General features: G+C 41.5%; 1 protein-coding gene across 1 annotated transcript; it reads right to left on the bottom strand.

Moving 5' to 3' along the window:
- Positions 1–37300: 37300 nt before the first annotated feature.
- LOC132828552 (neuronal acetylcholine receptor subunit beta-4-like) lies at positions 37301–90223 on the bottom strand. The gene is made up of 6 exons (XM_060845655.1): positions 90165–90223; positions 78375–78520; positions 75202–75246; positions 68512–68621; positions 64690–65641; positions 37301–37480 (listed from the first exon to the last, which is right to left on the bottom strand). The coding sequence occupies exons 1-6, from the start codon at positions 90214–90216 to the stop codon at positions 37328–37330; spliced, it is 1458 nt and encodes a 485-aa protein (XP_060701638.1). The 5' UTR covers positions 90217–90223; the 3' UTR covers positions 37301–37327.
- Between the last annotated feature and the right edge of the window lie 53956 nt (positions 90224–144179).

The raw sequence follows: 144179 nt of genomic DNA on the forward strand, positions 1-144179 counted from the left end.
AGACACGGGGAGAACGTGCAAACTCCACACAGTCAGTCGCCTGAGTCGGGAATTGAACCCGGGTCTCTGGTGCTGTGAGGCAGCAGTGCTAACCACTGTGCCACCATGCCGCCCTCTTGGCCTTATGAATTTTCACAGATTACAGCATGGGATAAGTCATTTCTGTGTTGCTGGTTTAAATTAAGCAGGGGTGTTTATCCATGTCATAACACTTTGGGGGCTCGTTGTTGGGATTTGAATGGCTTGGGAGGCTTTTGTCTGCGATTTGAACAGTTTGGGCTTTGGATTTATGATTTAAACAGGTTTGGACAGATTTGAATAGATTTGAGGTACGAAGAATCCTAGTAGATTTAAACACTTGCAGTATAGTGTCCTAGATCTTTAAATAAAAATGTAGGTGAGACAGTGTATTTAAGTTTGGTAACTTGTGGTTGATTAAATTAAAAGTGAGAGAAATGGCTCTTAAAAATTGTTAAGAGGTTCTGTTGTTTGAAAATGATTCTCAAATTTGCCAAGAAAGTTTAGAAAGAAAGCAAAAGGCCATATTTTTAGAACTAGTAAATAAGTTAGATTTGGGTTTAACCAAGGACAAAAGTAAAATTGAAATGGTAAGGGAGTTACTCAAACAATAAGGTGTGTCAGAGAAACAGACAAGTGCAGTAGAGGTAGAAAAAACTTAAATTTCAATCGAGAATGGTGTTAAAAGATAAACAAAGGGGTGGGGGAGAGAAGAAAAGAGAGGGAGGGGAGAGAGAGAGAGAAGAAAAAGAGAAAGAGAGAAGTTTCTTAGCTGAGCAAAGAGAGAGAGAAGAAAGGGAGAGACAAAAAGAGAGAGAATTTGAACTTGAGAAGTTGCGACTTTGTCAGCAAAGTCAATTAACAGCATGGAGATTAAAAGAGAAGGTAACAATATACACAAATATGTCAAAATGCTGCCACATTTTGATGAGAAAGATGTTGAAGCCTTCTTTATTTGATTTGAAAAATTGGCTAGGCATATGGAGTGGTCTGAGGATTTTTGGGTAATGCTAGTTCAGACTAAACCGGTAGGCAGAACTAGTGAGATATTTGCCACGCTCTCAGATGAGGGGTCAAGACATTATGAAGAGGTGAAACAGATTATTTTAAGTGCTTATGAATTGATGCCAGAAGCATATAGACATTGGTTCAGAAACACAAAGAAGGAACCAGGTCAGACTTATGTTGAGCTCGAAAGAATTAAACACAGTCATTTTGATAGATGAATGTGTGGTTTTAAAATAGACAAGACCTTTGAGGCTCTACAAAAGATTCTTCTCCTGGAGAGTTTAAAAACTCACTTCCAGAGATGGTAAGAATTCACGTGGAGGAACAGAAAGTTCAGGAAGTGAGAAGGGCAGCAGAATTAGCGGGTGAATACATGTTGGCGCATAAGATAAACTTCCGGCCAGAATTCCATCCTGTGAGGGATAGAGGTTGGGAGAAGGGGAGATCCTACAGTCCGAAACCAAAGGTAGAGAGCCCTGGTAAGAATTTCCACAATATGAAAAAGAAGCCCAAGAGGGTGGAAAGGAGGTGAAAGGCCTCAGGTGGTAAAGTGGGACACATAAAGTTACAGTGCTGGTCATTAAAGAAAGGCACTGTGAGGAAAGATGAGGTAAACGAAGTTAAGCCAGTGACATTAGTGAAGGTAGTAAAGGAGACCCCAAGAAGAGCTGAGGAGCTGCAGGAGAGTGCACGGCCGAGGTAGGGGCTGGGTAAGGAGTTAGCACCTGATCTCTACAAAGAATTTGCCTCTTTGGGTAAAGTTTACTTAGAAAGAACAGGGGTAGAAGAACAAGAAGTTATAATTTTTAGAGATACAGGATCTAACCAGTCACGGCTAGTGAGAGATGAACGAATAAGCACTCTTTCTGACCTAGTAACTGAGAATGTGATAATTTGTGGGATAGATGGAGTTTAGCGTTCCCTTATGTGAGGTCAGGTTGGAATGCCAACTGAAGACTGGGGAAGTAACATTGGGAGTGATTGACAGAGTGTCAGTTCGAAGAATTTGGTTTGTTCTTGGGAATGATTTAGCAGGATCCAAGGTGGGATTGGCACTCCTTGTTGTGGAGAAGCCCAAGGAAGACTAAGAAAGTGAGGAGTTAAAACAGAAATATCCTGATATTTTCCCAGAGTATGCATTAACTTATGATCCCACTATCATAAGTCACAGCATGAAGCAAAAACTAAAGAGAGAGATGAAGGAGTTGAGGTTCTGTTAGTGAACACCCTGTTGATGTAATGGTGCACGAAAAACTGAAACAGGCAGAGAGTCAGACAAAAGTGTTTATTCCTGAAAGGCTAAGGGACTTGCAACAGCAAGACAAGACGATGAAGGAGATATATGTAGATGCGTACTTCAAAAAGGAGACAGAGAATGTTCCAGAAGATTATTATCTGAAAGATAGAACCCTAAGACGGAAATGGAGACCATGGCAGAGGAGAAATGGGCCGAAGTGCGGCAGATTGTGTTGCCGGTAGCATACAGACAGGAGGTGTTATGGGTAGCACACCAACTACCTGTAGGAGGTCACCTAGGGGTAAGAAACTCTCAGGCTAAGGTGCAAAAACATTTTTATTGGCTTGGAATGCACAAGGATGTAGTGAACTTTTGTTGAACGTGTCATACATGCCAAATGATAGGTAAGCCACAGGCAGTAATAAAACCAGCACCTTTGTTGCCAATTCCCACATTTAAAGAACCTATCACATTGGTTTTATTTGATCGTGTAGGTCTCTTCCCGAGAACTAAAGTGCTTCTTAACCATAATGGCTGCATCTACCAGATTTCTGGAGGCAATTCCATTATAGGCTATTAAGGCAAAAAGGGTAGTAGAGGAGTTAATAGCTTTCTTCACATAGTGTCGGCTACCCAAATTGATTCAGTCGGACCAAGGGTCAGATTTTACTGCTAGGCTGTATAAGGAAGTTATGGATAGCTTAGGTTTACAGCATAGAGTCATAGAGTCACAGAGATGTACAGCATGGAAACAGACCCTTCGGTCCAATCTGTCCATGCCGACCAGATATCCCAACCCAATCGAGTCCCACCTTCCAGCACCTGGCTCATTTCCTTCCAAACCCTTCCTATTCATATACCTATCCAAATGCCTCTTAAATGTTGCAATTTTACTAGCCTCCACCACATCCTCTGGCAGCTCATTCCATACATGGACCACCCTCTGCATGAAAAAGTTGCCCCTTAGGTCTCCTTTATATCTTCCCCTCTCACCCTAAACCTATGCTCTCTGGACTACTCGACCCCAGGGAAAAGACTTTGTCTATTTATCCTATCCATGCCCCTCATAATTTTGTAAACCTCTATAAGGTCGCCCATTAAATCCAATGCATTTCATCCTGAATCCCAGGAAACTGTAGAAAGGTGGCATCAGATCATGAAGACCATGTTGAGAGCATGCTGTCAGGATTAACCGAATGACTGGGAGAAAGGAGAAAGGTATCCCATTACTATTGTTTGCCGTTAGAGATGCCCCCAATGAATCTACTCTGGTTGATCATTTTCCTGCTATCCCCACATCCCTTGATGCTATTCGTATCTAGAAATCTATCAGTCCCTGTTTTGAACATTAATGGATGACTAAGCTTCCACAGCCCTTCAGGGTGGAGAACACCAAAGATTCACTACCTTTGAATGAAGAAATTCCTCCTCATCTCGGTCAAAAATGGCTTGTCTCTTATCCCCTGGCTCTCAGTCTCTCCAGCCAGGGGAAATATTCTTTTCTGCATCTACCCCTTATCTAGTCATAGGGATGTATAGCATGGAAACAGACCATTTGGTCTAATTCATCCGTGCTGACCAGATATCCTAAATTAATCCATTCCCATTTGCCAGCATTTGGTCTGTATCCCTCTAAACCCTTTCTATTCATATACCCATCCAGATGCCTTTTACTGTTGTAATCATACCAACTTCCACTACTTCAGTATCTATAAAGGTGCTGTACTCCAACTTTTCTACTGTTACATTGATGACTGCATCAGTGCAGCATCTTGCACTCAGGCTGAACTAAAGCTGTTCATCAATTTCACCCACAACGTCTACCCTGCCCTCAAATTCACTTGGTCCATCTTTGGCACTTTCCTCCACTTTCTTGACCTCTCCATTTCCATCTCTGGCAACAGTCTCTAGACATTCATTAAACCCACAGACTCCCATAACTACCTGGACTACACTTCCTCCTCACTCAATATCCTGTGAGAACTCCATCCCATTCTCCCAATTCCTTCGTCTCCATCGCATCTGCTCACATAAGGAGACATTCCACTCACAAGCATCTCAGATGTCCACCTATTTTGAACAATATGCTTTCCACCCCTCTGTCATCCAGGCAGCCCTCCACCACACCTCCTCCATTCCCCTCTCCACAACGCAAAATCCCCCAACTGCAAAAACACAATAAAGCTCTCTTTCAATGTATCATCCCTAAACACTTCCACTAACACCAATTAGATCTCACCACCAAGAACATCATCTTCCCCTCCCAACCCCTCTCTGCCTTCCATAAGGACTGTTCTCTTTGTCAATGCTTGGTTCGGGCCAGTCTTCCCACCAACCCTTCACCACCACCCCTCCCAAACCCTCAGGGTACCTTCTCCTACAACCATAAAAGGTGCAAATCCCAACATGCCCTTCATAGGAAACTTTCCTTCCAGGTGAGACAGAGGTTCACCTGCCTCTCATCCCAGCTAGCTTACCGTTTCTGGTGCTCCCAATGTGGTCTTCTCTACATTGGGGAGACCAAACATAAACTCAGGGCACATTTTGCTGAGCATCACAGCCAGGCCCACAGGGGCTGACCAGAGCTCCCAGTCACCACCCACTTTAATTCCCCTTCCCACTCCCTTTCTGACGTGGCCATCCTCAGCCTCCTCCATTGTCACAGTGAATCAGACAACAGATCGAAGGAACAACACCTCATCTTCCACCTGGGCAGCCTACAGCACAGAGGACTCAACACTGAGTTGTCCAATTTCAAATAACCTCCCTTCCCTTCCCCTGACTTTCTTCCCATCCACTCCCTCTCCCTTCTATTTCTCTGTTCGACCCTCCCTTCCAGCTACCAACCAGATTCATTCCTCCCATCGACCAACCAGGTCATACCTTCTGCCTGTGTTCACCTATCCCTACCTCACCACCCCACCCCTCCATTCCCTTTTATCTGCAGCTCACCCTACACCCCCCCCACCCCTACACCTAGCCACTCCCAGTCCCGAAGTAGGGTTACATCCGAAATGTTCTCCACCATCTGATGCTTCCTGGCTTGCTGTGTTCTTCCAACCTCCTGCTTGTCTATCTTGGACTCCAGCATCTGCAGTTTGTTTGTCTCTACCACTTCCTCTGGCAGCTCATTCCATGCACACACCACCTTCTGCGTGACAACATTGCCCCTTAGTTCCCTTTTAAATCTTACCCCTCTTACCCTAAACCCATGGCTTCTAGCTCTGCACTCCCCCACCCCAAGGAAAAGATTTGACTTTTTACCCTATCCATGCCCCTCTTGATTTTATAAACCTCTATAAGGTCACCCATCAGCTTCCAACGCTCCAGGGAAAAAAGCCTATTCAGCTTTTCCCTATAGCTCAAAACTTCAACCCTGGCAACATCCTTGTAAATACTTTCTGAATCCTTTCAACTTTCACAACATTCTTCCTATAGGAGGGAGACCAGAATTGCACACAATATTCCAAAAGTGGCCTAACCAATATCCTGTACAGCCACGGCATGACTGCCTAACTACTCTACTCAATGCTCTGACCAATAAGGGAAAGCATACCAAACTCCTTCCTCACTATCCTATCTACCTGCAACTGCACTTTCAAGGAAATATGAACCTGCACTCCAAGGTCTCTTTGTTCAGCAGGACCTTACCATTAAGGATATAAGCCCTGCCCTGATTTCCCTTTACAAAATGCAGCACCTCACGTTCATCTAAATTCGATATCATCTGCCACTCCTCGGTCCTTCAGTCTATCTGATCAAGATCTCATTGTAATCTGAGGTAACTTTCTTTGCTGTCCACCACACCTCCAATTTTGGTGTCATCTGCAAACTTACTAACTATACTTCAAGAATTCTGTAACTTTTAATGAAATCACCTCTCATTCAGTTTTTGCCAAGGTAACTAAAGGGAAATTAGCTTTTTTTTTCAGGAATAATGTAAAAGATCATGTGTTTATCTGTGTGTTTTCCAAAGTTTCTGACAGCTCTGAAGCTTTTTCTTATTGGTGATGTGTGAGACTTTTTCCTTCTAAAGAGAAGATATATTTGGATGTCTTGTATTATAATTCTATATTGTTGCAAAATGCAGTATTTCTGTAGAAATTCTTGAAAGAACTTTAAATGTCCACATCACAAGGACAGGACTGTGTTCAGTTCTGATCTCCCTGCCATAGGAAAGATGCTGTTAGACAGAAAGAATTAACAAGGATGTTGCCAGGTTTGGAGTGTTTGAGCTATAGCGAGAGGTTGAGTAGACTGGGGCTGTTTCCCCTGAAGTATTGGAAGCTGAGGGGTGACCTTATAGATGTTTATAAAATCATGAGGAGCATGGATAGTGTGAATAGCCATGGTCTTTTTCTCAGGGGAGAGGAGTCCAAAACTATAGGGCATAGGTTTAAGATGAGAGGGGAATGATATAAAGGGGATGTAAGGGCAACTTTTTTACACAGAGGGTGGTGTGTGGATGGAATGAGCTCCCAGATGAAGTGAAAGGCAGGTACAAGTACAACATATAAAAGACACTACTGAATGGGTACCTGAATAGGAAGGGTTTATAGGGATATGAGCCAAATGCGAGCAAATAGCATTTATTTAATTTAGGATATCTGGCTGGCATGGATGAGTTGAACTGAAGGATCTGTTTCTGAGCTGAGTTTCTCCAGAGCTTTACATTTTTATTTCAGATTTCCAGCATTGACAGTATTATGCTTTTGTTGTGATAATATTAGCACATTTACCATATAATCTTGAACTGTCTAAAGAATGCTGTCTAGCAATAATATAAGTACAAGGAGATCTCATACAGTATCGTTGATGGAATGGCATAGGTCATGCTTTTCCGAGTTGTAATCTATGAGTGTACTTGAGGAGTGCTACACATGGGGAATAAAATAATTGAAATTTGTGGAAAATGTGTTCATGGTGAAAAAGTAATATTTCTTGGAGAAATTGACTGAAGCAAGATTATAAATATTTTTAAACAACCTGTTCATGCATGTTATAACACACATCTGGAGTAGGTGGGATTTGAACTCAGATTTGTTGGCCCTAGGCAGGGGCACTATCACTGCAATACAAAAGGCCTAAAGCCCACAGCATCAATTTCAACCTGCTCCTTCCCACAGATATTTAAATCAACCTATGCAGGCATGTTGTGACATATCTCTCAGCAGGTGAAACTTGAATGCAGATCTTCTAACTCAAAGGTAGGGACACTGCTTCTGCAACATAAGACTCTTGATAAGATTATATACTGAGGGTAATTATGCTTGACAGAGAAATTTAGTATATTCCAAAAACAGAAGCATTTTGTATAACTATTTAAAAAGCTTAAATGTAGCTCGTGTCAACATAGAATCCCTGCAGTGTGGAAGCAGGCCATTCAGTCCATCAAGTCCATGCTGACCTTCTAAAGAGCATCCCACCCAGGGCCATGCCCTACCCTATCCATGTAACCCTGCATTTCCCATGGCTAATCTAGTTGCCATGCACATTCCTGAACACTATGGGCAAATAAGCAAGGCCAGTCCAACTAATTTGCACCTCTTTGGACTGTGGGAAGAAACTGAAGCACTCAGGGGACATCCCCACAAACATGAGAAGAATATGCAAAGTCCACAGAGACAGTCACCCACAGGTGAGGTCAAACTCGAGTCTCTGGCACGGTGAGGCAGTGATCCACTGTGCCAGTCAGGCATTAACAATTTCACAATTGAAAATGTACATTATACATTTGGATTAAGTTGAAATGTTAAATGTATAAAACAATTAACCAGATATAGAGTGCATCAATTGAGGTGTCGCCTTTTTGTACTCTACCTCAATTTGTCTTCCTAATTGATGTTAATGGGAAAGAAAATCAGGAGGGAGATGGCTCACAGGCTGCCCAGTTGCTTTTCATTGTGTTTTACTATTGTCAAAGGCTAACATTTCTCCATTATTTCTGCCATCTGGTATCTGCCATCTAGTATCATTTTTCAACACAAGCGACATTTTGTCATACACTTTTTGGCCGGTTACCTTTAAGTTACTACTTCCCTTTAAATCGTCACAGCAGTCCCCTTATGTTCCACTAGCTATTTGCAAACTACTGCTTCTCCACTGCCTCAGCTCCCAGTGCTAGGCCAACAGCTTGCAATGGGAAGAGTCTGAAACCTTGGCACAAATGAGCTTATGAAGACGGGTGAAAAACCCAGAGTGTGCTGTTTTTACCGAAGAGGAATTCAGTTTGAAATTTTTTTGAAAATTCACTTACAGGATGAGCCAACATCACTGGTTGAGCCAACAACTATTGCCCATTGCTAACTGCCCTTGAAAAGGTGCGGGTGAGTTGGTTTCTTCAACTGCTGCAGCCTATCTGGTATAAATGGACTCACAATACTATTAGACAAGGAGTTCCAGGATCTTGATCTAGTTACAGTGAAGAAACGGCAATCATTTCTAAGTCTGGTGGTGAGTGCCATGGAAGGGATCTTGCAGGTGATGGTGGTCCTATGCATCTGCTGCTCTTGTCCTTCTAGATGACAGTGGTCATGGGTTTGGAAGGTGCTTTTGCCCTCCTTATTTACTAGGTGTGTTTATATTGATTAAGAACTACATAATTGCTGGCAAAAAGGAGGTCAGTAAAATGGAATGAATGATTTTTCATTAAGCAGATACACCTTCATTGATTGGGCAGAAGAGTGGCAGTGATAACTTAATATTAACTGGTCCACAATGGGAAAGAAGAGTCCAAAAGATGAAAATGAGTTAAAATGTTTTTGTTTTAAATGTGGTTGAAGGGCAATTAGGGATTGACAATAAACATTGCCTTCACCATGATTTGCAGACTTTGAGAACAAGTTTGTGAAAAATTTCAATTTTGTAACTGTCTTTACTCAATTGGATATATACCTTTGATAATGATTGTGTCATTCTGGCAATAAGTGATATGCTCAAAGTATAAAATAACAAGTTAGGATGATGCAATCCTATACTCTCACACAATGTGCTTTAGTCATATTCTTAAAGTAATTTTGGTGTAATGTGCCCATATACTATTGTAATGACAAATTTACTTTTTCTGAAATTTCCCATGAATATCCTTATTTTGAGATCGCAATGTTGAAGTGTTCTCCAACATGTTATTATGCTGCTGATTATGTATGACTGGACACGGATACAGCTTCAGTCTTGTTCCTGTACATGCAACACAAAATATAATGGAAATTTGAGTTCTTCTAAATGCTAATTGTACTTGGAAGTTTCATAAACTGATGTGCCAGTCACTCTAATTTCAGCAGCATTCAGTCAAAAACAACAATGCGATCGTGCGGAAATGCCAGGCCACTCATTTTCTCATCTTTCCTGTCCCTCAAAAACCTGACTGGCTCAGCTTAGGCCATCATTCTTCATAAAGGGGACTTGGTTCTTCCCTTCCCAGTCAGCACTTTTTATTTGGAACTATTGAGAAGGAGAGTCAAATTGGATTTGAAACACTAACTCTGTTTCTGTCTCCACAGATGCTGCTAGACCTGCTGAATTCCTCAAGTATTCACTCTGTCTGTTTGTTGGCACTGTGTTTGAAGGTATTTTCACCTGCATTGTAGGCAAGGATAACATGGAGGGGACGTTTGGGTCTGCATTTGATTGGACTTCTGACTCTCCTTTTGCCTGAGGGTTGGTCAGTGGTACTGAGAGTTTTGGAAGTTATGAACCCTCCCAACACTTTCTTTGTCAAACAGCCCACCACCACCAATTGGACCCCAGCATCCCCTGTGCATTCATTTTCAAATGGAGAATTGGCCCTTAATGACTTTTTTTTCTAAAACTCAAACCAAATGTCTAAAGGAACTGTCTAGGGTAACAAATCTCCTTTTTTGAGATTCAATGCACTTGAAAAAATATACTCACGTTTTTAATTAGCATTTTGACCCAATCGCATCAGCTTCTGCCAGTAGAGAGGATTTCAAAACCTGTAGAAGTTATTTTATTGAAAGCTACAGCTTAATAAAGCTATTTTCTAAAACCTGAGTGTGAAAAACTGTTCAAAGATTTTGGTGACCTATTAAGTTTCAAGAGCTTATGCTTCGTTGAAAGTGATGTGCAATATGAAGATGTCCAAACGTTTAGAAGTTAATATTGCAAAGTGTTTTTTCAAATTATGAAGTCGAAACAATTATGAAAGGAAGAAGAATATACATCATCCTTTATAAATGTCAGCTTCAACATTCAATTGCTTGTGGTTGTCAGAGTGCAATAAATTTAAAGACCACAGGAACAAATTGCATATGCTGTCTAAAGTGGGACAGCCACAAAGGCTGTTTTAAGGTGACGCAGTTGGGTCTCACTCACTGATTGGAGAAATGGCACTGTATGACTTGAGTTGGGGTTTTTTTTGGACAACACAAATTTAAATGCAATGGATCTCCAATGGGATTTAGGGTTTCAGCTGCATGACCTTTTAAGATGTAACAAATTTTGCAGAAAATAGTCAAGAGGTTAACGGAATCCCGGTTTTCATATCAGAAGGGCTGGAGAATATGGCTTGTAGATATTATACTGCAGTTAGATTAGATTACTTACAGTGTGGAAACAGGCCCTTCGGCCCAACAAGTCCACACCGACCCGCCAAAGCGCAACCCACCCATAACCCTACATTTATCCCTTACCTAACTCTACGGGCAATTTAGCATGGCCAATTTACCTGACCCGCACATCTTTGGACTGTGGGAGGAAACCGGAGCACCCAAAGGAAACCCACGCAGACACGGGGAGAACGTGCAAACTCCACACAGTCAGTCGCCTGAGTCGGGAATTGAACCCGAGTCTCAGGCGCTGTGAGACAGCAGTGCTAACCACTGTGCCACCGTGCCACCCACAAAACCTTTGTTACACTACACTGAAAGCATTGTGAGCAGATCTGGGCACCACGCCTTAGGAAAGATGTTTTGGCCCTGGATGAAGTTTAACACAGGTTTACAAGGATGAGATCTGGACTTCAAAGATTAAGTTATGAGGAGATATTAGACAAATTAGGCCTTTATTCTTTATAATTTAGTTGGTTAAGGAGTGATCTAACTGAGGTATTCAGGATATCAACTGGAAGGACAGGGTAGATAAGGATAAACTGTTTCCACTGGTTGAAGATTCTAAGACCAGGAGGCATAATCTAAGAATTAGGGCCAGACCATTCAGAGACCTGTTAAAAAGCACATCTACATTCAAAGAATAGTGGATGTTTGGAACTCTATTCATCAATTGGCAGTCAATGCTATTTCAATTGTTAAATTTAAATCTGAGAGAGACAAATTTTTTCAAAGTAAGGTTATCAATGGATTTGGGCGTATGGAGTTAGGCCACAGATCAGCCATATTCTTATTGAACAGACTCAAGGGGAAAAATGCCCTTCTCATGTACCTGGGAAACTTGATTCCAGCCTGTAACTGGGCATCACTGGTCTTTCTCATTCAATTAAGCCTTAAGTGGAGTGAAGGTCTGATCCCTGAGAGTAGCCGGCCAATTACAGCCCAGTGCCTCCCCAGTTCTGGTGGTGCCTCCGGGAGTAGTGGACAACTGTTAGTAGTACAGTGAGGAGCTTCATGGAGGTTGTCAATGGACCTTCTGGTTGAGGTGAGTGTGATTGGGATCATAGTTGCTAGAAAGGGCTTGCCACCAAAATGAGGTGGGAGAATTCGAAAAGGTCAGATTGAGGGCTGTTTTCCAGCAGAGGACCTTCCTGTCAACACCAGATCCATTGATTGTACTTTCAGTGCCCATGATCGAGGAGTTTTTCTCCCAGACCATTGGCAAGTCTGCAAAGATTTTCCTCTTGCACAACTGGCCCTATACTCAGTGTTGACTAAGTATATTTGGGAGGAAATTAAATTTTGCACTGCATTCTGAATTACTATTACAGGCAAAGTGCATCTTCAATGAATGTTTATGTTACTTGATAAATGTATTTGAGGGAAAACATCACCTCACACCTTGAGTTGCAACCACAGCTACACTGTCTAGCTGTTTCTGTAGGTCAGTGGCCAATCACCTGACCAGCTGCTTTGGTCTCTTATTCAAGTTTAAATTTCTAGTCAACAGTTGTGACAAAAAATATTTTTAAAAACTTTATTCAAATTTCCCAAAATGAAACAATATGTGAAAATGTTTGGGAAACTAATGAACTGGAATTTTGCTGTTTCACCGACAAATTTTATTTTGAGTTTTGGGTACAAATAATGTAGTTATGGATTGGCTTCAGAACACACAGGTCCTAATAGTGCCGATGGCAGGAAGAGCCATGAAGCAGCAGCTTGTTAACAATTTATCAAAGTTCCAGATAGTCGCAACATTGAGCTCCTTGTTCAATTTCAGAGTGAAGAGGAGGGAGGCAATCTTGTTCTGTATACAGAAGTAATTTCAAGTGGATTAGGTGGGGAGTGTTACCCAATGTGATGCTGAAGCCACAACAATAAAGACATCCTGCTTTTGGTCTCATCTTTGGTTGGGCTTGCTGATTTTCAGAGCTTGCATGAAACAAGAATTGTTCAATGTATGCTTGGGATGTGAGTATCAATTTCAAGGCCAATAGTTATTATCTATCCCTAACTGTGCTGGATAAGTGTTGGGGCTGACTTATTGAACTATTCCAGTCTTTAGGACAGCTGTAAGGACAGCATTAGTGCTATTCAGAAGGAAGTTCCAGAATATTGACTGAGTAACAGTGAAGGAATGATAATACAGTTCTCAGTCAGGATGGTCTGTGAATTGAGTCCTTACTTGCCACCAGGAACATTGGACTCCAATTTATGAACAAATATAAGCATGTCACTTAGCCCTTTGAGCTTGCTCTGTCACTCAATAAGATCATAACTGATCTGATTACTCCACATTCCTTCCTATCTTCAGAACCTTTGGCCCCTGTGGTTATCATGAATCTACTGACACTTTAAAAGATACAAAGACTCTACTTCCACTGCCTTTTAAGGAAGAGAATCCTGAAGACTCATGACCCTTTTTTGAGAAAATAATTCTCCTTATTTCTTGTAGATGGGAAACCACTCATTTTTTAAGAAGTGATGCTCAGCTGTAAATTTTCTCTCCAGAAAAAGCACCATCCTTTCCATGTCCACCCTGTCAAAACCCAGAGGGATCTTACATACTTCAAATGTGCATATTTACTAGGTGTATCACCTGACTCAGGTTCCAGGCCCCAATGAAAAGATGTCCTTGACTTCAGTGGGAATAGTTCAGTAAGTCATACCCTTCCAATTTTGGAGTGCTAGTATCCACTTCTACCAGCCAGAAATCTCAGTATCACTTTTAATATTTATCAAGATCTCTCACTATCATACTTGTTTCTTAAAGAGAAATTAATTCTCAGGAATTTTTAGAAAATTCAAGGAATTTGATTGGGAATTCCCAGCTAAAGAGGGATAAAGGTGCTTCAATAAATATTTACTCCAAGAAATAAAGTGTCCAGAGCAAGGAGTGACAAGAAGACGAAATAAGGAGCTACTTGTAGTGAGGCCAATGCAGTGATCAGGGGTAGCAGATGATTGGTGAGCATGCTTGGTTAGTATTTCCAGTCTTTAAAGTTTAGTGATTGTGTTTAAGTCTCTAGACTTCTTTATTCTTCTGAGAAATAGCCTATTCAGTTTTCATAGTAAGTCTTATTTTTATTTTTAAAATATACATTATTCATAAAAGATATATGAAATACATAGTTACAAAAGCAGCTTGGTTCTGTTTAGTAGCACAACAAGGAAAGAAACTTTCGAGTTTGACTCTATTCAAAGGCACCAATTACTTGAACCAGACAACATTTACATGCATTTGAGGTACCAGGAAGGTCAGATAACGGAACAAACCCTGGTGAGTTAATTCTAATTCTAAAGGTTTGCACGCCAGTTTTTGTTTCCTGTCATTGTAGCCCTGATCATGCAGGTCCTCTCTTCCAGTCTGCTTCACAGTGATGCTGACTTGCTTAAAATTCCTTCTAGGTGGTTGAGATGTGCGCGTGTGTATATAGGTGCAAAGCAATCTGAGAAAAACATGACAGGCTGAATTGTCTATGAACTCCAAAGTGAAATCCTGAGGGGTTAAAGTTATATGTCAGTTGTTTCAAATGAAACCTTGATGATGTGGTGAGCTGGTGCCCATTTGTGTGTACAAATGGTGGAACAGGATGACAATGTACTTGAAGCATGCAGAGAAATATTGGTGATGGTGGAGCAGGATGAAGGCCTAGAGACACAAACAGTGAGCTCCCTTCACCAGGTAGCTGTTCTGATTTTCATGTTGGGAATTGGCACCATTTCATTTCTCAGGAAGGAGGTGAGAATGAAGACCTGCATAGACATATAGTGAGATTAGCATTTAATGGGATGCAAATATACAGAAATAGGGTGGTTTCTGTTCATTAGCAAGAATTCACAACTTACTACTGAAGCCTTAAGTGGAAGGCTTCAACATCAGGAAACTAATTTTTCTTCTTTTGTCACATTTTCTCAACTCTCTCTCTCTCTATTGCCCAAGGCTGGGAAAATCCCAGCCTGCATTTCTTTTTCTTTCATTTTATACCAGCACGAGAAGTTAGTTCATTTGCAGTGTTTCTTGGGAACTCAAATTTAGTTTTCTTTCCTTCAGGAGTTTCAGACTGACTGGTTATGGCTTTTGAAAATTTTTCCCTTAGGCTCTTCAATTTTCACAGAACAGCTCTTTTTATATTTTGACTGTCTCCCCAATCAAATGTAAAAATGAACTGTAGGCCATATATAAATTGAACCTGATAAATTTAAGATATATTTCAGTTTAAATTAGGTGTAAACTATCATTCCCGATCATGACGGGTGAAACATGCAACGTTGTGTCACAGTGGTGACAGCATGTAGCATCTGCAAGATGCATTGCAGAACCTCACAAGAATGCAAGTGGACAACACCACCTGGCTTTGAATTCTATTGCTGTTTCTTCACTGTTGTACAATCATCCTTTCTGAGCCACACTATGGGGGTAACTGCACTAGGAGCAAGCATTAAAGATTAAGTAATGCCCCTCTCGTATATCCAATCCTTTGCTTTTGAAGTTCCTGCAGGTTTGGCACCAATGCAGTACTCCACATCGAGATGAAATACTTTGAGATATTTCTCAAGAGGCAATAACAAACTGTACAAATATGGTCCTTTCTCTCATACAAGATCTTGATCTCCAGATGCCTGCCTGAAGCTCTGATTGAGAGGTGGATGTGCCTGACTCAATAATAAAGGCACAAGAGACAATATGTGTAGTTAGACTTTTGATGGTTCTGCAGTGATGCTGTTACTGGAAGATTTGATTTCTTGTACAACAAATTTTGAGGAACATTATCTGAGGACTGTTGAATATATTTTGTTGTGTTAGGGTACTCACAGTAAGTCTACGGACTTATGAGTGCAGGCAACATTATATGGAGTATTTATAACATAGAAACAGGCAATCCTGACATTAACCCTGTTCCTATATTTTACTCAACATCATTCATCAAGCCTTAAAATATTCTTTGTAACTCTGAATGCCCTTTCATGTTCTCTTCGCACAGAACTATATAATTATGTGCTCTACTTCAAAAGCAATTTGGGTAGAGCTGGCCAACAATGCCTTAAAGAATTCACTCTAACTGCATCTTAAATTATTTCCTTGACCACCTGATCTGAAATTTATTTTCACTCATTGCTGTATCACCAAGCACTGGGAGCAATTGATCACTGTTGACCTTACTATGACCCCTCATGGTATTGATGATTTCTATTAGGTTACCAATGACCTTTACACTTTGAGTGTAATAAAAGTTCAATTTATTTGGTTTATTAAGCCACCTTTGCACTTCAAATGGGAGGTTTAATAAACTAAGTAAATGTATTGATGCTAGACTGAACCAAGCTGTAAGGAATCAATTGATCTCTGTTTCAATGCATCAAAGGTTATAGATTATTGTGACATTCCTCCAGGGCTCATGATGAAGAGTAATCCATAGCATTATGGAGACATGTAACTATAAGCAAGTATCTTGCTAACATTGTAATGTGGGAATTGTTTTATCAACTTTTACATCTTGGATGAGACTTAGGTGGTGTAATTTGGCATTTTCTGTTGTGCTTCACTTGACATGTTGGTAAATATTGCAAATCATTGGCATACATCATTGTTAAAGTACAAATTGGTCAGTGTTTTTTTGATGAGGAGAAGATATCCCATAAAGTATGAATTGATACAGGTGCTGGCCTATTTGGATCACTCTACTGTTAGCTTTGCAAAAACAGCTTCTCATATTTAACCTCCCTGTGATTTTCCTGAAATTGTTGCATTTGCATATTAGTTGCCCATTAAACGCATTACAAAAGGTTAAAGACTAGTAAATTAATAATGCCATTTTTCTTTTTGTGATGTGATCATTTGTTTTGACAGGTGCCCAAACTCTCTTACACAGACAATGGCAAACATAATTTGGAGTGGTACTATTTCAATGGTACCATAATCATGAACTGGGAAACGAGATTTTGAAAAATTACTATTCTTACTTCTTATTTGTTAGCCTTTCTTTATTCACTCCTAATCTAATCTTAATTCCTCATATTTCCTATTTTGTATCTCAGTTGGGAAAGATTTCAAACATTTTAATTCATCCTCCTGTCTGTTAATTAGACCAGGTTGGGCAGTCCTGTATATTCCATGAATTAATTGTATACAGCCAACCTTCAAGTCTTGAAACACTTTGAAAATCCTATAAATGCATATAAAATTAACTAATTCACATTAAAATGTGAAGGACTACATATAGTCATGTCTGTGGGTCAGAAACCTGAAATACTGTGGCCAATTTTAGCCCATAATTCCAAGGTTTGTTTTGTAAAAGAAGGCTGACACTGCCATAAATGGAAAAAGTGAGGATTACAGATGCTGGAGATCAGAGCTGAAAAATGTGTTGCTGGAAAAGCGCAGCAGGTCAGGCAACATCAAATGAGCGGGAGAATCGACGTTTCGGCCTTATGCCTGACCTGCTGTGTTTTTCCAGCAACACATTTTTCAGCACTGCCATAAATGGCTGTGATGTAAATTAAGTGGTTGAGGAGAGAGAGAAAAGAAGGGTGGCATTCCTTCTAAACCATATTGCCACACTACCACTCAAAGGGAACCCACATCCAGGTTCTCAAGTCCCATCTTCACATTGAGAAGTCCTTTCTTCAAATTTACAATATTCTACATCATAACTTTTACTATACTCATGGAGAGGGATAGGAGCAAATGGTATGGGAAAATATTTAATTGAGGGAGGGGGAATTACAATATTATTAGGCAGGAACTGGGGAGTCTAAATTGGGAACAGTTGTCCTCAAGGAAATGTGCAACCGAAATGTGAAGGTTGTTTAGAGAGCAATTACTGATAGTGCTGGACAGGTTTGTCCCATTGAAGTAAAGAAGGGATAGTAGGGTGAAGGAACCTTGGGTGACAAGGGATATGGAACACCTAGTCAAGAGGAAGAAGGAAGCTTACTTAAGGTTGAGGAGGCAAGGATCAGACAGGGCTCTAGAAGGTTACAAGGTAGCCAGGAAGGAACTAAAGAATGGAAGTAGGAGAGCTAGAAAGGGCATGAAAAAGCATTAGTGGGTAGAATTAAAGAAAACCCTAAGGCATTCTACATTTATGTGAGGAACAAGAGGATGGTCAGAATGAGGGTCAGGGCTGATCAGGGATCGTGAAGGGAACTTGTGCCTGGAATCGGAGAAGGTAGGGGAGGTCCTTAATGAATACTTTCCTTCAGTATTCACTACTGAGAGACAACTTTACCTTTGTGAAGACAGCGTGAAACTGACTGATATGCTAGAACAGGTTGATGTTAAGAAGGAGGATGTACTGAAAATTTTGAAAAACATAAAGATAGATAAGTTCCCTAGGCCAGACAGGATATACTCAAGGTTACAAAAGGAAACGAGGGAAGAGATTGCTGCACCTTTGGCGAGAATCTTTGCATCGTCACTGTCCACTGGAATAGTGCCAGATGATTGGAGGGTGGCAAATGTTATTCCCTTGTTCAAGAAAAGGAATTGCAGATCAGTCAGTCTTACGTCAGTGGTGGGCAAATTATTTGTGAGGATTCTGACACAGGATTTATGATTAATTGGAAAACCATAGTTTGATTAGAGATAATCAGCATGACTTTGTGAGGGGCAGGTCATGCCACACAAGCCTTATTGAATTCTTTGATAAAAATCACACAAAACCTGGTTATAGTCCAACAGGTTTAATTGGAAGTACACTAGCTTTTGGAGCGACGCTCCTTCATCAGGTGGTAGTGTAGCACTCAATGATGCTCCAAAAGCTAGTGTGCTTCCAATTAAACCTATTGGACTATAACTGGTGTTGTGTGATTTTTAAGTTTGTACACCCCAGTCCAACACCGGCATCTCCAAATCATGAATTCTTTGAGGATGTGACAAAACACATTGATGAAGTTAGAGCAGTAGATGTGGTGTACATGGATTTTAGCAAGGCGTTTAATAAGGTTCCCCATGAAAAGTTCACTCAGAAAGTAAGGTGACATGGGATACAGGGAAATTCAGCTGTCTGGATACAGAATTGGCTGGCCCATAGAAGACAGAGGGTGGCGGTAGATTCAAAGTACTCAGCTTGGAGCTCAGTGACCAGTGGTGTTCTGCAGGCATCGGTTCTGGGACCTCTGCTCTTTGTGATTTTTATAAATGACTTGGATGAGGAAGTGGAAGGGTGGGTTAGTAAGTGTGTTGATGACACAAAGGTTGATGGAGTGGTGGAGTGTGGGGGGCTGTTGTCGGTTGCAACAGGACATTGACAGGATGCAAAACTGGGCTGATAGGCGGCAGATGGAGTTCAACCTGGAAAAGTGTGAAATGATTCATTTTGCAAGGTTGAATTTGAATACAGGTTACAGGGTTAAAGGCAGAGTTCTTGGCAGTGTGGAGGAACAGAGGGATCTTGGAGTCCATGTCCTCAAAATGGCCACCCAAGTTGATAGGGTTGTTAAAAAGACGTATGGTGTGTTGGCTTTCATTAGCAGATTAAGAGCCCTGAGATTATGCTGCAGCTCTATCAAGGTCTATAGAGTTCTGGTCACCTCATAGGAAGAATGTGGCAGTTTTAGAGAGGGTGCAGAGGAGACTTACCAGGATGCTGTCTGAACTGGAAGGCATGTCTTATGAAGAAAAGTTGAGGGAGCTAGGACTTTTCTCACTGGAGCAAAGAAGGATGCAAGGTGACTTGATAGAGGTATTCAAAATGGTGAGAGGCATCGAAAGAGTGAATAGTGAGCAACTTTTTCCAAGGGCATAAATGGCTATCACAAGGGGCCATAATTTTAAGGTGATTAGAGGAAGGTTTAGGAGAGATGTCAGAGGTCAGTTCTTTACACAGTGCGTTGAATGCACTGCCAGCAGTGGTTGTAGAGTCAGATACATTAGGGACATTTAAGCAAATCCTATATAGGCACAGGGATGATAGTAAAATGAAGAGTATGTAGGATAGTTTGATCTTAGAGTAGGATAAAAGGTCGGCACAATATCGAGTGCCATGTTCTATATTCTATGTTTTATGTTGTATGGTATTATCACCATGCTAAATGTAGTAAACTTCAAATAGATTCAGTATTTCAAAACTGGAATCAATGAGGCACTGTGGGCCACCAGCAGCAGCAGAATTGTACTCCAATGCAATCTACAACATTATGGCCTGGCATATCCTTCACTCTCTCAATACCATCAAGCCAGGGGATTCACCCTGCTACAATGAAGAGTGGTGGAGGGAATATCAGAAGCAACACCGGGTATACCTAAAAATGAGTTGTCAACCTGATGAAACTACAGAACAAGACTATTTGTGTGCCAAACGGCATAAGCAGCAAGTTTGCGACAGAGCTAATTAATTCCACAATCAGTGGATCAGCTCTGCAGCCCTGCAACATCCCGTTGTGAATGGTGGTGAACAATAAAAAAAAAACCTCTGGTGGTGAAGCTGCACAACTATTCCCATCTTCAATAATCGAGGCACCCAGCACATCGGTACAAAAGATAAGATTGAAGCTTGTACAACAATCTTCAGTCAGAAATGCCAAGTGGATGATCCATCTTGGCCTTCTTCTGAGGTCTCTGACATCACAGATGCTAGTCTTCAGGAAATTCAGTTTACTCCATGTGATATCAAGGAATGGCATTGGATTAGTAAAGGCTACAGACCCTAACAACATTCTGGAAACAATATCTAAAGCTTGTGCTTCAGAACTTGCCACACTTCTCGCCAAGCTGTTCCACCGAGTCCAATTTTGTTAGGATACTTCCATGCTACAGTCAGTCAAATGCAGCCTTGATGTGAACTCACGTCTGTAATAATGCTGACAAGAAAGTACAAGAAATCTAATCTGGCCAATTAGTAAAACGATAGGGTGTGTCATCACAGTGTTATAAAGCAACCCTTGTATTGTAACAACCTGCTCTCTGATATTCAGTTTAGATTCCTGTAGGGCCATTCAGTTGTTGACCTCATTACTACCTTGGTTCAGACATGGACAAAATAGTTGAATTTCAGAGGTGACTTTACATCAAGGCCGCATTTGACTGAATGTGGCATGAAAGAATTAAGGGCTACGCGGAGAATGCGGGTAAGTGGAGTTGAAATGCCCATCAGCCATGATTGAATGGCGGAGTGGACTCGATGGGCCGAATGGCCTTACTTCCACTCCTATGTCTTATGGTCTTATGGTCTTAAAGAGACCATCTGCTCTGCGACTCCCTCATCAGGTCCACACCTCCCACCAGCCCACACCCCACTCCAGGCACCTTTCCCTGCCACCACAGTAAGTGCAAAACCTGCGCCAACACCATTCCCCTCACCTCCATCGAAGGCCCCAAGGGATCCTTCCACATCTGTCAGAAATTTACCTGTACCTCTACCAATGTCATCTACTGCATTTTTTGCACCAGTGTGTCTCCTTCACATTGGGTAGACAGCATGTCTTCTTGCAATCGTTTCAGAGAAAATCTCTGGGACACCCACACCCACCAATCCCACCAACCCATGGCTGAACATTTCAACTCCCCCTCCCACTCCGTCAAGGACATGCAGGTCCTGGGACTCCTCCACTGCCAATCCGTTACCACCCGATGCTTGGAGGAAGAACACCTCATATTCCACCTTGGGACCCTGCAACCACATGGGATAAATGTAGATTTTTAATAGCTTCCTCATTTCCCCTCCCCCCACATTATCCCAGTCCCAAGCTTCCAACTCTGCACCGCCCTCCAGACCTGTCCATCACTCCCGCCTCTGACCTATCACCTTCTCCCTCACCTTCATGCACCTCTCACTTTCTCAGCTACCTTCCCACAAACCCCATCCTCTCCCATTTATCTCTCAGCCCCGACCCTCAAGCTTCATTCCTGATGTCTGAAACATCGATTCTGCTGCTCCTCTGATGCTGCCTGACCTGCTGTGCTTTTCCAGTGCCGCACTCTTGACCATGAAAGAGTCCTAGCAAAATTGGAGTCAGTGAGAATTGGAGGAAACCTCTCCATTGGCTGCAGTGATATCTGGAACAAAGGAAGATGGCTTTGATCATGAGAAACCAGTCTTCTAAATTTCAAGCAATCTCTTCAAGTTTCCTGATCATTGCGTCCTCGGCTTAACTATCTTCAGCTGCTTCACAGATGACCTTCCTCTATTATAAGTTCAAAGGTATTTTGCTGATGTTTGCACAGTTTCAACATCATTTGCAACTCTTCCGATACTGAAACAGTCATATCCAAGTACTGCATATCCTGGACAATAGTCAGGTTTGGCGGACAAATATTAATTGGTTGCCATACAAGGACTAGTCAATGACCATTTCCAACAAGAGTGAATTGAATTATTGCTCCTTGTCATTCACAACATTACCATCACCACATTTCTCATTATCAACATCCTGGGTGTTATCATTGGCCAGAAATTGAAATGGACTAGCCATGTAAATACTGTGGCTACAAATGTGGGTCACTTAGAATCCTGCAATGCATAACTCATTCTTAATTCCTCAGAGTCCAACATCTACAAGGCACAAGTCACACGAGTGCTGGAATATGTCTTACTTGTCTGGATGGTTACAACTCCAATAACGTTCAAGAAGCTCAACACCATCCAGAGCAAAATAGCTTACTAGATTGGTACCACCCCCACAAGCATTCATTCCCTCAGCAACTGTGCACCATTTTAGGTATCTGCTGATAATGTTGAAAATACCTTTGTGAACTCCAAATTGCGTACATTTGTCACAAGAGCACAGGAACATTCAAATCTCATAGCCAGTGAGTTATGAACCAAGAAAAAGAGAAGGAAACAAACAAAAAAGAAAAAAAGAGGCAAGTAAAGTTAAAGGTGAGAAAGACAATGAGAAGATAAAAAGCTGAGGAGACTGCACTAGTATTTCTTGATTGTCTTTTGTGACCCATATAATGAATACTACCTTTAAATAGATTTATCGTTTTAGTAATGAGGTGGTGTCTTCAGACTTTCACTCAGGAATAAAAGTTTCACACTTCATCATGACAATTTCTCACAGTTCTGTGATAACACAAGAAATACTATCAGGATGAGGAAGTTGTGAGTATTCACATCACTTCAAGGTCAATTTCAGGCCAAGCAAATCAAACATTTTGTGCAAAGAAGCAGGAAAAAAATATTTTTAATCAGTTTTCTACTCTGTTTAAACTGTAAAGCAATAATAACAAAGGAAGTAGCTTGAGCACAGAATGGGCTGGTTTTGCAAACCTTTGCTCTCGAACATGGAGCCTTGCTTGACAGGAATGCAGTTTGGGTAACACTCACAGTGTTCTTGGCATTCCCAAAATTGGTCACTCGCCAGATTCTCCAGTTAAAGGTCCCCACAGAATAAAGCTCCAAGCTGGGAGCCAGCCAAAGGGTGAAATATTCCCAGCATCTGAAAGTCATGCATAATGGTGAGAAATTTGGGAAAATATGGCGAGAATGAAAAATTAGATTCTTGGCATCAAGAAAAAGAAGTTTCTGAATTTCTGCTTTAGCCATCAATAGTTAGATGGGGCTCTTTCTGATAAATAGAGAAGGTGCTCATCTAATGCTCTTGTTATTTCCCAAATTTGCCTACTTTATACACAAACTGCTATTTTCACAGATACAGATGAAAAACTAGATTATAGTTCCCAACATGAAAGTAAGAATGGCAACTAAAGAGAGAAAGTAGAGCTAACCTTTTGAGTCCATTGACTTCACCAATACTTCCTGCTTCCTTGGGAAAGCAACCAACGTAATCAAAGGCCCCTCCCTCCCGAGTTATATTCTCTTCCACCCTCTTCTATCGGGGAGAAAATATAAAAGTTTGAATACACTACAAACAAATTCAAGAACAGCTTCTTCCCCGCTGTTATCAGACTTGTGAACGGACCTCTCAAGTGTTAATTCTGATCTCGCGCCCTCTGTACCCTCACTGTAGCTGTAAAACTGTATTCTGCATTCTGTTCTGCCACCCTGATGCACTTTATATGGTATGATCTGCCTGTATAGCACGCAAAACAACATTTTTCACCGTATCTCAGTACATGTGACACCAATAAATCAAACTCAAACTCAAACCCTTCTTCAGAATTGTTAGTAGCTGGAAAAGATGGTATATGTGCTGAAGACATGGGATGGAGGAAGGGGTGTGGAAGGAGTGAGTGGATAGAGGAGATGGAGTCCAAAAGAGAGAGAACATCTGTTAGGCAGACAAAGGGACAGATAACGCCAATTTGTGCTCTCAAATTCAACCCTGACTTTGTAATCACGCCTCCTAACAAGGGTGGCAGCACAAGGAAATTGTTGTCTTGTGTATTGACCTTTACATTACAAAAGCTAAGCACCAGCTTCCTATCTCCCCTGACAACAACAGAACGTCAGGCAGTCATTAATCTCATCTTATCTGGGGATTGGTCCAATGCAACTTCCAAGCTCATAGTCCACACAATGGCCTCTTCTACCTCCTCCCAAACATCCACAAACAGGATTGCCTGGGCAGACCCAATGTTTTTGCCTGTTCCTGCTCCATGAAATTTATCTCTCCCTACCTGGACTCCATTGATTTCTCCCCTTGTGCAGTTCTTTCTCACTTGCATCTGCAATTCTTCTGATGCTTTCTATCAGTTTCAGAATTTCCGGTTCATGGGCAGCAGCCGCCTCCACTTCACAATGGACCTGTATTCCCTTTACACACACATCCCCCGTCAGGATGGTCTTAGGGCTCTCTGCTTCTTCCTGGAAAAAAGTCTCCATTCACCACCACCCTCCTTCCACTTTGCTGAGCTCATCCTCACTGACGTCAACTCCTCTTTACCTCCTCTCACTTTCTTCAAAACAAAGGTGTGGCCATGGGCTCCAATTATAACTGGTTGTCCTTGTTCTGATCTTACTCAGTCGCTCCCCACAATTCTTTTTCCAGTACATCGATTACATTATTGGTGCTGATTCCTTCGCTCATTCGGAATTGGAAGAATTTCTCAATTGTTTCCAATTTCTACCCTGCTCTCACCTTCAGCTGGTTCATCTCAGACTCTTCTCTTCTCTTTCCTTCTGTTTCTGTTTCTGCAGTTAGCTGGGGCATGGATATCCATTGCAAACCCACCAACTCCCACAGATACCTCAACTATACAGCCTCATACCCAGCTCCTTTTTCTCCCAGTTTCTCTGTCTCTGTTGCATCTGATGATGCCATCTTCTGCAGGGGGCCTCAGAAATGACCACTTTATTCTGCACTCAATGATTCACCACGACCATGAATTGCAATGTCCTTTATCATGTTTGAACCATTTCTTGCACTTCTACCCTCACCCTACCTCTTTCATCCCACAATATAGATAGGGCCCCCAGTCCTCACTTTCAACCCCACCAGCATCTACATACAAAAAGCATAAGGTGCCATTTGTGCCACCGCCAGTGGGATACCACACCAGATACATATTCCCTTCCCCGTCCTTGTCAGCATTCCAGGACACACCTCCCCACACCCCTTCAGCTTTACAGAACACCTATGTTCTGTCTGCAAAAATGATCCTGTGATTCCAGTTGCCTGCCTCTTCAATACATCCCCATGTTCCCTCGCTAACGTCTCTGACTCAGACTTGCTGCAGTGCTCCACTGTGCCTCAGCACAAGTTAAAAGAATAGCATCTCAGCATCTCATTTTCTGCTTGGTGACCCCACATTCTTCAGGACTCAATATTGAGTTGAATAATTTTAGAGACTGAACATGTCCTTTCATGTCCTTTACCTACCCCCACACTCCAGGCCCTATCATGACATGGACAACTTTTTTCACAAAAAGTGTGGTACTGGAAAAGCACAGCTGGTCAGGCAGTATCTGAAGAGCAAGAGAGTCAACGTTTTGAGCATTAGCTTTTCATCATTCCAGCACCACATTTTTTGACTCTGATCTCCACCATCTGCAGTCCTCACTTTCTCTAATTTTTTGCACAGCCAACTTATTGTCATCTACTGATGGTCCCCATTATCATATTTTCTTTCTCCCTGACATACCATCATCTATCCCTTTGCCTGCCAAACTCTTTCTCTTTCGGGATTCCATCTCAGCTTATCCGCTAACTCTTAACTACTTTCAGTTTGAAGAAGGGTCACTGAACTTGTAATGTGAACTCTTGTTTTCTCTCCACAGATGCTACCAGACCTGCTGAGTTTCTCCAGCAATTTCTTTTTGTGTTTCAGATTGCTAGCATCCAAGATTCTTTGTTTTATGAAAGTAAGAGTTGTAACTTGGTGGCTGGCGTGTACTCGAGATATTTATCTTGGTCAGGACCCTCTGTCCTTGGACATCAGAGTCAGCAAAGCACCAGCCTTACTACATCATCATGGCACATCTCTGACTAACTTATAATACAATTCAACACTTCAATACTGCATTCTGGAGTTCACTGACACCTTATATTGCAATGATGCTGCCAGGTTGCTTTGCGCACAGTATCATGCATCTATCTTATGCACTGGATAAGGATCCATCTCAGGACTCTTGATTTGCTTTCTTAGCATTCACTTATATTGTGCTGACTTGGACATGAAATTCTTTGCTTTGCTTTTTAATGCATTGTTGTTTCATTCAAAGTACACAGGCTGACAGTACTTCCAGGTTAACTTGCTTTTTAGTGCAGACAGAAAATCAGATAACTTGTCATGTTTACCAACACTTAACAGACAAGGAGGTGGACATATTGCTGTATAGCTCCATACAATGTCAATGTCAAACCTGCAGCACGTGCCCACTACTTACATTGCAAACACACTGTATATGTTTCAACCACATGGCTATGTCTCAAAGTCTAAGGTGAGTGGTGCTTAATCGAGCCAAGGGGCTATTTTAGTCAGCAGGCGCTGCCACAGTTAGTGATCTCAGCCCAGGGCATGGCACCACAGATAGTCGAGCACTTGGTGAGATCAGGGTACAGGGATCTGTATCCTTACATTCTAGGTATTAGGCCAAATCAGTCCTGGGGGTTGAGTCCAACCAGTGTGGGGATTATGAATAAACCAGTCAAGGAAACTGCACAGAAATCAGTCAGAGAGCCGGTCCAACCTCAGTTGGGGATGTCCTCTCATGTCAATCCTGCAATGGGCCACGGTCAATTCCTCAGAGCTGCACACATCAAGGAGGGTTTCCTGGGAGTGGGATGTTAGAAGAGTGCAATCTTATTTCCAAGTATTTAGGGAAGTCAATGTAAGAATTGGAAGCAGCATGCTGGGATGCTGAGAAGGGAATCACTATGAAGTGGGGCTGGGGTAGCAACTCTATATATAAAGGCAGAAGCCAACATAACAATTGGAGGGCACATGGTCATTTAGGAGGGGAGAGTATTTATTGAAGGTCACCATCAAATTAGAGGAACAGTACTATGTAGTACACCTAGGTTTCAGAGTTAAATTAGAGACCTCAGTAGTTGGGGAAAAGAGTCGTCTGGGAATGTGGGAGTTCAAAGCTGATGAGGTTGACAGGGACTGCAAGGCAAGAGCAACATTAAATGGTGGTGGTGGGGCGGGGTATCCAGTATAACTGGTGGAGACTGCTGCTTCACTCTCTGGGGCTCACAGTGGAAAGCCTTATGTTCTCAATTCTCAAATGTGCAATGCAAATGAAAAATAGCTGACTGCACATACAGAGTGAATGAACTAAACTATGTTTGTTTTGGTTGGTCTGCAGGAGTGTCTCCATTTGTGGGTGATATGAGGCCCTTCAAGGGCAAATTGCAATAAACAGGCTCTCAGAGAATTGAAGTTCAACACACCTACACTCACAAAACACTGTATGTGCAGCTCATGCATTGGCCAATTATGTATGTTACAAAATCCTGGGCTATAAGCGACTGAAGGGTGAAATAAATTAAAATTAAAAACACAGGAACAACCTTAGCACTATAAGGATAGCAAGGATGTAAAGTTTTATAATAGAAAAGACCATAGTATGGAAGAGTATTGACAGTCTATACACACACATTATGACAGATGTCCAGGAGCAATAAATGGAAGATACAAAGTATTGCACTGCCCCTTCCTCACCCACCATTATTGAGAAACTGCTGAGACCTGTCTTCAGCTAAGAAATGCATCTATTAGCTATGAAGGGGAGAAAACTGCAAGGTTTAGGTCAGTATCTTTGAGATAATAGATAGATGAAGTCCAGAGTATAATGAGGTCTTTATGGGTAACAAAGGAGGACCTGCGCACAGCTTGGGCAGATAATTCAAACTGTTTGGAGCCAGCCAGCAGGCCCTTTCGAGACAAACCAGGACACATCACCAGGGTAACCTGAAGTCATGATTGGGCTTGAACCTTCTGACCAATTAGGACATTACACGTCATTTCGTAATAGTTAATGAGAAAGTTAGGCACTTAGCATGATGAAGGATGGAACTACAATATGGTACTATTAGGAAAATATGTAAACCTTTTATTATCTTGAGGGAATATATATTTAGTTTTGACTGAATTTATCCCACTTAACTGTTATAAGGTTGTGTTTTGGGTTAAGGCTTAAATAAAACAAAGAACTGCAGAAGCTGGAAATTTGAAACAAAAATAGAAATTGCTGGAGACCCTTAAAGGTCACTGGATTTAAATATTAACTCTGTGTTCTCTCTACAGATACTGCAAAACCTGCTGAATTTCTCCAGCAATTTCTGTTTTTGCTTTGTTTAAGTCTGTCTGAATTGTGAACAATCAGACTCAAACACTAAGTGAGCAGTTAGAACATGCAACATATACTATAAAGCTAGTGATGAGTAGGTTGTTTGTCTGAAATGGGTGTGTAACTGTATTTTGTGTATAAAGGCCATGCATATGTGCATGTGTAACTCAATGGACAGTCTTTGAATTGCTCCCTGCATGCATGTGAATAAACCATATGTATCTTGGATTTGGACTGCTCAGTGACACCTCTATTATTTAACATTATTTTACTGATCATCACAAATTAATCCTAGTATTCCCTGTGAAACCTTTAAAGCGTCATGCATGATCTACAGTTCACAAACACCCTCCAAGGCATCATAGGCTGCCCAAGGGTATGGCGTTTCTTTTCTCTTACATTGTACCGGATGTCAGAAAACAGATTTATATGAAATCTTTCATTTCTTGGGTGATGTGATGATCGGGATGGGACAAGGTTTCAGTAATCCCTTGGTATTTATCATCTCCGACTATATATGCACAACATGTCTAGTGCTCCACACATCTGAATAAAGTCTAATGATTAAATTTCTACAGTGTGGACACAGGCCCTTTGATCCAACAAGTCCACACCAACTCTCCAAACAGTAACCCACCCAGATCCATTTCCCTCTCACTAATGCACCTAACACTATGGGCAATTTAGCATGGCCAATTCACCTAGCCTGCACATCTTTGGACTGTGGGAGAAACTGGAGCACCCGGAGGAAACCTATGCAGACACAGGAAGAATGTGCAAACTTCACACAGACAACTCTGGAATCGAACCTGGGACCCTGGTGCTGTGAGGCAACAGTACTAACCATCAAGCTAGTGCCGTCCATATGTCAAGGCAACCAGTTAGGGGCATCCCAGTGCCCTTTTCAGGAGCTTTTTTGTTTCTGAAATTCTCCAATGGGATAATGGGAACAATCCCCAATCCAGCAACATTAGGTACTATCATTGGTCTGGTAGCTGTGCAGCAAGCCCAACACCATTCACTACTGGCTTCCAAACAGTCTCTACATGAAGGAGGTCCAGCTGAAGTTCCCCTCAGGATGTAAAGGAGGTACAGGAGGCCCAGAGTCTGTTGTCCTCACTGTCATTCCCTGCAGATGAGCGAGGCACAAGATTGCAACATTCTGTGGATATTCTAGGCCACTACCACTTAGGAGTTGATAGCTATCCAATTCCAGTGGCTGTCAAGGTGACACATAATTTTTATATTACTGACTGCTTTTAAAGATCCAATGGGAACTTGTGTGGGACCTTTCAATCCTCAACCTATAAATATATCAAGGCTGTTTCCAATGCAATTTGTGCAGGATGACACTGTTTCAGTTCATTTCCCTGTGATGAGGTCAGTACTGTAACCTGGGCAGTATGATTTGCTAATGTAGCTAGCTTCCGCTAAGTGCAGGGTGCTATAGACTGTAAACATGTCCCATTGAGAGTGCTATATTATTAAAATCAGCTTATATTGTAGTAGTACAAAAGAGCAGCAGCTGGTCAATATGCAAGTCTCCTGTGATCATCATGACCACATTTTGAAGTCTGTCCCAGACTTGGGCAGATGGCGTCGGGGGTGTTTGTGGCTGTAGGGTGCAGACATGCATAGATTGCCCCTGCCAGATGCAGGCTTTGACTCAGCCTCAACTCCAAGAGGTTGGGACTCACAGGCAGGCTCAAAGTGAAAGGACCAACACCACGGAGTCTCCTGGGAGGAGACTTTTGGGGGGTAGGGCCCTGTGTGTGGTTCGTCTTCTACCTGGGTGTTTACATTGTCTCCTTGAGGGTGAAAGGTGCCAGGAATATGGTTGAGGTCTCTTATGTGCATCTCACCTTGCTGTTGATGCAGAGCCCCTGTGATTACAGCAAAGGAATTCAGATCTTTCTGCATCTCCTTCAGCCACTGATTATTCTGCTGGGCATGGCCACTGCCAACTTGTTCATGGAGACATTAAGGTGTCTCACATCAGAGTCATCATGGTACTGGGCACCTCCAATCTTCAGTACAGTTTCCCAAAGGTATCAGCCAAACCTGCCTGTGCCATTGTGATCAGCTGTACATTTGCACAAATGGCTGACACCAGGAGGTTCTCTCCTCTTGGGGCTGAGCAGTGCTTGGAATGTCAAAGACTGGGGCATTTCTCCCTTGGCCTGCTGCAGTGATGTGCTGAGCAAAATGTGCTCCAGAGTTGAATCTGACTAATGTTCCCACTGAGGTGAAAGTATGTGAGCTAATGGAGAGTACAGGAGGGAATCTTGATGGCGCATCCTCTGAAGAATCTTTCCAGCCATATTGTGGCTCATGTTCTCCTGTGATGAGAGGAAAGGAGTGATTGAGTGAGATACAAGTGGCTGGTAAAACGGATAGTGTTGGTGCAGATTGTGGGGAGGGGTGAAACAGAGGAATGGGAGATGGTGAGGCGTTCAGTGTGATTCAGAAACAACAAGGGCATGAAGGATTAATAGTTCAGGAGCACTGGGTGGGTGAAAGTCATTGAGGAAAGATGTTGTATGTAATAATGAGAATGGTAAACCATGAGCCTTGAAAGGGTTAGCTGCAGTGCTATTGCAAAGTATCAGAAGGAAGATGGTGGCACTTAAACTTGCAGAGTACAAAACATCATGCACATTCTAGTGGAATTGATGCACAGTCCTCCATCAAATGTGGCATCCACATTTACTTCCTGGCAAGTTTGGACCATGCTGCCAGGATCTGATGCTGTGGTCTCCTGAAGAAACAGACATCCCTCTTCTCCTCCTCCATCTACCAGAAACTCCTTGTCCATGTAGGCAAAATGGGGTATAAATTTGCCCCTCTTAGACATGGCCTTTCTAATGAAGAGCAATGTGAAGTACTGAACCTGGCGTACAGTGGTGAAAATAGTGTACAACTGGGGTTTACATATGATGGGTGCCTGCAGGTTGAATTCCAGAAAGTGCCGGTACTGGTGAGCACTATCACTGCTGCTCAGTGTAAAACTACATGGAGAGGTGCCTTGGGGCCAGATGCCGTACTTAGTGAGGTGAGCAGTGGAAACTAATGTGAGAAAAATCACCAGGGTAATTCAAAACGCCCAAAATTAACACAAACTAGGGGAAAATTCAGCCGGAGTTCCCATTTGAGGCTGTCAGATCACAGTGGGTTTGTCTTGTCAGATGGTATGGCTGTATATGGCTTCTCTTCAATGATATTCATTTCCTCAACTGTTCCCCATTGTGCACTATGGGTACTATTTGTATCAAATTCTTGAATGTTTTAATTTAGCAATCACAGATGTGTTCAAAGTGGAAAGGAAATTTGAATTCCTTGGTTCATTCTATTTACACGTATTGTGGTTTGTTGAGGATGAGAAATGAGAAAAAAAAACACTTGCTCTGTTCCAAATTACAGAAAATATCCTGCATTACTGGTCCAATGGGATATGTGTGCACAAATCATAAATTGGTGTGACAGATAAGCAGCCAAGTCAATTAGAGTCATTCTGACAATTTAAGAAAAAAAGAGGTGACGGCTTTTCACATTAATGCTATGCTTCAGCATCCTGACTACTCAGTAATCCTGTGAGGCTTGCTCTGCCTGTCCTCTGTTATTTTCACTTTCCTTAATACACATCTCTGCTGGCTTGTGTGGAGACAGACACTGGCACCAAGTGGATAGCTAAATGCACATCTTTCTCATGTCAGTGGATTTAATAAAGGAAAAGCTGGAAGGAAGGATTTCTGCAGACAAGACGTTAAGGTGATAACTCCAAAAAGAAGTAAAAAGATACTTGTAGCTACATACACTTTACATGATGTGCATGTCTGCCTCAAAAAAGATCACAAAGAAAAACATACGGGGAAGCACTGATTTTGTGCATTCATAACAGGACTGAGCTTGAGCTAACAAAATGAATGCGTGAATGAGTGAGGATTTTACAAGCATTCAAGAACATTTATTTAAAAGTATATTATTTAACGACAGATGTTATTCAGGATCCGTGCATTGGTGCATTGGCCCATATTTTCAAATGAATAGATTGAAAACAGCTAAGGCAAAGACCACACACCTTTGCACTAAATATGGACAAAACATAGAGAAAGGAGCTGAATTCCCCTCACAGTCCAAAGATTTGCAGGTTAGGTGAATCGGCCATTCTAAATTGCCCATAATGTTAAGTGCATTAGTCAGAGGGAAATGGGTCTGGGTGGGTTACTCTTCAGAGGGTCGGTATGGACTTGTTGGGCTGAAGGGCCTGCTCCCACACTGTACGGAATCTAATCTAATCGAAACTTCAGAGAGGAGGTGAGAGTGACTGCCCTTGGTAACAAGTTCACATTCGTCTGAGTGTGGCATCAAGCAGATCTAGGAAAACTGAAGTCAGTGGACATCAGGGCAAAAATTCTTCATTGGTGTCACATCTGGTAATAAAAAAGATGGTTGTAGCTGTTGGAGGTCAGTCATATCAGTTCCAGGGCATCTCTACAGAAGTTCCACAGGGTAGTGTCCTAAGCCCAATCACCTTCACATGACCTACCTTCAATGATCTACCTTCCAACAGAAGGTCAGAAGTGGGGATTTTGGTTGATGATTGTACAATGTTCAGCACCATACATGGCTCTTTAGCTACTAAATCTGACCATTTCCATCAGATTTCAAATGTTTGTGTATTGAAATACCTCGGTTCAGTAATGACATAAATACATAGATAAAGTAGAGGTGCAGCAGGCAATCAGGTCAATAAGAATTGACAGAAATAAGTACTTAATGCCCTCTGACAATCCCAAAACACAAGGTCCATACAATTAAAAAGACCATTTATTTCCAAAACAGTATATCAGCGACCCATTTTCTCCCCCATGGACAGCCCCATAATAGACAAGCTGTTGGTGGAAATTGTGACTGTCCGATCATTCGAAATCTTCAAGATCCATCTTTGGAATATATCCACTTGAAAATTAGCACCATGAGGTCAAGTGTCTTATGTCTGACATAGACATATTCATCTGTGATAGTGATATAGCTAAAGCAGATGCAAGAAGACATGTTGGTCTTTATTGGAAGACAATTAGAGTATAAGGATTATATAGGGATTGTTGAGTACCATGCACGCTTTTGACCTCCATATGTGAAAAAGGGCATACTTGCTGTGGAGGCAGTCTGACGAGGGGTCACTGGGAAGTATCACCCTATCAGAAAAACCTGAATGCAACAGATTTCCATTCTCTAGCATTATTAGAATAAGAAGTGATCCAATTGAAACAGACAAGATTCTGAAGGGACTTGACAGGGTTGATGCTGAGAGGCTGTTTCCCTTAGCCAGGGAATCTAGAAACTGGTGTAAAGTCATAGCACAAGAGGTAAACCATTTATGATAGGTGAGGATAGATGGATACACTTGGGCTTGTAAATCATGGGATTCTTTACCTTAGATGATTGCGATGCTTCGTTGTTGAATGTTTTCAAAGTTGAAATAAATAGTTTTCAATCATCTGGGAATAAATGAAATGGGGGCCAGGCAAGAAAGTGTCGTTCAGGCAAAGATCAACCATGAGTATGGTACTTAACAAAAGAGCAAGCTCAAGGGTCTATATAGTCTACTCCTGCTGTTATTTCCTGTATTCTTGTTTTCTTATCCTTTGTTTATTCTCCTTTTTAACTTCTAAACCCATGAATTGAAAATTCATTGAATAACATAATATTTTGTTAATATTGGTAGTAGTAATATAAAATCTGCATTTAAAAGCATATTTTCCGTCAGGGCTGAATGTAACGGGTTCTCAATGTCCATGTTATATGCCAGAATAAGTAGACCATGTGAAACAGGCATTAGCAGGTAATACGTGAAATTCTATGCAAGTTGCATTAGACGCAATTGTGTGTGCTAATTAAAATCTCACACTCCAGGCCCCTCAGGAAAGGACATGATTTATGAATACAAAGGGGAGTCAACAAATTATAGTCCTGTGCCATTTCCTGTGCCCCTAGAGATCAAATCTGGATAGTGACTGTGAAACAGAAGAATGAAAGCTGAATGGTGCAGAAGTAACAGTCCTTTCTAGTTGAAGGAAGAGTTTTGGTATTTCTGCATTTGTGATGCTCACATTTACCATTAAGATTTATGTTTAAGTGAAAGGGTGATTTCTCTATGAAATAAGACCTTCAGATAGCTTTACAAAAGGTAACATTTGTTCAAATATTTTTTGTATGTACATGCAAATATTATGGCTTTTCAATAACATCAATTCCTCCTTTTTTTCTCTGTTGACAGTACTATATACTCAGATTTTAATCTTGTATGAGCTCATGACCAAACAAAAATATTTGACATTGAAAAGCTGGCCTTAGTGAATTTGTGTGGAACATACCTGCAACCTGAGGATTGTAGTTAAAAAAAAGTCTGTAGATAAATTGGGAGCAATAAACCAATGTACATGGAACCCAGAATCTTAATAGAGCATAAGTTCACCTCAGTCTGGTATTGCAACATATGTCTGGAAACTCCCAGGTTTGATCGTTAGCATTTACTGATTTAATCTGTTTGAATGAGGTTCTTGTAAACAACAGTTCAAGTGTGTCTCTTAATATTAGAGACAGATCCAATGTTGGTAAGAATAGAATAATCTGACACGAAAATGTGTTGCTGGAAAAGCGCGAGTAAAAAATTAGGTTTGCAGATGCTGGAGATCACAGCTGAAAATGTGTTGCTGGTCAAAGCACAGCAGGCCAGGCAGCATCTCAGGAATAGGGAATTCGACGTTTCGAGCATAAGCCCTTCATTAGGAATGAGAGAGAGTAGCCAAGCAGGCTAAGGTAAAAGGTAGGGAGGAGGGACTTGGGGGAGGGGTGATGGAGGTGGGATAGGTGGAAGGAGGTCAAGGTGAGGGTGATAGGCCGGAGTGGGGTGGGGGCGGAGAGGTCAGGAAGGAGATTGCAGGTTAGGAGGGCGGTGCTGAGTTGAGGGAACCGACTGAGACAAGGTGGGGGGAGGGGAAATGAGGAAACTGGAGAAATCTGAATTCATACCTTGTGGTTGGAGAACACCTCTGGGCCGCCCAGACCAACCAACCCAACCACCCCGTGGCTCAACACTTTAACTCTCCCTCCCACTCCACCGAGGACATGCAGGTCCTTGGACTCCTCCACCGGCAGACTCCTCTATATTGGGGAGACAGGCCGGTTACTTGCGGAATGCTTCAGAGAACACCTCTGGGCCGCCCGGACCAACCAACCCAACCACCCCGTGGCTCAACACTTTAACTCTCCCTCCCACTCCACCGAGGACATGCAGGTCCTTGGACTCCTCCACCGGCAGAACATAACAATACGACGGCTGGAGGAGGAGCGCCTCATCTTCCGCCTGGGAACCCTCCAACCACAAGGTATGAATTCAGATTTCTCCAGTTTCCTCATTTCCCCTCCCCCCACCTTGTCTCAGTCGGTTCCCTCAACTCAGCACCGCCCTCCTAACCTGCAATCTCCTTCCTGACCTCTCCGCCCCCACCCCACTCCGGCCTATCACCCTCACCTTGACCTCCTTCCACCTATCCCACTTCCATCGCCCCTCCCCCAAGTCCCTCCTCCCTACCTTTTATCTTAGCCTGCTTGGCTACTCTCTCTCATTCCTGATGAAGGGCTTATGCTCGAAACGTCGAATTCCCTATTCCTGAGATGCTGCCTGGCCTGCTGTGCTTTGACCAGCAACACATTTTCTGCTGGAAAAGCGCAGCTGGTCAGGCAGCATCCAAGGAGCAGGAGAATCGACGTTTCGGGCATAAGCCCTTCTTCCTGAAGAAGGGCTCAGGCCCGAAACGTCGATTCTCCTGCTCCTTGGATGCTGCCTGACCTGCTGCGCTTTTCCGGCAAGACATTTTCAGCTCTGATCTCCAACGTCTGCAGTCTGCACTTTCTCTAGAAAAATCTGACAGTTAATATAGAGGAAGGTTCCGAACATGTTCACTCACACATGGAGTTTTGAAAATGAAACTTTTATTGATGTTTGACATCCATTATCTCAGTGAGTCATAATGTATTCTATACAGTTTCACAAGTTTCTAGCAAATATCTGCTGCACTCATGGTTACAATAGTGTGGAATTGTAAACACATTTGGACTTAACAAGCTTCTAATGTGATTTCATTGGGAAGCTGAATTTGTAAAAGCAGCAGTTGTTCTACAAAATGCAAACAAACAAGCAATTCAATGGCACAAATAAAGTTACAAAGCATGAATTGCACACAACACCTGGATCAAAGGGGCATATACATATGCAGTGCTCAAGGCTTCCACCCCAAAGATTTGTCAATTAAGTTTGCGTGAAGACAATATCTTAATCTAAGTTAGTTGACCTGAACAGATAATTAGATATAAATTTTCTTGCTGTAGGATTGATAGTGTGAGTTAGAGAAGAATGACAATTGCTACAACATAATTTGCCATCAGAACTTTCTATTTGCTTTTTGTTGTATTTATCCCTATTAATCTCGCAATATTTGAATCAAGTATAATGCTAATCAAGTAATAGCAGGCACTCAAACCACTAAGTACTGTACTCCAATAATATTCAATTTTTAAACAAGAATAAGTCAAATCTGTTGCATATGGATTTGTGGCAAATTGGTTTTACCCTAACTCTATTGAAAAAAAAGAATAATCCAGAGAGGGCAATGATATCTGTTCCGTTAGCATTACAAACGAGCCATGTTTAAATTTAATGATCACTGGCATCATACAAGCTCCAACGTTGCAGTTCACTTTCACTGAGTATCTGTAAAGTGCACAGGTTTGGATGACTCTCATTTTCATTACCTTTTAAGTTTGGAAAATCATGCAAGGAAAAACAATTATTCCACATCAGAGAATGTATTTGGTGGGACGTGATTTTGAAATAAAGGTTGAAGATAGAGTCCTAATGTGCCAATTACACATACAAGCACAAATATCCACAAAAACAGACGATCGATTACCATAGCAACATACTTCCAGTCTTCAATGACCTGAAAAATAAAGAATAATTAATGTAGAAATGCAGTTCATTATAATGTTGAAAAAATATTACTAATAATTTACTGCTAGTGACATTTTTCCTTGGTCCTTTTTATAGCAGTGATGTCCACCCCAAAATCCAGACTTTCCACTCATTACTATCTGTCATATTTGAAAAGCCATGATGAGGAGAAGCCGGTGTAGGACTGGGGTAGACAAAATTAAAAATCACACAACACCAGGTTTTAGTCCAACAGGTTTATTTGAAAGCACTAGTTTTCGGAGTGCTGCTCCTTCATCAGGTAGCTGTGGAACAGGATCATAAGACACAGAATTTATAGCAAAAGATTACAGTGTCATGCAACTGCAATAATATATTGAATAAGACCTAGACTGCTGTTAAGTTTTACATCTTTCAGAATGGATTGCAGGTTTCAGTTCATTAATATGTAAATCCCAGAATTTCTTTTAAGTCACATTCTTAAGATAACCTAAGATTTTATTTTTAAAAAGTGAAATCTCAGCTCAGACAATACACTAAAGGTGTGAGGTTAGAGTCTGTCTGCATATTAATCTTGAGTCAGACTGGTTCTATTTCCAAATTAGGAATTTATAAAATATTACATGGATTGGCTGCCTGCAGATTCTGTGCTTTTTGCGCAAAATAGAATGTATCTGCAAATATGATTCTGCAAATGCTAATTCACCCCACACACTTGTATGAATGTGTGTGCGCATGACAGAGAGAGTGTGTGAGTGAGTACATGTGCTAAGGCACGGATAAGGAAAATTTTACATCCTACTGGAATTACCCCCTCAGTTTATTATATAATCCCAATTTCTTAAAGTGTTATTTGCTATCTATTACTCCAAGTAAATTATACCAATACCAGTTGTTAGCTCGCAAACAATCAGAAATTCCAGCCCAGTATTAAAATGTGTGCTGCTATTTTTGATGAAAAATTAAATGGTGGCTCACTATGCTCTCGCAGGGATGCATAAAAGACTCTTAGTCCTACTTTATAGAAGAGCAGGGTGAGTCATCACTAGTGTCCTGCTTAATACATTTATCTTTGAACAAAATCACTTGAGCAGAGTTTTTGGTCGCTATCGCCATGTTTTTTGTGGGTGCTTGCTGTGCACAAACTGCTGTGCTAACTTCTTTCCATTTTTTAAAACATTTACACTTCAAAGCATTCCTTTGGTCGTAAGATCCTGAGGACATAAAAATTGCTTTCAAAATGCATCTTACTTCTTTTTTAAGTAAAGAATTACAACAATTTCAATGATTTTTTCAAAAGTTAAAATGGGATACTGATGTAATTATCCTTTTTACATGTCACTTATTAATTTATATGCAATTTTTAATGAACGAGAAATATACTCTCAATGAATTTCTGAACAGGCAATAACATTTGAATTAAATTGATATGACTCCTCAGAGACTTACATTATTCAGGGCTAGGATTCCTTTAAGTACAACTTACTTAATTTTTGCATCTTACTTTGTTGCACTGGTCAGGGTACAATGTGCATGCAGATATCATTTAAAGGAAAGGATTTGACTTAGGCTCAGGATTTTCATTATCATATTTAAAAGATTCCTGCATTTGAAATACTTCAGGAAAGAAGTATTTCAGGAAAGACTTGGGACAGCCAAAGAAGTTATAGCCACTCAGACCTCAGATGAGTCTCCCCAATTTAAGATCCTGGATGAGGAAAATGACTAGCACCCCTTTTCTATTCATGCACCCCATTAGTTGGTTGCAAGAAGGTTGATTTACAAAGTATTTTTCTCCCTTCTCAATACCTTTTTTCCAGATTCAAATGAACTTATGTTTTAGTCAGACTTTCTTGAACTAACAAAAGCAGTGGATTTATTCATTCCTACTTCAGTACTAACACAACACACATAAACTGAGATTAAAGATACAAAGTGAGTCGAAAAAAAAGGTAAAAGTTTAAAAAAAGAGATTTGCGGATCAGTCTCTGAATTGTTCACAAAGAGTGTCCAGTTCAACATTGTGACCATTACAATGGAGGTTATCAGTAGCAATGACAATGTTGGTTAAACAATTTATTTGAATAATTTATCTTGGTTTGGAGGCTGGTGAAGTTCCTTTGTCTTGATGGCTCTTTTTTAACTGGTTTTCATCACTCAGATCGTTACCTGTAACTTAGGGGTAACTAGGCAATAATTTGTTTATGGTGACCTTCACAGCATGCTGAAGCTCAGACTCAATCTGGGATACACGCAAATACTCAGTCACATTAGTCTACCCCTCTAGAGTTGCAAATGTTTTTGTAACCCCTACTGTTGTGCATTCTTCCAGAAGGAAATACAAAAAAGTGCCTCCAGTTGCGCGGGGGATTGTCATCTTTGTCATCATAGGAAATCACTGCCAGTTTCAAATTTCTTTGACATATTCAAGTCTCATCAGTCCCACAGAATTTTTATTACATCTGCAGTAATCTTATCTCTGTGGAAGTCTTCTTCTTAATAATAAATTTTGGAATTGAGAGCTAAAAAATGCTAGTAGAGTTTTGGATTTCAGCCCATCATTGCATCCTAAGGGACAGCTCTTCAACACTCAAGAGGAGTGTGGCCTCATGTGAGACTAGGCTTCTTTGTGCCAATTCCATACCATAAAGTCATGTAAGCCATCTAGAGTTCTCCCTTACAAACACAATGGTATAATAGAACATTTTTTTCTATCACTATATGTCTGCCTAACTAAGTTCCATTGAACTTCAGTCCACTGTCATAGCCTACTGTCTGTTCCATCTGAAATGACGAAGATAAAATCAGTGATGTGACTGGTTTAGCTTGTGAAACCAGCCAGGAAAATGAAACTGCTCCAAGGTGAGTTCTGGATTTATGATGACCTTTGACAAATTGGTGTTAAACTAAAATATGCCGGGAAAGGAAAGCCACCTTGACTAAAATGATGCCAATAAGCATCATACAGAACTCAAACAGGCTGTAGCTGCCCACAGTCTGCAAACAAACCTGATAGTTGCGGACCCTGCAATACACACTTAAAGTCGGATTTGAATGGGGCAATGGGACAACTGGCAGCATTGAGTCATTCGCTAAGCACCCTTATTTGGAGGACATTATGTGCACCCAATACCTAACATAATGCACACCTAAGGGCTACCCTGCCCTCAACGTGCCATTACTTGTTTGGGTTTGATCGATCAGGGTATTTGAACTTGATCAATCCATTGGCAGATCCTCAACACTCTCCCAAAAGGGTGTGAAGACTTTGAAGGATAAGAATCATTGCAAAACCCTGCTCAGTGTGGTAATTCAAGAATAACACCTGAAAGAGAAGACATCCCTGAGACTCTTGGGAGAAAATCAGATGAAATCACCATGGGGAGACGGCCAAGCTCTCATATGGTACTATACGATCATACAAAGTGAAGCTAAAGCATTAGGTAGTTTGTAGTGTTTATTGTTAATTTATAGTATACTTTATTGTTCTAATATTATTTGTGTCAAATAAACAAATATTATTGTTTTACTATTATTAAGATTTAACTCACAATTCTTTGCTATATATAAGAGTTCAAATAAACTGTGTGGCAGACATAGCACCTTCAAAATGCTCTAATATTTCTGCAACTATGAAACATTCATTGTGTTGATTATATGCCTTGGCAAATTATGCTGGGGGGGTGTGTGGGGGGGGGGGGGTGTCCTGTTCAAGGCCCTCAAATGAATGCATGGTCACTCTCCATGGTCTGCATAGCATGGGACTGTTTCCAGATACAGTTCAGCTTTTGGGAGGCTGTAGATGGGGATCTAGATGAGGATCTGAATGAAACAGGCACCAACGTCTGCTGTCCAGAACTTCAGCAACATAATGGGCTTTAGAGCTTTATAGGACTGTGAAAGAAATGGTGAAGTGGAAATAAAAAGACAGTCAATAAAATAGGAATATTAAGCTGCCTGGGAACTAATGAAAACCTATTCTAAGCAAAAATTGAAAAAGGTTGTCCAAATACAGGTGATTAGTTATCTCATTGTTTATGTGAATAACCGATACACCACTACAGAGTGAGAACCTCCAGGAAATTCTGATGGCACTGAGGTGACTTTTGGTTTCACCTCACACACCATGATATTGAACATTCACAAACAATGCGAGTGAAATATCACTCGAGCTCTGAGGACAGAACCCCAACTCAACCAACCAAAAAACATCCTGCTGCTCACTTAGGGTCTAAATTAAAAATGGCACGGAAATTGGCAATTTGGGAAAAAAAGGCACAACGACAAGAAAAAAAGATGAATAGAGAATATAGTGAGGTGAGACTGACAGGTCTTGACATCAAGCCACATTTGTCTTAGTATGGCATCAAAGAACCTTACAAAACTGGAACCCATGGAAATCACAGACAAACTCTCTGCTGCATAGAGTCTGGAATATACGAAGATGGTTTTGGTTGTTGGCTGTTGGTTGTCAGGCAACTCAGTTCCTGGATATCACTGCAGGAGTTCACCAGGGTGGTGTCCGAGAGCTTACCATTTTCAGCTGCTTCATCAATTACCTTCCATCAAAACGTCAGGAATGGAGATGTTTGCCTCTGATTGCACAATGTTCAGCACCACTCATGACTCCTCAGACACTGAAGCAGCCCATGTTTAAATGCAACAAGACCTGGTCAATATCTACCCTTGGGTGACAGGTGGCAAGTAACATTCACACCACACAAATATTAGGCACTGACCAGCTCTAATAACAGACAATCTAAACATCAACCCTTTAAAAGTTCAAGGGTTTTACCATCACTACATATCCCACTATCAATATCAATTGACCAGAAACAGAACTGGGCTAGTTATATCTGTACAGTGGCCACAAGAGCAGGTCGGAGGTCAGGAATACTGCAACAAGTATCTCAACTCCTGACTCCCCAAAGCCTGTCCACCATCTCAGTAGCTATTTGGATGAGTTGCCTCTGGAGGCACCTCAGCCATTTTATAAAGCCAAAGGCTAGGTTGCTTAAATTAAGGCACAAATCAGCAGTGTGATGGAATACTGCCCACTTGCCTGGATGAGTCTAACAGCACTGAAGAAGCTTGACACTACCCAGGACAAAGCATCTACTTGATTGGCACCCTATCCACAAATATTCACTCCCTCCACCACTGCACATTCAAAAGCTGCAATGTGTAGAAGATGCACTGCAGAAATCTGCCAAGATCCTTGGACAATACCTTATAAACTAAGACCACTTCCATCCAGAAGGATAAGGGCAGCAGATACATGGGAACACCGCCACTTGCAAGTTTCCCTCCAAGCCACTCACCACCCTGATTTGGACATATATTGTCATCCCTTCTCTGTTGCTGGGTCAAAATCCTGGATTTTCATCCCAAAAGGCATGTAGGTCAACCCACAGCAGGACTGGAGCTGTTCAAGGAGACAGTGACAACCACCTTGCCAGGGCAACTAGGGATGGCCAATAAAATTCTGACCAGCCAGTGGTGCCCATCTCCCATGAGTGAAAAAAGTTGGCAAAACAAAATTGTTTCGACATCTTGGGCTGCCAAACATTTAAAATAAAACATTTCTTTTTATTGCGTGCAGGACTTCATTGCACAGAGCTGGTTCCCACCTAAAACAGCCATTAATATTCACAAATGGTGTTGCTGGAGTGTTTTAGGAGCCTGCAATGAATTTAGATTGCCCTGATTGGAGAAAATAGCCAGCAGCAGATACATATTGTAGTATCTTCTTAAACTTAAAAAAGGAAATGTTGGAGAAACTTGGCAAATCAGACAGTATCTTTGGAGAAAGAAACATAGTTAACCATTCAAGTCCAATATTATTCTTCTTCATTTTGGAGTCATATTGGACTCAAATGGTTAAGTCTGTTTCTCTCCCCACAGATATTGCCAGGTGTGCTGAGTTTCTCCAGCATTCTGTGTTTGGTGCAGATTTCCATGAATCCGCATCCTTTGCTTTTAACATCTCCTGATGTTTTGATGTACAACATTAGGAAATGGAGGAATTCTTCTTTGGATCCATCACACTCTCCCATATCAATTTTGCCCATGCAATCGACCTCTCTCCTACTCTTTCCCCCTGCCTCCCATGGATATCTTTTCATGGGTATTTAAGCAGCCTAGCATTTGACTTTATAAAATGGCTGAGGTGCTTGTGGGGGCAACTCGTTCAAATAGCTGCCAAGATCCAGATTATATTTTCATCATTGGACCAGGTTCTGTCCATTGTTGCTCCTCCTCTTTTCGCCATGGGGCATTTGGCAGACCAACAGAAAGTGCATTACACAAGGTCCACTGCTGAAATAATGGGGTGGATGTTTTCTTTTGGCTGGTTTCAAGGTTGGAATAAACTACACAGAAATATGATTTGGATAAGTAACTGAAGATAAAATAATTTCAGGGGACTAGGGGAGTAGCCGCATTGCTCTGGAGGAAAAGCCAGCACAGACCTGATGGGTTCAATGGCCTCCTACTGTGCTGTGACAAATTCATGATTCTATAATCCCAGTCAAATTGCTTCACAACAATCTTTGAAACTATTCAGGGACTTGATATGGGCATTCAGAGTTCTTATCAACAGTGGATAATTTGGTTGGGATCATTTAAGGGAAATCTTTGGACTTAATGGTCAGAATCTTCTAGGTGTCCTCAGAGAACCTAGGAGGACTTAACAAAGTGGGAAGTGAAAATTCAGATTATCAGCATTGGGTAAAAGTTTTGGTGTGAAGTTGTTAGGAATTTCTCAGGCCTTGCTGGCTATAATGATCAGGAATGTCTTTTACATTCATTTGCATGCCATGAATACTCAGTAACACCCCATCAAATGAGAATTACATTCACTGCTGTAAACTGGTTAGACAAAAGAGAATGTGAGTTCATAGGAAGCTTGGAAGGTCAAGGGAAATGGTGCCTGAGAGCACAGTTACCATGGGAGGTTGAAGGTACAAGGAGAGGTGCTGCACAGCTCAAACACCGAAAGAGTGCACAATGAAACAGAAACCAAAAAGGATATTTCATGAGAACTCACTTAAGAATTTATTACATGAGAATTTATTTCATGAGAACTCACAGCAGCACTGAGATTAACAAACTCCAACCACTCACAACCAGGTCACACAATGCACTGAACTCTGAGCTGAAGAGCAACCTGCACTCAGCAATATTGTTAATGGGTGGTGGGGGTGGTTGATCTAAGTGAAACTGTGCAGGGGGCTCCACTGGTCTGAGGGTCTGAATCTTAAGGACATAGGAATGAAACTGAAATACGTGCTGCTAATTCCATGTTTTCAGGGCTGTCTCAGAGGGGATTATGTCGGCCACCAAGTGTCAGAGTGAGCTACGTGCCAAATGCTTGGAATGCATTATAATGCTCAATGTTGTAAATTGCTTGCACATGGCTCCATGAGGAAGAGGCCAGCAGTCATGGGTGATGCAGGGTGGGCCTCAGCACAGGGCAAAGTTTCACTTGAGAATCAGCCTGGTAAGGACCTAATCGCTTGACTACGGTAAGATCTCAAAATGAAATCAAACATGCTAATTCTTCACAAATTCTTACTTCAGTGAGCGACTAGCTAAACCCAGCACTGTACAGGCTTTGCCCAACAGAGAAGGAGAATAAAGAGATGAAAGAAAGCCCAGTGCCAAGAGGCCCAGAGCCACGAAGCTCGGGGCTTCCAGCTGAGGAGCATCAGGCAGTGGCTAGAGAGGCTAAACGGTTCTCAACTCTGTCAAGCAATGGACTGCAAAAGGATCTACTGAAAGTTTTGCATGCAACTGCAGAGGAATGAATGTCAAAGCAACAGGTACCTTCACATGGCTGCTGTCACCTATGTCTGCCACCTCCTGCAGGAAGATTGGCAGCTAGGGGGCTCAGGAGAAACTCTGTGGTGTTAAAGAACACAACTGGATTGAACTTCCTCATTGCTAGCTCCTTTTAAACTTTAATTGGGGGGGGTGGCATCTCCCAGTGGGCCACAACACCAACTAGTCCATGCGCACATGGTAACCTTTCTCAGGACATCACATGACTTTGTCTAATTCACTTTGGCCAAAGCGTCAACTGTCCAAGCCATCAGAAAAGCAGTCCTTGATAGGCTCCCTTGTGTCATAGCTACAGTACTGAACAGGCCCTTTGGACCATCAAGTGTACACCGGTCAAAAACAACCATCTATTTTCATCCCATTTTCCAGCACTTGGTCCCTAACTTTGCATGGCTTGACATAGCAAGTACACATCAAAGTACTTCCAATATACTATGAGGATTTCTGAAGCTATCAGATTTCCACCATCATCTGGCTAATTTTTTTTCTCACATCCTTCTGAAATCTCTTGCTTCTCACCTTAAATCTATGCCCCTAGACAATGATCCCTTTAACAAGGGTAGAGGTTCCTCCTGTATACCTTGCCTATGCCCCTCAAATTCACACCTTGCAATTATGTCGCCCCTCAGTCTTCTCTGCTCCAAGGAAACAGCCCCAGTTTTTCTAATCTATCTCTTCATAACTAAATCTTGCCAGACCAGGCAATATCCTGTTATACCTCCTCTGCACCTTCACCAGTGCAATTATATCCCTTCTGGAATGTAGATTTCAGAACTGCACACAATACTCTCACTGTTTTATGCAGTTCCAGCACAACCTCCCTCTTTTTAAATTTTGTACCTTGGCTAATAAAGACAAGTAACTCCCATGATTTCTTAACCACTTTCTCCAGCTGGTCCCCTACTAAATGACCAATGAACATGCAACCAAGGTCCCTCTGATCCGTGGTGCTTTCCAGAGTTCTATTGCTTATCATGTATTTCCTTGTCTTATTTGTCCTCTCCAAGGACATCACCTCACATTTATTTGGATTGAACTGCATTTACTACCGATCAGCTCATCTGGCCAGTCTGTGCATATCCTCCAGTAATCTAAGGCTATCAACCTCTCTGTTTACCACCCCACTAATTTTGTATCATCCATGAACTTACTGATCAGCCTTCTGGCATTCAAGTAAAAAATCATTGCACCACTAAGAGCAAGGGGCCCAATACTGATCGTAGTGGAACCCCAGAGCATTCACTGGCCTCAAATAGCTGGATTCCCAAACAGGGGGGAATTTACTGTCACAAGGTGCAGATTGTTGTCACCACAGGTAGCAATTCCTACAGGTGAACACCCGCGCTCCACAATGTTTACATTCAGCACAACTCGCAGGTTCCTCAAATGTTCAGTTTGTTGCTCATCATCTCCAGGGCTGGCCAAGGGATGATAAAGGGGCATTTCCAGATGGCACGGATAATGACCCCGATGCGCAATAGATATTGATCAGCGCTTCAACGTTGCCCATGCCTCCATTAAAATAACATTTGGTGTTCTGAAGATGTGCTTCCTTTGCTGGGGAACATTGGAACACTCAAGAGAAGCTGTCCTGTATTCACTGGACAGAATCTCCAGAATAGTGATTGTTTAATGTATCCCTGTGCAACCAAACCACACAAGGTGGCAGCTTAGAAGAGATACATGTACATGGACTGTAGGACTAGGAAGGAAAGGAGTCAACAGGGAGAGGTGAAGCTGATGCTGCTGCTGTAGAAGCCAGTGCAGTAAAGAGATGAGGCAGACAGACCTGACATGGCCTGATGCTGCCTGGATTTGAGACGGAATGATTTTGGATTATCACATGCGAATACTCAGAGCTTGGAGACAAATCTGATTGAGAGGTGTTCCTGCTCTGAAATGAATATTTGATATCTAACACTAAAAATATTTGCTTCTTTGTTTGTCATTCAATTAGAGTTATTTTATTAGTTTTGCCCCAATGAACTCCTGCTCAGTTTCTAGGTCAGAGCATCATTTTGGAGTTATGCTGGAATAAAAGGGCAGTTTTGTCTACTGTCAAGATGAAGATGGACAATACAATGCTGTGTTGCTCTCTCCAAACCCATATATCTAGCTTATGGTAATGCTTCCTGGAGGTCAAGTTCCTCCCAAAGTGCAGCAGAGACCAGTGGCTGCAGTTGTCTGGGCACTGCTCCACATGTTGTACATGTGATCATCTACAGCTTTACATTTAGCTATAGGAGTAACATAACTAATCAGAAGTCTTCATAGTTCGAAAAAGACTACAATAATCCCATACAAAGTGCTATATTTGTGAACAGTGCTTGGTTCTACATATCTCTAAAACTCATGCAATCCACAGAGAGTACAAGGTTCTTTAATCTTGCTTTTCCTACTGCCACATCTGGGTGCTTACCTTGATATTCACAGCTGACCTCAAGAAGACGTGCTGACTGTTTAGCCAACTTGCCTCTGATAGTGCATGGCATCTGACAGTCCTGGACCCAGAGTGCTCCAGCCTGCCTGCTGGGTATCTCCTGCACGGACAGAAGTGCAAACCCCTTGGCCAGATCTACAAGAGTCAATTGTGCTCCTGGCAGAAAGAAGATGGTGAGGAGGGCAACTGGGTAGCTCTCTGTGATTCCTCCTTTCACTATCAGTGCACAATAGCACTCTCCTCATCCTATTAGGGGATGAGGCACCTACAGGGAGGTCAAGGTGTCTTGGACCACTCCACAAACCAGGAAATGAATGAAACCATGACTCCAGCAATGGAGTGAAAGACCCAAAATATATTAAACAAATACATATTGCTCTTCTAGACATGGCTCTTCACACTAACTCCTGATGAAGGGCTTATGCCCAAAACATCGATTCTCCTGCTCCTTGGACACTGCCTGTGTTGCTGTGCTTTTCCAGCATTACACTTTCGACTCTGATTTCCAGCATCTGCAATGTTCACTTTCTCCTCTTCACACCGACTGCCTTTCCCTCCATTTCAAAACACACACCACACCGGTTTATAGTCCAACAGGTTTATTTGGAGGCAGCTTTGTGCTCATATGCTGGAATGACAACTTTAGTCAGAGCTCAGGCTGCTTTCCAGTGTGAGCATGATCTTTGGCACCTCTTGCAGATGTTCCCTTGCTTGTCAATGCATTTCTGTCATCTCATCAATGGCTGAGTCCAAATACCCATCATCTGCATGGGGCTCAGCAAGGACAAGTTCTACAGCAATCCTCCCCAACTTCAGAGACCTCATTTGTAACTTTCTCCTCTAACTGTGGGTCCCTATCAGTGCTGTATTCAGCAAAATGAGACCTCAGACCTGTTCTGGATAGATTATCCATCAAAGTGAATGCTCTGGAGGAGGACGGGGAAGAACTTCTTGACAGTGTCATCAACTGAGGGTCCTGACACTTTTTCATCAGATGGGACACTCGAGGTGGGCTGGGAGATGGGGTTCTTTTCCCTTCTCTCCAGGTGTGAGAAAGGAAAATGAAGGCTGCATAGAAAAACATAAAGATCTGTTGGTTTTGCAAGACACCACCCTCACTCAAATGTTTTTTTTAAGACATTTATGCTTCATGTGCAGTTGGAATTAGCAAAGTGTAGGCTTTCTCAAGCTGGATGTATACAGCTGGTCTGACCTTTGATCCAGTCACCATTCCTTTTCCCCCCTGCCAGTTCCACTGTGCGTTCCTCAAAATGGCAGGCACATTTATGTCAGGCATTTACCCCTGCATGTCTATGCATGTTTGCTCTGGTTGTGTACATGTTTGTCCCACAGATGAGAAGCATTGGAGATATTATCACAGGCCCGTGAGTACATTCCTTGCATTCACACTTACAGATTGAGATGTCAGTTCCTGAACTGTGGATGTGTTTTTTTAATGATAATAGGAAGAAGAATGTGAAAGCGACATCTGAGGAGTGAAAGGTCCTAAACGAACTGGTGCTCCTGTTTGGTCAAAGGATTAGAGTAGGTGAAAGACAATGAAGCATGAGATAATGTGTGTAACTAAAATAACTTTGAAGTGTTTTGCCTGAAGCCACATTTTGTGGTTGTATCCTTGTTTCAGCAAGCACTGATGAAATGTATCATGTACATATTCTCTTATTTATGATGAAAGATCAGTAAGCTGATGGTGTTGAAGCTGCTGAACGTTGCAATTCTTTTTATGATTTAGGCATGAAGCCTGGCAGGTACATGTCAGCCAGTAACACAGAGGTGCAAGTAAGTGCAACATTGGCAGCTCTTGATAATTGGGACAATTTCATGAGTCACCTGATGGAAATGCCCGATGCCCAAGTTTGCATGTGACTCTTCTGTAGTGTCAAATATACAATGATAACTCATACACAGAGGTATGAAGTATTGAACAGACAGGGATATTTACCCTGGTGGTGCACAGCAGATCATTCATCCTCTTGTGGCACTGGATCCAGGTTAGCTTGAGTCACTCAAGCTGCCCTTGTCGATCAAGAAGACCTCTTGTCAAACAATACTTCTCTTGTCTACCAGATGGCTTGGAGGTGGTGTTACTGAAGTATGCAGCCACATTCTGTCTGGTCTCAGATATCTCCAATAGCAGATAACCAGTAAAAGTTAAGTGATGATCCTTGTAAAAGGTGCTGTCTGCATGCTTTTGAAATATAGCACCTGAAAGTTGAAGCATAGGAGATCCCAGTGGCCTCAGAACTTCCTGCCCACAAGATTTAGTCTTCTACAAAACCGACAAGTTGAGAGGAATGCAATGTGCAACAAGATGACTGGGCAACAGTCTCAAAATACAAAGGTTCTGCTTCTTGTAGCAGGAGTGGCAAATGCTGGCAGTGACATTTTTAAAGTTTGAGCTGGTGTTATAAGCCAGGGCAAGTCAGCCAGGCACGGTGACCTGCGATTAGTGCTGGGATTTAAACTCACTGTAAGAATATAACAGCAGTCTTTCATTTAGCATGCATTCACCAGGGATAATGAGATGCTTCATCTCTTTTACACAGCTGTTGATTCTCAGGGCTTGGCAGATGATAAGCAGGAAAAAAGAACAAATTTGCATTTATAAAGTACCTTTAAATTCCTTAGAGCATTGTAAAGTGCTCTGCAGCCAATTAATTACATTTGATATGCTGTCAATATTTTGCAGGGAAACTCAGCAGCAGATTTGTACACAGCAACAGGCTCCATTAAAGAGGCACTTAATTACCAGAAACACGACATGACTAGGATTGCTGTAAGGGGCTCTGCAGTACAGGTGAAGAAAATTTCAATGATGGCTGACCCATTGTCTTGCATTACCCAGTTTGAAACTCTCACAAAAGTTAACAATTGAGAAGAGATTTTGTAATTATTAGTGTTGATGATGAACTCCTTCTTTGCTGAACAATGCAACTTTATTTCCATTGTGTTAAGTCAAATTGCTTTTCAATCATATATAAAAAAAAGGATTCCCTTATATGGGTTGTATGATTAAACCAAAATCTGCTTCCCAAGTAACAAACGGAATCTTTTTAGGTGATGTTTACTTTTCGCACATTCATGTTACAGACTAACTCAGCAGTTTACGTTCCCTGTTCCAGGTGTAGCTCAGACCTACAAACAATTACAGGGAAATTAATCAGTTTTCTGTAATAATCCCGAATTCCTTTCAGCACACATGCTTATCACAGCTGCAAAGTGAGTTGAGCTAGAGAAACGTCACACAAATGAGTAAGGAAGTCTTACTGTGTTAACCTCAAGTAAAATCTTAATCTCATGAAAGCTTTCGCACAATCTTTGAAGGGCATGAATGGAAGGGAAGGAAATCTGTCACCTTCACTTGGTTTGCCTACATGTGACTCCAGACCCACAGCAATGAGGTTGACTCTCAACTCTCCTGTTAAATGGCCTTTGAAATCACTCAGTTGTATCAAATGTTATGAAGTCTCAACAAAGAAATAAAGCCAGCTGGGCCACGTGGCATTGACCTAGGTATCGGAAAAGACAACAGCCCTGCAAAATTATTTTACTAACATTGGGGGCTAGTGCCAAAATTAGAAAAATTGTCTCACAGACTAGTTAAGCAACACCCTGACATAGTCATATGTGCAGACAATATCCCAGACACCACTATCACTATTCCTGGGTATGTCCTGCTGTCAAAGTCTCATGACTTAAGGTAAACATGGGCAACAAAACCTCTTGATTACCAATATCGGCCTCCCTTAGTGGATGAATCATTACTCCTCCATATTGAATAACTTGGAAGAAGCACTCAGGGTGGCAAAGGCACAAAATAAACTCTGGCTGGAGGATTTCAATTTTTGTCACCAAGAATGGCTTGGTAACAGCATTATTGATAAGCTGGTCAGCTCCAAAACCACATAGCTGCTAGACTGGGTCTGTGGAAGGTGGTGAGGAAACCAATGGAATCTCACCAATTAAGTGGAAAAGTCCTGCCTTGATTTGCCTTTCCAAAATGCAGCACTTCACATTAAGTTAAAAACCATCTGCCACTCCTTGGCCCATTAGCCCCTCTCATGAGGACCCTGTTGTACTTTGAGGTATCCAGGGATGAACTCAGATTTCTCCAGTTTCCTCATTTCCCCTCCCCCACCTTGTCTCAGTCGATTCCCTCGAACTCAGCACCGCCCTCCTAACCTGCAATCTTCTTCCTGACCTCTCCGCCCCCACCCCACTCCGGCCTATCACCCTCACATTGACCTCCTTCCACCTATCACATCTCTATCGCCCCTCCCCCAAGTCCCTCCTCCCTACCTTTTACCTTAGCCTGCCTGGCACACTCTTATTCCTGATGAAGGGCTCTGGCCCGAAACGTCGAATTTCCTGTTCCTTGGATGCTGCCTAACCTGCTGTGCTTTAACCAGCAACACATTTTCAGACAGGATAATGAAGCAGTTTGGTATGCTTGTCTTTATTGATCAATACATTGATTATAGAGTTGGGAGGTCATGTTGTGACTGTACAGGACATTGGTTAGGCCACTTTTGGAATATTGCATTCAATTCTGGTCTCCTGGTTATAAGGAAGGATATTGCAAAACTTGAAAGGGTTCAGAAAAGATTTACAAGGACGTTGCCAGAGTTGGAGGGTTTGAGCTACAGGGAGAGGCTGAATAGGCTGGAACTATTTTCCCTGAAGCATTGGAGACAGAGGGGTGACTTATCGAGCTTTATAAAATTATGAGGGGTATAGATAAGGTGAATAGCCAAGGTCATTTCCCCAGGGGGTGGGAGAGTCCCAAACCAGAGGGTATAGGTTTGAGGTGAGACAGGAATTATTTGAAAGGGATCTAAGGGGCAACTATTACACACAGAGGCTGATGCATGTATGGAATGAGCTGCCAGAGGAAGTGTTGAGGGCTGGTACAATTACAACATTTGACAGTGTAGATGCCCTAACTATAATTTTGCAAAATTCTCTTGGGTCCAATTTTTCCTATTAGAGAATTCCGTATATCAGCCCACAATTTAAAAAAGATGACAGAGAGAAACCAGGCAATACTATGCCTAAAGTATGCTAGAAAGTAATTGCCAAAGTGTATAATTCAAGACGGAACGATTGAATCCTGTAAATTTTCAGCTGAACAGGGAGAGCCAGCATTGATTTGTAAAAGGTTGGTTATGCCTGACAAATCTGATTGATTTTTTTTGAAGATGTGACTAAACTAGCAGACTGGAAAATGTCACAGAAATTATTGATGGGATTACAGAAAGCATTTGATGAAGTCCCTCATACCAGACTGTGTGCTAGACTGAAGCTCATAAAATTATAAATAATCTATTGAGCTGGTTAGCAAGTTGACTGAGCAAATGGAAGCAGATGCAAAGGATAATGGAAAGGTAATCTAACTTGCAGGAGTTAGACAATTGATGTCCCATAGGGATCTTTGTTAGGGTCTTAAGTTATGCATCATATTCATTAATGCCTTTGGTAATGCGATAGAAAGCCACGTATCCAAATTTGCTGATGACACAAAGAGAGGTCACAATGCAAATAGTTTAGATGGAAGTGTAAAATCATTAAGAAATATTGAAAATTCAATAGGCAAAACCATAGTAAATGATTTGAATGTAAGCAAATGTAAAGTTATCTACAAAAGACCTAAAAGATTTATAGAGAATTTTCTGAATAATGAATAACTCACAACAGTGGAGATCCATGGAGACCTAGTTACACACAAAAATATCAAGGATGGAATAGTAAATAACCAAAACTCTGGAATGCTTGCTGTTGGCATGAGAGGATTAGAGACAAAGTCAACATAGTGTTGTGAAAGGGAAATAATATTTAACTAAATTATAAGACTTTATTGAGGAAGTAATGTGAAAGTTTGTTAAAGTGGATACTCTGGATTTAGTTCACTTAAATTTTCAAAAAAAAATCTTCTGATATACTTTAAAGGTAACTGGTTAGCTGACAGAGAGTAGAAAGTAAGGATAAATTTACTTTTCAGGTTAGTTGGTTGGGGCTATTGAGTGCTATAGGGATCAAGGCTGAAGCATGCTAAGCAGCATAGCATTTAAATAGCTAGAGATGACAGAACTCACAAATACTGAAGGATCCAGTCAAATTAACCACCAAAAATTAACATGCTGGTCAGCAAGTGATTATGAAGGCAAATGGAATGCTAATGCTTATTGAAAGGGGAATGGAATATAGAAGTAAGGACATTTTACTATAGCTGTCATACTGTGGTGAAAGCATATCTGGCACATTGCACATAGTTTTTAGCGCCCGTATATTTTGCTTTTACTCTTTCAATCAGAGCTGGCTTATAGTCTACTTTAACATCTATTATAACACACAATTTTGGATCTATGGCTTCTCTATTCGCAAAAACCTTTTGATACCTTTGATCTCTAAACTCCCTCAACCATCTTCCTACTCTCCTATTCTTTCTGCATCTTCTTCAAAAGCAAGAAATCTATCACTTTGCCACCTCACTTCAGTTCTGAGAAGCAGTCATATTAGACTCCAAATATTGGGTGGAATCTTATAGGGGGCTAAGCAATGTGGGCTTTGGTGAAATTTGTGACAGAATCAGATGAAAAGTCTGGTAAAAGTCTATTTCAATTTCTGAAGCATCTAGCCCCATCTTTTATGCTTTTGACCAGTGGTGTGGCAAGTTTCCTGCTAAGCAGCAGGTAATTATCAATTAATTGAAACTTTAGCTTGTGAAGTGCTTTAATAAATGGCCCAACTCACCATCAATATTCGGCTTCCTATCTAACCAAGCATGTCGAACAAGCGAGATGTCAAGAATTCCCAGCATGCAAATCAGAGCAGATGTTTAGCAATTGCAGCTTGCCTCTTGCTCCAAAGGAATTCCATATTGTTCAACACCAAACAGTATCTCAGGGCATGATCAATGAGCACCAACTGCATGCTCCCCTTGTCCATAGACACTGGCATCTGGCATTTGCCAACACCTCAGCACCGTCATGGAACCTCTCATGCCAGGGCAATCAGACCTGAAGTTGCAGGGTGCACTAACAACTAGTATTGAAAGGGTGCAACAGGGGCATTTGTGCTCAAAGGTAGGCACCCAGCACATGATTTAGACCAGACTGTATCTCAGGGCTGCTGACTAGAAGAGTCAATGGCCTAGTGTATTATCATTGGACCGTTAATTCAGAGACCCAGGAATGTTCTGGGGACCAGGGTTTGAATCCTGCCACGGCAGATGGTTGAATTTGAATTCAACAACAAAAAAACTGGCATTAAGAGTCTAATAATAACTCCATTGATGATTGTCAGGAAAACCCCAACTGGTTCACTGATGTCCTTTAGGGAAGGAAACTACCAACCTTACCTGGTCTGGCCGACATGTGACGCCAGACCCACAACAATGTGGTTGACTCTTTTAACTGCCATCATGGTGATCAGCTAACAATGCCCTCATCCCATGAATTAATTTTAAAAGAAGAAATTAAAAAACTTGGTTTCCATGCTTATTCACAGTGCCCACCTGCATGCCCCAGCATCCATTCCCTGACACAGTTAGTTGTTGGCTCTTCAGCAAGAGCCTAAAGCTATCAGTACTGCTGTGTTCAGATGTTCTTTAACACAGATGGGCTGCTTGTCATGCTTTTCAGGAGGGATCTTCTGTGGGGGAATGACTTCCTGTTAGGCACAATGAAATCTGAAAATGTGTTGCTGGTTAAAGCGCAGCAGGTCAGGCAGCATCCAAGGAACAGGAAATTCGACATTTCGGGCATAAGCCCTTCATCAGGAAGGGCTTGTGCCCGAAACGTCGAATTTCCTGTTCCTTGGATGCTGCCTGACCTGCTGCGCTTTAACCAGCAACACATTTTCAGCTCTGATCTCCAGCATCTGCAGGCCTCACTTTTTACAGGCACAATGAAATGTCAATCTGCATTAACATGCAGTCTTCTGGAGCAAAAACTTGAAGCAGGTCTTTGCAAAGCTCAGCTACATTTCATCTGCAATCATTTCATCCCTCATATCATATGCCTGTAGAGTGAAGGTGCTCAAGGGTCAGATGCTCGTCAAAGTTAATTTGCACCATGCTAAAAGGGATAAGATGCATTTGCATTTGATTTATTGTTGTCACAAGCATTAAGATATATTGTTGTAAAAAGCATTGTTATGCGTGCTATACAGGCAGATCACACCATACAAAGTGAGGATGCAGCGTTAGATAAGGTGGAGAGAAAGAAATCAATATTAACAATTGAGAGGTCCGTTCTAAAGTCTAACAACAATGGGAAAGAAGCTGTTCTTGAAACTGTTCAGAAGTGTATTCAAAATTTTATATCTTCTGGTCAATGGAAGAGGGTGGAAGAGAGCATGACTAGGGTGGGAGGGGTCTTTGATGTTACTGGTTGCTTTCCTGAGGCAGTGGAAGTACAAATGAAGTTAATATAAAAGGAAATAGCAAAGTTTTTTTTCAGAAATATAAAAGGTGAGAAACAACATTGGACTGCTGGAAAATGAGGCTGGGGAAGTAGTGAACAATGAAATGGGGAAAGAAAAGGCACTTTGCATCAGTCTTCCCAGGGGAAGACATCAAGACAGTTGGGGTAGATGTGAGAGTAGTGGCCATCACTAAGGAGAAGATGCTGGGGAAGCTGAAAGGTTTGCAGGTGGATAAGGATGAACTATACTCCATAAAGATGATAATTGTAGATGCATTAGTGGTGGTCTTTCAGGTGTCACTGGAGCCAGGGAGAATTCCAGAGGACTGGAAAATGGCTAATATAACACTCCTGTTTAAGAAGGGAGGAAGGCAGAAGACAGGAAATTATAGGCCAGTTAGCGTGTCCTCAGTCGTTGTTAAGATGTTAGATTCCATTATTCAGGATTAGGTTACAGAGTACTTAGAAGTGCATAGTAAATTGGGGCTGAGTCAGCATGGCTTCGCCAAAGGGAGGTTAGGCCGGAAAAATCTGTTGGAATTCTTTGAGGAAGTAATGAGCAAATTAGACAAAAAAGAGCCAGTGGACTTGATCTATTTGAATTTCCAGAAGGCCTTTCAGAACATTATGCACAGGAGGCTGCAAAATGGTGTTAGGGGCAAGGTACTGGCATGGATAGAGGATTGCCTGATGTGCTGATGGAAGATGTGCTGGCCTAGCAGGGGGTCCAGAGAAGGTTCACAAGAATGATCCTGGGAATGATAGGCTTGTTATATAAGGAGTGGTTGAGGACTCTGGATTTGAACTCTGAGCAGAAATTAGGCCATTCGGCCCATTGAGTCTGCTGCACCATTTAATCATGGCTGATTTGCTTTTCAACCCCATTTTCTTGCTTTCTCCCCATAACCTTTGATCCCCTTGGCAATCAAGAACTTACCTCTCTCTGTTTTAAATATACTGAATAACTTGGCCTCCACAGCCTTCTGTGGCAATGCATTCCACAGATTCACCACCTCTAGAGTTCTGAGGGAGATGGTTGAAGAAAGAGCAGAGGTGATGCTTGTGATCTTTCAAAAATCACTGGAGTCAGGCAAAGTCCAGATGATTGGAAAAACGCTGTTGTAACTCCCTTATTAAGAAAGGATTAAGAGAAAAGATGGAAAATTATAAGCTGATTAGCCCAACCTTGGTTGTAGTAAAATTCTAGAATCCATCATTAAGGATGAAATTTCTAAATTCTTGGATGTGCATGGTCAGATTAGAACAAGTCAACATGGATTTAGTAAGGGGAGGTTGTGCATGACAAACCTGTTAGAATTCTTTGAAGAGGTAACAAGTATGTTAGACCAGGGAAACCCAGTAGATATTATCTACCTAGACTTCCAAAAGGCCTTTGATAAGGTACCTCATGGGAAGCTGTTGAGTAAGGTGAGGGCCCATGATGTTCAAGGTGAGCTACTGGTATGGATTGAGGATTGGCTGTCTGACAGAAGGCAGAAAGTTGGGATAAAAGGTTCTTTTTCAGAATGGTGAGCGACAAGTGGTGTTCTGCAGGGTTCAGTGTTGGGGCTGCAGCTGTTCACTTTATACATTAATGATCTGGATGAAGGAATGGGGGCATTCTGGTGAAGTTGGCCTATGATATGAAGTTAGGTTGACAGGCAGGTAGTTCTGAGGAGGTGGGGAGGCTACAGAAAGATTTAAACAGTTTAGGAGAATCATTTTCCAGCAGCCCAATGTCCTCTTTTGCCCTTTATATATCTAAAGAAATTCTTGCAATCTTTCCTAATATTTCTGGCTAGCTTGCCCTCATATTTGATCTTTTTTTAGATTACTTACAGTGTGGAAACAGGCCCTTCGGCCCAACAAGTCCACACCGACCCACCGAAGCGCAACCCACCCATACCCCTACACATACCCCTTACCTTACACTACGGGCAATTTAGCATGGCCAATTCACCTGACCCGCACATCTTTGGACTGTGGGAGGAAACCGGAGCACCCGGAGGAAACCCACGCAGACACGGGGAGAATGTGCAAACTCCACACAGTCAGTCGCCTGAGGCGGGAATTGAACCCAGGTCCCTGGCGCTGTGAGGCAGCAGTGCTAACCACTGTGCCACCGTGCCACCCCTCTTATTTCTTTCTTCATTTTCTTTGTTGGTCTTCTTGGCTTCTCAATTCCCTGGCTTCCCACTGCCCTTTAACACATTATATGCGTTCTCTTTTGCTTTTATGTTATCTCTGAATTCCTTGGTCAGCTATGGCTGCCTTATCGTCCCTTTAGTATATTTTTTCCTCGGGATAAATTTTTGCTGTGTCTCTTGAATTACTCCAAAACCCTTGTCATTGCTGTTTCAATGTCTTTCCTGCTAGGGTCCTCTCCCAGTCAATTCTACCCAGCCATTCCCTTATGTATCTGTAGTTACCTTTATTCAACTGTAATACCGTTACATCTGTTTCCACCTTCTCCCTCTCAAATTACAGAGTAAGTTCTATCATATTATGGTCACTGCTTTCTAAGGGTTCCCTTCATCTTAAGGGCTCCCTTATCAAGTCTGGGGGGAAGTTGCATTTAAACTCACAGAATTTGAGAGGCCAAGATACAGTGGACATGGAGATAATGTTTTCACTAGTAGAGGAGACCAGGAACTGTAAGTACAGCCTCAGGGTAAACGGATGACCCTTTCAAAATGTGATGAAGAGGAAGTTCATCAGCCAGAGGGTGAGGTATTAATGGAAATCATTGGCGCAGAAGGCTGTGGAGGCCATGTCATTGGGTATATTTAAAACAGATAAATAGATTCTTCATTGGTAAAGGGACTCAAGTTAAAGGGAGAAGGCAGGAGAATGGGGTTGAGAAACATGTCAGCCTTGATTGGATGGTAGATCAGAAAGAAATGAAGTCACTCTGCTTTTATATTTTATATTATAGTCTTGCAAATTGAACTTGGACATCTCCAAGTGTAACAATGATCTGAACAGAATGGAGTGAGAAATTGAATGTGGTTCTGGGTTGGCAAGGGGATCGGGGCACAGCTAGCATTCCCTTTTTGATGACATATGCTGGTCCCTCAGCTGGCACTTGATATTCAGCAAGATCCTGCATATTTTGAGACTGATGCTGAATGCTTGGTTGACTCATAGCCCTCGTTATTAGAGTACTATATGTCTCACTATATAGAGAAATATTCTCAGCCCTCATCTGCAGTGTATGCCATGAGTGACTGTTCTGAGACCTCAGAGCCAATTTCAGTCATTATATTCACAGCATAGGCCATCTCCACTGAGAGAGCTGCACCCTGCTGCTGGTGGGATGTTGGCTGACTACCTAAGAAGGCAAAAACAGATGCAGGAGGATCAGAGTTTTTTGACTTCAACTCATTTTCCTGGAATGAGCCTATGACTTTATTTATCCTTGAACATGGTGATGGATCTGTGCCAGGTGCTGGAGAGAGACCTGACAGCTTCAGGAATGGGAGGTGATCCTCACCCAGTGGCTCTGAAGGGAAGGTGACAGTCTGCTTGAAGCTCTTTGCAACTAGCTTCTTTCAGAGAGTGACGGGAGACCTGTGTGAAATCTCTCAGTTGCGCTCTCGCAAATTGGTTAGTGCATTGTTCATTGGAGTTAGGAGCTCATGTTACGGCTGTACAAGGCATTGGTTAGGCCACTTTTTGAATACTGCTTTCAATTCTGGTCTCCTTGGCATGGGAAAGATGTTGTTAAACTTGAAAGAGTATAGAAAAGATTTACAAAGTTTTTGCCAGAGTTGGAGGGTTTGAACTATACGAACCATCTGGGGCTATTTTCCCTGGTGTGTCAGAGGCCGAGGGTGTCCATAGACACATTTATAATATCATGAGAGGTATGGATAGGGTAAATAAGCAAAGCTTTTTTCCTGGGGTAGGGGAGTTCAAAACCAGGGGGCATAGGTTTAAGGTAAGAGGGGAAAGATTTAAAAGAGACCTCAGGGGCACCTTTTTATGCTGAGGGTGGTGCAAGTATGCAATGAACTGCCAGAGAAAGTGGTGGAGGCTGGTATAATTACAACCTTTAAAATACACCGGGATAGGTATATGAAGAGGAAGGGTTGAGAGGGATATGGGCAAAATGCTGGCAAATGGGACTAGATTAAGTTAGGCTATCTGGTCTGCATGGACAAGTTGGACTGAAGGGTCTGTTTCGTGCTATATATCTCTCTGACCATTTACTAGAATGGCTGCATAATTTCACAGCAAGCAATTCAATGCTAACTGTGAAGCTGTTTCTTGTGACTATGACTTCCTGCAAATTACAGAGATTGACACAGAGTGTGAGAGACATATAGGATGTGCTCTTTTTCTCTGCAGCAGAAGCTACCTGTTCTCTGCTATAAAAAAAACTCAAATTAAACTTGATGAAAGCGAGTTACTTTTCCTGCAGCAGTTGCTTGACCTGTAGTTTTGTAATTGAAATTTTAGAGTTTTAGTTGGTATTATATACCAATAGTTTATACGTTTATTTATAGTGTTTGTAATTACTTTTAATAAACTGTACTTTGTACCAAGCTTGGTCTGAACGTCAGGTAAATTGGGGTATTGCATGGACCTTCTGCAAAACCTTTAGCATGTGATATGACTTCAGGAATAGTGGGGCTTGATTTGCAGTATGCTATTGCAGTGGGTTGTAACAACTTTGCGGGATGGCAGCCAAAAATAAATACTTCTCAGGACACATCAGAGGCATGGCTAACACTTCAACGCAAATACAAGTGCACAGTCATAAATCTGTTACTGATTAGGAACCAAGCCACACTGGTTCCTGTCCTTTGCATCATCCCATCTTGGAACCCTATCTAGATTGCTGTCTCTTCTCTAAGTCCAATGTAATCTAACATTTCTGCATTGTTTAATGTAGGTCAATCCCATATTGAAAAGCATTTAAATAGTTGAAATCATTCACTTATATTCAGTATGAGTCAAAGCAAAGATCAAACAAATAAAAGCTGCATTTACTTCTGAGAACAGACGGTTTGTCTGTGCTTTACATCAAGCTTGGTTTGAAAGTCAGGTAAATTGGGGTCTTGTGTGGACCTTCAATTGAAATCTTTAGCTTGTGGTATGACTTCAGGGATAGTGGGGCTTGACTTGCAGTATGCTATTGCAATGGTTATAACAACGTTGTGGCTGAGCAGCAACAAATTTACAGTCACATAAATTGGAATTGGGATTAAATAATGCCCTATTTAGATTATTCTGCTTGATGCTGCAGCACTTTATTTTGCATAAGGTGAAATTACTCCTGCTCCTGCTTGGAAGACTGTTGCTGCTCTCCCTGCTCCTCAGAACCCATTATATCACCTTGTTGCCTGTTGCCAAAGCCGAGCACAGCATATTTTGTCATGTAAGACTGGACAGTAAGCTCCCTCCCAGACTAATCCAGGGTATTGGAACCTCACCTTCGGCAGACCTATCATATGCTCAACAATTCCTATAGTGGAGGAAAAGGCTGCACTCAACCTCAGTCAGAGGTGGTGCAATAGAATCATCAATCCTGGCTGCATAAAGTAACTCTCATCTCCTAGTAACTACCCTTGTAAGCACCCAGCCTTTGAAATGAAGCAGGAACATGAGAGTTTGCAAGGTTGTAGGCATCATGGCAGTTTCCAATGCTGATGATCACAGATGGAGCCATATTCTACTGATGATGCCAACTGTGTTATGGCATAGCACACTCATGAGATTTCATATAAACTCCTAGTGGCTCCATGGAGGCAGTCAGTGAATGTCACCTTGATGGCTTCCATGATAGGTAGCCACCCACTCTTCCATAGTAACTCAGAGCAGGATTAGGCCATACAGCCCTTCAAGCCTGCTCTGCCTTTGTATAATCATGGCGACCCTCTACCTCAACAACAAAATATTCCCACATTCTTCATACCCTTTGATGTTTTTAACATCTAAAAAGTTTAATTATCTCTTCTTTGAATATACTCAGTGACCTGACCTCGACAGCCCTTTGGGGTAGTGAATTCCACAGGCTGACCACCATCTTACTGAAGAAATGTTTTCTCATCTCAGTCCTAAATGGCTTACTCTGTATCCTGAGACTATGACTCCTGATTCTAGGGGTCACCCCAAACAAGGTAAACATCATCCATACATCTCATTAGTCCATTAAGTGGGACATGGAGGATGACTGTGGAATGTCTCTACATGGACCTTTGACAGAGGGTCCTTATTTTGATTAATACAACACAAACAATGTTACACAGATATAGTAGCAGACTAGAAGTGCTGTACGATTCCTGATATCTTGTTCTCCCATCCCTGCATGGCCCAAGAAAGTCAACATTGTGTATTAGCGCACATTGCTGTTTATGTACAATTCAAAGTGAGAGGATATCTGCTCTCTGCCTTCCTGTGGCCGATGAGATCTTAGACTGCATTTGTCAATTGTGACCTGCAAGTACAAATTTTGAGGTTGACTGTTACTAATTCTGCTTCACAGAGATGAGTATCTTTAATCTGCAGTCACTAACAACATGGTCAAGATTACTTGTGAACAGGATTTGTATCTCACCTTTATTAGACCCTCTTGGTCACATACGAGTGTTAGATTACAAATGTCATCAACCTGTACTGTATAAGTGCCTGGTTAATGCAATTACCCCTTGAAGGTTCTCACATAACTAACAAATAGAGTGCTCACATAGAAATAAAACATTTACTCTGCCCACTCCGACTGTGGTCACAGCCACTGTCCATTTCCAGAATTTGGAGACTGGATCACCCAAGTAATGACTGTGGCTGTGGCCTAAAAATTGCTACTTTAATTTTAGTGAAAACAACAAATGCTGGCAATCATAGTGGGTCAGACAGCACCCATGGAGAGCGAGCAAGCTAATGTTTCATATCTAGATCACTCTTTGTCAGAGCTGAAGTGAAGTGTGGAGGGAACAGCATTTGTGCTATAGTTTGAGGTGTGTGTATGAGAGAGGGGGCGGGGGTGTCCTGGCAGGAGATAGATCACTGTTCTGCCATTCTCACATTCTGATGACTTCAATCTGAACTATCAACATCTTCTCTCCACCAGCACCCTACAACCATTACTCCCACACCTACACCACCTCCCCCACCGCCCCAAACTACAGCATAAATGCTGTCCCTTCCATACTTCACTTGAGCTTTGATGAAGAGTCATCTGGACTCAAAATGTTAGCTTGTTCTCTCTCTCCATGGATGCTGCCTGACTCACTTTGATCGCCACCATTTTTTATTTTCAGTACAGATTCCAGCACCTGCATTAACTTGTTCATACTGTTTATTTTTAAGTTCTGTTTGGTTAAAGGACATATAGTTCTTCTAGAACTCTAAGTAAATCTTTTTGTTTGGTGAGCTCTGGGGTGGGGCGGGGGGGGGGTCTACTTCTTAAGCAGTGTAAGGCTGAAATGTATCGCAAAATAAATCTATTCTTTCTATTCAGAGATGTTATTACATATCTCTGGAGCAGGTGGGACTTGAACTTAGGTCTCTTGGCTCAGAGGTGGAGGTATTTGTGCACCACAAGAGCCCGTCCCTGGCTGTCTTGAAGCACCAATCTCTCGGCTAACAGCCAAATGTGCCGATCAATTGTGTCACAGAGACAGGCCAAAATAAATCAACAATTGTTTCTCAACTCAGAAATATCATTACACGCAACTGAGCCACCTTCGCTGCCCCAAAATCCCTGTGACTATTTTTTTAACCCACCAATAAATCACTGAACAGCCAATTCAATATATATATACACACACACAAGGCCCATTAAGGGCAATGTGAACCAGCAAAACTAAGGGGGAGGTAGGGACAGATGGAAGGATCTATGTCAAAATGGAGTTGGAGGAGGAAATAAAGCATTGTGTTCCCTGTAATGTCCAACTCCCTCTAAAGACATCCTGAGCATTGATGCACACCACATATTCCTTCTCAAAAGTCACCCGGGCATGAACATAACAGCAGAAGAGGTGCAGACAGTCAGCAGAGATGACTCCCTGCACAGCCTGGCCAGACCTAGGAGCAGATCCATGAGGAGGTCCTCCCATTTGCCCATATCCCTCTGCACCAGATTACAAAAGGAGTGTGGTACTGAAGTGCAACCAAAACACAGCACATATTAAAGGACAATTTAGTGTTTGTCAGCCTCTTGCAAAGCAACTACCAGGGTGCACACCATAATCAAAGCTATTGTGAGCTCGAGGGTCAACACCATTAGTTTCATTGTTCTGGTGAAAAGGTGATGTAAAAACCCCGAGTGGAATGATCTTGGCTCTTACAAATGCCTATTGCTCATTTGTCAAGTTACTTGGCAAAAAACTGTGTAAATTCAGTAGAATTTCTGCTGGTTGTGATGCTGAAAATTAATCTTGAATTAAAACCCACATGTAATTGAACATTAACTTGCCTATTTTTCAATGTTCAGTAGTTTTATTTGCATCCAGTAATAAAACAAGAGGTAGAAAAAGATGAACTCACACTCTGATCATTATCTTCACTCTTCATATGTTCTGCTATGAATCTAACACCATCAACTGCCTCTTGAATGCTGGAATTGACCTTTGTTGATCCCTTCTTCCTTAGATCTTGATGGTCTGACAGATCGCCTAAATGCCAGCTGTATTCCTTTGTTGACTCTGGGTTGATGTAGCACGTTTGAACATCGGTGTGATCCTCCTTGCCATTTGGACAAGCTGATGTCTGCTCCCTGCTGATTCTGTCCTTCAGACTTCGACTCTTTGGGCGCGTCATGAATAAGAGGGTGGGCAGCTTTTTGAGAAACATGTGCTTCACCCATTCGGGCATGGTGTGGGTACTGGGTGACCGATGGTGCACATTCAATACACAGACACTGGTAACTATTGAGAAGGTGACCAGCACCATGGTAAACATCAGGTATTTGCCTAACAGGGGCACATCCAGAGAGGTTGGAGGAACAATCTTGGAGATGAGCAGTAAGAAGACAGTTAATGCCAGCAGGACAGAAATGCAGAGCGTAATTTTCTCACCGCAATCTGAGGGCAAGTAGAACACCAGGATCGCAAGAGACGTTATCAGCACACAGGGGATGATCAGGTTAATGGTATAAAATAATGGCTTTCTCTTGATGATAAAATCATATGTAATATCAACATATGTTGGGTCAGTTGGTATCTCATTCCTTCTCCCTGGAAGGGAGACAATATCCCATTCTCCACTGGGTTTGAAGTCATCTCTGCTTGCAACGTCGCTGCTTAGGACTAAATCAATTTCAGTGCGATCGTATGTCCACGATCGAAATTTCAGGGTGCAGTTCTGCTGATCGAAAGGGAAGTGCTTCACTTCAATTCTGCAGGCGCTCTTATAGATGGCAGGAGGCAGCCAGAACACGTCTCCGTTGTTGTACACAATTGCATTCGTATAAAGTGACACTTCATAGGTTCCATCAGCACTGAAAGGACAGAAAAAGGCCAAGACAGCAGTTTATGACTAGGTTCTCAAAATAATTTGTGAGATTTAATCAATTCCTCACCTCATCTGGCTGTAAGCTTCCATTGGTATTTCATACTGATGGTATCACTGCTCCCCAAAGATTGCAATGGGTTCAAGAAGATGGTTCACCGCTAACATCACAAGGGCAATTAGAAATGGGCAATAAATGATGGACTAACCAGCAATGACCACAGGCAATTTAAAAAAAAAGTACTCTCAGGATTTGGGCATGTGTGGGTGAGTAGGGGTGTAAGAGGGAGGGAAGAGTGGTCACATTACAGGACCAATTAAAAACAGTATAGTTCACAAAGTCTCTATGTCAGATGCTTTCCAATTAAAGCATTTGAGTGTAGGAACTCAAGAGAAAGAGTTAGCCTTTCTAATTCAGCTGCAGACCTAATAATAAAAAAGAAAATTGATCATTGGGCATTTTATTGCTATTTATTTAATGTTATTTAATTAATTATTTCCTACTGACCTTTAGAGCTTTAAATGGAAACACAGAAAGTGAGGGAGAGAGACCTTGAGGGCAAGAGGGACAAAAATAACCCCACCAATCTTTCATCTAGAAATTCATTCCGCACTTTCTATGTTTCTTGATACCTTTCCTGAAAGTAATTTTCCTAGTTTGTAGATGTCTCATGTTATTCTACTTCATTGTTTAACTTAAAAGTACTGTACCTGACTGACTTCAGCAATCTTATTTGCCTCTATAGAATTATCTCTTGGAAGCCTGTTTCCAGGCTAAAGTGCTTAATTTTCTTTTCCTATCATTGAGACTTCAGGTACTAAGGATTGGTCTTGTTACCCCACTTTTTCTCTCCGACCTTCAGGTTTGGAAAGGAATTGAACATCATGAATTGGACCAAAGCCGCTTGATTGCCTTGAAGATTTTCCACTGCTGGAGTCAACTATTCGAGGAAGAAGAGGATTATTCCCCAAATTTCTTCCTCCTTCACTCTCCCAAAGAATCAAATCCACAAGATGTAACGGAGTACTTTCTCACAAACTCGACACTCACAGCAGTTATTTGAGACATGAAGAAGTGCAGACAGGTGCCTCCCCTTCAAAGCCCTCCTCCCATTGTCAGCTTGTAGTATTCAATTTATGAAGATGTGAAAATACTACATAACAGTGGCCATATATTGAAACTATTTAAATGTTTAAATTGTGCTCATGACGTCTGGTTCTCATCAGTGCACTACAATGCAGGGTAATTAGTGTAGCAATTAAATCAATAAACTGGCTCAGCAGTGCAAGTAAATAAAGGTTAAAAAGTAATTTAATATTGACATTAATGGTAGTAAAATAAAAATATGAAGTGCTTAGTTCTCAGCAAACATTTTAAAGTTCATGGATGATGCTGGGAAGGCCGTCACTGATTGTCCTTGATAGAGTAAGCCTCCTCTTTAACCATTATCGACTTTGTGGTGAAGGCACCCAGCAGCGATGGTGAGTAAGGAATACCAGGATTTTAACCCAGCGACGACAAAAGAACAGTACTATAGGATATGACAATGGCACACTGGCGATATCACTGGACTGATAATCCAGAGCCCCAGGCTAATATACTGGGGATTCAACAGTGAAAGTGGAATTCAATAAACTCTGGAATAAAAGCCAATCTATTGGTGAACATGTGCCGACTGCAAAACCCATCTGGTTCACTACTGTTGTATTAGGAAAGGACAGCAGCTATTTCACCTAGTCTGGCAGACATGTATTTCCAGGGCCCAAAGAATGCGGCTTATTCTCAACTGCCCACTGAAATGGCATGGAGAGTCAATTGGGGTGGGCATCAAATGCCAACCTTGTTAGAAGTGCCAACATCCCTTGCAAGAATGAACAAAAGAAGTCTGAACTCAAAAGGCATCTTGAAGGTATCACTTTTCCTTGAACCTGCTACCCTTGCCCTTCTGGTTAGTAGAGGTCAGTGGTTTCAGAGTACATTTGAAGGAACTTTGGCAAGTTGCTTGTGAGCACTGCAGGTACGTTGCATTGATGATGCAGGAAGGGAATCCTTAAGGTGAATTTTAAGATCGATCAGCATTAGAACTTGGGATAACAAGTCAAGTCTAAATTGTAATCTGAACAATCCTGAGGTACACGTCCAGAAAATAGCACTCCCCACTGGGAGAGAGCCAAAATATGTGACTCTTCAGAGCCACTGGATTGATAAAGCACAGAAGGAAGCCTTTTGGCCTATTCTGCCTACACCAGCTCTTATCTGGTGCCAATCTTCTGCATTTTCCCCAAAAATAAACACACAATTTCTCTTCAAATAATCATCCAATGCCCTCTTGAATGCCTCAATTCAGGCAACTTCAAAGATTCTCTGCATTTACAATGACTCTTTTTATAATATGGAGGTGCCAGTGTTGGACTGAGGTGGATAAAGTTAAAAATCACCCAACACCAGGTTATAATCCAACAGGTTTATTTGGAAGCAATAGCAAGCTAGTGTGATTTTTAACTGTTTTTATGATAAGAGATATTTTAGTCACCTCTCAAATACATTTATAGATAAAGTTTAATGAACCTGTTCAGACATGTTCTCCCTCTAAGACTTGAACCCAAGCCTGCTGGTTCAGAGGTAGGGACCCTACCATTCCTACACAACAGCCCAAAGCTGCTCTTGCTGATGGTTGAACTCACATCCTGAGCATTTCATTCACCTCTATACTGTCACTATAAGTACCATGAATTTACTAAACTTGCCACTCCAGTCAGACATTTTGCACATTATGGTCTGAGTATAGTACATAATTGCCAGGTTACACAAAAGGGCCATCAAATGGAGAGGGGCAAAATGATGAAATAGTGACTTACTTGTTATATAATACTATATCAGGGAGCCAAAGATGTCGAGAAGATATTCTGAGTTTATCGATCCCTTCATAGTTTGCAGGATCCCATCTTAGTCTATAGTCATTCCACTCCTATTTGAACAATTATACATCATGAATGATTAAAAGTTAATTTTACATTTTTGTTAAATACCATTATGGCAATAGATCAGGTAGGAGTTCAAGAAGAGTGTTTCAATATTGGTGATGAAGCATCTAAACATTTAATTGAAGAAGTATGGCCAATGAAAAATCTGCTATATCAAATTGAATGTGTCAACTATGGTGCAATTGCCATTCTTCAAAAATGAGATTCTTCACATTTTGTCTGTTGCACATAATGTTTAAGGGCAGCACAGTGGTTTGCATTGCTACCTCACAGTACTCTGGATTTGAGTTCAATTCCAGTGGAAAACAATGAGAAATTATGAAACAAAGGGCTGAGTATTGCTCATTTTGGCCAATTTGGAGTTGCATTGCATTTTCGTTTAGACAATTTCTTTGACAGTTTTACCAAACTTGGTACATTAATTACCTACTGCACCCTTATGGCATCTGTCATGTCCAATTTACAACTCCATTTTACCATGCACTACTCCCAGAGCAACTTTTCACTCAGCCGATATTTACCCAAAGACCAGCACTCCTTGCATTCACAACATCTTTTAAAGGCTGCTGTACAACAGGACAACTGGAAAGAACCAGGCACACTGAGGTCCAACAGCTGTCAGCTTCACAGTTACCAGGAAAGGATGGCCTTCCACTACTAGAGCCCTCAGGTTCTGTTCTAGCACAGTTCCATCACAGTGTCCTGACACATGTGGAGCTTGCATCTGTATTGTGCTTCACATCCCCAGGAAAAGGATTTAGGAGTGAGAGAACTCTGGGCCTCCTGCACACCCCATACATTGTGAGGGGCCCTGTAGCATCGACTGCTCCCTGAGCTGGGTGCTATTGGCTCCATGGGAGTCTGCTGCTGCTCCTGGGCTTGCCATTGACCCTGTTCCTGCTTCAAATGTGAGGACTGCAGATGCTGGAAATCAGAGTCTGGATTAGATGGTACTGAAAAAACACAGCAGGCCAGGCAGCATCCGAGGAGCAGGAAAATTGACGTTTCGGGCAAAAGCGCTTCATCAGGAATGAAGGCAGGGAGCCTCCGAGGTGGAGAGACAAATGGGAGGGAGGTGGGCTGGGGAGAAGGTAGCAAAGAGTACAATAGGTGGACAGGGATGGGGATGATAGTGATAGGTCAGAGAGGAGGGTAGAGCGGATAGGTGGGAAGGAAGATTGGCAGGTCAGGAGGAAGTGGGAGGATTTGAAGGAGAAATTGTTAAGGGTGAGAACCAGTTCAGCTAAACGAATGAGAGTGTCAGTGCAAGAGTACTGTTGGGGATGTCGGGAGAGGAAGAAATGGAGGGCCCACTTCCTCTAGATGAAAGTGGTAGCCACGGGCACTCACATGGGCCCCAGCTATTCCTGTCCCTTTGTCAGCTACGTAGAATAGTCCATCTTACGTAGTTACACTGGCACCACTCCCCACCTCTTCCTCTGCTACACTGATGACTGCATCGGCGCCACCTCGTGCTCCCGCGAGGTTGAGCAGTTCATCAACACATTCCAACCTGACCTCCCCTTCCTGGACCTCTCCATCTCCATCAATGATAACCGACTTGACACTGACATCCACCGACTCCCACAGCTACCTGGATTACACCTCTTCCCACCCTACCTCCTGCAAAAATGCTATCCCGTATTCCCAATTCCTCCAACTCCACCGTATCTGCTCCCAGGAGAACCAGTTCCACCACAGAACACACCAGATGGCCTCCTTCTTTAAAGATCGCAATTTCCCTTCCCACGTGGTTGAAGATGCACTCCAACACATCTCATCCACATCCCGCACCTCCGCCCTCAAACCCAACCCCTCCAACCGTAACAAGGACAGAATCCTCTGGTGCTCACCTTCCACCCTGCCAACCTTCACATAAACCGCATCATCCGCCGACATTTCAGCCACCTCCAAACGGACCTCACCACCAGGGATATACTTCAATCCTCATCCCTTTCACTTTCCACAAAGACCATTCCCTCTATGACTACCTGGCCAGGTCCACGCCCCCAAACAACCACCCTCCCATCCTGGCACCTTCCCCTGCCACTGCAGGAATTGCAAAACCTGCGCCCACACCTCCCCCCTCATCTCCATCCAAGGCCTCAAAGGAGCCTTCCACATCCATCAAAGTTTCACCTGCACATCCACCAATGTCATTTATTGTATCCATTGCTCCCGATGCGGTCTCCTCCACATTTGGGAGACTGGACGCCTTCTTGCAGAGCGCTTTAGGGAACATCTCCTGGACACCTGCACCAATCAACCCCACCACCCTGTGGATCAACATTTCAACTCCCCCTGCCACTCTGCTGAGGGAATGCAGGTCCTGGGCCTCCTCCACCGCCCTCCCTCACCACCCAACGCCTGGAGGAAGAATGCCTCGTCTTCTGCCTCGAAACACTTCAACTCCAGGGCATCAATGTGGACTTCACCAGTTTCCTCATTTATCCTCCCCCCACCTTATCACAGTTTCAACCTTCCAGCTCAGCGCTGTCCTCATGACCTGTCCTACCTGGCAATCTTCCTTCCCACCTATCCGCTCCACCCTCCTCTCTGATCTATCATCATCATCCCCACCCCCATCCATCTACTGTACTCTTTGCTACCTTCTCCCTAGCCCCACCCCACTCCCATTTAGCTCTCCACCCCAGAAGTCCATGCCTTCATTCTTGATGAAGAGCTTTTGCCTGAAACTTCGATCTTCCTGCTCCTCTGATGCTGCCTGACCAGCTGTGCTTCTCCAGCACCACTCTAGTCCAGACCCTGTTCCTGCTGCATCTGCTTTCATTTTCTCAGGTAGTCAGTCAAAGTCACCAACAGTCGAGAGTGTAGTGCTGGAAAAGCACAACAGGTCAGGCAGCATCTGAGGAGCAGGATAATTGACGTTTCAGACAAAAGCCCTTCATCAGGAATGACATGTGCCCGAAATGACGATTCTTTTGCACAGCCACACACACAGCCAACTTCTGAGTTGGTATCTGTGGGATGGGGAACATGTTGCTGTTAACACCTACAGGATGTGCCAGCTTCTGGTACAGCAAAGACCCTGCACGTTAATTTAAACATGGCCATGTCGAAAACTGGGTGAGGTTTAGTGCTCAGTGCAGTCGAGGGAAGGTTGCTATTGGCAGTGAGCCCCAGTAACATCACTCACAAGCACAGTCCCTAGACTGTTCCGCCCAAGCAATATTCCCTCGAAGCTGTGTGGCTGTAAACACATACAGCCACTTCAATGTTCTACACTTGGTAGTTGACATCAATACACCAATCTTGGCAACGATTTTTGGTCTGGAAGTTGCTGTTACACAAGGGTGTCAGAGGCCCACATAGCCAGTAAGACAATGAGAGGGAATGCTGCATCGATGGAGACGTGTCTCTTATTCGAGGAGTGCAACGTGTTTCAGTATGTGGTGAAGTGTGCTCAGCCTCATCTACAGGGTATGCTACTGATGACTCCACTGAGATCAGAGAAACTCATGCCTTCTCCTCTGAGAGTGCTGGACCCCCCACTGTTGGGATGTTGGTGACTGTGGAGAAAGTGAGGACTGCAGATGGTGGACCTCAGAGTCGAGAGTGTCGTGCTGATAAACTTTGGCTCTGGTTGTAGCGCTAATGCACTAAAAACTATGGCAGGGAAGGCAATGTGAGGCATGAATGCTGTGATCATGAAGATAGATGCTAATCGTGTGAGTATTAAGACAGGAAGCAACGAGCCTTGTAAAACAGCCTTGTCCAATCTGTGAGCTGGATTCTGGCCCATGTATGTCAAATATCCCTAAGTAGCTTTCCAATGCTCAATGCCAATGCATTCTGCAATGAAAAGCAGGTTTTGTGCTTTGTGAGCAACCTGCCTGGAGAGGTGCCACAATATGTTGGCAGATTCTGGAGGCCAATGTCTGTGGAGAAGGTGTGCATTTGGCTGGTTTCTGGGGACAAAGGGTGCATGTGACTGGTGAAGGTGGTTTCAGAGCCAGCAGCAAGGTAAATTCCTCAGGTCCCTGCTCTTATTTCCATGTGATTTACCCAATGTCTAGACTTATTCAAGAATTTGGTAAGATAGAAAGCTGAATATTGAAGAGGTGAATTGTATTGTCAACAAGGCATTTAGCAAGTAACAATCACCTTAACTGGCTACTTGTTGTTGCCTGGTGACGAGCTCACCACACTACATGTGAAAACCACAAAAGATGGAATGAGTTTCTCCCATCATTGAGATAGGCCTCACTGAGCTTCTCATCAAATTCACATCCGATTCACATATCTTGCTACAGTCCATATTGTTTAGACCCCTTCAAGATTCTGCCCATAAGGATAAAAAAAACCTAATTAAATAAATTCCATTTTTAGCTAAATAAAAGAAAATACTGCAGAATAATCAGAATGGAAATTCAACTTTTGAAGAAGTCATATCAGATTCAAAACATTAACTCTGTTTCTCTTTCTATAGGTGGCTGCCAGATTGGCTGTGTTTCTCTCGCACTTTCTGTTATTAATCCATTTCGAGTTGTCTGTTACAATTTAATCTACAGTTGTGCCATCATGTGACTCTTTGTTGACAGTTTGCTGATTGTCATTAACAAGGGCTCCCACTGACTTCAAAATGGACCTTATATGTTGAAACCTATGCTCAAGCTGCATTGTTGGTAGTGATGTCTTTTGGATGAAATATAAAATCAGGCCTTTCTTATACTTGTGAGTGGGCACAAAAGATCCCATAACACTACTTGGAAGAAGCATGGGTGAGTAATTCATCGTGCTATGACCAATAACACTCAACTAACACAGCAAAAACAGATGATCACATTGCTGTGTGTGGGAGCTCACTGCATATAGATAGGTGCTGCATTTCCTATATCATAACAGTGACTGCACTTCAAAAGTACTTCACTGGCAGTAAAGTGCTTTGGGATGTCCTGTGCATATCAATAGTACTATACAAATAAAAGTCTTCCTTTTCTCTATCACATTCTAGACATCTGCAAAAATAAGACACTTAAGACAGAAGCATCTTTCAATAAAAAATTTCTACCATAAATATAATAAAATAGTATAGTTGTGAATATGACATTTACACACAGTCCATAATAGCCAGTTTTCTGTGTCATATTTGGAGTTAGTGGTTCAGATTCAAATTCTGTTTAGATAACTTTGAGGAAAGTGGCAAAGATATCGAATTAAATTTGTCTGTCCTACTTCACATTATTGCACAATTTGCAGCATTCCTCTTTCATTATGAACGTTCTCCATCACTACAGATATTTATCATTGTCGATGCATGCTCCCAACCACTTTAATGATCTGATGAAAGACTTTTTTCTGCTTGCTAGGTAATGTTACAGAAATGAAACAGGTCATCAATGGGATAATGAGCACTGGTGTCAGAAAATGAAAGTGGAGTCGTCTAGGAGGCCAGGGTTCTGAAGAGTCTGCTTCAACTTTGGGGAAAGACAATGTTAATGGTCCCAATTTCTGACTAAGGTAAATTTACGACTGGTTCTGAACTGGATTTTGAACAAGGTAACAACAGATGGCAGTGAAAGAGTTAAGAATGGCTTTGGAAAGGTTGGTGTTATTAGCATATATATGGAACCTGATCCCAGAACTTTGGATTATGGTGTCAAGGTACAGTTTAAAGGCTTAAGTAAGGTAAAGTTACAATGGATAAACCTTTAAGCAATTTTAGAGGGGATATTGATGATGCCGTTGAAGGAGATGCTAGAATGAAAGATGTTTTGGTGAACTGGTAACAGCCATTTCTGAGATCTGGGTAAAGGGGAAATGTTTACGATGGATGATGTGGCCCAACATGTGGATGGATGTATAACTCGAGAAGAACATATGATCACACTCCCACTGAATGTAATTTGTGGCCTTGGTTTGAAGGCCATATTCAGAAATAGCATGAGGAGAGGGAATGAATGAGAAACAAATTCTGTGTTAGGGCAGATTGGGATTCTTCCTCTTGGAGGAAGGATTAGTATGGTGGGCAGGAAGTGGGCCTTCGGTAGAAGTAACTTATAAGAAAAAGTGACAAAGAAGCTGATAAGTTCCTGGCACTTATTGGGTGTTAAGTCAGAGTAAGCAAGAAAGAGTGATTTAAGGAGTTGTTTCTTTGTGGGCAAAGAGGCCACACATCATCTCTACGTGTATTTGGAAAAGTGAATATTCAGTCTGTGCTCTTGATGGTTCTATATTCTGAAGCAACAGTCTAATATGGCTTCCTTTTAATGCAATTCATTTTAATACAGGTTGATCTGCTCTAACATGACAGTTGTGTTCCTTTGCAACCACGTGCTATGGAAAACCGCTATTGAAAATTGCACTGTTATTTGCTTCTTGCATATGAGATTATTATTCAGATGTAGTATAAAGAATATATGTTAACGTAAGCAACGGTCATCTTCTGAACCAAAATACAAGGCCTCATACAAATAGGTTGATAGAATTCTTCTAGGTGAAGAATTTCATAATTAAGTATAGATTCAAATTACACATTTGGCTCATCATGGTTCCAATATTTCAAATGTGTGATTGAGCACATTGAGGATAAATCATACAAACCTGGGTGAGCCAGGCATTTGTTGTCATTATCTGTTCCCTCTCATTCTGGAGAAAAATAAAAATCACATAAAAATATCTTCAGACATCACTGCAAATCATACACGCAAAGGCATATTCATGTACATCAGCAAAGTGTTACGATATAATTAAAACTGAAAACATGAGCAAGATATCATTCAACAGATGAATAGATTGTCATCATTTAAAGTGTTACATCAGGAAAACCCCACATCTGTGGTTTCTCTTTGATTTTCACTGTTCCTTTCAGTGCAATACCATTACAATGGCTCTATAAATTGTGGAATTTTAAGCACAAATGACATTCAGTACCAAGAGAGTTACTGCAATCATTTGCATTGGTTTTACGATCATCACATGAGAAGCAGGCCCTGTTCATAAAAGTTACCACATTCCTAAGGGTGAGTTAATTATCACTGCAGGTTTAAGCTACTTGTCCTCATTTAATGGACATTGTTCAACTCCCCTCCCACCCAACCCCTACAACAGGCTTGCAACTAAAGATGTAAATACACAGCAAACCATGAGTCATGGCTTTGCATCAATGCCTCTTCAGTGGACCTGGCATGTGTTAGAGTAGTTTCATTCAAACTGACTCCTCTGGTGCTGTCTTTCCTGCCAAGACAGTTATATTGGCAATGAAATCCAGAAGAGAGGGATATCCTGACTCTAAAGTACCCTATTGAGCATGGTATTATCACCAACTGGACTGGCATGGAGATCATCAAGTATTACACTTTCCAGAGTTGCCACCGAAGAATAACTAGCCCTGCCCATAGGAGCACCATGAACTCCAAAACCAACTGAGGATAAACGACATAGGTTGTGTTTGAGACCTTCTGTGGCCCTTCCAGGTTAGGTTGCCACCTGTTCGACTATGTGAATGGTGAAACTATGAGTATAATATTGGCATAGGGATGCTGTCACCAACCCATTCCATTCCAAAGTTTATGCCCTGCAACCTTCCCCCTATCTGGGTTGTCCAATGTCATGACCTGACCAACCATCTCATGAAGTATTTGACAGAAAAAGGCTAGACTTTCATCACCAGACTTGAGAGAGAAATTAGCTGTGGTATCAAGGAGAAGCTCTGCTATGTCACAGTGGATTCTGAACAGGAGATGGCTACTGCTGTTTCCTTTTGCTCATTTGAAAAGAATCAAGATCTAACTATGTGATAGACAGGTAATTATCATTATCAATGAGCAATTCAGACACCTAAACACCTTCTCTCAAACACTTTTCTTCCATCTGGAATTCTATGGTAGACCTGAAATTACTTCCAACTCCATCAGAAAGCATGACCTTGACATCAGAAAGAGTCAATATACAAACCTCTCTTGTCCAGAGCTACCACTGTGTATCACCGTACTGGAGCTATGGCATGCCAAAGGAGATAACTCTCTCTCCAAGAATATGAAAATCTAGATTATTTCCTGACCTCATTGTAAATACTCAGTCTCGACTGAAAGGCCTATGCTAGCTTTTCTCTCCAGCTTCCAGCAGATGTGAATTAGCAAGCAGGAATATAATAAATCATGGTGCAGCTTAATTGCTTCTAAATGGACTGTCATGATGATTGCATAAACTGATAGGGCTTTAGTGCTAGTCTCATGGATAAAAATAGAATTGAGAAAATGTTGGTGGTACTTTTGGCAAGAAGCAACCAAGATGTTCTGCAATGTGTTCAAGGACTAAATTGTACATGCAGTTCTTCCAAATATTAATGTAAAGGATCGTATTGTCTAAGGTTCTTAAATTCTTTGCAAAGCCTGCTCAAAAGTGGTGTAAATTCTTAGCCTTGCATAATATTGCCTGGACGTAAGTCATTCAACCACCAAAATGTCATGTTTCATACTTTCCATCTTAAACAGTCAATCCTTTTTGATTTCTGGACATAAAGATTAATCTTCACATAATCATAAGTGAGGTTTGCATCACCTGTGAAGATAGACCAGTTGAAACCCGCTGATGCCAATTTGTGGCACACTATAAAATAAATAAAGAAGGATACAAATGGACATGCCTAAAACTTCTGTGTTTCCTGCAAAACACAGAAACTGACTTTTGTACTTATATGTAACTAGAAAATATGTATGCATATTTAAACAAAATCACTAACTTAACATTACAGTAGCAGTCACCATAGTCCCACTCTCTCATTAGAAAGACAGATGACAACTAGTGGTGAGTTTCACCTGAGGGTCACCATGCCTCAGGGAAGGAGAGAGGATGAGCAGACAGGGATTTCACTGTAACTCAGTTGATATAAAAAGCCATGAACATAATGAGTCTGATTTCTCCATCAAATCTCAAGGGCAGGGATTGTCACATATTAATTAAGAAAATCTCCTGGATGTATTTTAAGAATTCCCCAACTTCCCCAGATCTTTTACACAAATTATCCCAGGTAATTTGGGGTAATTTAGGGCGGCACGGTGGCACAGTGGTTAGCACTGCTGCCTCACAGCGCCTGAGACCCGGGTTCAATTCCCGACTCAGGCGACAGACTGTGTGGAGTTTGCACGCTCTCCCCGTGTCTGCGTGGGTTTCCTCCGGGTGCTCCGGTTTCCTCCCACAGTCCAAAGATGTGCAGGTCAGGTGAATTGGCCATGCTAAATTGCCCGTAGTGTTAGGTAAGGGGTAAATGTAGGGGTATGGGTGAGTTGCGCTTTGGCGGGTCGGTGTGGACTTGTTGGGCCGAAGGGCCTGTTTCCACACTGTAAGTAATCTAATCTAATCTTATATGTTTTAAGAAGATGACGTCTCATTTTTCCAACTACGAAGATCGAGAAGTTGATTGTATTTTTTTTCACCCTCAAGGCAACCCTATCATCTCAGAAATCAATTTTAATTCAGCAGCTTTAAGATAAAGATATTCTTCTTTACGTAAAATACAGCTGCAGTCTCACCAAAGTACAATGCAATTACAGCAAGATTTTCTTGCCTTTATATCTCATAATCCTTGTAATAAATAATAACATACCACTTTTCCTGTTGCATTGAGGACACAGTATCATAATGAATTGATCTCATTGAATATTCCAGCCATGTTGTTAACCAATAGTGCATTTTGCAATAAATACATTCTTATAAAGTTGTGTTAATTTATGCATCACAGTAGCATTGTTTCAACAGAAACTGTATCCACTTACCACACTTATTAGCTGTGACAAGGACACTTTTATTGCAATGGTGACTATCTCGCTGCTGTTTTTTGCAGGTCTGATGAGTCTATTATAGCGATCTGGATGTAAAAGGTAGTTAGCTAGCCGCTCTTCTGCATTTTGAGGCAGGGCACCTATAAGGTGAGAAAGTAAATTGATTTGAACAACACTGTTATGTATTTGATTTTTTAAAACATGTCAATAATAGTGCAGAATTTCAAAATTGACAATTTGGAAGTTCTTCTAGCTTTAGCTTCATTCCTATTTCAACTGTAGCAGGGTAACTGCATGATCTTAAAGAGTTCATGTGCAAAAAAACTCAACTATTTGAATTGGCATTTCAGGGTTACACTCATTAATGTGACCAATGATATTTTTGGTTCACATAATATTGATGCTTACAGTGAGAGTCTATGATGAGACTACTGCTCAATCCTTCTTGTGCATTACTTGAATTTTCTGATTACAGGTTTATGGAGAGTTATAATTCCAGCCTTTATTTGTTGATGGAGGATAATAAAACCATAAATAATTACCAAAATTTAATAGTCTTAACATCATTAGCAGAGTTTCAAACAGCCATGTTTTTGACATGGCTAAGTTATACAGCCGATGCCCATGTATTTGTTGTTAGCTACAGATATGTGTACATCAGTTAGTCACAATTACCAAGGTTTTGCAAGAAGCATAATTTTATTTTGTGCCTTTAAAAACTGTGGGCTGCAAGGAGAACAAGCTGTTTTTAAAATGAGGATTTACCAGGACTGCTGCAAAAATTCACAGCAAAAAACCTAATACTGATTGTGAAACTGCTATTGCGGTTATAGGTTCCTGCATTGTGCAGGTGATTGGGAGCTGAGCATTTATTTACAAGGGAAACTGACTGGTTTCAGCTAACTGGGCAGGTCAGAAATGGAAAGAAGTTACAGAGTCGTAGACACACAAAGTAGAAACGATACAGAAGGGTGTGCTGCAGTTCTTCCCAGCAAAAGTTGGCTGTTCTCTGCAGTACAAAAATATTAAAACTTGAAGAAAACCAATTACCTTTCCTGCAGCAGTTACTGTGAGCTGTGACTTTTGAATTGACAAATCAAAGACATTTTGCAAATGAATCAGTCACTCTGTGCTTCTTATAAGCCAGTGGAAGAGAAAGATAACTGAGCCCCATAGGCTTGGTGAGCTTAAATAGAATCATCCCTATAGCTGAATTGGGATGCAAGAACCACTGAACTAACTGTCCAGTTTTATTCTACCTCCACCAATAATCTATTTTCTTTATTTGTTTTGTGTGTGTGTGTCTGAATAACAGGGAGTCTATGAGGGCATTAGAGTTTCAGCTAGTGCTGTTATATGGCAATGGTTTATAACTGTTTATCTGCAGCTATAATCTAACAATACTTACAATTAAATTTGTTATTTAGTACAGATACTTGGTCCACGTTTCCATTAAATGTGGTCTAAAAGTCAGAGAAATTGGGACTCAGTATGTACCTTAGAACAAAACTACCATTTGATACAACTCTAAGAATAGTGTGACTCAATTTTACAGTGCAAAACCCTACTGGATTGTAACAGTCTCCCAAACAATGGTTCACCACTCCATGCAACATTCAATAAGCTTCTCAAAGCACCAGCGTCCTAATCCTCAGACCATTCACATTTACAGTCACTCTGAATGAGAACAGGCAGTTTGCTGCATGATTGTGCATATTGCTGACCAAGTAAAAGGTCCTCAAATTGACTTCACGTCAAGTCTTCATAGTCAGCAGAGGTTAAAAATCATTGCCCTCCCCATTATGGAATGGCTTGATATGAATTGTTGAGAAACAAATATCTGGTACCCTTTGACAATGACAACACACACTGCAGCCATCCACACAAACCACAAGACTATTTGTTTCCAATATAGTGTTATGAATAATTTTTCTTCCAAAGGTTCACACCCACAGAGTAAGAAAAAGCTTCCATCACTGAAATATTCAAGTCCCATTTTCGATTATTTCTATTTGATAGCATTCATCATCAGGACTACTTCATGAGGTCATGCCTGGTTCACATGTTGTGGAGGTGCCGATGTTGGACTGGGGTGGACAAAGTTAAAAATCACACACAACACCAGGTTATAGTCCAACAGGTTTATTTGGAAGCACTAGTTTTCAGAGTGCTGCTTCTTCACCAGGTAACAAGTGGGGCAGGATCATAACACACAGAATTTATAGCAAAAGATGTGTTGTGCAACTGAAATGATCTGGTACTGCACTGAAAATGTGTAACACTATTCCTAGAGTTGTACCAAATGGTAAAGTTTTCTCCAATATATCATTTTAATTGCATTACACCGTGATCTTTTGCTCTCAATACTGTCTCTTATGATCCTTTCCCACTAATTACCTGATGAAGGAACAGAACTCTGAAAACTAGAAATTCCAAATAAACGTTTGGGCTATAACCTAATGTTGTGTGATTTTTAACTATGACTGGCTTAGTTTGTGCTGTCCTTATAAGTCTTGATGGTGTTTGGATATTAGTCTGTGATACTGACACAACTGAAGCAGGAGCAGATTCCACAGGAAGCAGTAAAGGTGCTAACTCATTGCTCAACCCATTCTTCCACTCATGTTTCAGTCAGAATGCTTTGTGCATTTGCTTTTATCATAATTTTACCGAAGTGTCTTTCAGAGTCCCTGATCAGTTTGACATAGATTTTGGAATTATCAGTAAATGGTGAATTAGTCATCGCTACAGAGGTTGTGAATCATAATTGATAGTATTTCCATCAGAATCAGAGGCTGCGAGCTTGAGGTGTCTGAGAATGTAATACAGCATAGCACTGAAACCTAAAGGAAGCAATTGACAAAATGAAAATGTCGATAGACAGTCCAAGGATGTCTCTCTGTTCTAGAAAGCTAACAGCTTTATCAAGATGAAAGGGGATTGAACAATGACCATCCATGACTTCTGATACAACTGAATGAAAAGTCTGCATAACCATTCTAAAAGAAGCAACTTAAACACTGAGAACATTATTCCAAGGTGGCAATAGAGTACAGCTCCTGAACTAAAGCTCTGACCAGTTTTCTTTCTTCTTTTCTCACTTTTTTTCTTCAGTTTTTTTTAACATTTATTTTCTCGCTACTTACCTTCTAGAAGGAGCTCGGTCGTGAGGACAGCAGCAACAATAGCAGCAGCAAGGGAACTTTGCCAGTTGGCCATGAGGTAGTTGATGTTCCCAAGCAGAAATCAGGTGGTCGGTGGCAAATGGAAGTGGCTGGCGGCCTGGAGTGGCACCAGAGTGGGACTCTGGTGATCTGTGGTGAGACGGCAGCATGGAGGCATGGGAATCGAGAGATCAAGCCAAGCACAGGAGAGAGATCAAGCCCTTTTGGGGACCACCCAACATGGAGGGACTGCAGGCCTATGGCTAAAGAAGGACTGTAATTTGGAACTTTTAACTTTATTTCTTCTTTACTACTTTATACTGACAAGAACTGTGACATTGAACTTTTAACTTATTTCATTATTTTTCAAATCTTTACCTAAGATTTTGATTCTCGGTACTTTGTACCTAAGATAGCGCCATGAATGGTGACATGGTAAACTTTTCATGTGCTTCTGTATCCCTGTAGTTGATTACAAGTGACATTAAAACCTAATTTGTTTTCAAAGTTAATGAATGTTAGATGTAGATAATATTAACTTTTCTAGCAACAGAGGCCCAGAGCAATTTTGTATTGTGCAGTGATTCTTCCAAATAATTCAAACAGACACTACACCATCTGTAATTGCAGTGAAAATGTACTACATTTCACTGCAAATAGCTCTTTAACTGACAAAAATACATTTGTACTTATCAGGAACTACATGGGCATCAGTTGTCTAAGTGGTTGCCTTCAGCCACATGGACTGTATGCTCATTAGAAAGTTTGATAATGATGTAATAAGGACTGAATTTTGATTGTTATTTATGAATTTATTATCCACTGTCAATGAATAAGGATTGAGATTAAAGCTTTCCAAGAACTTGTATTTAGAGGGGTCAAGTGCCACGTGAAAAGGATTGAGCAGCAGATTCATCAAATTATAACTGTAAGCTTCAATGTTATATGGACTAAAACAAAAGTTAATGTAAGTACATTGACCTTCAAATGCCAATTCAAATAATTAAGCTTTATTGTATCTCTTAAAGATCATATTTCCCTCAGATTCTGTTGGTAGAACTCTTACCCTTGATTCAGAAATTTTTCAGTTCAAGTCTCACCCAGGTCCTATGTGTATTAATCCAGAATAATAGCCCAGGACACTGCAAGAGGGGACTACACCATCGCAGCAGTCATCTTTTGGATGAGATTGTAGGTATTTTCTGCAAAGATTTGTAGCTCGGGTGCTTGTTGTAGTGGTTCTGTTCGCCGAGCTGGAAGCTTTTGTTGCAAACGTTTCGTCCCCTGGCTAGGAGACATCATCAGTGCTGTGGAGCCTCCTGCGAAGCGCTTCTTTGATGTTTCTTCCGGCATTTATAGTGGTCTGTCCTTGCCGCTTCCGGGTGTCAGTTTCAGCTGTCCGCTGTAGTGATTGGTATATTGGGTCCAGGTCGATGTGTCTGTTGATGGAATTTGTGGATGAATGCCATGCCTCTAGGAATTCCCTGGCTGTTCTCTGTCTGGCTTGCCCTATGATAGTAGTGTTTTCCCAGTCGAATTCATGTTGTTTGTTGTCTGAGTGTGTGGCTACTAGGGATAGCTGGTCGTGTCGTTTCGTGGCTAGTTGGTGTTCATGTATGCGGATTGTTAGCTGTCTTCCTGTTTGTCCTATATAGTGTTTTGTGCAGTCCTTGCATGGTATTTTATAAACTACATTAGTTTTGCTCATGTTGGGTATTGGCTCCTTTGTTCTAGTAAGTTGTTGTCTGGCAGACTACTGCGACCCCTAGGACTCATGACGGCACACAAACCAACAGCCACGCTCAGACAATGTCTGCCTGCTGCCTTCCCACCTAGTACCATGGTAGTCTATTCATCTGGCAGCATATGTATCTGGCACCCGAACCATCTGAGAGCCTTTGTACCTGGCACGCTGCCCGTTTGATACCTTACCCAACTAGCACCCTGCCCTACTGGCACAATACCCTTCTGGTACTGTAACCTCACACTTAGCTTACTTACTGACCTTTCACAGCAGCTGACACAGAGGCTTTCTGTGAAGCTGAATATGTAAGGCACAGAATATGACAAAAATACTGCTTCAAAAATGGGTGAGTGCTTTTATTTCCCTGGACTGTTCTGCATTAAAAGTATACTCCACATTTCCAAAGTAACCCTGATCACTTGAATGGCACCACATCCACAAATATTGACTCCCTCCAACAATGATACTCAGTAGCAGCAGTGTGGATTATTCACCAGATGCACTGTAGAAATTCAAAGCTCCTTTGATGACATCTTCCAAACCCAAGACCATTGCTATGAATAAGAATTTCTGGGTGAGGTTTTGTGCCAAAAGGACTAAACTGTAAAGTTTACCCTGTCCTGAAAGAAAATGTATTATGTTACTTTTAAAATTATTTATTTCTTAATGTGAAAAGTAAAACGTAAATGTCAATGATTACTTTTATTTGTTATTTTAACAAAGGAACTTATTATTTCTGTAAACATTTTAAAGGCTGAGCTGACACATTGAGTTACATATCAAATTTAAATTTATTCTCAAGTTTCATTCAACTGAATTTTTTAATCTTAGTTTTCACTGTCCTTTAGATCTTAACCAAGATTACATTCGTACAATGTAAAGATTTCACCAGATGGCTCAGGTCATTAACAATAAAAACTTGCTTTTATATTGTGTCTTTACCATATAACAAATCCCAAACTCTAGAGGAATACTGTCAAGCAAAATTTAACGCATAAGGAGGCATTAGGACAAGTTTGGTTGATGAGGCAGATTTTAAGCAGGGTCAAAAAGCAAAGATGGGGAGACAGGAAGGGAATTCCATGCTTAGAGTTAGGTAGCTGAAGACTCAACAAGAAAATTGGGCAAACAAGATCAGATTTGGGGGGGCACAACAATCCCAGGGTTGTAGGAACTCAAAGAGGTTACAGAGGAAGTGAACGTCAGTGTAATGGCGATATTTGAAATAAAAAAGTAAGCATTTTAAACTTGAGGCATTAAATGAAACCAAAAGAAAAGATATACTCAATAACAGTCACAGAAAGGTTGTGGTTCAATCTGCGATCTGCTCAGTGTTGATCTTTGCCAGATTGGTGGGAGGAGGCTGTCTGGATGTGTAAGGAGAAAATTGGCAAAGGTTGCCACTCATAGTCGCTGTCCAATGACACCTACTGGTCAATCAATGTGAGAACAGGAGCAGATCATCCTGCAAAATTATTAAGCACCATTTCTGCAGTGACTGCCCTGACTACAAATGTTGATTGGTCAACTGTTTATGGTCAGGAGGATTACTGTTGGTTATAAGTGCATAAATCAATACCTTGAGAGGGGTTGTTGAAATGAGAAGAAGGAATTCATGGGAGAAGGAGATTTTTATTTCAAGAAGTAGGGCCTCCACAATCATGGTAATATATTAAAAACTAGAGTCACCAGCAATATGCCCAATTAAAGCTAGACTGCTTCCAAGATTTGCCATATGCTGTTATCAAAATTGAAAGGATCCTCGGAATAACAACTTTAAATCTTGGTATATTATACTTTGTGCAATGGTGTAACTTTGCACAAATTGCACCTTAACGACACTCCAAATGCCTAGTGTTTGAACTGAAATACAAAACATTGATTTGAAAAGAGAACTACAATTGGTATTAATTGGCATTTAAATTTAATGCCGTAAATCAAAACTACATTTAAATAATTATTTTGAGTAATAGATTAAAGCAAAGTGGTGCATATATTATGAACAAATGAATATTAACATTTTTAGCTGAAAATTTTCACTGTTATTTTAAGAGGTGTCAAGTTGTTCAATATAAGTGGGTAAACATCTCCATTATGTTTTCTATCTCAGCTTGTAACTACTCCTACCAGGAGGCCTGCTGTCATGGTACCATGCTTCTCTGTTCTGTGCCAACCTTTTTCATCGATTTAGCTTATCTACAATCATCCTGTGATGCCCATCATTCAGAACTTAAAACAGCATGTTCATTTTCACTGACATACTGGAAATATACTGGAGACAATGCTGTGTCAAACAAACACCAACTTTTCAGTAAATCTATTAAATGCTGCATTACTGCACTGTTATAAACATCAGCTGGAGAGATTGTGACACACTAGATAGTGTCCTTTGCATTTGATCCAGAAGGTCACACTCTAACACTTGAAGGTCAAGGAAGGTGTGCCCATAATGCTGCCAAACATGTTGAGCATCAACTTGTAAATCCTTTCAACCTACATCAATGTCAGCCAGAAAGAATGAGAAAGATTTCATGTGACAGAAATTAATTGATGCTTCAACCATCAATATGCACAGGTCCAGAATGCAACATAAAGTCTATCTGGTTACAGCAACTTGGAGTCCATGTCGGCCAGATGGCTTATTTGGCTGGATTGATTGATGTGGATCAGTTTGGTACCAGCAGGACAGGGTTCAATCCCTGTTCTGGTTGGGCTGGCTTCTGGACCTTCCCCCTTGCCCTACTTGTGATAGATATTGTGAGTGTTGTGGGTTGGACCTGCCTTCAGGCCAAAAACTCAAGAAGTTTGGTCTCATCTGGATGCTGTGTAGACCTCCACTACATTAATTATCTAGTTACATTACTGAATCATTCTCTCTGAATGTGTGCACATATATATACTGAACCGAAGGATGTGCTGTACAGCGTGACAAAGAGACATGACTGAGATTGAGAAGATAGCACAAAGTGGAAAGGAAGTGCTAAGTGCATGATTAAAACCAAAAAGCAACAGCAATCATAGCTATATTCAGCATAACTAATTAAACCTGAAGGAATTTACTTGAAACAAAAACTATGAGATAACCTGGACCTATTTTCTGTAATTTCTGTACAACGTAAGAATGCCAGGTTGCTTCATATATCCTGGATTGCCAAATGTGCAAGAATTGCCTCAATTTACTTGAACCTGAGTTTTGGGTTTATGGAGAATGACACAGCAGAGGCAATGAGTTAGTGACAACTTCTAGGAGCATGTTTCCAGGGGGTCATCACCCCACAATCACAATGTTTAGGAAGATAGTAAGTCTCAGAAACCATCTGGTGAAACAGCAATTCTCTGAGAGAGTCACAAAATGGATTTTAGCACTGAGTACCAGTGAGGGTGCAGACAGTTCTGGGGGATGCACTCTAGAGCATATCCAAGGTGCTAACAGGCAAACGATCACAAAGAAAAACATAGTGAACCATTGTCATACTGGAGATATAGGGATTCAGTACTCATAGGGTCATTTCGCAGTACATGTAAATCCTACATAAATTGTTGCTGTAGGGGCCAAGGCAAACAACATCAGAGTGTACATAAAGTTTTGAAAGAAAAAGAGGAATAGCCAGAAGTTGTGATCCATGTGGGACAAATGACACTGGAAGGAATCGGGTTGAAGTCCTGATGCTGCACCTTCAGAGATTTCAGAGGTTAAAAAGCAGGATTTCACAGGAAATTGTCTCTCGACTTTTCCCAGTGACACAGGCTAGTGAATATAAGAATCGCATGGTAACAAACAGGTTAATGTGTAACTGCAAAAGAAAAGGTGTAAAAGGGTTTCAAGATTCCTAGGGCATAGAGTTTAGTTCCAAAGCAGGATGGACCAGATCAAGGTGATTGACCTTAATGAAGCTGAAATCCATTGTTGTTCTGGTACTGCGGAAGAGTGCCTAAACTTAGTTCGCAGAGTTTGGCGCCACAATAGAATAGCAACAGTAATAACTTATATCATATACAAACACACAAATTAGAAGGGGGGTGCAGGCCATTTGGGCCCTCCAACTTACTCTGGCATTCAATAAAATTAGGACTGATCTGACAATGGCTTAACTTCACATTCTCACCCACACTGATAATCATTGACTCTTCTTAGTCAAGAATCTATCTGCATCTGTCTTAAAAATATTATATTACCCCACCATCAGCAATTTCTGGGGAATATATTTTAAAAGATTCATGACCATCCAAGAGAAAAAAAGTCTTATCTAACTATGCTCCCTAAGTTTTGCCTCTCCAATAATCTTAGCATTCATCTTGACAAGTTCTCTCAGGAACCTTTAATGTTTCAATCAGATCACCTCTCATTTTTCTAAACTGACAGGGATAGAGCCTGTCTAACCTTTCTTTGTAAGATTACTCCTTCATCCTAGGAATCTATCAACCTTCTCAGAACTGCCTTGAACACATATACATTATTCCTTTAATAAAGAGACCAAAACTTGGACAGATGTAACCTCAACATTGCTCTATAAAATCGGTGCAAAACATTCACAAACAGTGACCCTAGTTGGGAATGGGTTTGTTTTTGAATCTGCACAAAGTCAGTTTGTACACAAATTGGGAGGGACTTGAGGTTATCAAACTTTTGTTAGCCTAGAAGAAAAAATACGAGAGGCTGAAAATCTGAAGTAACGACACAAAATGTTGGAAAGACTCAGCAGGTTAGACAGCATCTGCAGAGAGAGAAATAATTATGCTACCTATCATCGGAACTGGGAGAAGTTCAAAAGAAACAGGTTTTGAGAATGTGATGTGTGGAAGGTGAGGAGAACAAAGGGAATGTATGTCATATGGTGGAGGATATTACAAAAGGTTTCGAGTGAAACAGCAGTTAATTTGCATTTCTTTCAATTTATAGCACTGCATTCTATCGTGATGTGTTCCTCTATATTAGAAAAGTCGTGTAACCTGGATGACTACTTTAGAGGACACATCCATTTGGATCACAAGTGTGATACATATATTTCAATCACCTGTCATTTTACACTTTCTATTTATCTGTGTTTGATTAAATGCCAGTCGTTTCTCTGCAGGCATAACTATTTCTTTTTAAGTAGCTGGCACTAGCACAGGTACGTGTCAACATTTACTGGAAGTTCCTGGGAGTATGGGAGATCCCTGAAATGTGTATCAATATGCATGTGGATTCCTGAAATTAAATGAAAACATACAGAAGGATCCTGGGAATGTACTGATATAAGTAGGAGCTCCCGGGAGTCTTATGTTCAGGCAATCCCTCAGGATTGAGGATGATCTGCATGTTCTTCGGTTCCATGGGTGCTGAGATAGCTGATGAACCTAATTTATGTTCTGCAGCCCATGTCACATGCAGGATAGGTGTTGCTCAAAGGACCAGACAGACTGGCTGTTTGGATTTTTTTTGCAATCTTTTTGACACCTCACTGAACTTGCAAATTTGCAATGATATTTCTCGATGTGCTCATTGTTTTTCTGAATCAATCCAAAGATGTGTCCAAAGATGTGCGGGTCAGGTGAATTGGCCATGCTAAATTGCCCGTAGTGTCAGGTAAGGGGTAAATGTAGGGGTATGGGTGGGTTGCGCTTCGGCGGGTCGGTGTGGACTTGTTGGGCCGAAGGACCTGTTTCCACTCTGTAAGTAATCTAATCTAATCATCTCCTTTCCAGTCATAGGCCCCAGATTCCCATGGCTCAGTGGGAGTGTCGATCTCTTGAAGGATGCTTTGAGGGCATCCCGGAGGACTGTCTGCTGTCTTCCTGGGAATCTCCTGCTGCCCTCAAGTTTTGAGTAGAACAACTGTTTCAGGAGTCACGTGTTAAGCCCCACTCACAGCAGCTGGTTTAAAAGCAATTAGTACCTAGTTGCTGGATATGTTGGCTTGGAAGAGGATATTGATGTTGAACCACCTTCCTAGCCATTGAGTTTGGAAAATCTTGCGAAGGTGTCACTGGTGCTACTTCTCCAGGGTTTTGAGGTGCCTGCTATAAGTTGATCAAATCTGTGCTGTATATAGCAGTGGGAGAATCACTGCTGTCTAAGGAACCCTTAGTTCAAGTTTCACATTCTGGTCTTCAAATATGCTGAACCCCTACCTGGAACATTGGAAGTGATTAAGTTTTTCCCAAAAGGGGGATGGGGTGGTTCAGAAGCATATCTCAATAAACTGCAGCACCTGAGATTTACCCAACACTTAGAAGATGCCCATGTTAACAAATGCAGGAGTGCTGAAGGTTTAGCTCGTTTCTGGAAAGGGAAGAACACATGCAGGAATTCATGGCAATGCGTCAACACTATCAGCCGGCTCTCCCGCCGAGGACAGTATGAAACCTCCTGGATTGTTGCTGACATATGCGAAATATTTCTACACTGTTCCAGAAAGTCTGACTGGGAAAAATATAATACCCAGTCATGCCAAATGAGTCGGTGGGGAGTGGGAGAGTAGGGAGAGCTGTGTTCTTGCAAAACACGTGCTCCATTTCTAAACCTCAAGTTGGTCTCTTTGCGTCAGTTCCCGCATTCGCCGATGCATCGCCCCAAATAAAATAGGAAGATGGCAACAAGACAATCTCTGCCAACTCGTTCGTCGCAACTGACCCAGACACGGAGCAAGCGCGAGAAAGCAATTCTTTTGAAATAAATAGCGAGCAGAGCATGAACTGCAAGGACTCGCATGATGGTGCTTTCACACTAACCTGTCGCAAAGTAAATATTTGTACAATGTTCAGTGTGAAACAACAACGATCCCTGCTCCCATTCCCACCCCCCTCCTTCCCTGTTTATTTCTGTCAATAGACATCGCGCTTACATCTGGGAGGCTGAGTCTGGGTTATGGGAGAGAAGCGTTTTGCACTTACTTTCGCAAGCGAGAAACAGAGAGGAAACCGTCAGCGTGAATGCCATCATCATCTTCTTGTTGTTGTCTCCTTGCTACACGGACACCGGGCTGGGAAAGCACGATGCGGCTCACTCAAGACCCTTCCCCGCCGGCACCTCCACGGATCTGCTCACACAGAGTGAATGTGAACCGCTGCCGCCTCCTGGAACGCGCCGTGGGGGCGGGATAGGGGAGACGGGCGATTTGGAGGGCAAGGGGAGGGGCTGGAGAAGGGTCATTTGGGCAGGCAGGGGAAAAGGAGGGTCTGGCAAAGCGAAGTGTATCCCCCTTCCCCACTGACTGGAAGCCCCTTAGTCACAGCACCAGTTCGTTGGCACATGGAAGTCTTGACTGACACCCTAACCCTCGGGGTTTAAAGCGCCTCAGAGTCTCCATCCCCACTCTAACAGCAGCACTCCAAATCCTCTCCCAACTCAACTAATCTGCTGCACAAATCCTCATCCATGACCCTTGTTACCTCCAGTTCTGACGATTCTAATGCTCTTGTGGTTTGACTCCCACCTTCCACCCCTCACCAACAAGTTGAGCTTATCTAACATTCTGCTATACTCTTGCTAGTTCCGTTGGCCCTTTATTCACCGACTTTATACTGGCTCCTAGTCCAACAGCATCACAATTGTACTACATGCATCCTTGTTTTCAAATCCGTCACTCCGTACAGTTCTGAAACTTCTGGTCAACTCTCAGAGCTCTATACTCCTCCAATTCTGGCCTCGTACACATTTCCGGTTTTGATTGCTGAAACATTGGAGGCAATGTTTTCGCAGTTTTTAATTCATTCACAGAAGGAGACCCTCACTGGCTAGGCTAGCATTTATTGTCCAGATGGCAGTTGAGAGTCAATCACGTTGCTGTGGGTGTAGAGTCACATGTACATCAGAACAGGTGAGGATGACTATTTTCCTCCGAAACGGACATTACTGAACTCAATGGGTTTTTCTGACATTTGGCAACAATTTCATGATCACCATTGGGCTCTCATTTGCAGGTCTTTTTTTATTGAATTCAAATTCCACCATCTGTCATAGTGGAATTTGAACTCAGGTCCTCAGAACATTACCTGGGTCTCTGGAATAATAGTATAGTGAGAATATACTACACTCCAGGTCATTGCCTCCCTCAGCTTCAGGGCCTGATCACTGCAATTCACTTCCTAAGTGTTTCCAACCCTCTTCCTTCAAGATGCTAATTAATGCCTATCTCTTGGATGAAGGATTGTCTACTTGTTGTGATGTTTCATTCTGCGGGTCGATGCCAAAATCTTACTAACATTGTCTTTGACAGTTCCTCTGGTTTGATGAGTTCTGAGATGTTTGATAAGATCAATGCACGATCTGCAGATTCTGTGGGACAGGAAGTGCTCGAAGCGGCAGGTGGATTGGGTTGTTGGGAGATTTGTGCCTTCTATCCAACACCTTGACGTCATCTCTGTGAATCCCGATGAATTCTCTTTGTATGTTTGGTGCCTTCAGGAATGAACCTTCTCCACTTTGGTCGTCACGAGACAGCGACATTTTTAAACATTTATTCATGGGATGTGGGTGTCACTGACAAGGCCAGCATTTATTATCCATTTCTAATTGCATTGAGCATCAACCACATTGCTGTGGGTTTGGAGTCACCAGACAAGGTAAAGACTTGCATGATTTAGTGGAGATATTACTGGGAATGTAGTCTTAACGTATGCTTTGAGAACATTCAGAAGAAGTTGTGATTGTCCTTCTGGGAGTTTTTGCTACAACTGGGTTCCAAGTACAACAGTTGATGTGCGGTGAATGAACATCATGTCCCACCTAACAGAGATGGTTTTCAGCAATGAGCATTTTGATGGCCAAGTTGAATTGGAAAAGGTCACTGCTGATGTACTTTTTTTCTGTTAGTGGATTGGAAGGATCTTGCAAAGGCAAGGTTGGTGATCCAGTTCTTTGAATATCTTGCTATAGACTGTCAAAGTCTCTGAAGCATGTTGGAGTATGGGGAACAGTACAGCTTGATATACCGTGAACTTAGTCTCAGGTTTGAATTCCTACTCCTTAAGTATTCTTTTGCTTAGTTACACCTAATAACACACTTGTGAAGCACCTCAGGATGCTTTCCTGTCTGAGAGGTGCTATATAAACTTCTCAACTTCACTTTGCATTTCATTAATTAAATGGAAGGAAGTGACTGAATTGCTTTATACAGTTGATGAAGTTGAGTTTGAATATGGTCACTTCGACTTACACACTGGCCATTCTGCAGTCTATCTTCTCTTCATGCTTGTTGTGTATGTAATTTAAATTTAGAACTTTTTAAATGCTTCAAAAGTTCTTGTTGAACATAAATTAGAGGTCTTACTACTGTACATCATTTCCACCTGGAAAAAGCCTGGTTAAAGAAGGCAGATGGCACACCGTAATTGCATGCTGAGAGTCTCACACCTTGTTGTCATTTGTTTCAGTGTTAACAGATAGTATTACAAAGCAGATTTAGACGGAAACAGTTTAATCTGTTTCACCCTGATTAGTTGGAAACTACTTGATCTCACACCATGATGAATTTGTCTCAGCATTAGTTAATTGGAATTGTTATAAATGATGGGCACAGGAAGACAACATTGCCAGAATGATGTTTGTGCATTGAAATACTTTTACGCATCTGGATTCTGCACTTTATATGCCTTCTTAAGCAGGAGTGCCGGGTGTGACTGCAGTTACAATGGTCAAAAATCACATGACACCAGGTTATAGTCCAACAGGTTTATTTGAAAACACTAGCTTTTGGAGTGCTGCTCCTTCATTAGGTGTTAGCGAGGGAGGAAGATCTTAGATACAAAATTTATAAGGAAAAGATCAAAGCGTCATACAACTCATGAGAATGAATTGAACACACATTAGGCATAAAATGCATTGTCTGACCTGAGTTGTTCACCTTTATACTTATTAAACCCTAAGTTATCTCAGGGCAGTGACTTGAAAGAAATTCTGGGATTTGCACATTAATCAATGGAAACCTGTAACTTCATTCTAAGTGATTAAAGATTTAAGAGCCAATTTATATGTGTTCAATTCTTTCGGATGTGTTATATGACCCTTTGATCTTTTTCTAATAAATTTTGTGTCTAAGGTCTTCCTCCTTCACTAACACCTGATGAAGGAGCAGCTTTCCAAAAGCTAGTGTTTTCAAATAAACCTGTTGGGCTATAACCTGGTGTTGTGTGATTTTGACTTTGTCCAACCCAGTCCAAAACCAGCAACTCCACATCATGTATTTACACTGAGCTGTCCACAATGTCACCATACCTCCTGGAGGGTAGAAGTTGAGAAAGAGAGTCCTTGTCGTAACCTCAACTGGTGTGGGAATTGAACCCACACTGTTGGCATCACAAATTATTTGTCCAATCAACTGAGATAATCTACTCTCCCAGTCACTCTGTACTTTATAAATAATCAAAATCTGTCATGTTTATCTGAGGGAATCTGCTATATTGTCATCACAACTGGCTAATTATCTGACACAAAAAATGGGCTAAGCAACAAACAGCACATTGCTCTCACATTACTATTAAATCATAAGGCTATGAGAGTTAGGAACAGGAGTAGGCCATTTGTCCTGTGAACCTGCTTCACATCTAATAGGATCATGGTGATCCAGCATTTTTTACATCCACTTCTCTGCCCTTTCCCTGTAACTGTTGACTCCCCCCTTGCCCTCCATAAAGATCAAGAATCTATTTAACTCAGCCTTAAACATACACAAGAACTCTGCTCTCTGTGCCAAAGAGTTCCAAAGACTCACAATCCTCATGTACCAACATGCTGCATGTGTGAACACTCAGGTACAATTTAATCTGGGTGCCAAGTGACACACCATCTTCTTTCTAAACACATCCCTTTTCTGTTTGTTCACAAACACTGGACTGGCACCAGTTCACAGAGACAGAAGAGGAGTTCTAAGCAGTAGCTCTTTAACTGTAGTGAAAAGAGGGGCTTGGACTTTCTGGCTGTTGAGGTAGCAGGAATACAAAAGGTGAAACTTAAAGACATTTCCTTCAGCTTTGCAGTAGTGCATTGCATTACTTACATTTTCCCCCTCCCCCACCAATAAAGCAGAGTCAGGCAGTCATCTGCAGCCGCATCACGCAATTTTTAACAATATTAGCTTGGATGGATTTCCATATGGATTGTATGCCAGATGGACAGTAGGCAGGGCATATGTGGCAATCAGCCAATGGAATTGGCAGTGCCAGATCTGATTAGAATCAGCTCACTGAGCAAACAAGGAAACACAGTGCTGCCAGTAGGCAACTTGCCAATTCAAACCATTAAAAATACTGTCCATTAAAGGGCAATTTTGTTTGCTGCGAGTGTATCAGAGATCAGCACAATTGGACAGTGGGAGGTAAGGTAACTTCCAAAGGAACCAGGAATTCTTGAGTGCAGGAGGGAAGATGCTGGCTGAATAAGAGATCAACTTGGAGAGAACCCTCTTCCAAAAGAATGGGCAAACATATTTCAAGTCAAAACTATTGACAGACAAGAAGTGAGGTAGCAAAGCATGTTGTTACACCCACTGTGTTGTCTCTAGGGCTGTAATGCAGAACCAACAAAAAAGGCAAGGACCATAATGGCTGGTGTACTTCAATTGGTCATATCTCTCTCCTTTTTGTTGTGTGTTATTCTTCTACAGAAAAAAAGTGAAGAGATTCATGAGAGTCTACTGATATTGCAAGTGCTCACGTGTGAGGTTTCTAAACATAGTCTCAAAATTGCAAGGGTTAAATAACAAGATAAAATGAAAAATAGGAACATTTGAATGGGAAGTAACTGAGTTCAGTGTGAATTGCACTAAACATGGAACAGTACATCATAGGAACATGCCTTTCAACTCACCTGTGCTGACCTTGAAGTTATTCTGAATTGCCATCTGCTTGCTGTCTGTATCCCTCTATTCCTAACCTGTTCATGTGTCTATCTAAGTACCTCTTAAATTTAGCTAATGTATATGCTTCTACCTTCTCCCCAGAAACACATTCCAGAACCTATCAAACTCTGTGTAAAATAAACTCCTTTAAACTTCTCCCCTATTACCTTAAACCAACCCCCCCTTAGTATTTGCATTTCCACACTGGAAATAAAGTGTCCAACTATTCACAGTATCTATGTGAATAGATACTCCGATGCTCTAGCGAAAACAATCCAACTTTGTCCAATCTCTCCTTATATGCAATACATTTCAATCCAGGCAAGACTCTGCTAAGTCTTTTTTTGCATCCTGTCCAAAACCTCTATATACCTCTTGTAGTGTGTGGACCAAAACTGCACATAATTCTCCAAATGGGATCCAACCAAATCTTTTACAGTTGCAACATAAACTTGTCAATTTTTACACCCAATGTCCTGACCAATGAAGGCAATCATGCCATATGTCTTCTTTACAATCTTATTCACTTGCATTGCCATTTCCAGGGACGTATGGTATTGGATCGAAAGATCCCTCTGCAAATTGGAAACAAGAACAGAAATTGCTGAAAAAGCTCAGCAGATCTGGCCACATCTGTGCAGAGAAATCAAAGTTAACATTTATCAGTCTGTTAATGGTCCTGCCAATAACTGTATGCTTTTCTCATGCATTTGACTCCAAAAATGCATGACGTCACACTTGTCCATATTATAAGTCATCTGTCATTTCTCTGTCCAATTTTTCAACTGATCTACATCCTACTGTATCCTTTGATAGCCTTCCTCACTATCCACAACTCTAGCAATTTTTGTGTTGTCTGTAAACTTACTAATCAGACCATCTACATTTGAATTTAAGTCATTTAGATATTTTACAATCAACAAAAATCCAGCATTGATCCTGTGGAATACCATTGGTCACAGATCTCCAGTCAGAGGGACACCCCTCCACAACTACATTCTGTCATCTATGACCAATTCAATATGATATTCAATTTGCCAACTTACCATGGATCCCATGCAGTTTAATCTTCTAGACCAGCCTATCATGTGGGACCTTGTCAATGCTCTAGTAAAGACCATGTAGACAACATCCACTGTCTTACCCTCATCAATAATCTTTCACAAAAAATCTCAATCAAGTTTGTGGGGCAAGACCAAGATCTTTGTATCCTCATTAGCCACTGGAGAGGTTGCAGAGGACTGGTGAGTAGCCAAAGTTGTTCCTGTATTCAAGAAAGGGAATAGGAATTATCCAGGAAACTATAGTTGAGTGAGTCTCACATCAGTGGTTGGAAGTAATTGAAGATAATTCTTAGGGATAGGATTTGTGCTCATTTGGAAAAGCATGGCCTAATTAGGAACAGTCTGCATGGCTTTCTGCAGGGCAGGTCATGTCTTACTAACTTGATCAAACATTTTGAGGAGGTGATAAAAGTGTTCTATGAGGATAGAGCAGTGGATGTTGTCTACAGGGATTTTAGTAAGGCTTTTGACAAGGTCCGTCATGGTGGGCTCATCCAGAAGATTAAGGTGCATGGGATCCATGGAGACGTGACTGTGTGGATTCAGAATTGGCCATGGAAGTAGAGGGTAGTGGTGGAAGGGTGTTTTTCGGGCTGGAAGTCTGTGACTAGTGGTATTCCATAGGAATCCATCCTGGGACCTCTGCTGTTTGTGATAATATACAAATGACTTGGTTGAAAATGTAGATGGGTAGGTTAGTAACTTTGCAGATGATGTGAAGATTGGTGGAGTTGTGGATAATGTAGAAGGTTGTCAAAGGATACAGCGGGATATAGATCAGTTGGAGACGAGTAGAGAAATGGCAGATAGAGTTTAATCTATGTAAGTGTGAGGTGCTGCACTTTGGGAGATCAAATGTTAAGGAAAAGGATACAGTTAATAGCAAGACAGTGATCAACAATGATGTGCAGAGGGATCTTGGGGTTCAAGTCCATAGCTCTCTGAAAGTGGCCACACAAGTAGGCAGAGTGGTAAAGAGGCATATGGTATGCTTGCCTTTATTTGTCAAAGAATTAAGTACAATGAGGATGTCATGTTGCAGCTTTATAATAGTTTGGTTAGGCCACACTTAGAGTATTGTGTTCCATTCTGGTCACCACATTACAGGAAGGATGTGGAGGCTTTGGACAGGGTACAAAAAATGATTACCAGGATGCTGCCTGTATTAGACAGTATGAATTATGAGGAGAAGGTAGAAAAACTCAGGCTGTTTTCTCTGGAGTAGTGGAGGCTGAAGGGAGACCTGACAGAAATCTATAAAATTATGAGATGCCTAGATAGGGTTGATGGTCAGAATCTTTAGGGAAAAAGAGTTGAAATGTCTAATACTAGGGACAAGCATTTAAGGTGAGAGTGGACAAGTTCAAATGGATGTGAGGGGCAAGTTTTTTTTACACAGAGTAGTAGGAGCGTGGAACACACTGGTGGTGGTGGAGTCAGATACACTTGGGACATTTAAGGGAGTTTTAGAGAAGCACATGATTATGTAAGGAATTGAGAGATATGGACAAGCAGAAGAGATTAGTTTAATTTGGGATCATGTTTGGCACAACATTGTGGGCTGGGGGCCTGTGCCTGTGTTGTACAGTTCTTTGTTCTAAGACCTCCCCTTCATAAACCAATGTTGACTATCCCTAATAAGTCTACTCTTTTCCAAATGCATTAAATCCTGTCCTGAAAAATCTACTTCAATAATTTCCTTACTACTGATAGGGGAGATGCTAGCTTAATGGCATTATTTCTACACTCTTAATCCAGAGAGCCAAGTAACATCCTGGGACCCAGGTTTGAATCCTGCCATGGTAGATCGTGAATTTGAATTCAGTATAAGTTTGAAATAAAGAGTGTGATGCTGACCATGAAATTATTGTCAATTGTCAGAAAAACTCATCTAGCTCAATGATGTTGTTTAGGGAAGAAAACTGCCACCCTTATCTGGTCCGGCTTACATGTGACTCCAGACCCACAGCAATATGGCTGACTCTTAACTGCCCTGTGGGCAATTGGAGATGGGCAATGAATGTTGGCCGAGCCAGTGATGCCCTTATCCCGTGAATCGTCTTTTTAAAAAAGTGTAATCCTCACCAGCCTATAATTTCCTGGATTATTCCTGTTGCCCTTCTTAAGCAAAGAACAAGCTGGGCTATTCTCCAATCTTCTGGAAACTTGCTTGTGGCTAAAAAGGAAAACAAGATCTCTGCCAGTCTCCTCTTCTGCCTGATTCAGTATCGTGGGATAGATAGCAGCAGGTCTTTGGGACGTAACTACCTTAATGTTTTTCAAGTCACCCAAAACTTCCTCCTTCTTAATATCGACATACCCTTCCCTAATCTTACCATCATCCATGTCCTTCACTTTAGCAGATATCAATTATCATAATCGATAGCAAAGTACTCATTAAGGGCCTCAACTACTTCCCCAGGCTCCACACATAAATTCCCTTTATTGTCCTTGAGTGGACCTACCCTTTCCCTAGTTACCCTCTTGTTATTAATATGTGTGTGAAATGCCTTGGGATTCTCCTTAATCCTATTGATGAATCATGAGTGGAATTGCAATTTGTATAATTGACAGCAGATGAAGAATGTGTTATACAGTTATACAAGTCATTGGTATCACTACATTGTGTACACAGTGAGCAGTTTTGGTCTCCTTATTTAAGAGAGGACAACAACACATTGGAGTCAGTTCAGAGGAAGTTTACTAGGTTGAAATCTGGAATGTGTAGGTTGTCTTATGAGGATACGTCAGAGTGACTTTGTATCCATTGGAGTTTCGAAGAGTGAAGGGTGACTTAATTAAACTGCGTAAGACCCTGAATGGTCCTGACAAGGTGGAAGTGGTCTACTTAAAAATGACACAACGTTTTAGCAGAGAATTCCAAAGTCACACAATCCTGTGAAAAAAAAAGAACTCCTCATCTCTGCTCAGAAAGGGCGAATCCTGATTTTAAAACAGTGACCACTTAGTATTGGATTCACCCAGAAAAGAAACACTTTTTCAGATGGATAGGTTCTTATGTTATGAAACAAAGAACTGCCGATGCTTTCATTATGTATTGTCTCAAATTTGAAACAAAAGTAGAACCTGCTGAAGAAACTCAGCAGATCTGGCAGCATCTATGGAGAGAAACCAAAGTTAATGTTTCAAGTCCAGCGACCTTCCTTCAGAACTGGAATCCCATTCAGTTCCGAAGAAGGGTCACTGGATTCGAAACTTACACAGATGCTGCCAGACCTTTTGTGGATAGATACTTATAAAGCAAAATCAAGGGCTAACAGTGCTGGATTGAAATGTGAAATTCAAAACACGAATAGATCAGCTATGATCTTATTGAATAGCAGCGTAGGCTTGAAGGGTGATTTGTCTATTTCATATGTTCATGCCCGTTGTAGAAAGATTGAAGTTGAGTGTTTGCTTGGAGTGAGACTGAGAGATGGTTCACTGTCCCCTTGTGATTAGTGGTGAAGTAAACACTGAGTATTAAAGAAAGAGAAGAATGACTGTGGCCAAATATAATGACAGAGATTGGGAAACAAGAATTTTATCTTTGCTGACTTGGAGGGATCTTTAAATTGTGTGCAGCATTGTATCCACTCCTTTGGAACTGTTCATGATGTATCCTGGCCATCATTACCAGCATTTTGGGTTTTCTCTTTCCATATATGGGGTAAGCATATTACTCATGGTCCTGACTGCAGACAATAACTCGTCCAGCAGGTGACAGGAGGATTGCTTTACTTTTCCTCTTGACTGAACCCATGACCTGAGAAGAGAATTTGTAAAAATTACTCATTGTCATGACTCGCTGGGGTAGTGAACGGGAAATTATTTCCCACTGTTCCGGACTTGTCGCAAAAGTTACAGCTTTGAAAAGAAGTGTGTGACATTCCCAAACTGCTTACTTTTCAGACCAAGGTTAATAAAAGCACGGATCAAATTTCTGTACTAAGCAAGTGTCACGATTATAGGTAATTAGATTCTAGCTACAGACACACAATTATAAACTGATTAAATTTTAACACTACTAAAGAAGCTGTAAACCCCTCATAAATGCCCCTCACAAAAATACACACATAGATATAAAAAAGGAGAAAAAAGAAACATGGGTGTAGGGGAAACTAGGAAAACAGTTTCACAGATTTGTTTAAAATTTTTCAGGTTGGTTCTTGCTTTGTGAAGTATTCTCATCAACTTCCTGTTTCTGATTGCTGCCACAGAGTGCAAGAGGCACAGGGTGGCTGCTTCACTCATGAAAGGGCTCTGACTTATCCAATTCAAAGTCACAACTTGTGGCATCTGGAGGATAGATACAAATCAGTTCTTCTATAACACCATAGTATTGTTCTTGTACAACCGCGCGTTATAGAAAAATTTTGCTTTAGAAACAGCACTTAAAGTGTTGGTGCTGTAATCGCATTACAGCCAACGTAGGTTTTAAAGGTTCAGGTTGTAGAAACAGCATCTCCAATTCGTCAATTGCATTATATCGAACTCGCATTGTCGGAACACGCATTATAACTGAACGACTTGTAAGCTTTTCTTTCAGGTTTAAAATGGCTTCTTGCTGCTTTTACTTCTACTCTAAATAACTTTTCTCTGTCTTATTCACAGCCATAGTCCACACCAATCAGACTCACTTGTAAACAACTCCTGAGCTTTAGTTCATCTGCATATTACTGGAACCTGCAACTACATAGAGTTCAAAGATATCAAATTCCTTGCTTTCAAAACACAGCCATCCTTGGGTTTCTCATTTCAGTCCATAGGATTAAAAAATCTAAAAGTATAAAGATAAGGCCTTTAAATTATGGGTTACACAGCTGAACTTTAAAAACAGCACTCTTCTACAGTAAATATTTTAAAAAGTATTTAATGAAGCATTGAAAGGAAGTTTGTTAATCTTGTGGAAATAAGTTGCCATGCATCTTAGCTCGTAGATTGTCATTTTGCATTACTCAAAACTTCCACGACCCACTGCATTGTGGCATAGGACATGTCTGACAGGCAGCCATGGCGTGATTGTATTAATTGGCTTCCATGTTATTTTTTTCTTTTCCTGAAAGTCACTCATTCAAATATATTAGGATACATGAAAAATAATCACAATTCATTAGGAAAGTGGTGGCACAGTGGTTAGCACTGCTGTCTCACAGTGCCTGAGACCCGGGTTCAATTCCCGACTCAGGCAACTGACTGTGTGGAGTTTGCACGTTCTCCCCGTGTCTGCGTGGGTTTCCTCCGGGTGCTCCGGTTTCCTCCCACAATCCAAAGATGTGTGGGTCAGGTGAATTGGCCATGCTAAATTGCCCGTAGTGTTAGGTAAGGGGTAAATGTAGGGGTATGGGTGGGTTGCGCTTCGGCGGGTCGGTGTGGACTTGTTGGGCTGAAGGGCCTGTTTCCACACTGTAAGTAATCTAATTCTGAGAGGTCAATTGTCACCTTCACTGCCTAAGCAATAATTTACCGTATTTCAATACCCATCTAGTGTGGAATCCATCAAGTCATTGTCCTGTTGTATTATTCATTCTGTCCTGATGATGAAACTGATGATTACCTCCTGATACCACCTAAATATGTTATTAGGTTAACTGTAAAGGAGAAGCAATAATCAAGCACTCAACTTGTCTGAAAATATATTTAACCCATCAGTCATGAATTCACTTAATGAAAACACACTGTTGCTAAGATTTATATGATGTGAAACTGCATTTTTTTTGCTTACCATTCAAATAGGATTTATTTAAAAAACTCAGATACGTTCTTATTGAATTCTGTGTTTTTAATCTGTTATTCATCAACATGCTGCCACTCAAAGTAATGTTAGCTCAGTGTTAGTTATTTGTGTGTTTAGGTTAAACCAGGATTTGAAAACTGATGGCATTGTACCAAAGGAGTATTGTATTGTTTGTTACGCAATCAAAATGTAATGCCCTCCTTTGCCAATTAACTTTAAACCTGGATTGTAAAAGGATAGGTTTTCATTGTGGAAGGTTGCAAGCAATTTTTGATTTGAAATGATAACTAATAGTACGTGGCCTAGAAGAGCAATTTGTGAATGAGTTGTCCACCAGGACTGTATGACCCTAAGCTTGCTCCATGTCATACTGTAAGCGTAAGTAAAAGATTAGTATTACTCTTTGAGTGTTTCTTTTCAAACCTGTGAAATTTTTCCCTTCTTTGTAAAAATGAGAAAAAGAACAAGTAATTGCAATTTCCAAAGCTGTAGTTTAGTATTGAGGTGACAAATGAAAATATTTGGATTCTGTCACCCTTCAGTTTTCCTTGGATGGTTGGGGAGGGAATCTGAGCTGGTAAATTGCTCTGCACTGAGTTAAGATAAAGTTTCTTTTTGCCTTTGTTTCCAGATTTTATATTATCTGCCCACCTTGATCTAAAAGTTGGTTGGCACCAATTAAGTGGTAATAAGTCATGCAGTGTTTTTGGCTTATTAATTGGAGCATAGGGTACAGGAGCAAAGAAGTGATGTTGAACTTATAAAAGACATTTGTTCAACGTCACCTGGAATATTGTGTCCAGCTGTGGGAGCTGAACAGATTATAGGAAACTCTGGGTCATTTCTGCAGACAGAACATAAATGTCATACAAAGTGGTTACCCAGCCTGCACTTTGTCTCCCCAATTTGGATGAGACCACATTGTGAACAGCGAGTACAGTAGACTAGATTTAGTGAAGAGCAGATAAATTGCTGCTTCACCTGGTGGGTGTGTCTGGGGCCTTGGATTGTGAGGAGGGGTAAAGTAAATGGGCAAGGATTACAACTGCGATTGGTTGGGAAGGTGCCAGGCTTATGCCTGAAATGTCAATTCTCCTGCTCTTCAGATGCTGCCTGACCTGCTGTGCTTTTCCAGTACCATATTCTCGACTTTAATCTCCAGCATCTGCAGTCCTCAATTTCTCCAAGGTGCCATGGGAGTACATGGAGGTGTTTGGCGTGAAGGAGGAGAAGGTCAAAGTATTCCGGTGGGAATAGTCCATGCAGACGGGAGGAAAGGAGAATATTTTTATGACAGTGGCAACCTGCTGGAGGTGGCAAAAATTCCGGCTAAGCATCTTTTGGATGTGGATGTTGGTGGGATGGTAGGTGAGGATGAGGGGGTAACCTATTGCTGTTTTGGGAGGGAAGAAACATAGTGAGGGCCAAAGTGCAGTAGGTAGGTTGGACATGGCTGAGGGCTTTGTCATCGACTTTGGTGGGGAATCCTGAGTTGAGAAAGAAGGTGGACATTTCGTAGGCCACCTTGTTGAAGTTGGCATCATCAAAACAGATGTGATGGTGTTGGAAGAACTGGGAGAATGGAATAGAGTCTTCATAAGAAGCAGCTGTGATGGTGTATAGTCAAGGCAACCGTGAAAGTCATTGGGTTTGTAGTGGATTGATAAGCAACGATCCCTAAAATAGGAAACAGAGATGTTGCAGAAGGGAAGGGAGGAGTCAAAGATGACCAAGTGAAGGTGAGAGCAGGATGGAATTGGAAGCAAAATGGATAAACCTTTCCAATTCCTAATGAGGGAGGGAAGTAGCAGTGGAGAAGGAGTTGATGTTGGGTGCCAGAGTAGGACTGGAAGAAGGAATGTTCCATTTAAGCCACAAAGAAACAGGCACAACTGGGCCCATATGGATACCCATGGCCCAATGCTATTCTAACTTGTTCAATTCTAACTAGTTTCAAGGAGGGTTCCTCTCTGCAAGGCCTAATGATATTTCAAACTCTATTGTGACAATGCTGTCACTTTAATAAGGCTGTTTTGTCCTTGGTTTTCTTCAAGAGAGGTTGTAACGGCAGAGGTGACGAAGTGTCTAGTTTAATGATGGCAGAGTATTGGCCAATACTCCCAGATTATGTTTCATTCTAGTTTGGTTTAGCTTTAGCAGTAAGAAGATGCTGTAGTCATCCAAATTTCAACAGATGATTCCTGACTGATTTTCTCCCTGAAATTTCTTTGGATGTTGTTCCCTCCTGCCTGGAAAAATCCGTATTTCAATTTGCCTTTTTGCCAGGGCGTGTGTTTATGTGATGTTACTGAAACATCTTCTTAATTAAGTTGCTGTATCAGATTGGTTAAGTTTTCCAATAGTTAAGTTATTCCAAATTCTGTTTTCTTTAGCTCATGTTTCAACTATAGTGTTTAAGTAAATTCTGTTTTGCTTAAAGCCAAGTGGTTTAACCAAGTGTACCACACTTGGAATATCAACTTCACATTTGCCTTTAAACTAGGAGAAAATATTAGGGATCTTGGCTACCTTCTTAAAATATTTTTGAGAAGGTCAGGCCTGGTTCATAACACTATCTTCCCAAACTTGCCTGATTACCTAACTTGTCTTGTTTTCCCACTTGCCACGGGCAGATATAGTGGCCATTGGCAGGACCTCCTGATACAGGCGCCATCTTTAAAGCCCAGTTATATATCTAGACAAGTGGTTGCAGTCCAGAGTTGTCTTGCACATTTCATTTTATTTACCTCAAACATGTCAGACAGAGAGGAATTGGCACCCCATTTCGCCATTGGGAAGCTAGATGTCCTGCTTGGCAGGGGTGTATGTGCAGTCACTGTCAATGGAGCATACCCTGAGATCTTGTTGATGGATTGAGATCTGGAGGAGCAAGCAGTGAGTTGGAGTCAACAGGGAGCACCCTGATTTCATATTATAAATTGACACCATCTAGTTTCCATCCAGTGGGTGGGAGAATGAAGAAACAGAATATCAATGAGATGAAATGATGGATTAGTAATGAGGATGTTAATGAGATGCTATTCCACGCAAAACAGGCCTCTTCCCATTCACTTGTGAGAATCTCATCTTGCCAATTGGAAGGTGGACACTTTTGCTTTTAACACCAAGATGCTCCTCACTGTTGAAAGTTTCTCAACTTTCCCACCAATGTCCATGCTATTCAGTAACAAAAGTAGAGGTTACTGGAAAGGCTGAGCAGGTCTGCCAGTGTCTGGGGAGAGAAATCAGAGTTAATGTTTTGGGTCGAGTGATCCTTCCTCAGTACTGAGAGGAAGGGAATAATTTAATTCCAAGGAACTGTCACACAACCCGAACTGTGAATTCTGATTTCTCACCACAGATGCTGCCAGACCTGCTGAGCTTTTTCAGCAATCTCTATTTTTGTCTCTGATTTACAGCATTCACAGTTTTTTCAGTTTCCTACATTATTCAGTATTTGGCAAGGTTTTGCCCAAAATCCAGTTCTGCAATAAATCCCCCATCATAGAAAATAGCAGGTTTACTAGACATAGCAGCTTCATTCCGCAAACTGACTGGTTACTAAGTAAGGCATTGTTTTGTCTGAAAATAACACTTGTTAGTTTTCATTTAATTAGAATAAACAATATTTAAGCCAAAGGTTTATTGAATTACACATGAATCAGAAAGAGAAGTTAGGCTTATTTGCTACAATTTTATTATTCGTTTCTGGGATGAGTGTTACTGGTTAGGCTAGCATTTATTGTCCATCCCTAAATTGCCCTGTGGAAGGTGAGCTGCCTTCTTGAATGGCAGTGCATGGGAAGTTGATTAGTTCAATTGGCAGGTTTCTTGCATGTTTGGTAACTATTACACATCTTCTGCAGTGGCATTTTAATATATCTCATTTGACTTAATTAGTACAGCTTTCAGACTTTGAGGTGTTATTGAATTTTTGACAATATTTGGAATAAATAATTGGGAAGTTTTGTGTTGTATTTGTGAAGTAGTGACCTTTTTTCTGGCCTATCAGTGAAAATGTAGTTGATAGTTTACACTAGAAATTAATTTCTTCATCTCAGCATTAATAGATATGTGAATATGGTATTTAAGCCACTGGTCTTAGCATTTATTTTGGAGAATTTTGATTCAGAAATCAATTCTGGGAGTTGTGGAAGATGCTTATTCTGTATGCAGTGGTTCATATCCAGTATATTTGATGTCATATGATCAAGATAATCTTAAATCCTTGAAAGCTTATTGCAGATAATGTTGTTTCTCACAAATCCATTATCATTGGTTGAATTAACTCATTGGTCTCTCAGTTGAATTGAGTATTAAGCTGATGTTTCCTGCAATCACTCTCACAATGACCTCTTACAATGACCTCTTACAATCCCCACCTATCTATCATGACCCTCGAAGCACTGCAAGATATTTTCATGAACACTTTTCTTTGAGATTATCCCTGTTCACCAAACTCCTCTCCTTTGAAAGAGATTTGGATGGCAAAACATTCAGTCTTTTACACCAGCACCAGTGCTTGGATATCCATTTAAAACTGCATGCACTTAAGGTTGTTTTGAGCAAAGATTTTAAGATTTTATGAGGAACATGTAGGATAGAAAGAAATAAACTATTTTTGCAAATTGATGACTAGAGAATAAAGCCAAGAAATTGGAACCAAACCTTTTAACAGTCAAGTTAGGAAATGTTCCTACATACAAATTTTAGAATAATCTGGGAACTCCCTTCATAGGTGGCTATTGATGTGGGGCCATTGTGGGGTTTTAGGTAACCCAGGTATATAGAGTTACATTTTAGATTTACTTTGTATGCAGGACAATGTTGAAAGGTTATTTGGCTTGCTTCTGTTCCAAACAACTCTTTTGAAAGTCTGGTTACAGAATCACCAACGAGCGTTATGTCTCAGTGATTTTATCCTGCTTTTTCCCAAGAGTTGATGCACTTTATTTCCATCCAAATAATTTTCCAAATGGTTTATTGAATGCTTCTGCTTCCACCATACCACAAGGCAGTGTGATCAGACCCAAACCATTTGGTATGTGAAAAATGATTTTTCCCATATCAGATTTGCTGTGTTTGCAATCACTTCAAATCAGTGTCCTGTCATTCTTGATCCATTTCCAAACTGTCGAAGTTTTTCCCTATGAACTCCATTGTGACTGTCATGACTTTGAAAAATAATTTCTGAGCCACCTTCTCTCATAGAAGAAGTCAAGTTTCATTAATTTAACCTCATAATTGAAGTTTATTGTCTCTTGAAAGACCTTTGAATATCTCATCTGCATTTTCTCCAATGTGTTCACATCTCTCATGCAATGTAGTGCCCAAAACAGTACACAATATCCTAGGTGAGGTCTAATAAGTATTCGATATAAATTCAGTGTAACTTCTATGTCCCTAATAACAAAGCCCAGATGCCATATGCTTTATTAACTGCTCTCTAATGGTCAAAATCATGATTTGGAGATGCCAGTGTTGGACTGGGGTGTACAAAGTTTAAAAATCTCACAACACCAGGTTATAGTCCAACAGGTTGAATTGGAAGCTCACTAGCTTTCGGAGCGACGCTCCTTCATCAGGTGATAGTGGAGGACTCAATCCTAACACAGAATTTATAGCAAAAATTTAAAGTGTGATGTAACTGAAATTATACAATGAAAAATTGATTGTCTGTTAAGCCTTTCATCTGTTAGAATACTGTGATAGTTTCACTTCTTTCATGTGTAAATCACAAAACCTTTTTTTTTAAAGTTGCATTCTCGGGTTAGCTGTTAACAGTGGTGATAGCTAGACAATATGATGAAGGTGTTGGTCCCCTGTGTTCTCTGTCTATGACCTGATGTTTAGATTGATTCTAATCTAACAAGTGAGATAATGGAGTTTTACATACATTCATGCAGTTTTTGAGCTCAGAGTTCTACATGAATGCATGCAGTTTTTGAGCAAAGTACAATGTGATCCTGCAAGTACAAATTCACCCCACAAAATATATGTGTGCATTTGGGTTTTTGTCTGTGTGTGTGTGTGTCTGTCTGTCTGGGTTGGGGGTTGTGTATTTGAGAAAGTGTATGTGTGTGTGTAGTGAGTGCAGAGTGTCTTAAGTCTGTGAGGGTGTGCATGTGTGAGTGTGGGAGTGTGTGTGTCTGTAAGGATGTGTGTGGGTGTCTGTGTGCGCATTTGTGTGTATGTGTGTCCGTGTGTATGTGTGTATAGGAGTGCCTGTGAGAGAGGGTGTGTGTAGGAGTATCTGTGTGTGTGTATAGTGCAATGGTGGTCACCTGTAAAGCGACATGAACCCAAGGTCCCAGTTGAGGCCCTCCCTATGGGTATCAAACTTAGCTATCAGCCTCTGCTCAGCCACTTTTCTCTGCTGCCTGTCTCGAAGTCCACCTTGGAGGATGGTCACCCAAAGGTCCAAGGCTGAATGTCCTGGACCACTGAGGTGTTCCCCACACATACACATGGGCACACATACACACAGACACACAGACACACATACACACAGACGCACACACAGCCACCCACACACAACACTTTCTTACACTCACAACCACCAATCCAGACAGACAGACAGACACACACACACACACACACACACACACATACACAGACAAAGACCCACATGCACACATATATTTTGTGGAGTGAATTTGTACTTGCAGGGTTATATTGTACTTTGCTCAAAAACTGCACATTCATGTAGAACTCTGAGCTCAAAAGCTGCATGAATTTATGTAAAACTCCATCATCTCACTTTTTAGATTAGAATCAATCTAAACATCAGGTCATAGACAGAGAACACAGGGGGCTAACACCTTCAACATATTGTCTAGCTGTCACCATTGTTAACAGCTAACCCGAGAATGCAACTTTTTTAAAAAAAGGTTTTGTGATTTACACTTGGAAGAAGTGAAACTGTATTCTAACAGATGAAAGGCTTAACAGACAATCAATTTTTCAATGTATAATTTCAGTTACATCACACTGCAAATTTTTGCTATAAATTCTGCGTTAGGATTGAACCCTCCACTATCACCTGGTGAAGGAGCGTTGCTCCAAAAGCTAGTGTGCTTCCAATTAAACCTGTTGGACTATAACCTGGCGTTGTGTGATTTTTTAACTCTGTCATAATCATAGAATCATAAGAGTAATACAACATGGAAACAGGGTCTTCAGCCCAAACTGGCCCATGTTACCATGATACCCTCTCAACTAGTCGCAATTGTGTGCATTTGGTCCATACCCTCTAAACCCTTCCCATCATGTACCTACCCAAACATTTTTTAAAATGTTGCTATTGCACCTGCCTCAACTGCTTTCTCTGGCAGTCCATTCCATATACGCACCACTCTCTGCATGAAGTTTGCCTTTCAGCTCCTTCTTAAATTTTTCACCTCTCATCTTAAACCTACACCCTAGTTTTCAGTTCCCCATCCCTGGGAAAAAGACTATATGCATTCATCCTATCTACGTTCCTCGTGATCTTATACACCTCAATAAGGTTAAACCTCATTCTCCTATGTTCCAAGGAATTAAATCTTATCCTGGCCAATTTCTCCCTGTAACTTAGGCCTGGCAAAATCCTCGTAAATCGTTTTTGCATCCTTTCCAGTTTAACTATGTCTTTCCTATAACAAGGTGACCAAAACTATACACAATACTCCAAGTACAGCATCACCAATGACTTATATAACTGTAACGTACCAACTCCTTTATTCAATGCTTCAACCGATGAAGGCCAGCATACTAAATGCCTTCTTCATCACCCTGTCTATCTGTTACGTTGCTTTCAAAGAACTATGTACTTGTATTCCTCGTTCCCTCTGTTCCAAAACACTCCTCAAGGCCTTACCAATTATTGTATAAGTCCTATCTTGGTTTGACTTTCCAAAATGCAACACCTCACTCTTATCTGTGTTGAACTGCATTTGCCAATCCTCAGCACACTTCCCCATCTGATCAAGATCCCTCTGCAATTTTTGATCACCTTCTTTGCTATCAACCATACCTCCTAATTTTGATTTGGAGATGCCGGTGTTGGACTGGGGAGTACAAAGTTAAAAATCACACAACACCAGGTTATAGTCCAACAGATTTAATTGGAAGCACACTAGCTTTCAGAGCGACGCTCCTTCATCAGGTGATGAAGGAGCGTCGCTCCGAAAGCTAGTGTGCTTCCAATTAAACCTGTTGGACTATAACCTGGTATTGTGCGATTTTTAACTTTGTTCATCCTAATTTTGAATCAGCTGCAAACTTACCAATCGTGCCTTCTATGTTCACTTCCAGATCATTTATGTAAATAACAAATAACAGATGTGCCAGTAATGATTCCTGTGGCACACCACTAGTTGCAGGCTTTCAGTCTGAGAAACAATCTTTGACCGTCACCCTCTGCATCCTACCATCAAACCAATTTGAATCTAATTCGCTAAATCTCCCTGGATCCCATGTGACCTACATGACTAGCCTGCCATGTGGGGCCTTGTCAAAAGCCTTATTAAAGTCCATATAGACAGCATCCACTGTCCTACCCTCATCCATCCTCTTGGTGACCTCTTCAAAAAACTCTAAACGATTTGTCAGACATGACTATCGCCCACAAATCTATGCTGACTATCCCTAATCAGAGCTTGACTATCTAATTGATGGTTGATCTTGCCCCTCAGTATCCTCTCCAATATCTTGCCTACCACTGATGCCAGGCTCACTATCCTGTAGTTCCCTGGCTTGCCTTTGCTACCTTTCTTAAAAAATGGAACAACATTAGTCACCCTCCAGTCTTCTGGAACTGTCCTGCCACTTCAGTGAACTGCACGTCTATACAATTAGGTCAATCTGCTCTTTTGCTCCCTTAAGTATTGTATCCATTTTGTTTGATTGTAATGTTCTTCTTCTTAAAATGTATCACCTCTCGCTACTCCATAATGATCTTCATATGCTACTTATCTGCTTACTCTACCAAATCCATCCTTTGAGTTTCCAAGTTGTCCTCCTCCCAGTTTACAATGCTTCCAAGTTTTGATTTATTAGCAAACTTTGAAAATATCTCTTGCAATCAACATCAAGATCATTAATATATATCTCGAATAACAAGGATCCCACTATTGACTTCAATGGAAGACCATTAACTCCATTTCAAAATGCTTCAATTGACTACGATTTGCTCTTCAAAAGAAAAAAATTGCTTCTTGAAACCCAGAATGTCTAAGAAATATAGATTGTCTGATAATCTACTCAAGGACCTCTCTTATTCAGGAACTTCTGTAGCACAATTTCTCCTTTCAAAGTATTTTGATTCATCAGTATTTGAATACAGTTATAGGTGAATGTCCAAGATATATGTATTTGCTCATTTTACTGAGATGAGGAGGAATTTCTTCAGCCAGAGGGAAGCAAATCAGTGGAACTTATTGACACAGAAGGCTGTGGAGGCCCATTCACTGACCGTATTAAGACAAGACAGATTTAGCTTCTTGATTGGTAATGGGCTAAAGGGTGGAAAGTTAGGTTGAGAAATACATCAGCCATGATCGAATGGCGGAACAGACTTGATGGGCTGAATGGACTAATTCTACTCCCGCATCTCATGGTTCTTCTGTATTATGCCCTGGTCTTGTGCATTGTTTGAGCTATCTGAGTAAATGTTTAGTAGCTGTATTACATTAGTCTGAGATGAATGGACCATCTGAGTTGTTAACTAAACAGCAACCATTCTGTAATTTGTGTTTATATCATATTACTGTATTGGGCTCCGATTGAGTAAACCCTTCTATTCTTGATTCTTTAAATAAAGTCATAGTCAAGTTTAAGCTCAAATTGCAGAAACCCAGCAGGTCTGGCTGCATCTTGAATTATGCCTAATATGACTTTTTCAGAATTTAAGGAGACTCTTTTTCGCTCTCCAAAGATGCCATCACTGATGCTGGGGCCACTGAAGGTAACTGTATCCTCATAACTAATTCTTCTCATGTTCCACTTCCACCTCATCCCAAAATTTCTCCTGATTCCCAAAGTGCCAATGTGTAAGCATCTATCTGGTAATTTCCACCTCTCTTCATACTATCAGCCAAAGCTCCTACCTTTCTCTTTTCCATTGTCCAAAAATCAAATCAGTAGCATAAAGTGCAAGAGGAATGAGAGAGTGATGATTGTGAAGTTTCATCATCCAGTCCCATATCTGCAGCCAATGCTTTGGATGTGGTATTGTTTATCCTACAAAGAACGACATAGAGGTGAGATTTGCCATTTCATACCCAAAGTCTGAAAATGCGTGCATTGTGAAGCTGAATTTTCTGGCCTGTACCATCTCTGTGCTGTACCATAGCATCAATCTGGATTAGTTTTCAAGTTTATGGAATGGGCTTTGAACCCACAACCTAGTAGTGCAGCGATAAGGTGCTTCTATGCATCAACAGCTAATTGTTGGAGACTGATCAAGCACACCAATCTATTTATGTTTTTTTACATCTGTTCATCTCCTCTCCTCCTACCCCAGCTTATCTAAATTAGTGCAAATTTCAAAGTGTCTTCTGTTTAGAAAATAATACATTTGACATAGGTGTCATCACCATTTTGCATGAAGATTATTTGGATGGCAAGTTGATGTCACCTTTTACAGCCTGGAATGAAACTCAAACATGCAAGTTGATTGTCAAGTTACTTTGAAAGCTTAGAACACTGGCTTCAAATTGGAATCAATTCCAGCTGAACCAGATGAGAAAGGTCTGTTGACTTGAGACACATTTCTTCAGGCACTGCTCCTTTGAAATGTCCAGATATTAAGTTTTCATCCAGGATTCTCTTCCTGTGACCCTGCCTTTACTGTCATCTTCCTTGAGCCACCACAGATCTGTGCTGCCATGTTTGCTGCTCCTGTTCCAGCTGCTGTGGTCACTGTAGTATCATTGGAATATTCAAATGTTGATGATGGAACTGTTGGTGTTACTCCCACATCAGCAGAACACTTTAGAAGAAGACATAAGAGTTCAGAGGTGAGAAGAAGCTGCTAAAGAGGGGGGAGATCTTACATACCGAAACAGAAAACTATATTCTATAATCTGTAATTTATTGATAGAAATAAAGAATGAAGACAAAGAGAGAGCCATACTGCAGGATAAGAACTAACTCGGATGCTAGAGACCCAGAACAGCAGTAACCTGGTCAAGCCTGCAGCCTTGAACAGTGTGTCTGTGTGAGTAGACACTCACAGTACAAAGCTACTATGGAGAAGTATCTAACTTTGTTCATCATGAAGTTAGCATAAAGCAATAGCCTCAATGGCTATTGCTGTAATAGATTCATTATTCCATGAAGTCACCTAATTCAGGGAAGATGATGGCACAGACAGATTAAAATACATTGTTCGACAGTTGTCAGGGATGCCTAAAACCATCAATAATGTGGTGGCTGCTGCTTCATTTCTGGGACAGGATTTCCCAGTGTGAACTCAACAAATTAAGCATTTGAAATAATGTGGCTACTTCAGTTTCTAATTCATATGTTCACCTCTGTCTTCTCAGGTAGTAACATAAAAGCCCCATTCAGCACTCATTCAAAGATGATTAGGGCATTCACCAGTGTCCTGTAGTATTTATCCCTCAAACAGCATCATGTAAAAAGATTTGATGTTGTGATGACATTGTTATTTGTAGGAACTACCGATGGGCAAATTATGTGCTGGATTTCCCTCATTACAATAATGACTACACTCTAAAAATACTTTGACAGACTATAAAGCACTTTGAGAAGTCCTTGAGTGATGAAAGATGCTACGTTAATGCAAATCAGTCTTCAATATTGCTGCAAAATGTTGAGATGTGTTTTAGCTTAATTGTGATGTATTTACAGTTAAATTTTATTTAAAAATTATGATATACTGAACAAAAGCTTTCAGCCTTAGTTGTAAGCTATCTTTTCTCTTCTGAAAGATTACTTGATCATTTTTGACTTGCCACCATTTTCCCTCAAATATAAAATATCAACAGTCGCTGCTTTTTCTCATTTTATCTTGTCATTCAGTAAATTAACTCATATCATTGCCATGACTGAAGCAGTATGCAACAATAAATTTATTCTGTTCCTGTTGGCAATAAATCCGCACTGGGGATTCATGCAATTAACTGCTGGAAGTCAAAAGCTGAATTCATATTCACGAAGGGGTAGTGAGAAAGAAAGTTTTAGACTGCAGGAAGATATCAGTGGATTGGACAGCTGAGGAGAAAAGAGCTAGATGGAATTCAATAAATGAAAGACATAAACGTCAGGTCCTGTGCCTCCAATTGCTATGTCATTCAATAAACCACTGAGCTTTCCTTGGGTGTTGAGTGATGAATGTTGAAAAGTTCAATATTCTATCAAGTACCTTATAACTTACAAAAAAGAATAATTGATAGTCTGACTGAGCACACCATATGAACACAAGTCCTTAATGGAAGGAGAACACTTGGCATTTTGTGCCTGCTCCAATATTCAACAAAATCCTGGCTGATTTGACTTCTCAGCATTCCTGCCCAATCCGATAACCTTTCACCTCTTTGCTTATCAAAATTCTAACCACTCACTGCTTTAAAAAATTCAAAAACTCTACCTCCACCCGCTTTGTAAATTGTTCCAAAGATTTTACTCTCTTCGAGAAAAATGTTCTCCTTATCTCTGTCTTAAATGGGTGACCCTTTCTTTTTAAACAATAGTTATTCATTCTAGCATCTCATGGTAGTTCAATGAGGCATGTGAGGCACTGCTGCCTCACAGTGCCAATGAACTGTGTTTGATTCCAGCCTTGGGTGACTATCTGTATGGAGTTTGCATGTTTTCCCCATGCCTGCATGTGTTTCCTTTGGGTGCACTCGTTTCCTCCCACAGTCTGAAAATGTGCAGGTTACATGGATTAGCCATGCTAATTTGTGCCATAGAGTCCATAAATGTGCAGGCCAGATAGGTTAGCCGGAGGGTTATGGAGATAGCTTGGGTCTGGGTGGATGCTGTTCAGAGGGTTGATATAGACTCAATGGACCAAATGGCCTCTTTCAGCACTTTAGGGATTCTATGATACGATGATTCTCCCACCAGAATAAACATCCTTTCCACATCCACCCTGTTAAGATCCCTCAGGATCTTAAGGGTGCAATATTTTGGAGGTCTGAGTGACATGGTCTATGGCAGGAGTTTTAACAGAATCAGAATGGAAGTCCAATGAAGTCCATCTCAAAATTGAAAGCATTTCAGTCTACCTGGTCTGCCTTTTACAAGTGGCATAGTGAGCAGGCAGGTTGGACATTGAAAGCCCAGCCACTTCTGGAATGGATTCCTGATGAAGGGCATTTGTGGGCGGCACGGTGGCACAGTGGTTAGCACTGCTGCCTCACAGCGCCTGAAGACCCGGGTTCAATTCCCGACTCAGGCGACTGACTGTGTGGAGTTTGCACGTTCTCCCCGTGTCTGCGTGGGTTTCCTCCGGGTGCTCCGGTTTCCTCCCACAGTCCAAAGATGTGCGGGTCAGGTGAATTGGCCATGCTAAATTGCCCATAGTGTTAGGTAAGGGGTAATGTAGGGGTATGGGTGGGTTTCGCTTCGGCGGGTCGGTGTGGACTTGTTGGGCCGAAGGGCCTGTTTCCACACTGTAAGTCTAATCTAATCTAAAAAAAAATCTAATTTGCCAGAAGTGCGATTCTCCTGCTCCTTGGATGCTGCCTGACCTGCTGTGCATCTCCAGCACCACACTTCCATCTCTGGAGTGTCCTAAGTGTCCTCTCTTTCATTGAGGGGTTGCATGTGTTTCCTCCTCCGGCTGGGTGGGACTACCCTGTCTCCTTGAGAGTGCCAGTGTGTGTGCCTCTCCAGCAGCCCATGAGGGTGCTGAACCTGGATCTCCATGGCAATGACTTACCTGTCCATGGAGATGGACAAATAGTCTTTGCCTTGCTGCACTGCTGCAGCTTGTGGGCAAGAGGGTCATTGCATCTCACATACCTGTCTGCTGCTCCTTTTCCTCCCAAGCATGTGGGCAAAGACCTTGTTTGTCAACACCACTCCTGCCTGGGGCTGAGCAGGTGTTTAATCTCTGGCAGTCCTCCAAGTGCCAATGGACAGGGGTAACTCTTCCTTGGTCGGCTACAGAATTATCACAGCTCTGCTGTGAGATGAGATGAGATTCCCCTACAGAGTGGAAACAGGCCCTTCCACCCAACATGTCCACACCAACCCTCCAAAGAATAACCCATCCAGACCCATTTCCCTCTGACTAATGCACCTAAAACTATGAGCAATTTAGCATGGCCAATTCACCTGGCCTGTATATCTTTGGATTGTGGGAGTAAACTGGAGCACCTGGAGGAAACCCACACAGACACGGAGAGAATGTGCAAACTCCACACAGGCAGTCGCTCATGGCTAGAATTTTACCTGAGACCCTGGTACTGTGATGCATCAGTGCTAACCACTGAGCCACCGTGCTACCTGTGCTTTTGCACTTTTAAAGTTTAACATTTCCATTGAGTTGTAAGTATCTGAGCTGGTGTGGAATGCATGCAGCTGACATGACAATGCTTCCTCCTCTGAGGCCTCGGTTCTCGCATCCTCAGAGGTCAAAGATGTGGCTTCAGGGGGAGCTGCCCATTTTCTGAGGTGAAAGAGATGCTGGTACTACCTGCAAGACACAAGAGAGATAAAGCATCATGGTATTTGATGAGTATGCATTGCACTGACAGCAAGATTACTGTGAAAATTGCAGTGGATTAAAGAGTGATATTTACTCTGTTGGTGGGATATGGATGTCTCTATTACTACAGGAGCATTCCAGTCTTCTGCGAGGGCCAGTATTCTCTCCTCATTTGGGTTGAGGAACCTATTATTAGTCACTTATTCATCCATAGAGTCTTGCTAAGCCTTTTAAAGAACTGTTTTCACCTGTCTTGAGAGAAAGGGAGAAGTTGGGTGTGATAGAAGCGGGTGGCAGAACTGATACTACTAGTGCAGGACAAGGAAAGTATGTGGTGTTCTGAAGGACTGATAGGACAGAGGGCACACAGGCTTAGTACTGTGGGGATGAAAATGGGTCATCGAAGATGTTGCTGGCAACAATGAGCGAGGTAGAATATGAGCTTTGTTGTAAGGTGGATGCAGTAGCAGCAATAGACTGAGTGTGAACTATCAGAGATAGAATAGCTTAGCACAATGGGAAAGATCATTGCCCTTTTTATGGCCCTGCTGGCCATTCCCATGGACTGTAGAGGTGACACTGACCTGGGTGCACAGTGACCTTTTAAAAATGGCCCAAATGCAGAAGATGCCAGCTTGTCAGTGGATATCTGCTGAGTGGTGATTTGTTCTGAGAATGGTATGTGGTAAAATGGGGACAAAATTAGACATGGTATCCACTATATGGGTGAGATAGTTAGTTAATGAAACAAATTGGTAATGATAAGTACACTCGCTGGGCTTGACATTTGAAAAACCCTCCAAAGAAACTCGATGCAACCTACTTTTAGACATAAAATGTAATATTCAGCCCGATTTGTTTCAATCAAGTCACATCTTATTCTTCTAGACTTTACCAAGCAGACACATCAGTATGAAAAGTAAATCATGAATCTATGTTTGCATGTGGGATAGAATTTTTGTCTTCAATTTTCCCTTAATTAGCTCAAAGTTGTACTTTTTGTATTGCTATCCTGTCAAACCCAGCTGTGGTATTTTACCCCAACAGTAACATATGGCATCTTTACTTCTACATGATGCAAATCTAATGTTTGCAGTACAATGATTCAAGAAGGGGGTAAGGGATCAACCAGTAAACTACAAGCCAGTCAGTCTAAACTTTGTAATGGGGGAAAGTATTGGAAGCAATTTTGAGGGGCAGAATTAATCTGCATTTGGAGAGGTAGGGATTAATCAAGCATAGTCAGCATGATTTTGTTAACGGGAGGTCACATCTGACCAACTTGATTGAATTTTTTGAAGAGGTAACCAGTCGTGTAGACGAGGAAAGTTCTTTTGATGTAGTCTACTTGGATTTTAGCAAAGCTTTTAACAAGGTTCCATATAGGAGACTGATTGCGAAGGTAAGAACTAGTGTGATCCAAGGAAACTTGGTAAATTGGATGCACAATTGACTGAGTAGTAGGAAGCAGAGGATGATGGTTTTGTAGCTGGAAGTCTGTATCCAGTGGGATCTTACAGGGGTCAGTGATCAGTCCATGCTGTTTGTGGTTTATAGAAATGACTTGGACTTGAATGTCGGTGGGTTGATCAATAAATTCACAGATGATCTGAAAATTGGTGGAGTGGTAAATGGTGAGGAGGATAGCCTTAGATTACAGGATGATACAGACAGGCTGGTCCAATGGCTGATATAAAATATTGATAAGGCCACAGATAGATTACTGCCTGCATTCTGGAATCCACATTGTGATAACACTGGAGAGGGTGCAGAGAAAAATTGCTGGGATGTTGCCTGGGCTGAAGGGTTTAAATTAAGAAGATAGGTTGGACAGATTGGGCTTGTTTTCCTTGGAGTAGAGGAGTTTGAGAGGGGTCATGACTGCAGTGTATAGAATTATGAGAGGCATAAATAAGGAAAACAGGAACTAGCCCCTTCACTTGACGGAGGGATCAATGACGAAAGGGCATAGATTTAAGGCAAAGGGCAGACGATTTAGAGGAGCTGTGAGGGAAAACATTGATGGAGTTCACTGCTGCCTGAATGTTTTGATTTCACAAACCATACACAGTCATGAAAAGTTCTTTTATTTTCATGGGATGTGAGATTCATTGCCTGGGCCAACATTTATTGCCTATCCATAGTTGTCCTTGAGAAGGTGATGGTGAGCTGCCTTTTGAACTACTGCAGTCCATTTGGGGTTAGTAGACCTTCAATGCTTTGGGAGGGTGTTCCAGGATTTTGACCCAGTGGCACTGAAGGAAAGGCGATATATTTCCAAGTCAGGATGTTGAGTGGCTTGGAGGTAGTGATGTTTCTATGTATCTGCTGCCCTTACCCTTCTAGTTTGGAAGGTGGTGGCTAAAGGGCCTTGGTGAATTCCTGCAGTGCGTCTTGAGGGGTCATGCGTTGAGTTACACAATGCAGGATTCCGAGCCTCTGATCTGTTTTTGTAGCCTTTATATTTATATGGCTAGTCCAGTTCAGCTTCTTGTCAACAGGATGTTGATATTGGTGGTTTCAGAGATGGTCATTGCCTGGCATTTATGTGGTACCAGAGTTATGTGCCCCTCATCAGCCCAAGGGATGGATATTGTTGCATTTGGATATTGACTGCTTCAATATCTGATGAGTCACGAATGATGCTGATCATTGTGCAATCATGGACAATTATTCCCACTTCTGGGCTTATGGTGGAGGGCAGTTCATTAATGAAGAAATTGAAGTTGGTTAAGCCCTGAGTACAACCCTGGGGAACTCCTGAAGAAGCGTCCTTGGACTGAAATGATTGAACCCCAAGAAACACAACCATTTTCCACCTGATTCCCATTGATTCCACTTTTGATCGGTCTCTTTGATATCAAACTTTGTCAAAAGCAGTTTCAGTGACAAGAGCAATCACTCTCACTTTATGATTAGAATGCAGTTCTTTGTCCAAGTTTGAACCAAGTCTAGAATGAGGTAAGGAGCGGGTGTCTCGGACAGAACACAAACGGGGCATTAGTGAGCAGACTATTGCTAAACAAATACTGATTGATTGCTTTGTTGATGACAATTTCCGTCACTTTATTGATAGTTGACATATGGGCTGGATTTGTAGTTTTTGTGTGCAGGACATATCTGAGCAATTTTTCATATTGTTAGGTAGATGCTAGTGTTGTAACTGTACTGTAACAGCTTGGCTGGGTGTGAAGCAAGTAACGGAGCCCAAGCCTTCTGTACAATTGTCAGAATGTTATCAGAACCTGTGGCCTTTGCAGTACCCAATGCCTTCAGCATTTCTTGATATCACTTGACGTGATTTGAATGGATTGAAGACTATTTGGGGAATTTTGGAGTTGAGGCGGCATGGTGGCTCAGTGGTTAGCACTGCTGCCTCACAGTGCCAGGGACCCGGGTTCAATTGCAGCCTCGAGCGACTGTCCAAATGGAGTTTGCACATTCTCCCCGTGTCTGTGTGGGTTTCATCTGGGTGCTCTGGTTTCCTCCCACAATCCATAGATGTGCAGTTAGATGAATTGGCCGTACTAAATTGCCCATAGTGTTCAGGAATGTGTGGGTTAGGTGTGTTAGTCAGGGATAAATGTAGAGTAATAGGGTAGGGGAGTAGGTTTGAGTGGAATACTCTTTGGAGGGTTGGTGTGGACTTGTTGGGCCTAATGGCCTGTTTTCACACTCCTCCCTACCTTTTATCTTAGCCTGCTGGACACACTTTCCTCATTCCTGAAGAAGGGCTTATGCCCGAAACATCGAATCTCCTGTTCCTTGGATGCTGCCTGACTTCCTAGTCCAGTGGCAATGCCACCACACCATTGTTACACTCTGGCTTGAAAATGATGGAAGGGATGTATAAAAGCAAATTCTGTAAATGCTGAAAACCTGGAATAAAAACAAAAAGTGTTTGAAAAACTCTGGTAGCATCTGAAGAGAGAGAAATAGAGTTAATGTTTCCAGTCTGAAAAGACTCTTCTTCAGAATCTGATGTGGCTAAAGCAGAGTTAATTAAACTCCAAGGGTAGCGTGCCAATAGATGGATTAGTTCAGTTTGACAATTTGGTGAGGGCCTGGGATTCAGAATCATTGATACTTACAGCACGTTGGAGCTATTTAGCCTGCCATGCACATGCCTGCTGACAGGTAGACAACCAGCTTAATCCCACTTTCTGACTTGTTATCTATGTTTTGGACACTTTGGCCCCCTTATGAATTAAAAAATACTTTACCCAACTGCTATTGTCAGTGAGGAGGACACTAGGTCACAGAACTTGCTTTGTAGTTCAACTTGATTTTATTAACAAAATGTTGCTTATTTAAAACATCAGGTGAGCATTTCCCAAACTCTCAATCTAACTCCATCCATCTGATAAAGGATATTACTCGCAACAATCCACATGTTTAAGCTGGAAACTCCTTCTTCTCCAGCATCGAGCTGGCTGTCTTCCATGAAGGTGAGTCTCGCAGGTCAGGGTAGATCTTCTCCTGGGACTTCTTGGGTTGCCACACAGTCTTCTATCACGAATCCTGCTAAAGGGGTGTTTTTATTCATCTCGCCTGGGACTTTGCTGAATGTTCAGTGGTCTTTGGTGAAAGGAGTCATGAGCAGGGTTCTCCCCTGGAGTCTTGCCAACACCTGTCACTGTTCCCATGCCAGGGAGGTGTAAAGTGCACAATCAGGCACTGGCCAGAAGTCAAGGTGCTCAGAAAGTCTGATCAAAACTTCTCCAATACACAACCCTCAGGCTAGTTGTAACTGTTTTCCCCTGAACCTTAAGACTTATTTGACCTTGGTTTGCACTATTTTATGTGGCCAAAAACTGCTGGCTGCTGTTTAATTTGGTTTGGCTGATTTTCTGTCAAGTCCAATTTCTCTGGATGTGTGTCAATTTAGAATGTCCAGTTTTTGGCTTGTGGTTGCTTGACTACTGACTCCTTTCGGTTATGGGCAGTTCAGCATCACTGAATTGTCATGGTTTAGAAGGAGGCCATTGAGTCCATTGTGCCTGCACCAGTTCTTTAACTAAGTACCAAACTCCTGCCTTTCTCCATTTCCTAGTACATAATTTCTATTCAATAATCATCCAATACCCTCTTGAATGCCTCAAATGAACCTGCCCCTACCATATTTCAGGGCAGTGCAATTCATAACCTAACCACATGCTGTGTGAAAAAGATTTTTCTATTTCATTCTTGCTTCACTTGCACTTCACTTTAAATCAATGCTTTCTCATTTTTTTTTCCTTTTACAAGAGGGAACAGCTTCTCCCTATTTACTCTACCCAGCCCACTCATGATTTTGAACACCTTTATCAAATCTCCTCTCAGCATCCTTCTCTCCACGGAACGCAATCCCAACTTCTTCAATCTATCTTTATGACGAAGGTCTTGCATTTTTGGAACCAATCTTGTAAATCTCTTCTGCACCCTCTGCACTGCATTCGAACCTTTCCTATAATTTGGCGGCCACAACTGTACACAGTATTATAGCTGACATCTTGTACAAGTTCAATATCGCTTCCCTGTCCTTTTACTTTATGCCTTCATTAATAAAACTAAAAACTGCTCTCTCTAGCTGTCCTGCCACCTTCAATGATCTGTGCACATATGCATCGCTCTGCTTCTGCACTCCTGTGAGAATTGTAGCCCTATTTCAATGTTCTGCTGAAGAAAGTGCAGCACTGCTCTCTTCTTTGCATTTTAACTCACTTGCCTACCAAGCAACCGTTCCAGCAACTTGTCAATGCCCTTTTGGATGTCCACAGGTCCTCCTCATAGTTTATAATTCTTCAAAGTTTAGTGTCATCTGCAAGCTATCGAAGTGCATTTTAAATGTTATGAGGGATTCTGCTTCTCCCACTTTTTCGAAGTTCCAGATCCTGACCACATCTTGGATGAACTAGTTTTCATAACATCTCTTCTAAACTTCATGCCTCCTTCCCTAAATCATGCCACATCATTATGGACCAATTAACCAAGAAGACTATGGCTTTTCTACCCACTCTGTCTAGACCCATTATAATTTTATACGCTTCATTTAGGTCTCCTGTCAGCCTCTTCTGTTTGAAAATAACACTAGCCTGTCCAACCTTTCATCATAATCACAATTGTCTAGTTTAGGCAACAACCTTGTAATTCTCTTCCACACTCTGTCTAATACAATCACATCTTTTCTATTGTGCACTGACCAGAATAAGAGAATTACCCAGGCTGTGACCTAACTGGGATTTTATTAATTTCCTACATATTTTCCAAGCTCTTATATTGTCTGTCTCAATGAGCAAAGGAAAATATTAATTTGTCTACTTGGCCATGATATTCACATATCAAGCCACTTTCTGTGATCTGTGGACATGCACTGCAATGTTCTTCTGAATTTTAAAGGAGCCCAAGCTCCATTTAGTGTCATGACAGAGTTTGACCTCCCAACAGGAAGCTTCCGGGAGAAAACAAGTTTATTACAGACAAAAAATCAGTTTTTCTCTGCTGTGTGTCCCCAGTAGGTTTACAGATCAATAAATAGGAAGCTGAAAAAGTTGATATTTTAAAAGTAATCTTAGAAGTATCGTTAAAGTAACATAAATAAAAAATAGCAGTTTATATCAGGCTTAACATTTTGTGCAATATACACTATGATCTGTTTTCTAATCCAGTGTGACATTTTCAATTTCAGTTATTTGCTGATTAACTTCAAAGCAAGAGTGTTCTTCTCAAACAGATGTCCTGTGAAACATTTGCAGCAACAAATTGCATGTACATAGTATCTATACTGTAAGGCAAATTCTGTAAAACAAATGTTGTAGAGATCAAAATAGGATAGATGAACTTAGAAATCAACTCAGAATCAAAGAACTGTTACAGTACAGAATGATGCCATTTGGCCCAATGTGTTCATGCTCTCCAAATGAGTATCATGACTAAGAGTCATTCTCTTGCCTCTTGTATTTTGTAATAATCTCCTGCAGTTTTGAATGGGTCAATTCAACTTGCTCTCTCCACTTTTGCAGACAGTGCACTCCAGACCTGAACCACTCAATGCATAAAAATTTTCAAGACTGATTACTAAACTTAGTGATCTCAGACTAAGCCCCACTTTCTGTAACAGCACAGAGGTGGAATGAGTGGAGAGAGTCAAGCTCCTGGGAGTGGTCATCCACAAGCTTTCTTGGACTCTTCCTGTGGGTGCAATGGTTACAAAGGCCCAACAATGTCTCTTCTTCCACAGGCAGCTGAGGAAATTTGGAATGGTGGTGAATACCCTTACCAACTTTTATAGGTGTGCCATCAAGAGCATTCTCTCTGGATGTATCACTACCTGGTGTGGCAACTGTACAATTCAAGATCAGCAACAGTTAAAGAGAGTGGTGAACTTGGCCCGGACAACCACAAAGGCCAACCTCCCATCTGTAGAATTCATCTATCAGGCCCGCTGTCAAGGAAAGGGCGCCAGCATTCTCAAAGGTCCATCCCACCCTGGCAATATTCTTCTACAACCTCTACCATTGAGTAGAAGGTACAGAAACCTGAACACATGCACCTGCTGGTTTCATAACAGTTCCTACCCCACTGTTGTTTGAAAAATTCACAAACTCTTAACATTCGCCTATACCTGTGTTTTTGTTTTTGCCACTGTTTACCTATTATTTACTTATCTGTACCACTTAACTATGTGATCTGCCTGTATTGCTTGCAAGACGAAGCTTTTCTCTGTGTCTCGGTATATGTGACAATAAATTCAACTCAATTCAGTTCATCACATTTGCAAATCATTTCGAATATGCCCTCTCATTCTCAACCATGTTATAACTGCAAACAATTTCTCCCTATCTATCCACATCTCTCATGATTTTAAAAAATTATGTCAGAGTTCCTTATAGCTTTCTGCCCTCCAATGAGAACAGGTCCTAATGTTTCCAATGTAACTCATTTAACTGAAGTTTCTCAAACATGTAAGCCTTCTCTACACTCCCTGCAATGTGTTCACATCCTTCTGATAAACTGGCATCCAGAACTGTACACAGTACTCCGGTTGACATCTAACAAGTGTCTTACACAGGTTCAGACTTTATCAACAGTTTCCTCCATGAGTTACAACTTTTCTGAATGTGTGGCATTGTACGAAAAGTCTTTTGAAAGTCCATGTACACCACATCAGCAGCATCGACTGTTCTTGTTTCCTTTTCAAAAAACTCCAGCAAGTTAGTTAGACATGATTTGCCCTTTAGAAGTCCATGCTGACTCTTCATAATCAAGCCACACGACTACTAATTCTTTTGTAAATAGTTGTTTCTAGAATCTTCTCTACCATAAAGTTAAACTGACTGGCCTGTATAGGCCTTATAGTTGCAATCCTTTTTGAATACAGGATAAATTTTGCAATTTTCCAATCTATCACACCTCCTTTGAATCCTTGAAGATATAACAGAATTGTGGCCAGGGGCCTTACAATTTCGAGTTTCACCTCCTTTAATATCCTTGGATGAATTTTATCCAGTCATTGTGCTTTGTCAACTATGTCTATTCAGCATTTCTTTTTTTTATCAGTTCTGACTCCCTCGAGTGACAGAATTCCCTCTACTGTCACCAGGCTTAGGGCACATCTATCTCCTTGATAAATACAAATGCAAAGTATTCCTGTAATATTTCATCCCTGCCCCATGCTTCCATGTTTAAAATCCCTTTCTGATCCCTTATTGGCCTTAATCCTCCTTTTAACAGATGATTATCATTTAGATGCCTACAGAAGACATTATATTGGCCAGCAATACTTGCCATAGTCCATCTTCACTGTTCTAATGTACTTTTTACTTCCTTTTAGTACTGGAGCTACCTGAACTCATTTACCTTGCAAGCTGTATAACTGTACAATAGTCTTATATCCTAACTTACTGTATAACACAAAAATAAATAAAGAAATGTAGTTGTTGGAGATCTGAAACAAGCAAAACCAGAAATTGTTGGAGAAGCTCAGCAGGTCTGGCAGCATCTGTGGAGAAAAAAAGAGTTAACATTTTAAGTCCAGTGAACTGAGTCCTGAAGAAGGGTAAAAGGACTAGAAAAGAAAGTTACAGTAGCATCAGCAGCTGAGGCCACATGTAATACAGCAAATTTGATACAGTAACCAACTCATTTAGAAGCACCGAATGACCACCACATTTTAACAGAAGCTAGGTGCATCTTTGATTAGAAAAGAATGACCCTGTGTGCTGAAAACTCTTCATTCAGATTTAAGTCAGTATCATAAAATATTGGTACACAAACCCTGCTAATGTAGTTGGATCTTGTCTAGTTCACTTAACTTGAAAATGTACGTTATACACTAAAGTACATTTTGAGGAAGCCAGTAAGTATCTGTAAAATCCAAAGCAAAGGATAAATCTGAAAGCTAATAAGTACTGTGGGGCAGAATCATGTGCAGTTGGTCTGAGGCAATTTTGAATATAAAATGCTTCGGTTTAGTTGCAGAGGTCAGGGCAAGTTTAATTTAGTAAATCGGAATTATACAATTTTCAGAGTGAAAATCCACCCAGTTGATGAGGCCACTGACAATGGGGGTGGGTCTGCAAGCGTAATGTGGGCTATAATAGCACCTGCAGTCAAGTCTGGCCAACTGAGTAGTGACATTCACCACATTTACCGAGACAGGCATATCCATTTGTGACCTTAATGTTAACACAGTTGCGATGAGCAGATTCCTGACATTTGGTGCAAGATAAAATGCTGCAACTGCTACAGGGCGTGGAGATTATGTCTGGTCTGCATCATTTTGTAATGCAAATACATTTAGTCTCAAGGCAAATAAATTTCAGTTGTTTGGTCCACTCAACTTTCATTACACTGATTCTTTGTTACACAATATTTCAGTTTCAGTTATGAAGATGGTCTGGAGGAGTTAGGACTAATTTCCTTGAAGAACAGAAGGCTGATTATAATTTGATTGAGGTATTCAGAAACATGAGGTATGTTGTTGTGGTTCTGTTTGCCGAGCTGGGAATTTGTGTTGCAGACATTTCGTCCCCTGTCTAGGTGACATCCTCAGTGCTTGGGAGCCTCCTGTGAAGCACTTCTGTGATCTTTCCTCCTCCATTTGTAGTGATTTGAATCTGCCGCTTCCGGTTGTCAGTTCCAGCTGTCCGCTGCAGTGGCTGGTATATTGGGTCCAGGTCGATGTGTTTGTTGATAGAATCTGTGGATGAGTGCCATGCCTCTAGGAATTCCCTGGCTGTTCTCTGTTTGGCTTGTCCTATAACAGTAGTGTTGTCCCAGTTGAATTCATGTTGCTTATCATCTGCGTGTATGGCTACTAAGGATAGCTGGTCTTGTTGTTTCGTGGCTAGTTGGTGTTAATGGATGCAGATCGTTCGCTGTCTTCCTGTTTGTCCTATGAAGTGTTTTGTGCAGTTCTTGCATGGGATTTTGTACACTACATTGGTTTTGCTCATGCTGGGTATCGGGTCCTTCGTTCTGGTGAGTTGTTGTCTGAGAGTGGTTGTTAGTTTGTGTGCTGTTATGAGTCCTAGTGGTAGCAGTAGAATGCACACTCAGGAACAATGGACTGACAGAAGAGACACAACAAACAGTGAGACAAAGTATTGTACCTCTGATAACAAGGAAAAGACAAACACATAACCTCAACACCAAGGAGAGGGAAGCACTAAAATCACTAAGAAACAATAAGAACATAATCATACTACCAGCAGACAAAGGCAGACTGACGGTCATCTTGGACAAAGCAGAGTACATCCAAAAAGCACAACAACTACTTGCAGATATCAACACCTACCAAAAGAGAGCGTTTGACCCCACCCCACAGCTCACAATAGGATAAACAACACACTGAGGAACCTACAAAAAAATGGATAGATAACCAGGTTTGACCTACAAAGAATGTAACCTAAAAACAACAACACCCCCAGATTCTATGGACTACCTAAAGTGCACAAACCAGACATCCCACTCAGACCCATTGTATCACTACCAGGGACACTATCACACAAACTGGCTAAAGAACTACAGCAGAAACAGACACCTGATCAGTGGATCCAGACACTATCCAATCAACACAGGAATTCTTGGACATCATCAGAAATATGCACATAGACAAGGAAGAAACCATGGTCTCATTCGATGTAACGGCACTGTTCACCTCTATCGACAAAACCCTAGCCAGAAAAACAATAGCCAACCTGCTGGACATACAGAACAGACAACAGGATGTTGAACCTATCAACAAAGATGACATACTCAAACTACTGGACCTATGCCTCACAACACACTTCACATTCAACAACCAAATATATGAACAAATCAAAGGCACACCCATGGGCTCACCCATTTCAGGACTCATAGCAGAAGCTGTAATGCAAAGATTAGAACAAACAAGTTCTTACCTCAAATTCAACCCAAATGCTGGGTCAGATATGTGGATGACACCTTTCTAATCTTTAAAAACACAGAAACAGAGAACACACACCGGATCATCAATGCCACACTCACAGGAATCAGATTTACAAGAGAGGAAGAAAAGGACAACCAACTTCCATTCCTAGATGTGATGGTACAGAGAACACCGAACGGAGAACTCACCACAAAGGTATACAGGAAAGCCACACACACACAGACCAAGTCCTGAACTATGAAAGCTACCACCCCAACACACACAAAAGAAGTTGCATCAAGACACTATTCAAAAGGGCCACAACACACTGCAGTACACCAGAACTGAAAAAAAGAGGAAGAAGAACACCGATACAATGTATTCGCCAAAAACGGATACCCACGCAATTTCATCAACAGATGCCTAAGGGAAAGACAACGGAACGAGGACATGCCACAACCCAAAGGACTAGCCACACTACCATACATCAGGAGCATTTTCGAACTGACAGCCAGACTACTGCAACCACTAGGATTCATAAAAGCACACAAACCAACAGCCATTCTCAGACAACAACTCACCAGAACGAAGGACCCGATACCCAGCATGAACAAAACCAATGTAGTGTACAAAATCCCATGCAAGGACTGCACAAAACACAACATAGGACAAACAGGAAGACAGCTAACGATCTGCATCCATGAACACCAACTAGCCACGAAACGACACGACCAGCTATCCTTAGTAGCCATACACGCAGATGACAAGCAACATGAATTCGACTGGGACAACACTACTATTATAGGGCAAGCCAAACAGAGAACAGCCAGGGAATTCCTAGAGGCATGGCATTCATCCACAGATTCAATCAATAAGCACATCGACCTGGACCCAATATACCGACCACTGCAACGGACAGCTGGAACTGACAACCGGAAGTGGCAGATTTAAACCACTACAAATGGCGGAGGAAAGATCATAGAAGCACTTCATAGGAGGCTCCCAAGCACTGAGGATGTCTACTAGACAGGGGACGAAACGTCTGCAACACAAATTCCCAGCTCGGCGAACAGAACCACAACAACGAGCACCCGAGCTACAAATCTTTTCACAAACTTTGAACATGAGGTATTTGGACAGCCTAGAGAGGGATAAACTGTTCCAACTTGTAAAAGGATTAACAATTGGAGCACACAGATTTAAAGTAATTGGTAAAAGAACCAAAGGAAGCAGGAGAAAAAGTTTTTTCATGTAATGAATGGTTAAGGTCTGGAATGCACTGCCAAAGAATGTGATTGATATAGGTTTAAATGAAGCTTTCAAAAGAGGACTACTTATCTGGAATTATCTGAAAAGTATGAACGTGTAAGATTTCAGGGACATAGTGCCAGAAGGGTACTAAGACATTTGCTCATTGAGAAAGTCAGTGCATTCAAAGATGGGTTGCTAGGTCTTCTTCTGTCCACAAATAATTCTGTGATGGCTTGTTAATTGTAAAAAAATCATTCCTGTCTTCAAATCCCTCCTTTCTGTTGTGCTATGTCTCACACTCAGTATGTCAGCATATTTTTAAGAGACATGATCATGATATCAGCATGAAGTGTCTAATAGACTCAGATGCAATCTTATTGGGGATCACTTGAATCATGACATGCTAATGGAGGTATGCTCTTTTGCTGTAACCAAATGTCTTAATACTAATTTGGTCTTTAAGAATGTAATATTTATATATATATAATGATGAAATACATATGGTTTCTATCTATTGATATATTTTTAAAGAGTTTGTATTTCAAATTGTTGACAGATAGCTGTTGGTCATTTTTTTGTGAAAGATTTGATAGGTAACTGATCAGTATCTGTGAACCAAAGTTTTAAACCAGTGTAACTCAGAGAGCAGATGTCTGAATTGACCCCTGAAAAGTTAATGGAAGTTTGTTCTTCTTGTGGAAGTTTATGACAGGAGTAAAATAAAACCTATCAGCTTTGCAGAAGCTTAGATGAACAAGTTTATTTTCAAAATTTAGTTAAAAGCTTTGAATGCAGTTCAAAAGAGTCCTGATCAAAATTAGATGTAAGATACCGTTTTCTCCAGAAAAAAGCAATTGTTCAGAGCAGTTAAGGGAAGCGTTACTCAGTGTAAGGGTTTCAGTTGGTGAAAACATCCAGACCCAGGAGTGTTTGGTTGGAATTCTGCAGATTATTAAAGGACGAGTCAGTCTATCAGTTGTGTGAATAGTCAAGTAAAAAGACATTGCAGTTCACAGGATGAGAATAGAGAAAAAGCAGTTAAATGAGCCTGTAGATTTGATATGGCAGGAGAATTTCTCTGAATTTTGATTAACTGTACATTGAAAGCATGGGTGATAGAGGGGATTTTGATTTGCTGGGTGTTTTTGAAATATTTTAAGCTGTGTTATGTGTAGATTGTTGGTGTGTTTTATTTTTCTTTCATCTGCTTAACAAACTTTTATGGCTAAAATAAAAGTTAGACACTTGCGTGCTTATTTTTAGTGAAAGACAATGACATTAAATTGAAAGAAAACAAAATTTGGTCCATCAAGCCTGATTTCATTGCAGGATCTGACTTGTCAAATAAAAGCATCAGCCAGGATCAAATTATTAGTGAATTGTAATAACTGTTGGATCCTACAAAACCGTGCTTTTTATTCCTAGTTTCTTATGTTACAAGAGATAAGCATCATGTAAAGATACCTTGTTGGAGGAAAAGCCCAAGTTCCTTCCCCATCTGTCTCTTCTGGGTCAACATTTCCAAAGTCACCGTGTTCCTCTAATTCTAACCTCCTGTTTTACCTGCTCCATTGTTAGGAACATGCTTTCAGCTGCTTGACCAAAAACTCTGGAATCGCCTCTCCCCCCTTAGCCCATCTACCTAATCCTTGTACTTCCTTTAAGGTGCTTCTTTAAAACAAGCTTGAACTGAGTTTTGGTCACCTATTTTAATATCTCATTAATTCAGCTCAGTGTCAAACCTTGGCAATTACTCTTGCTAAGCAGCTGAGGACATTTTGCTAAGTTAAAGGCACTATACAAGTTGAAGTTGTTGCTGTAGTATAATGTCAAGGAACCGATGAAGATGATGCAATGCAGTACTAGGTGCCATCAGATATTATTTTGTTGCATTTAAGGTAGCATGCCCACTAGACATGTCAAGCAATGGTTTGCTGTTTTTGCTTTTGAATTATTGACAGTGTATCTAATAAAAACAACATTTGCAAACAATAGCAGAAAGAAAACAAATATTGCTACCTGCCCTCAGTCATCTGGTGTCCGATAGATTATACATTTCACAGATCAGAATAAAATGCCAATAGCATTTTTGTTTCATACCTCTGAGCCACTATTCTCACAAATGCTGCTATGCCACCTTATTTGTACACTGCAAGCATATCCAAGACTGGAGCTAAACAGCTGCTGGACATTGTACAGTACAAATACAAGACTTCCCTAAATTTTAAATTAGATTTCCATGCTCCCTTTCATGTGGCTGTAAAAATAAATCCTATTATAATATTGTTTAGAAAAATGAGGGGAGTCATTGCCTTCGTGCCTTGACTAATATCTACCCCACAAGCAACACCATAAATAACATCTAAACTGGCTATTGGCACATTAAGATTTGTGAGAGATCTTTGTTTGCAAATTAGCTGTAATGTTTCCTATGTTCCAACTGTAACTACCATTCAAAACAGTCCTTTTCTCTTCCTTTCCTTTAACAGTTGAAACACTGTGGGCGGCACGGTGGCACAGTGGTTAGCACTGCTGCCTCACAGCACCTGAGACCTGGGTTCAATTCATGACTCAGGCGACAGACTGTGTGGAGTTTGCGCGTTCTCCCGTGTCTGCGTGGGTTTCCTCCGGGTGCTCCGGTTTCCTCCCACAGTCCAAAGATGTGCAGGTCAGGTGAATTGGCCATGCTAAATTGCCCGTAGTGTTAGGTAAGGGGTAAATGTAGGGGTATGGGTGGGTTGCGCTTCGGCGGGTCGGTGTGGACTTGTTGAGCCGAAGGGCCTGTTTCCACACTGTAAGTAATCTAATCACTGGAGGACCACAATGATAAACTATGCTGCCAAACAGGAGGCATTGCAACAAGTCTGCTATTTAGGTCAGGTGAATCCTTTCATTTTTCACTTAATGAAACAAATGTTAGAATGATAAATGAAAATTTTATTAATTCTGGATTAGTAATTTATATTTATGTTCTGGAGAAGCTTCCCATAATGGCTTCTAGCATTTTATTGTAAAAAATGAATTTTTGTCTTATTTGTTTTTGGATAGACTGGTAGGTCTCAGGGATTCAATGCAATTATAAATCAATATAAAGCTGGTTAGCTTCACATTCAAAAGCATATACAGAATAACCAATTGCAGTCAGTGATTACAGGCACAACTATAGAATATTGCTAGTTCATTTTCAAATTGTGATTTCTTTAGGGTAGATGATGGTGCAATGCGAATGTCACTGGACTATCGAGTTGACTAATGTCCATTTGGGAAGCAAATCTGTCATCTTACCTGCTCTTGGCTGTCTGTGAATTCAGACCCACAACAACGTAGTTGAAAAAGTCAGGTAAACCTCGGTTCAAGGACAGTTACAGGTGGGTAATAATCGCAGGCCAGATAGCACTGCCCATATCCCAAGAATGAATTTTTATTATTGCATACTTGCTTGACAGGCTTCACAGGATGAATGAAGAACCAGAAGAGATTTTCCCTGTACTACCTCAGGGTCTGGAACATCTCCAATCGGGTGCATAAGGTTCTAAAAGGGGAGGGCGAACAGCCAGAAATTGCGTTACATATTGGCACCAACGATATAGCCAGGAAAAGGATTGAGGATATAAAAAGTGATTTCAGGGAGTTAGGATGGAAGCTGCAGAGCAGGATGAACAGAGTAGTGTTCTCTAGTTTACTACCGGTGCCACGAGATAGTGAGGCGAGGAACAGGGAGCAGGTGTAGCTTAACACGTGGCTGCACAGCTGGTGTAGAAGGGAGGGCTTCAGATATGTAGATAACTTGGATGCCTTCTGGGGAAGGTGGGACCTGTACAAGAAGGACGGATTGCATCTGAACTGGAAGGGGACCAATGTCCTGGGTGGAAGGTTTGCTCGAGTAGTTCGAACAGGTTTAAACTAGTATGGCAGGCGGGTGGGAATCTGAGCTGTATACCGGAGGTGAGAGTTGATGCAGATGAGGCAATAGCAAGAGGTAGACCAGCTAGTGGGAAGGATTTTCCTGGGAAGGAACCAAGGGATCAATTAAATGTGTTTCCTTTAATGCAAGGAGTATCAGGAATAAAAGTAATGAACTTAGAGCATGGATCAGTACCTGGTGCTATGATGTTTGGCCATAACAGAGACATGGGTTTCTCAGGGGCAGGAATGGTTGCTGGATATTCCAGGTTTTAGAGCATTTAAAAAGAATAGGGGTGGGGGGGAAGAGGAGGGGGTGTAGCACTACTAATCAGAGAGGGCATTACAGCTACAGAAGCTTCCATTGTCGAGGAAGATCTGCCTACCGAGTCAGTATGGGTGGAAATTAGGAACAGCAAGGGAGCAGTCACCTCATTAGGGGTTTACTACAGTCCCCCTCAATAGCAGCAGGAAGATTGAAGAAAACATAGGTCGGCAGATTTTGGAAAAGTGTGGACGTAGTAGGGTTGTTGTAATGGGTGACTTTAACTTTCCCAATATTGATTTGAACCTCCTTCGAGCAGAAAATTTGAATGGAGCTGTTTTTGTAAGGTGTGTTCAGGATGGTTTCCTAACTCAGTACGCTGACAGGCCGACAAGGGGAGAGGCCATTCTAGACTTGGGGCTCGGAAACGAGCCGGGGCAGGTATCAGACCTTGTGGTGGGAGAGCATTTTGGTGATAGTGACCACAACTGCCTCACATTCTACATAGCTAAAGAGAAGGAGAGGATTAGGCAAAATGGGAGGATATTTAATTAGGGAAGAGGAAACTATGATGCGATTAGACATGAGTTAGGAAGCATGGATTGGGAGCAATTGTTCCATGGTAAAGGCACTATAGACACATGTAGACTGTTTAAGGAACAGTTGTTGCAAGTGATGTCCTTCTGAGACAGGCAAGAAGTGGTAAGATAAAGGAACCTTGGATGACGAGAGCGGTGGAGCTTCTCGTAAAAAGGTAGCTTACATAAGGTGGAGGAAGCTAGGGTCAAGCTCAGCTCTAGAGGATTACATGCAGGCGAGGAAGGAGCTCAAAAATGGTCTGAGGAGAGCCAGGAGAGGGCACGAGAAAGGCTTGGCAGAATGGATTAAGGAGAACACAAAGGCATTTTACACTTATGTGAGGAATAAGAGAATGGTCAAAGAAAGAATAGGGACGATCAGGAATAGCATAGGGAATTTGTGTGTGGAGTCTGAGGAGGTAGGGGGAGCCCTAAATGAGTTTTTTGCTTCTGCCTTTACGAAAGAAATAAACTTTGTAGTGAATGAAACCTTGAAGAGCAGGTGTGCATGCTGAAATGGATAGAGATAGAGGAAGCTGATGTGCTGAAACATTTGTCAAACATTAAGATTGACAAATCGCCAGGCCTGGACCAGATTTGTCCTCGGCTGCTTTGGAAAACGAAGAATGCAATTGCTTCGCCACTTGCGAAGATCTTTGCATCCTCGTTCTCCACTGGAGTCGTACCTGAGGACTAGAGAGACGCAAATGTAAATCCTCTCTTTAAGAAAGGAAATAGGGAAATCCCCTGCAATTATAGACCAGTAAGTCTCACATCTGTTGTCTGCATGGTGTTAGAAAGGATTCTGAGGGATAGGGTTTATGACCATATGAAAGAGCATGGCTTGATTAAATGCAGTCAACATGGCTTTGTGAGGGGCAGGTCATGCCTCACAAACCTTATCGAGTTCTTTGAGGATGTGACTAGAAATGTTGATGAGGGTCGAGCTGTGGATGTGGTGTATATGGACTTCAGCAAGGCATTTGATAAGGTTCCCCATGGTAGGCTCATTCAGAAGGTCAGGAGGAATGGGATACAGGAGAACTTAGCTGTCTGGATACAGAATTGGCTGGCCAACAGAAGACAGCGAATGGTAGTAGAAGGAAAATATTCTGCCTGGAAGTCAGTGGTGAGTGGTGTTCCACAGGGCTCTGTTCTTGGGCCTCTACTGTTTGTAATTTTTATTAATGACTTGGATGAGGGGATTGAAGGATGGGTCAGCAAATTTGCAGATGACACAAAGGTTGGAGGTGTCGTTGACAGTAGAGAGGGCTGTTGTAGGCTGCAGCGGGACATTGACAGGATGCACAGATGGGCTGAGAGGTGGCAGATGGAGTTCAACCTGGATAAATGCGAGGTGATGCATTTTGAAAGGTCGAATTTGAAAGGTGAGTACAGGCTTAAGGATAGGATTCTTGGCAGTGTGGAGTATCAGAAGGATCTTGGTGTGCAGGTACATAGATCCCTTAAAATGGCCACCCAATTGAACAGGGTTGTTAAGAAAGCATATGGTGTTTTGGCTTTCATTAACAAGGGGATTGAGTTTAAGAGTCATGAGATCTTGTTGCAGCTCTATAAAACTTTGATTAGACCGCACTTGGAATATTGCGTCCAGTTCTGGTCGCTGTATTACTGGAAAGATGTGGATGCTTTGGAGAGGGTTCAGTGGAAGTTTACCAGGATGCTGCCTGGATTGGAGGGCTTATCTTATCTTATGAAGAGAGGTTGACTGAGCTCGGACTTTTTTCATTGGAGGAAACGAGGAGGAGACGGGACCTAATTGAGGTATACAAGATAATGAGAGGCATAGATAGAGTTGATAGCCAGAGACTATTTCCCAGGGCAGAAATGACTAACATGAGGGGTCATAGTTTTAAGCTGGTTGGATGCAAGTATAGAGGGGATGTCAGAGGCGAGTTCTTTACACAGAGAGTTGTGAGAGCATGGAATGCGTTGTCAGCAGCAGTTGTGGAAGCAAGGTCATTGAGGACATTTAAGGGACTACTGAACATGCATATGGTCACAGAAATTTGAGGGTGCATACATGAGGATCAGTGGTCAGCACAACATCGTGGGCTGGAGGGCCTGTTCTGTGCTGTACTGTTCTATGTTCTATGTTCTATAGTAATGACTCACCTTTTCATTTTACAGTTTCTTTGCATTCCTTTGCATCACTTTACAGAATTGATAATGTAACAAGGAATCCTGAGCTGGAACTGTGTCTGTATCTTAATGTACTTGTCCATACTTCCTTTAATCTCTTCAAAGATTTAGTAACAGCACCTCCTGTTCAATGCAGGACAATCCCCAGCCCCAACTCATTGTAATCTCTTTCGCTGCAGCCTGAGAAGTGTCCCATTCTCAAAGGTTTAACTGTGGCTTGTCAGGTCTGCTTTGGCCAGCCATGTCTTCTTTTTCCATGTGGTGTTGTCTATTCTACCATCAGTGTGGTACAGGAACAGAAACACAGGTCTTGCCAATAACAGTTGTTGCTCTGTTATGGCATCTGGTGAACACTTCTGACCTCTCTTCTGTAGCACATCTCTGCGGATGCTGTCTCTCCAAGTGATAATCAGCATCTCATGTGGGCAGTGCTGATGAAAAACGTACAGGCTGGGCCAACACTAATTGCTCATCCCCAGTTTTCCTTGAGAAAATGGGGATGAGCTGCTTTCTTGAACTGCTATAGTCCATTTTCCATAGGTAGTCCCACACTGGTGTTGGAAGGAAATTCCAGAATTTTGATCCAGCCATACTGAAGGAACAGCAATACGTTTCCAAGTCAGGTTGGTGAGTGGCTTGGAGGGGAACTTGCGGATGGTTGTGTTTTCATGTATCTGCTATCTTGTCATTCTTGATGGTTGTAGCCATAGATTTAGAAGGTGCAGTGGACCCTTTGAGAATTCTTAAAATATATCATGCAGATAGTATACACTGCTGCGACTAAGTGTCACCGGTGGCAGTACTAAATGCTTCTAGATTTAATGCTAGTCACACAAGCAGCTTTGTCTTGGATGGCATCAAGCTTTGAGTATTGTTGGAGTTGCATTCCTTTCAGTAAGTGGGAAGTATTCCATTTCACTCCTAATTTGTGGCTTGTGGATGGTGGACATGATTTAGGAGTCAGGTGTGAGTTGCTTGCTGCAAGGTTTCTCGCCCTGACCTGCTCTCGTAGCCACGGTATTATTTATGTCTAGTCCAATCAGCTTCTGGTAACCTGCGAGATGTTGATAGTGGGAGATTCAGTGATTGTGATGCCATTACGTGTCAAGGGGTGATGGTTAGATTCTCTCTTGTCAGAGATTTAATTTCATAGCTTTAAATTAAGGGGTGGTAGGTATAGGACAGATGTTAGGGGTAGATTCTTCACACAGCGGGTTGTGAGTTCATGGAATGCCCTGCCCGTATCAGTGGTGAACTCTCCTTCTTTATGTTCATTTAAGCGGGCATTGGATAGGCATTTGGAAGTTATTGGGCTAGTATAGGTTAGGTAGGACTCGGTCGGTGCAACATCGAGGGCCGAAGGGCCTGTACTGCGCTGTATCCTTCTATGTTCTATGTTCTATGTACTAGATGGTCATTGCCTTACACTTATGTGTGCAAATGTTACTTGCTGCTTGTCAGCCAAAGCTTGAACATTGTGTGAGTCATGCTGCATTTGTGCATAAACTGCTTCAGTATCTGAGGACTCACAAATAGTGCTGAACATTGTGCAGTCATCAGCAAACATCCCCACTTCAGACCTTGCAATGGAGGAAAGGTGATTGATGAAGCAGCTGAACAAGCACTACCCTGAAGAACTCCTGTAGACATGTCCTGGAGCTGAGATGTCTGACTTCCAATCACTGCAACCATCTTACTCTGTGCTATGTACAGCTCTAGACAGAGTTTACCCCATGATTCATACTGATTCCATGTTTGCTGGAGTTGGTGCTATACTTGAATCAAATGCAGTTTCTTCTGACACTTTTGCTGTTCTCTTCCATTTCTTGATGGCATAGATTGGTATATAACAATGCACACATAGAGTAAATAAACGAGCTAATTGTAACATTAAAATGCCATCATGTACTCAGGGAACTGCCTTTGTCTGTGAAATTTGGGTCTGCATTAGGTACTGTATTGGCTTCAGTTTTACCAATCCTTCCTGTAGGCCAGATTCTCTATGCCTTACAATCAGACACCAGGGGTTTAACTTTGGATTTGTAGAATTTTACTTAACTCTAATATATTAATGTAATGTTACACATTAATAATCTTAATTTACTCATACATTCTCATACAAAAATGAGTTGAAGATGTGAACATTCAGCAAAGATTAATGACTTCTGATTTACATTTAACATCAACATGACTACCATTTGGTATGCTTTCCTATATTGGTCAGAGTATTGGGTACAGGAATTGAGAGGTCATGTTGCAGCTGTACAGGACATTGGTTAGGCTACTTTTGGAATATTGCATGCAATTCTGGTCTCCTTCCTATCGGAAAGATGTTGTGAAACTTGGAAGGGTTCAGGAAAGATTTACAAGGATGTTGCCAGGGTTGGAGGATTTGAACCATAGTGCAAGGTTGAATAGGCTGGGGCTGTTTTCCCTGAAGCATCAGAGGCTGAGGGGTGACCTTACAGAGGTTTATAAAATCAGGAGGGGCATGGATAGAGTAAATAGATAAGATCTTTTCCCTCGGGTGGGGAGTCCAGAACTAGAGGACATACGTTTAGGGTGAGAGGGGGGAGGCATAAAAGAGACCTATGAGGCAACCTTTTCACGCAGAGCGCGGTGTGTGCGCCAGAGAAAATGGTGGAGTTTAATACAATTGCAACATTTAAAAGGAATCAGGATGGGTATATGAATAGGAAGGGTTGGGAGGGATATGGGCCAGGTGCTGGCAGGTTGGACTAGATTTGGTTGGGATATCTTATGGATGAGTTGGACTGAATGGTCTGTTTCCGTGCTGTACATCTCTATGGCTCTATAATTGCAGTAAGTTCAGCAGTTAAAACACTGTGAAGGTACACCTTCTTTATCCACTTTCAAATTACTTCGATTACAATCATCTGCTGTTAGGTAGTCTGCTGTAGACAATTAAGAGCAAAATATTGAATACTCCACATTGATTATGTAACAACAGAGATTTATACTTCTGGTGAAATAGTACGCTGAGTTCATGAAGAACATTTGAAGGCTGGGAGCTATACATCAAATGAATTGGCTGATATTTTATTTTGCTGTTTAAAAAAAGGGAATATCAGCAATAAGTTATTCACTTATTCATATGTATTCATAAATCCCATGTTCCAGTCACCAGCATCAACTCCAGGAATGGAATATTGTCGAGAGAGACAGAGAGGAAGAAAGTAAATGTCATTAACTGTGGCAGGAATGACAACATTTCATCTGTAGAATGCTATATATTATGAGGCAGAGTACCAGTGCACAACCAGGATGGTTTGGTTTCCCTTAATACGGGCAGACATAATCAAAGTATCACAAAGTGCAGTGTTTAGTGGAATGGGAGGTCAAATCAGCCAAGATCAGCCTTCTGGTTCTCCATCTAATTTTCTGATTCCAAACATTTTACTGCAAGTTGATGGATATTCATAGCAGTGATTTTGGTGTTGTGAATGATGCTTATGTTAAAGAAAACTTAGGTTCTTTCTTTAACATAAGCATCACTCACAACACCAAAATCACTGCTAAGAATATCCATCAACTTGCAGTAAAATGTTTGGAATCAGAAAATTAGATGGAGAACCAGAAGGCTGATCTTGGCTGATTTGACCTCCCATTCCACTAAACACTGCACTTTGTGATACTTTGATTATGTCTGCCCGTATTAAGGGAAACCAAACCATCCTGGTTGTGCACTGGTACTCTGCCTCATAATATATAGCATTCTACAGATGAAATGTTGTCATTCCTGCCACAGTTAATGACATTTACTTTCTTCCTCTCTGTCTCTCTCGACAATATTCCATTCCTGGAGTTAATGCTGGTGACTGGAACATCCCTGGGATTTATGTTGGCCCATAGTCATGCCTGGCAAAGTACTGTAGTAGCTTTCTATTGCTTTCTGCAGCAATGCTGGCCAGGGAACTCACCCACTTCTACCAGGTATTTTGGAAGAATTTACAGACTGGCAATCAATCTGTTAACCATGTTAAGAACACACCTTCCTTTGCTATCAAACTTGGAGTGGAACTTAAACCTAAAGCTTCTGACACAAAGAAAGGGTCTCTACCTTCAAATGTTTTGTTGGCCTGCATTCAACTCAGAGATGTTTCAGAGAACATGGTGTTGTGCTCCAAATGCAATTAGTTTGAATGTGTCAGAAGTGTTTCAATGAAAATTCCTCATTCACCTTCATATCCGACGGTATTTCAAAGATTGTGGCCAGACATTGTGTTATTTCCTCTTTCACTTTCCTCAAAATTCTTGGCCATATGTAATAGAGTTTTATATGTATTTCTTGTTATATTTCAGTGATATTTTCTTATCCCTACCCCAATATCATTCAATCAACATACTCCTTCTCTTTTGTCGCACCTCCACCGTGTTGGGCCTTGGTGCTTTCTGATGACTTTACATGTACTGGATGGGTCTAGTGTAAGAATGTCAATGTATTCAGAAACTGAGCATCTATCTTTTATTCCAGCCTACTGCTACTTTTAGTTATCACCTCACCCTAATCAGCAAGGTTATGATACACATGTACTCCCTTGTGTGGCCAGTAGAGGTTACAACTGTGTGGGTTAGGAACTCACTTCTTTTCAATTTTCACCCAACCCAAATCCCAGCTGAAGAAATAACCTGTTCAATTAAGACTTTATCCCAGGTCTTTACAACAAAACTGTAAAAGCCCTGACAGTCCTCTGAATTGGTGTGGGGTAGGGGTTGAGACCAACACTGTGTGCACTAATGTTTACCAAGTCACTATCGCTGCCAACTTGTTTTCTTCAATTTGGCTTGACAGTCAGAGAGCACAGATATCTACAGCACAGAAAAGGTCCCTACAACCCATTGCATCCATGTTGGGCAAAAAGCAACCAGTTAAATATTCTAATCCAATTTTCCAGCACTTGGCACATAGTGTTGTATGCCTTGACATCACAAGTGCACATTTAAATACTTCTTAAACATTATGAGAATTTCTGCCTCTACCACCTTTACAGCAGTGAGTTCCAGATTTCTACCACTCTCTAGTAAAAAAGCTTTTCCTCATATTGCTTCTAAATCTCCTGTTCCTTATTTTAAATCTATGTCTGTTGATCATTGATCCCTCCATCAAGGGGAGAGGTTTCTTCCTGTCTACCCTAAGTCCCTCATTAATTTATTCTTTTCAATCATGTTCCCTTTCAATTTAAGGAAAACAATCCCAGTGTGTCTGATCTCTTTTCATAACTGAAACTCTCCAGCCCAGGTAACATCCTAGTGAATCCCTTCTGCACCCTCTCCAATTTTGTCTTACCCCCCCCCCCCCCCCCCCCGCTAAAATGTGGATTCCAGAACTGCACACAATATTGCCTAACAAACATTTTATCTAGTTCCAGCATTACCTCCCAGTTCTTAAACATTATGCCTCAGCTAGTAAAGGAAAATATCCCACCTAACCACTTTGTCTACCTGTCCTAATAACTGAAGGGACCACTGTATATCCACACCAAGTCCCTCTGATCTTCAATCATACTGGTGGTCGCCATATATTCTCTATTCTAATCATCCATTTGGCCAATGTTCCTGACAAGCACTCCTTGTTTCTAAGAGTTAAGGATTGTTGATCATAACTTTATAATCCAGCAACTTCATTTGAAAACTGAGTAAATTCATATACCGTTGTTCTTAACCTCTACTGGCCACACAAGGGAGTACATGTGTATCATAAAAACACATTATGTCTGAGAAACCAATGAACACTAATTGGTTTCAACAGCTTACCACCAAGGGTCAACACACAATCATGTACAATTAAATTACAGTGAACACTAAATCACTGTGTGATTGTCTAGTCCACTTTGTCTTGAAATGGAAAGGTTAGCCCCTTGTTTCAAACCTCATTATATTCAGTTTAATGAATAATGGGGCCTTGGAAGCAATTGCAAAATATCAATTGAATCTTTGAAAGCAAAGTTCAAGCAGTTTATTATCAGCATCTGAATTCCAGAGTTGAATTCCAAATAATGTAAACCTCCTGGGATGAATGCTGTTTTATATAATTTTGCATGCTACTGAGAGATCTATGGTAATTAATTATGAGAGAAGGGATTTGAGGCCTCCAAGGAAGCAAGCAATTTTTTTTAATAAGATGAGCTTTAACAGCAAACTATATGGTGACAATGTGGTGTCCACCCGTAAAGTAGTCTAAAATTTGCATATTTATCAAAGTGGCTCTCTAATTTTTCTCCAGCACTTTGTTTCAACATTTTTTTGATCATGATGCATTAACTTATCAATAGGTTAAATCATTGAGATTAGGCTTAAAATATTAACAATGTGCAATACAAAATAGAAGGAGCCACAACTTCCACAAAACTTGCACATGACAAATACTGGTCCAATTCACCTTACATACTTCAAAATGGAGTTCCAGTATGACCAGTATATTAATTTCCAAGTATGGGGTAAAAACAATGACTGCAGATGCTGGAAACCAGATTCTGGATCAGTGGTGCTGGAAGAACACAGCAGTTCAGGCAGCATCCAAAGTGCAGCGAAATCGACGTTTCAGGCAAAAGCCCTTCATCAGGAATAAAGGCAGTGAGCCTGAAACGTGGAGAGGTAAGCCAGAGGAGGGTGGGGGTGGGGAGAAAGTAGCATAGAGTACAATAGGTGAGTGGGGGAGGGGATGAAGGTGATAGGCCTTTATATTGTTTTATTCCATCTAGGAAAAGCTATTTAATTTTTACAGACCAATCAATTTAACTTGCACCAGAAATTTAAAGGAATATTATCGGACATTTCTGATTACTATAAACTGGCTCAGTAGTTACATGAGCTAAATGGCCTCAACTAATCTTCTTATAAATACTGAAAAAAACACAGGCCTATGAAAATCCTTTGACACATTATGGGAATCCACAGTGCAACACATTGAAAGTCTTGTTCCAGGATCTCTGCTTCAACAAACTTCATCCTCATAGGGGAGATGAGCAGAGTAAAAAATGAGGTCTGCAGATGCTGGAGATCACAGCTGCAAATGTGTTGCTGGTCAAAGCACAGCAGGTTAGGCAGCATCTCAGGAATAGAGAATTCGACGTTTCGAGCATAAGCCCTTCATCAGGAATAAGAGAGAGAGAGCCAAGCCGGCTGAGATAAAAGGTAGGGAGGAGGGACTAGGGGGAGGGGCGATGGAGGTGGGATAGGTGGAAGGAGGTCAAGGTGAGGGTGATAGGCCGGAGTGGGGTGGGGGCGGAGAGGTCAGGAAGAGGATTGCAAGTTAGGAGGGCGGTGCTGAGTTGAGGGAACCGACTGAGACAAGGTGGGGGGAGGGGAAATGAGGAAGCTGGAGAAATCTGAATTCATACCTTGTGGTTGGAGGGTTCCCAGGCGGAAGATGAGGCGCTCCTCCTCCAGCCGTCGTGTAGTTGTGTTCTGCCGGTGGAGGAGTCCAAGGACCTGCATGTCCTCGGTGGAGTGGGAGGGGGAGTTAAAGTGTTGAGCCACGGGGTGATTGGGTTGGTTGGTTCGGGCGGCCCAGAGGTGTTCTCTGAAGCGTTCCGCAAGTAAGCGGCCTGTCTCACCAATATAGAGGAGGCCACATCGGGTGCAGCGGATGCAATAGATGATGTGTGTGGAGGTACAGGTGAACTTGTGGCGGATATGGAAGGATCCCTTGGGGCCTTGGAGGGAAGTGAGTGAGCAGACGCAAGTTGAGAGATTACCCTTTTGTCGTCTTCCTTGAAGTGTATAAAAAAGTGAAACTAATCTCTAGATGGCACCAAAGTCAGAGGTCTGCATTCAGACTGTCAAGCAAATGTTTGGTAGTGAGGAGAATGTGAACAATTATATCACATTTAGGAAAATTGCTACCTTCTGGTAACTTATGGTGGTATTCAACAGAGTGAGGGGAAAGAATTTTTAAGGTTTAACAGGACAAAATCTAATAACCTTGCATTGACATTCAACAATACTGAAACCTATACCATCAGTAACCTGGGGTGATCAATAACCAGGAGTCCAAGTACTGAAGATCTGTGCAATTATTTCAGGGGGTCACAGAGGCCACACAGATCAGTCAA

Source organism: Hemiscyllium ocellatum, chromosome 2 (assembly GCF_020745735.1).
Source record: "Hemiscyllium ocellatum isolate sHemOce1 chromosome 2, sHemOce1.pat.X.cur, whole genome shotgun sequence".
NCBI classification, from domain to species: domain Eukaryota; kingdom Metazoa; phylum Chordata; class Chondrichthyes; order Orectolobiformes; family Hemiscylliidae; genus Hemiscyllium; species Hemiscyllium ocellatum.

Bases quoted from the DNA above. Each gene is read 5' to 3' on its own strand.
- LOC132828552 (XM_060845655.1), bottom strand. From the start codon at position 90,216: ATGATGATGGCATTCACGCTGACGGTTTCCTCTCTGTTTCTCGCTTGC. The intron at 75,247-78,374 runs GTAAGTGGATAC...ATTTTTCTCCAG, and splicing joins TGTCACAGCTAATAAGTGTG to AATGAGAGGGAACAGATAAT. The intron at 68,622-75,201 runs GTTTGTATGATT...TTGTTCAAATAG, and splicing joins CAAATGCCTGGCTCACCCAG to GAGTGGAATGACTATAGACT.